The following is a 140,121-nucleotide window of genomic DNA, read 5'->3' as shown; positions in this document are numbered from 1 at the left end:
TGTCCCCCCAAAATATATGCCCACCTGGAACCTATAACTGTGACCTTATTTGGAAATAAGTTCTTCTCAGATGCAATCAAGTTAAGATGAGGTCATACTTAACTACAGTGCATTCCAATCCAATGACTGGTGTCTTATAAGAAGAGGGAAATTTGGACATAGACACACACAGAGGAAAGACAGCCACAGGAAGGAGAGATTGGAACTATCTGCCACAGGCCAAGGAGCACCAAGAAGCTACAGGATGCAAGGAATGATGCTTCCTTAGAGCCACAGAGAGCGTGTGGCCTTGCTCACACCTTGATTTTAGACTTCTAGCCCCTAGAACTGTGAGAAATTACTTTCTATTATTTTTCGGCCACTACATTTGTTGTGCATAGTTATGGCGGCACCAGGAAACTAATACAGGGGTCAACCCCATGCTGAATGATCTCTCCTCCTTGCCTCTCCATCCTCTCCTCACCCTCATCCCCCAGCTTCTACCCAACTACAAAAAAATATCCTCCCACTTTTTTTTTTTTTTTTTTTTTTTTTTTTTGCGGTACGCGGGCCTCTCACTGTTGTGGCCTCTCCCGTTGCGGAGCACAGGCTCCGGACGCGCAGGCTCAGTGGCCATGGCTCACGGGCCTAGCCGCTCCGCGGCATGTGGGATCTTCCCAGACCCGGGCATGAACCCGTGTCCCCTGCATCGGCAGGCGGATTCTCAACCACTGCGCCACCAGGGAAGCCCCCTTACACTTCTTAATACAAATCAGTTTGGGTTCTTTCTCCTGTTCCCCAAGCAAGGGGCCTCCCTTTGTAAATCCAAAGGCTTATCCTTTGCTTCACCAAATGGGCGGTGGCCAAGGAGGGATTCCATTTCTCCTACCCCAGTAGACTGTTCAAAGAAAACCAAGTGGAATAATGATTGATTTCTACACTGATAAAAATGATACCATTGCACTTGAAGATTAAAAACAGAAGAAAAAAAGAGGAAAACAAAAGCAGTTATGGTCAGTTTGGATTTAAAACAGCCAATTTTGCATTTAAATTACAAATGTGTTCCCATTTTTCTTTTTAAAAATGGAGCGGGGCCATTGTGTCACTTTGGTACTATTCCCCTGCTCTTCAATTAACAATATATTGTGAGCACTTTCCCATGTTAAAAAGTCCTCAAAAATTAAACCATAATTTATACAGATCCACAATCCCTTATCCACAAATTCAGAATGCTCTGAAAACTGAAAGCTGTTTTGAAAGTTTGGTGCCAACCCATTTGATGGCAAAACTGACCTGAAGTGGCCTACAGCTATTTACGGTCTGTTTATACCAATTAGTGTGGCTACTAATACGTTTCATGGCAGAAATCTGGATGTGTTGATGATGTTGCTCCAGACACTATTGAGAGTGCTAAATAATACATGCACAATTATGACTAGACCTAGGAGGACAGCTGCAAAGGATGCCAGCCCCAAGAAGTTTGCAACAACCAGCCATATGCTCTCCCCTTTAAGTATAAAAGAAGCCTGAATTCTAACTCAGCTGTGTGGTTGACAGGGTTTTGGTGCTCCGGCAGGGTGTCAGGCCTGTGCCTCTGAGATGGGAGAGCCGAATTCAGGACATTGGACCACCAGAGACCTCCTGGCCCCATGTAATATCAAATGGCAAAAGCTCTCCCAGAGATCTCCATCTCAACGCTAAGACCCAGCTCCACTCAATGACCAGCAAGCTAGAGTACTGGACACCCTATGCCCAACCACTAGCAAGACAGGAACACAGCCCCACCCATTAGCAGAGAGGCTGCCTAAAATCATAATAATGTCACAGACACCCCAAAATACACCACCAGATGCAGTCATGCCCACCAGAAAGACAAGATCCAGCCTCATCCACCAGAACACAGGCACCAGTCCCCTCCACCAGGAAGCCTACAAAACCCACTGAACCAACCTTAGCCACTGGGGGCAGACACCAAAAACAACGGGAACTACGAACCTGCAGCCTGCGAAAAGGAGACCCCAAACACAGTAAGTTAAGCAAAATGAGAAGACAGAGAAACACACAGCAGATGAAGGAGCAAGGTAAAAACCCACCAGACCAAACAAATAGGCTGTCTACCTGAAAAACAATTCAGGGTAATGATAGTAAAGATGACCCAAAATCTTGGAAATAAAATGGAGAAAATACAAGAAACATTTAACAAGGACCTAGAACAACTAAAGAGCAAAGAAACAATGATGAGCAACACAATAAATGAAATTTTAAAATCTCTAGAAGGAATCAATAGCAGAATAACTGAAGCAGAAGAATGGATACATGTGACCTGGAAGATAAAATAGTGGAAATAACTACTGCAGAGCAGAATAAAAAAAAAGAACGAAAAAAATTGAGGACAGTCTCAGAGACCTCTGGGATAACATTAAATGCACCAACATTCTAATTATAGGGGTCCCAGAAGAAGAAGAGAAAAAGAAAGGGACTGAGAAATTATTTGAAGAGATATAGTTGAAAACTTCCCTAATATGGGAAAGGAAACAGTCAATCAAGTCCAGGAAGTGCAAAGTTCCATACAGGATAAACCCAAGGAGAAACATGCCAAGGCACATATTAATCAAATTATCAAAAATTAAATACAAAGAAAAAATATTAAAACCCGCAAGGGAAAAACAACAAATAACACTCAAGGGAATCCCCATAAGGTTAACAGCTGATCTTTCAGCAGAAACTCTGCAAGCCAGAAGTGAGTGGCAGGACATATTTAATTCAGGTTGAAAAGGAACCTTCAGGTTGAAAATTCAAGTTGGGTAAATCTATTCTTCTCTCTGGGCCTCAGTTTCTTCATCTGTAGAATGGAGTCTTAGACTAAATGATCCTTTTTCCAGCTCTGACATTCTGTGATTCTATTTGAAAAAGTGAAGCCAAAACTATGTAAGCAGGGAGAAATTACATGATTTAAAGAATTGCTCCAGGAATTCCCTGGCAGTCCAGTGGTTAGGACTTGGTGATCTCACTGCCGAGAGCCTGGGTTCAATCCCTGGTCAGGGAACTAAGATCCTATAAGCTGTGAGGTGTGGCCAAAAAAAAAAAAAAAAAAATTGCTCCAATTAAGGAAGTAGCAAGAGTAGAGAAAGCCCCATTTGACCAAAACAAGGAAATCAGATGAGCCTCCCACAGGGCTCAGAAGACAAGTTGTGACATGCTAGTTGAGTCACATCTGCTCTTTACATTCCTTCCAAGGGCAGCTCCAGGCCTGTGCCCAAAACAGTAAATGTTAATTTGAGGGGCGGGGCTGGAAATCTGGAGGTGGAGACCAAACCCCTGCAGATAGCCGGTTCTGGATAATATAATCCTGTGATTTGCAGAGGCAAGCTGAGTTTCAGAACAGAGCATGAGGGGCTCTTCCTTGGAAGAAGTGAATAAGAAAGGTGTCTCAACCTGTTTGGTATCTGGGGTAGCAACCTGGGCTAGAAAGCTGAAACAAAGGTTCTAGACTCTGGCTTTGGCACATGGAGGATGTGTGATCATGAGTTACTCAGCCTATTTGGACCTCAGTTTTCTGACATGTGAAATGGATATAATCTATAGGAGAGGAAAAAATTTAAGATATACTGAACTCTAAGTGCCCAGATCATTCTAGGCACTCCTATCAATTACCTTCATTTAATTTTTTGTAATAGACAGAGATTTGTAGTTTTCAACAGATGAGGAAACTGGGGAGAGTTAAGTGACTTATTGCCCAGTACAGCAGGATTTGAACTCAGGTTTGTCAATACTTGGGTTATTACCAGTAAACCAAAGCCTCAGAGGTGATACATGTGAAAGTGCTTTTAGAACCATGAAGTGCAATAAAGTGCGAGGACTCACAGTCCAGAATTAAAGCAGAAATTTAGAAATTAACCAGAAGTGACATTCTGATGAAGGAATGGGCTTTCTCAGGACTTTTTTCCTTTGTTCAGCTGCCCACTCAATCCTTAATCTGTTTATTTCCTGGGCAGTCAAGTGATTGTTTTTTGTTTTGGCCACTGTCTTAGTTCCCTGACCAGGGATCGAACCCATGACCCCTGCACTGGAAGCATGGAGTCTTAACCGCTGGACTGCCAGAGAAGTCCCAAGTGATAGTTTTTTGAAGTGACTCTTGAAACAATGGCAGTGTGATGTAATGAAAAGAATACTGGTCGAGGCATCAAGAGACTGTCTAGTTTCAGCTGTGCCACAGAAAGAATCTTGAGAAGTCACTAACCCTTTCATTCGTAAGATGAGAGGCTAGGTTAGAGGTGATTGCCAAGGTCCCTTTAGCTAAGGAATTTCAGTGACCAGTGACCTGGGTGGTGGGGGGCGAGGAGGTTGCCTGAGAGTGGTTTCACTCTGTTAAGTTTCCCATTCTAACCTCAGGCACTTAAGCTGTCCTTTCCACTTTGGGGAAGCCAACCCACATCAGCCTTCTCCCCTTGTTAAGCCCCATTTTAGCCTGAGAGGATGTTTGGAGCCTGATGGGCATTTCTCCCTAGCAGGAAAGCTTATAGAGTTAGAGACTCTGGCGATCATAAGGTATCACTCCACCAGCACACACCAGCCACAGCCCCAAGCTGCCAAGGCAGCAGCTGAGAGCTCCCTCGCCCCAATTCATACTGGTGCTTCATTTTTGAGTGGTCGGCATAGACCACCCAGTGGAAGTGGGAGGAGGAACGTGGGATGGATTCTGGGGAAGAAACTGATATCCTGGATCTAGCTATTTGGGGCTGGATATACCAACCACCCTATCCTTTGTGCACGCCCATTGTTGCAGCAATTTCCCAGGAATTGCAGTAATTTGTTTACCTGTAGGCTACCCCAGTGACCTTCTAACACACCCTGCTTCACATAAATGAGTGAAAACAAGGAGATAAATGTGAAGGAGACAAGATTTTTTTGCAGCTAAAATGAAGTAAAAGTTTTTAAAGCACATTACTAGTAGAATCTTTGGAAAACAGACTGTGTCCATATGCACACACAGCCAGAGCATAAGCCCTTTACAGACTGGCTATGACTATGTGAGAAAGTCATTTAACTCAGAGCCGCAGTACTTTGGGATTAAGTCAATTGCCAAGGACTAAATGTGAATAGCACAGCTACTTCCAAGTATGGCAGGGATTCAAAGGAGATACAGGTCTTGAAACAAAGGTAGAGTTTTCCTTCTCCAGGGGAGAATTCTCATTTAGAGATAACCTAAGGTTGGTCTCCTTTCCCAACAACAACAGCTAGTTCTAGCTTCCTCCCTCAGACCCACCCTCCTGCAGGGGGTTTCCAAACAATCTTATTTAGAAAGACCTGTGTTTACACTTGCCAGTTCAGGGACCTCAGAAACACCAGAGTGGCTACAGGAAATGACCCATCCTGCTAAAAAGTGTTAGAATTTGAAATAAGAAATCTGAGTAGTGGGAAATTAGAGGAGACCAAAGTGATATAAATCTGGAGCAAGTTTTCACAAACTCCATCTTTTGGTTTGTGCCTTTTTCATATTTTATTAATTCTTTTTTTTATTTTAAAAATCACAACAGCATTATCAAAGACAACCTATATACAAACATTTTACAAAAGAAACATTACTAGTATCAGCTGTAATAAGGGCAAGTTGAAAAACAGAGCTGAGTTTCTGGGCCAAAGTCCGCCAGCAAACAATGTGTTCAGGCAGCTGAAACAGGCTTCTTTCCCGATGACAAGCATGTGTGGTCGGTAATATCAGTACAAACGATGGTAAATTAGGATACTACACGGGGCCAAGTAGCGATCTCCTCATCAGGAAAGCCACAATACAAGTGGAGCTAATCAAATAACTTAAACCCAAGACAGTTAAAGCGCTGTTTCCCATCGAAACGCATTTAGCCTTCAGCACTGATTTTGCGTCACTTGTAAACGATGCTGAGTTGTCATACAAACACTTGACCCTTATACATAACCCTATGCCAAACTTCCCTTAACTCTTCGAGTCAGGTTTCTGGTTGGACCGAAAGGGGAGGAATTTTAGAAATGCTTCCTTCAGGACAGAAGTCAGAAAGAGGTGACCCCGAGAACAGGATCCATTAAATTTGGTGGCGGCGGGGGGAGGCAGGAATTTGGGGGGAGAAAAGCCTCCTTGGGGCCAAGAATCAAGAAGCGTGACTCACTTGGGTCTGGCACCTTGCTGAAATCCGATACCCCACCCCACCCCAGCCCCGTCGGTACCTACAAGCTCGGTTCCTTTCTCATCTCCCCCAGTTCTTTGATCTCCACCTTCTTGTACTTCCCCAACTTCCTCCGGTTGGTGATCACTAGGACGGCCACGCCGGCGACCAGGGACACCAGGACCACGACGATGACGGCGATGAGGCCGCTGGTGAGGCGCTTCATGGAGAACTGGGGGGACTTCTCATCCAGGTAGTAGATGAGCGTCCGCTCCAGCAGCAGGGGCTCTCCGCGCACGCGCACGTCGAGGCCGCGGTGGCCGGGGAACAGCGACTCGCCCTTGACGTCTCTCTCGAAGTAGTAGGCGGCGTCGGCGATGTCCACGTCGCCGGCGACCTTCTGCGACGTGTTCTGCTGCAGCTCGATCTGGATTGTGGGGTGCTCGTAGTGCACGGCCGCCACGAACTTGGGGTGCAGCAGGTAACGCTCCCAGAAAAGCCGCCGCAGCTCGGCATCCAGGTCCGAGTGGTTGAAGGCGCGGACGGCCGGGCGGCGGCGCAGGTCGATGAGGATGTGGTGGGTGCGCACTAGCTCGTCGCAGCGCAGGCTCAGGTCGCCCTTGTCCGTGCGGCGCACGCCCACTGAGTTCACGCACCAGCACACAGACGTCTGGTTGCATTGGCGCGCCTTGAAGCGGCCCTGCTGGTCGCAGTCCGGGTCGTACAGGCCGTCGTTGTCCACGAGCGCGTGCTCGCTCGGCTGCACCAGCGCGCGGCCGCTCTTCGAGGCGCTCATGCGCGCCTTGAGCAGCAGGCACTTGGACGTGAGCGTGGAGCAGTCGACCTCCAGGCCCGAGCCGAACACGCGGCAGTGGCAGCGGCCGTCCGGGCCGCGCCGGTCGCACACGGTCATCTTGTTGGTGGGGCACGTACAGTTGTCTTGCGCGGCCGCGTGGCCGATCACCGCCGCCAGCAGCAGAAGCGGCGGCAGCAGCGACGGCCACGGCAGCGCGAGGCCCGGACTCCGGGCCATGGTGGGGCGGAGGAGCGCGGACGGGGCGCGGGCTGGCGAGGGCCGGGGACTGCGCTGGGCTCCGGCTCCGCCGTCTGAGAAGGTCTCCAGGCGTCTGCCGCCCGCCGCTCCCTCCCGCTCTTATACTCCACCGGACCTGCCTGGCTGGTTCGGCCGCCGACTCACCCGCTGGTATTTGGGTGACACATTCCGCCGCCCCCCATCCCCGTCTCCGTCCCACGGAAGGCCCAGCCCGCCCTGCGCAGCCCGCGGGAGGATCAGGGGAGCGGAGGCTGTCCCGTCTCCTCCGGACCGAAAGCCCGGGAAAGGAAAACCGATACTCAACTGAGGGCGGCGAGGACCCGCCCCCGGCCCACCCGGCCCCACCTGCGGAGCGACCCGCCCTAGGCGCGGCCTCCAGCCGAGGACCTCGGGCGTCCCGGCCGCTCTCCGGGGCTGGAAGTCTCAGAAGTTGTACTGAGAAGTATGGCGTGGGACTGTCACTCTTTTGTCCCCCTCCCCCGCTTTTCTCTCTCCCTTTCCCAGCCCTTGTCCCTGCTTTAAGTTCTTTCACGTCTCTGCTTTAAGTTCTTTCACTTCCTCGCTTCTTTCCCTACTTCCCGTAATAGCACACATTTATATAGTTTACAGTTTGCAAATATTATCTCATCCTCACATCAGGTCCCGACAGGTATGCACTCTCTATCAGACCCATTTTAAAGCCGGTGTGATTAAACTTTAACGTCGCCCAGCCATCAATTTCCTCAGATTCCTCGGAGGCGCCGTTGGGACCCTGCCTGGCTGTTCCGAGACCTTAAACAAATGCTTATGGAAACGGAGTGGTGCAAAATCCGAAGAAAGGTTAGGGAGCAGCTCTATTACTGTATCATGGGTAAAAGCCAGGTGTCCTGGGGGCCAATGTATTAGAAGTTCTGTTAAACACGTTTTTCCCCCTCTCCTTCACACACGCAAACCCGGAATATTTATGCATGTACTCAGTATAGGGAGATGAAAAGGAACAAATTCTTTCAAAGAATCAGCAAGACTATAAAGAGTTCTTTGTACAATTTGATTCTAAAAGAGCAAGTCATTGCTTTCTTTCACTATATTCCATATAAGTAGCTGAACCACTGCAAATAATGAAAGGCTAGAGCCCGTGGGAAATTGCTTGACTGGCTCTGTGTGGCTACTTCATGGGATGGAGGAGTTGCCATCTCTTTTTTTGACTCATCGAGAAAGTCCAGGGTTTCAAAGCTGTGGTAAAATTAACAATAAATAGCAAGCTATAATTAGTCTTGGCTCCTCTGGTCAAAGCACATTTTATATGTTCAGCATTTAAAGAACACCAGCAGTGGTTCAGGGGTGTTGTTTCACAGCTGAAAGCCAGCCAGGCCTCTACCCCATTAATTTTCTAGCAATTCCTGAGGCAGGTAGGTGGATATATATCATTCTGCCTTTACAGGCAGAGAAAGCAGAGACATGTGGGGGGCAGTTTCTTACCCACAAGCACCAGGCTTTGTGGGAACCCTCCTCTGTTATCTACCCACACTGTCTCTGTTCAGCTTCTTGAACCAGGAGCCCAGTCAGTTTTCCCCTCTCCAACACACAGTCCACGCTGAATGAGAGAAGGCCTTCTAAATCACAAATCTGTGCCCATCTCCTCTCTGCTGAGAACCTTTCAGGCACAGAGTCAGAGGGGCCCTTGGCTCTTAGGATAAAATTCATATTTGTTAAGTTAGCACACAAGATCGTATGTGATCTTGGGCATACTTCTTAAGTTATATTACTTCTCTGTGCCTTAGTTTCCTACCGTCATCTGTAAATAAAATGGGATAATAAAAGTACCTACCTAACAAGGTAGGTATTAGAATCCATGTAAATGAACCTAAATAAATCACTTAGAACAGTATCTGCACTTGGTAAGCGTAGATAGGTGTTAACTGTTTTGGTCACCACCATCATCACCATCTTTATCTGGCTTCATCTTGCCTCTCCAGTCTTTGTCATGTTTTCAAACCTTTGTAAAGTCGTCTACCTGGACTCTCCCCTTCTTCACCTATTTAGTGCATAATTTTGTGCTTTTTACTCAGCTCTTGGGTCACCTCCAGGAAGCCTTCCCTGATTGGTCCTCCTATTCCACTCAGGGCAATGCCCCTTCTCTGTGCTTTCCTGATTCCTATAACACCAGAATGACAACACCAACTTTTCTGGGCTTCTGGCCTCCCCTCTAACATGGAGATAATAGTAATTCTCTATTTCATAAGTCATTCTGAGAATCAAATGTAAATAGATGAGATGGTAGATGCCAAATCTTTGTAAACTGTAAGACACTGTAAAAATAATACATTGCCTTTTTAGTTTTTAAATATCTATCCTATCTTCTCACTCTTCCAGCTACTGACTAAGTAGCCACAATCCTCTATAACTGAGAGCCACCTGCTTGATATTCCAATGGGTCCTAGGCTGGCAAAAGGAATGCTGATGAGGAAGGGGTCTCAGGACTGAGGAACGTATACAGTAGTGTTTCCTTAGCTAGGACAGCCCCAGTGCCTGGGCCTTACTTGGGCTTGTGCTCTGTGGTCTCCAAACCTCTGGATTTTCTAGCCATGTTACGCATTTGGAAGAAGGGGATAAAAGGAACCCAACCTCAATATCTTCTGTGGAAGATGGAGAGAAGCAAAGATGACCTCCGCTCCCCACCCCCACACACTTTCTTAAATTTTGTGGTTCTGGCAGACTTTCTCCAAAAGGCACACAAATACCAAGATGAGTTTATTAAGAGCAGCCCCAGCTCTGATTCTCCCTTCTCCCTTTGTCAGTTTCCTGCCTAGGTCTGGAAAATATCACATGTTTTTGTGGGGTTTTTTAAAATATATAACAAAAGCATGCCATGAACTCAGGCTTCTCAACTGTATATCAAGGGCAGAAACCACATCCGAGCACTGACCAGCAGCACCAGCATATATTAGGTATTCAATAATATTTATTGGCTTAACATTGAGTTGTGCCCAAAGTGTTGTAGTATCAATATACGCTCCTAGGAATGTTCAAGTTGACCATTTCAATAGTTCCCTTCTAGTGCAATTCTCATCACCTACCCCAGCCATGAACCTCTCTCCCCACCATAACCCACCTTTCAAACACCCAGTTTCAAGGAAGACTGGGTAATGATACATGAGTGTTTTTTTTGCTCTTATGCATGATCCTAGATATTATTAGCTGTAGGGAGGAAGGATGTAGTCTGATGAAGGTTAGAGCAGACAGGGATTCTGGAGGCAAGCAGTGTAGTATGGCTGGAAGAAAATGAGCTTTGGATCTAGTAATACTTTGCCTCAAATTCTGGTTTTATATCACTTCACTGCCTGTGTGTTACTTCATCTTCCTGAGTCTCAATTTCCTTAATTATAAAATGGGGATAATAAGGCCTACATTTCCCCAACATCTATGAAAAGGATGATTTCTCACCTTGTTCTTAAGAACATGCTTTTCTCCCATTGAACTTCATACTTCATCTGTTCTTGTGCTCTGTTTTCTAAACTGGTGTTGGTTATCTGATTTTCCTTGGTATCAGACCAATACCATCACGTCAGTTTTATATTTAAGGAAGTGATTCACAGAAACAAAATGCAAAAATAAAAGTGCATTTGATTAACAAAAATAAAATACTTACCATCCATAATTATTTTAATGATTCAAGATAAAGAATATAAAATACCCAACAGAGTGTTTAGCATATACTAAATGGAATTAATCTTAGCTGTCATTATCAGCCGTCTCAGGAATGTGAGGTTGTTTTGAGATCATAAAAGCACAAAGCTGGTTATTGTGCAGATTGCTGACCATATGGTCCAAGGGGCTGGGTGTTAGGGAGGGGAGCTGCCCAAGAACACTTATCATTCCCTCGCCCCCACTGGATACAGGAATATGGAGAATATCTAGAGGCAGATAGTGGTTTAGCATTTCTACTCCCATTTTCTGTTGGAATACCTATAACACCCTTGGGTGTAGGCAGAGAAGATATTATTATCCCTATTTTACTGATGTGGAAACAGAGACCTGTGGAGGGGAAGAGAAGGACTCGTTCATGGTCACAGGTTTATAAGTAGAGAGGCCAGGCCTAGAATCCAGTTCTCCTGACTGCAGATATACATATAAGTTAATTGAGATGGAAGAGGATTGAAGGAATGGAGAAGTGAGACTCTCATCTCATGTTCCTTGGGCTGTCTTTTACTATTTTTCTTTCCCTTGATTGTACGAATGCTTTTTAGAAGGTTCTGGTTCTGTGAGGAGCACAAAATAATTGTGTAAGGTGCACCAGTGAGCTCACATCTGAAGATGCTAGCACTTAACGCCACTAACCACTAGGTCCTCTCACATTGGGGTGGAAGTGGTCCCTGATGTCTCCGCTTTGCTGAAAAAACAGACTACATTAGAATTCTGCCTGGCTATGGGCAGGTTCTTCACCTTGGTTTCCTTTTCTGTAGAAGAGGGGTAATGGTTACCCCTTAGGGATGTTGGGGGGATTCAGCAGTGTAATGTCTGTGAAGCTGCCTTGTGCGGTGTTGGGAAGAGCACTCACTCTTCTTTCTGGCCTGGCCAGGGTCAGCTTCAGGCTCTGTAAGGAGCAGCCATTGAGGCAGTGGACAGTGCTTGAAGGCTGGTGAGGATTTCCCTTCTTCCTCAGAGGGAGTTTGGAGCCCTGGAGGAATCAGGTGATCCTTCAGCCAGAATGTAGAAAATGCAGAGAGAGAAGGTGCCTGTGGTGATCATTGGCTAGGGATAGAGGACAGAGGCCCCAAGAAACAAACCACGGAAAGAATGGGAAGTCAACCCAGGGACTGGGGACAAGGGTGCAGAGAATCAAATAGACAAGAGATACGGACTCTGTCTTCAATGTTCCGTTTCTTTAAAAATGCGACTCAAGTATTACAAACTATTAGAATTCAAAAGAGCCAGGCGGGGCTTCCCTGGTGGCACAGTGGTTGAGAGTCCGCCTGCCGATGCTAGGCGACGTGGGTTCATGCCCCGGTCCGGGAAGATCCCACGTGCCGCGGAGTGGCTGGGCCCGTGAGCCATGGCCGCTGAGCCTGCGCGTCTGGAGCCTGTGCTCCGCAACCGGAGAGGCCACAACAGTGAGAGGTCCGCGTACCGCAAAAAAAAAAAAAAAAAAAAAAAAAAAAAAAAAAAGAGCCAGGCGACGGGAACACTCTCTGTATTTCCTTGTTTGCTATTACGAAAATGTTTATAACAAAAATTTTTAAATCAAGTTAATCCCTCAAATTAAGTTTTAGAGGAAGTATGTGGGGTGAAGTTTCTGGTTTTACTTCTACTTTTTTTTTCCATTACCATAGTTTCTCTTAATACGAACTAGCATTTATTGATCACCAACATTGTGCCGGGCACTTTATAAATAAATTCCATATAATCCCCCAACAACTCTGCAAAATAAATATTCTTGTTCCCATTCATCTGATCAGGAAGCTGAGGTTTAAGATCACTCAGTGAGGAATCAGTAGAGGAGTAATTTGAACCCAGGTCTGGTGACACACTCATCTGCACTTTTCCATGGCACAGTTTGGTCTCTTGCTGAAAAGTGTTGAATGAGTGAGAGTAGTTTAAAGACGTTGGGATGGCAGACTGGGTGTGTTTTGGGACCTGGCTGCCTAGGGAATGGCAAGTCTGATCTTTTCACTTTTCTGGCAAGGCAGCATGTGTCTCTCTTTGCGCTTGCTCATTTTGGTGGGACTTCTTTTTTTAGGAGAGGTTGGCTGTGATGTCTGTAGTTGTGCTTGGTTTTTGTAGTTCATCAGACTACAGTCTCACCTGAAAGTCTGTGTCATGGTCGTTTCAGTATCTTCTGCCCATGATCTCTTCATGATCTTGTCATGATCTCCTTGCCATGAATTGCAAACCATAAGTGGCTCCCCTCTCATTCTGGTCTCTTACTTTAGGGGTAATTGGCTTCTTTCCCCAGGGCTTTATGACTGGGGAGAAGCTAATAAAATACCCAGTAACTTTGTAGTTAATCTCACTGGCTCAGACTTCCCTGGTGGCACGGTGGTTAAGAATCCGCCTGCCAATGCAGGGGACACGGGTTCTATCCCTGGTCCGGGAAGACCCCACATGCTGCAGAGCAACTAAGACCACGAGCCACAGCTACTGAGCCTGTGAACCACAACTACTGAAGCCCACATGCTCTAGGGCCCGCGAGCCACAACTACTGAAGTCCGCGCACCTAGAGCCCGTGCTCTGCAACAAGAGAAGCCACCACAGTGAGAAGCCTGCGCACCTCAATGAAGAGTAGCCCCCACTCGTGGTGACTAGAGAAAGCCCGCATGCAGCAACGAAGACCCAACGCAGCCAAAATAAAAAGGTTAAAATAATAATAATCATCGTCATCTCACTGGCTCTTGGGCCTATCAGTTTCCAGAGAGATTTGGCAACAAATGAGGAGAGATTGAGAAATCTTATCATAATGTCTCCCAGGCAGCCACGTTTCTTGAACCCCACGTTTATGAGTCTTGGTGTTTCCTTTCCCTGAGCCGGCCAGGTGATGTGTGATACCCCATAGCGGGGAGTGAAGGTGTGTGCTGTTTCTTAGCACTTCTAGCTGTTTCAAAGATGAGGGCAGGTGGTGAGAGCACCCCTGCACTAACCTGCTTCTCTGGGCCGTCCTGGTCCAAGTGATGCTCCTTAGAATTATCGAAAAGAATCTCAGAGGTCATTTATCCCAGTCTCCCAGGCAAAGAGAGGAATCTTTACTCCAAATCCTAAACAGGTGCTTGAGCGTTACCTGGGCTGATGAATCATCCATTCTTCCCCACAAGACAACTCACTCTAGACCTGAACAGCTTTATGAGAAAGTTCATCATAATATTTAGGAAAATTCTGTGCCTCTGAATTTTTACACACTGATCCGAATTTCCATTCTCGGAGCACTAAATAGTAAGTGATTTTCACCCTCCTCTCAATGGTTCCTCAGGTATATATTTGAAGCCAGCTCTCCTGTCCCCCAGTTCTCTTCCTGTTTCCTTCTGCCTCTTCCCTTGCCTTCGTCTCAGCGAGACATCACTATTCCCTCATCCTTCCTCCTGTGTCGACCTCACACCCTGCGTTGTGGCGTTTCCACCAGTGCCCCTGTTCAGCAAATGATGTGTGTAACTGGGAGGCTGCCAGCAGAGGATCCCCAGGAAGCTGTGGAGGAGGGCTTGTTCCTGTTGTCTCACCTCTCTACTCCTTTGCCTAGGAAGGTAGATGTAATCCAAACTGTCCCTTACCCGGCTACCAATTTCCTCTTTTCTAGAAACACATGGTTTCTGGGTAATGCTTATAGTATCTGCAATTTATTGAGAGCCTATTATGGGTCAGCTTCTGAACATGTGTTATCTTTATCCTTGCAACATCTAGGTTCTGTTATTCTCCCTTACGAAAACTCAGGAAAAAGGGCACTTGCCCAAGAATACATAGACAGTAAACGGCAGAGCTGGAATTCACATTCATCTTGTCTGGTTCTGAGATTATGCTCTTTCTGTTACACCATGCGGTTACAGACCATGTGAATTTCCCAGACCCACAGGTTTTCAACTCCACCACACTTAGTGTACAAGTTCAGACTACATCCCAACCTCTTGTTCTTTTACAGTTGCCAGATCAGGGCAGCAAAGTCATCTCTCCTCTGTTGTTTGCACTTCTGCTCTTCCCTGCCTCTGTGGCTGTTTGTCTTTAAAAATTTTTTAAATTGACATATAGTTGACATACAATATTATGTTAGTTTCACCTGTATTACATAATGATTTTACATTGCATACATTGTGAAATGATCACCATGATTAGTCTAGTAATCATCTGCCCCCGTACAAAGTTATTATAGTATTATTTCTTATACATCCCCATAGCTTATTATATAACTAGTGGTTTGTACCCCTTAATTCCATTTACCTATTTCATCCACCTGCCCCCGACCCCCTTTCTGGCAACCATTTGTTTATTCTCTGATTCTATGTGTCTGTTTTCATTTTGTTTTGTGCTTTGTTTTATTTTTTTTAGATTCCACATATAAGTGAGATTATGCAGTATTTGTCTTTGTGTGACTTATTTCACTTAGTATAATACTCTTCAGGTCCATCTATGTTGTTGCACATGGCAAGATTTCATTCTTTTTTATGGCTGAGTAATATTCTATTATATATATACCCATATATATAAAAAACATATCTTTTTTAGCCATTTGTCTATTGATGGACGCTTAGGTTGCTTCTATATCTTGGTGATAGGGATAGAATAGGCTAGTTATATAGGTAGTTGTAGAAGTCCCAGTAGGGGACTATAGATAGAGAGGGAATCCTGGGAAACTTTAGGAGACCACTGTAAGTAAATGATCACTCAAGAAAGCTATTGGAACATTGTGAAACGAAGCAGGCTTGCTTAACTATAAAGCCATAAGTAAAAGCACAAGATATGTCCCAGGCCATTAGGTGGAAGAAAAATGTCACTACTCTTCTACTGATTTGAATAAGAGCTATGATAATCCTAGTTTGACCTCATAGGGTCAGACACTCTCCTGCCTGATAAGAAGGAGGAACTAGTGACGTAAGCCTCATGTCTACTTGAAGAAGACAGTTTTTTCCCCTCCCCCTTTCCTTTGACTATAAAATTGTAGCCCACTTAATCTTCAGGGCAGAGCTCTCTCGCCTGCCCGCTTACATCTCTTACAAGCGTCCTACATTAATAAATCTACTTCTTGCCTATCACTTTGCCTCTCACTGAATTCCTTCTGTGCTGAGACACAAAGAACCTGAGCCTCAGTAAGTCCAGACACCAAGTGAGTGATTCTAATTAAAACACCGTGGGTTCAAGTCCCAATCTGAGCTTTGGCCAGGTTCGAGTCCCAGCAGTTGGGTTCAAGTCCTGATCTGAGGGGCACTGTTTCATTGGCTATTGTAAATAATGCAATGAACATTGGAATACATATATCTTTTTATTTTATTTATTTATTTGCGGTACACCGGCCTCTCACTGCTGTGGCATCTCCCGTTGCAGAGCACAGGCTCCGGACGCGCAGGCTCAACGGCCATGGCTCTCGGGCCCAGCCGCTCCGCAGCATGTGGGACCCTCCCGGACCGGGGCACGAACCCGTGTTCCCTGCATCGGCAGGCGGACTCTCAACCACTGCGCCACCAGGGAAGCCCCAGGGGATACATCATTTGCAAATACCTTCTCCCAGGTGCCAGGTGTGCTGAGGGGTTTGTGCTCCACTACTGCTCTCAGCAGTTTTGAGTCATTAGACTCACACTGGGGACAGATGTAGTGGCGAGGAGTGGGACAGAGGAAAAGTTCAGAAGTCTAGGGAGAATGTGCAGGCCAGGCAGGAGAGAGGAGAACTCGTTGTTCTCTAATGTGGGAACAAAGGGCCAGAAAGCCCTCATTGTTCCTATGGCCTAAATAGGATGCAAGAAATTGGACTCATTTCTTTGGATTCATGTGGGAAGTCCTGGCTCCATCAGCTAGCCTTCAAACCATAACCTTTCAAACCATGACTGGACTGATGGGAAAATGAGGACTGCCCTCCCATTCTCCCATTGACTGCCCTCAGCAGCTTCTCCAAGAACATGGAGGCTGCTGATTAGAAGGCAACCAGGAGCCAACAGAACCAACCTGCTCAGCACCCTGAACCTCCTTTCCCTACCCACGTGACTAGTCTCCCATACATCCATTTAGCCAGTCAGCCAGACATCATTAAGTCACTCCAAACCCTTTCTGAGTGCCCACCATGTACCATCTCTGTACCAGGCTGAGGGGATGAAAGACAAATCACAACTAAGCCCTGTCTCTCAGGAGTGCACAGTCCACACAGCAATGGCTGCCTAGTGGGGTCTCAATACAAATATGTTGAATAAATACCATAGAAACATACGAATAATTACAATAAAGGGTTATAAAGTGCTGTTCCTGTCCTCCCCCACTAATATGGATTATGTACCTTGAGTTGCAGAATACAGCAGTAGAAAAACCTAACTTGCTCTTAAGTTTGTATGTTTTTCTCATTTTTGTCGATGATGAGTATCTAATGCTTTAGAGATGCGGAGAAAAATATAACCCAATAGATAACATTTGCATTAAAAAGGCAACTGAAATATTTGGGCAGAAAAGACAACTGAAGAGATAACATGTGAGGCACAAAAATGAAAATCCAACCTAGTAACATCAAAGAATGTTAAAGTTAGAGATGACTTTCCAAGAAAACTAGTCCAGTAGTTCCAATCTATTTTGAGTTATGGAATCCATGTCTGAGGAAAGTGATGGATTCTCTCCTCAAATAAATGCAACTGTGCACATCTTAGTTCCCCGACCGGGGATCAAACCCGTGCCTCCTGCAGTGGAAGCTCGGAGTCCTAGCCGCTGGACCACCAGGAAATTCCCAGGTGCCTGCTTTTTGTGATTAGAGTAATCTTTTGATGTTCAGCTACATGGCTCTGTGTTTTGTTTTGTTCTGTTTTCAGCGAAAACTGCTATATATCCCGGCTCCTCCCTTTCCTCCTTGAAGCAGTTCCTCAGAGCTATCTGAGAGGCTGCCTTCCAGGGTATAGTCCTCAGTAAGGTCCCTAAATAAAACATAACTCTCAACTTTTAGTTTGAGCATTTATCAGCTATTTGATATTCAAGAAAGCACTTAACTTCTCTATGCCTCTGTTTTCTCATCTGTAAAATGGGGATAATAGTACAGTAAGTTCCATATGTACAAACGAATTCTGTTCCAAGAGCACGTTCGTAAGTCCAATTTATTTGTAAGTCCAACAAAGTTAGCCTACGTACCCAACTAACACAATTGGCTATAGAGTACTGTACTGTAATAGGTTTATAATACTTTTCACACAAATAATACATAAAAAACAAAAAACCCCACAACAAACAAACAGTTTTAATCTTACAGTACAGTACCTTGAAAAGTACAGTAGTACAGTACAACAGCTGGCACACAGGGGCTGGCATCAAGTGAACAGGCAAGAAGAGTTACTGACTGGAGGAGAGAGAGGGGGTGGGAGATGGTAGAGCTGAAGGATCGTCAGCACTAGCACACGGAGGGCAAGCTGCAACTTTATTCACACCTGATGCTGATGAACACATGTTCGCATCTTTGAAAGTTTGCAACTTGAAAGTTCGTATGTAGGGGACTTACTGTAACATACTTCACAAGGTTATTGTGAGGATTGGAAGCTCATCCAGGTTAAAACTTTGATCAGGGGTTAGAAAACTGTCTTTGTAAAAGGCTAGATGGTGTGTATTTCAGGCTTTGTGGACTAAGGAGTAAAATTCAAGGCTATTTTGGAGATATTTATAGAATTATTTTAAAATGTAAAATAAGGGCTTCCCTGGTGGCGCAGTGGTTGAGAATCCGCCCGCTCATGCATGGGACACGGGTTCGTGCCCTGGTCCAGGAAGATCCCACATGCCGCAGAGCGGCTAGGCCCGTGAGCCATGGCCACTGAGCCTGCGCGTCCGGAGCCTGTGCTCCGCAACGGGAGAGGCCACAACAGTAAGAGGCCCATGTACAGCAAAAAAATAAATAAATAAATAAAATAAAATATAAAATAAAAAGTTCTTAGCTCATGGACCATACAAGAACAAGCAGTTGCACAAAAACAGGGTTTGGCCCATGGGTTTATAGTTTGCCAGCCCTTAGCTTAGAGCAGCACCTAGTACACAGTAAGTGCTCAATAAGTGCTAGCTTTTGCTCTCCCAGGGCTCTTTCAGCTGCCAGGAACCTCCATGTAGCATAACTAACAACAGGAAACAAGGTGCTGGCTGACTAACTCAGCCAAGCTGTTTGTCACAAATAAGACCAAGTTACTAGGGTGTGTAGAGGCTCCCTGCTCCTCCCTGGTGCAGAGACCTTCCCATCCATGTCCAATTTAAGTAGGCAAAGTGACCAAAGCTCTATATTCTCAGGGAAGCCTCAAGTCAGGTGCCACCATCCTGAGGCAGAGACAAGTGGGAGGAGCTGGAAAGGGGACCACAGGCCTTTGTTTCTAAGCAGTTCTGCCAGGTCAGCCACCTTCTTGCCACACCTACCCCCACTTTAGCACAACCTTTCCTGGGGTAGCTCCAGACACAAAGTCAATCATAGTTTGTGAGTTAGGAGGGACCCCATCAGCTATTCCCAGATGCTTCATTTTACCGATAGGAAAACTATGGCCCACGTTGGGGAATTGCCCAAGATCAGATAGCTGGACTGGGATTAGAAACCTTGGCCCCTGCTTTCCAGGCCAGTGCTTTTTCCCTGCCTGCATTAGTGCAGATTTCTGTCTTTGGCACATAATGGAAACTACCAGAGCAGTTGTCGAGTCTGGTTTTTTTGGTGTTCATCAGGATGCAGCTGGATTCAACCTGGATCCAGTCCTTTGCAGAGTGCATTCACTTGTTTGTCGACATTTCCTGATCTCCTTCTGTGGGCCTGGGTGCAAAAGATGAAAAAAGAGCCAATTTCTGCTTTTGAGGACCTCAGCTCACAATTCAGTGTGATTATTGTTACTCATTTGTTGGTTTGTGCATTTGTTCATTCATCCAATAAACATTATTGAATATGCATGTTGTATCAGACACTGCAGTAGATGCTGGGAATACGGAATTAATAAAGGCTCTACTTTTACGGAAATTCTAATCTAGTGGAGGAGATAAACAATAAACAAAAATATATACACAGTAGTGTGCTGGTAGGTGTTTAACAACAAGTTCTCCAGAAAAAAAGAGAAAAAGAGAGAGTATCATAATTTGCAGCATTTGGTGATCTTCTTGGTGAAAATACTCTCCCCATGGCTAATTTCAAGCTACCAACATGGCATCACTGAACACCAATTTGGGAGTGATGCACACAGTTGCCTCTTGCAAACTGGTATGAGCCAGCTCCAGCACATCACCGCATAGACACTGAAACAGATGATAAGTACCTTGAAAGGAAAGAAGCAGATTGAGGAGATGGAGAAGGATGGAGGGCCTGCTCCTTTAGACAGGCTGTTAGGGGCAGGCTTTTCTGAGGAAGTGAGATTTGAGTGGGGGCCAGAATGAAATGAGGAAGCCAGTTACTTAGTGAATTTTTAGGAAATGAGAATCCCAGGCAGAGGGAACAGCATGTGCAAAGGCCCTGAGTCAGGACCGTGCTTGGCCTGCTTGGGCAATGGCAAGAAGGCCAGTTTGCAGTGAGCGCTGGTTTTATGGGAGCTCACAGAAGGGATGCTTAAATCCAACAGGTACATGGGACAGTAGTAAAGGGAAAGAGTTGGGGCAGTCTTCTTGGAGAAGACGACTTTGCAAGGAATCCTAAAAATAGGAGTAATTGTTACCAGAAAGGTGGGAGTTTGGACAGAGGTGCAAAGAGGAGGGAGTCATGGGGAGAAAGAATGGTGTAGGCCAAGGCACTGAGATACTGCAGAGGGGAACAGAATTGTATGGCTGTGGTGTCCAGATTATAGCCAAGGCTGCAAAGGGGAGCGAGAGCCACATCACAGAGGGCCTTGGGTGCTAATGACAGTTTTCCCCTGGGGACAGACATAGATGTATTTTTGATTTGGAAAGATCACTGAGGCTGGCATTTATGAAGGATACGTTTGATGGGGAGACACAGGAGTCAGAGAAATGGCTCTGAAAGTTTGTAGTGCAGAATAGAAAGGATGAGGGCCTGATTTAGGGTAGACAGGAAGGGATGGATTTGAAACAGTAACCTCATGTTTCTTTAATCACTTACACTAAAGGCTGTCATGCATGCCATCTTTCCACATCTTCACAACAGTCCTGTGAGGATGGGATATGTGGGGTGGTGAGTTAAAGATGGCAGCCCGGGCTTCCCTGGTGGCGCAGTGGTTGAGAATCCGCCTGCCGATGCAGGGAACGCGGGTTCGTGCCCCGGTCCGGGAAGATCCCACATGCCGCGGAGCGGCTGGGCCCGTGAGCCATGGCCGCTGAGCCTGCGCATCCGGAGCCTGTGCCCCGCAATGGGAGAGGCCACAACAGTGAGAGGCCCGCATATCACAAAAAAAAAAAAAAAAAAAAAAAAAAAAGATGGCAGCCCATCTTTGACACCCCTCCCATTTCCTCCCTTTGTATCTGGGCTGGCCACGTGTCCCACTATAACCAATGGAATGCAGCAGAAGGGACACAGAGGGACTTTCAAGGCTAGGTGAGATGCAACGTTTCCCTTTCTGCCTTGATCTCTCGGCATGCTTGCTCTGGGGGAAGCCAGCTGCCATGGGAGGAGTCTGACTACCCTAAGACCAGCATGCTGTGAAGAAGTCCCAGCTAGCCATGTGGAGAGGCCAAATGGCAAGAGAGGTACCCACCCAGCCCCCAGCTATTCCAGCCCTCCCAGCCCAGGTGCCAGACATGTGAATGAAAAAGCCACCTTGGGTCTTCCCTGGTGGCACAGTGGTTGAGAGTCCGCCTGCCGAAGCAGGGGACACGGGTTCGTGTCCTGGTCCGGAAAGATCCCACATGCCGCGGAGCGGCTGGGCCCGTGAGCCATGGCCGCTGAGCCTGCGCATCCGGAGACGGTGCTCCACAACGGGAGAGGCCACAGCAGTGAGAGGCCCGCGTACCGCAAAAAAAAAAAAAAAAAAAGCCACCTTGGACATCCAGCCCTGTCCAGTCTTCACATGACTCTAACTCTAGCTGCCATCTGACTACAACTGCATGAGACCCCCAGCAGGAGCCACACAGCTGGACCAAGTCAGCCCCAAACACTGAGACATAATAATGGCCATTGTAAGCCATTGTGTTTTGGGATGCTTTGTCATGCAACAATAGATAACCAGAACATGTGATATTATCCCTATTTGGATGGGGAATTGAGGCTCAGAGAGATTAGGGCAACTTAACCAAAGTCACATGGCTGATAAGTGGCAGAGCCAGAGCTAAACCCAGGTGTCCTGACCTTTAGAACTGCTGTTTGAACTCTTTCCTGCTGTATCATTACCACTCCTACCAAGCCCTGGGGCCAGAAAGGTCAGGGAAAGAGATGGCCAGCCACCTGAGTCTTTTTTGTTTGTTTGTTTGTTTGTTTTTGCGGTATGCGGGCCTCTCACTGTTGTGGCCTCTCCCATTGCGGAGCACAGGCTGCGGACGTGCAGGCTCAGCGGCCATGGCTTACAGGCCCAGCCGCTCCGCGGCATGTGGGATCTTCCCGGACCAGGGCACGAACCCGTGTCTCCTGCATCGGCAGGCGGACTCTCAACCACTGCGCCACCAGGGAAGCCCCACCTGAGTCTTTTTGCTAGCCCAGCAGGGAGGTCCACTCATGGTGTTTATAGCAGGCTTGTTCTCTGGGGAGTAAGAGAAGTGTGTCCCCCCAGAATCCTGATGCCTTGGGGTGTCTTTTCCTAGCATACCCCATGTACTCCTCTCTCCATTCAAGCTCTGCTTTCAACCAGGGACCCCACGAGAATGAAAGAATGCACACTTACTGAGTACCATCTGGCTAAGCATCTTTTACATAGTGTTAGCTCATACAATCTGCACGGCAAGCCTGTCATATAGTAACAGCCAGTACTGGTGGGGACCCAAGGCTTACAGAGGGGAAGGGCCTTGCCCAGACTCATATCGCAGGTGAGTTTCAGAGCCTGGATTCCAACCTCACTTTGTCTACTCTACAATCTACATTCCTTTCACAGGAAAATGGGGCTAATATTACACACAACATGGGTTGTCATGTGGTTTGGTGGGCATGCCAGCACAGGGCCTGGTACATTTATAGGTGCTTAATACATGCTAATTCCCCTTCCCTCTCTCTCCCACCACTCCTTCTCCATACCAGAGAAATGTATGACCTACCAAAGGGCAAGAGTAGTCCTTGAATAGGAAAATAATATTTATTGAGGCACTGTGGTATAGGCTCATGGATTATGTAATTTAATCCTCCCCAATATGCTATGAATTAGGCTTTATTTTTAGGTCCAATTTATAGATGATAAGGTCAAGGCTCCAACAGAAAAATAAATTGCTCAGAACCACACAGCTAGTAAGTGATGATTCAGGATCCAAACCCTGGTCGATTTGACTTTTTTTTTTTTTTTTTTTGTATACATGTCAACCCCTATCGCCCAATTCATCACACCACCATCCCCACCCCCCGCAGCTTTCCCCCCTCGGTCTCCATACGTTTGTTCTCTACATCTGTGTCTCTATTTCTGCCCTGCAAACTGGTTCATCTATACCATTTTTCTAGGTTCCACATATATGCGTTATATACGATCTTTTTCTCTTTCTGACATACTTCACTCTGTATGACAGTCTCTAGAACCATCCACGTCTCAACAAATGACCCAATTTCGTTCCTTTTTATGGCTGAGTAATATTCCATTGTATATATGTACCACATCTTCTTTATCCATTCATCTGTAGATGGGCATATAGGTTGCTTCCATGACCTGGCTATTGTAAATAGTGCTGCAATGAACATTGGGGTGCATGTGTCTTTTTGAATTATGGTTTTCTCTGGGTATATGCCCAGTAGTGGGATTGCTGGGTCATATGGTAATTCTATTTTTAGTTTTTTAAGGAACCTCCATAATGTTCTCCATAGTGGCTGTATCAATTTACATTCCCACCAACAGTGCAAGAGGGTTCCCTTTTCTCCACACCCTCTCCAGTATTTGTTGTTTATAGATTTTCTGATGGTGCCCATTCTAACTGGTATGAGGTGATACCTCATTGTAGTTTTGATTTGCATTCTCTAATAATTAGTGATGTTGAGCATCTTTTCATGTGCTTTTTGGCTAACTATATGTCTTCTTTGGAGAAATGTCTACTTAGGCCTTCTGCCCATTTTTTGATTGGGTTGTTTTTCTAATATTGAGAGGCATGAGCTGTTTATATATTTTGGAGATAAATCCTTTGTCTGTTGATTCGCTAGCAAATATTTTCTCCCATTCTGAAGGTTGTCTTTTGGTTTTGTTTGTAGTTTCCTTTGCTGTGCAAAAGCTTTTAAGTTTCATTAGGTCCAATTTGTTTATTTTTGTTTTTATTTCCATTACTCTAGGAGGTGGGTCAAAAGAGATCTTGCTGTGACATGTCAAAGAGTGTTCTTCCTATGTTTTCCTCTAAGAGTTTTATAGTGTCCAGTCTTACATTTAGGTCTCTAATCCCTTTTGAGTTTATTTTTGTGTATGGTGTTAGGGAGTGTTCTAATTTCATTCTTTTACATGTAGCTGTCCAGTTTTTCCAGCACCACTTATCGAAGAGACTGTCTTTTCTCCATTGTATATCCTTGCCTCCTTTGTCATAGATTAGTTGACCATAAGTGCATCACTAAAGGAACTTAGAGAAGTTCTTTTAGTATTTGTTGTAGAGCTGGTTTGGTGGTGCTGAATTATCTTAGCTTTTGCTTGTCTGTAAAGCTTTTGATTTCTCCATCGAATCTGAATGAGATCCTTGCCAGGTAGAGTAATCTTGGTTGTAGATTCTTCCTTTTCATCACTTTAAGTATATCATGCCACTCCCTTCTGGCTTGTAGAGTTTCTGCTGAGAAATCAGCTGTTAACCTTATGCGTGTTCCCTTTTATATTGTTTGCTGCTTTTCTCTTCTTACTTTCAATAATTTTTCTTTGTCTTTCATTTTTGTCAGTTTGATTACTATGTGTCTCAGTGTGTTTCTCCTTGGGTTTATCCTGCCTGGGACTCTTTGTGCTTCCTGCACTTGGGTAGCCATTTTCTTTCCCATGTTAGGGAAGTTTTCGACTATAATCTCTTTAAACATTTTCTCAGATCGTTTCTCCCTCTCTTCTCCTTCTGGGACCCCTATAAAGTGAATGTTGATGCATGTAATGTTGTCCCAGAAGTCTCTTAGGCTGTCTTCATTTCTTTTCATTCTTTTTCTTTATTCTGTTCCATGGCAGTGATTTCCACCATCTGTCTTCCAGGTCACTTATCTGTTCTTCTGCCTCAAGTTATTCTCCTATTGATTCCTTCTAGTGTATTTTTCATTTCAGTTATTGTATTGTTCATCTCTGTTTGTTCTTTAATTCTTCTAGGTCTTTGTTAAACATTCCTTGCATCTTCTAGATCTTTACCTTCATTCTTTTTCTGAGCTTCTGGATCATCTTCACTATTATTATTCTGCATTCATTTTCTGGAAAGTTGCCTATATCCACTTCATTGAGTTGCTTTCTGGAGTTTTATCTTGTTCCTTCATCTGGTACAAAGTCCTCTGCCTTTTCATCTTGTCTATCTTTCTGTGAATGTGGTTTTTGTTCCACAGGCTGCAGGATTGTAGTTCTTCTTGCTTCTGCTGTCTGCCCTCCGGTGGATGAGGCTATCTAAGAGGCTTGTGCAAGCTTCCTGATGAGAGGGACTGGTGGTGGGTAGAGCTGGGTGTTGCTCTGGTGGGAAGAGCTCAGTCAAACTTTAATCTGCTTGTCTGCTGATGGGTGGGGCTGAGTTCCCTCCCTGTTGGTTTTTTGGCCTGAGGTGACCCAGCTTTGGAGCCTACCCCACTCTTTGGTGGGGTGAATGTCAGACTACAGGAGGGCTCACACCAAAGAGTACTTTCCAGAACTTCTGCTGCCAATGTCCTTGTCCCCACAGTGAGCCACAGCCACCCTCTGCCTATGCAGGAGACCCTCCAACACTAGCAGGTAGGTAGGTCTGCTTCAGTATCCTATGGGGTCACTGTACCTTCCCCTGGGTCCTGATGCACTCACTACTTTGTGTGTGCCCTCCAAGAGTGGAGTCTCTGTTTCCCCTAGTCCTGTCAAAGTCCTGCAATCAAATCCCACTAGCCTTCAAAGTCTGATTTTCTAGGAATTCCTCCTCCTGTTGCTGGACCCCCTGTTTGGGAAGCCTGACGTGGGGCTCAGAACCTTCACTCCAGTGGGTGGACTTCTGTGGTATAAGTGTTCTCTAATTTGTGGGTCACCCACCCGGCCATTATGGGATTTTATTTTATTGTGATTGCAGCCCTCCTACCGTCCTATTGCAGCTTCTCCTTTGTCTTTGGGTGTGGGGTATCTTTTTTGGTGAGTTTCAGTGTCTTCCTGTCAATGATTGTTCAGCAGTTAGTTGTGATTCTGGTGCTCTCGCAAGAGGGAGTGAGTGCACGTCCTTCTACTCTGCCATCTTGAACCAGTCTCCTACAACTGAATATTAATAACAATAATTATAAGAAGGATAATGAATATCATTGAGGAGTTACAACATGCCAAGCATTGTTTTAAATGTTATTTAATTCCCACAACAATTCCATGTAGTTAGAGATATTTTAAACTCCATTTTACAGAGTGGAAGCTGAGACAGGGAAAAATTAGCTTAATTTTTCTAGGTCACACAGCCACAAGTGGTGCAATTGGAATTCAAACTGAGAAAGTCTGATTTCAGAGTGCTGTCTCTCAATGACTATTCTAAGCCAAGAAGATAATAGCACTGGCTTTGTAGATTTGTTAGTAAGGAACAAGGATTCAGAGGTGGGCTGTACTGGGGGTGAAGGGATCAATCATGAGATCAAGGAAGAATGAGGCACAAGTGAACTCTCAGCATCTTACATGCCCATGGCCACACTTCATTGATGTTTTATAAGTAGCTATATTACATATTTACACACACATATATATTATGGATTTCTTATTAGTACTTCTTTCCGGTGTGACCTCAATCTAGTAAACTGTAATTCTTCTGACTATGGTAGCGTGTCTTGGAGGAAGTGTGACCTAAACAACAGGTGTCAAAACTAAGTTCCAGAGCACGTGGCTGGCTCCCCCTTGACTAGCTCATCCTCCCCTGGGCTTTCCTCCCCCGGTCTATCACTGAACTCACTGCACTAGCAATTTCAATGGTAAAGTCAGTTCATTGGAGCAAGAGACTGAGGGGCTGGAAATTCTGAAGTGGGCTCTGCATTCATCTGAGACAAGACTTTGGTCCATCCAACATCACTGATCCCTCTGTGTAGGAGAAAGGAGCTTCCAACAGACTGACGTTATGCCAGAACCTTAGTATTACCATCCCAAACACATAGCTGCCAGGCAGGCTCTTTCTTCAGAGAAGTAAAACTTTTCAGTATTATGGCTAGGCTTTCACACAGATCCAATCCTTACAGGCAAACAAGTTGTCTGGTCAAATCCTTGGAGAAGCAAGTCTGTATCCCAAATAGACCTGTCCAGGAGCTGCATGGGAAATGTTCCTTCTCTGAGTTTCAGTTTGTTCTGAGGACTGGGCAGTGGACAGCCTCTGAAAAAGACTATTCCTGCATCTTTTAAGCTCCTGAGCATCTCATTATCTCCAGCCTCCTCAAAGTCAAGGGCTCCAGGGACCATGTTCCTTATTGGAGACAGATGCCAGTGAATGGGAAGTGCTGTTCTCTTACGAGAATCTGGTTCCATTCAAGGCTGCTGAAGAAAATCATTTAGAGTGTGGTGGATTTTTCTAGATGCTATCCATGCCTGCCATGTTTAGGGTTTTTTTTTTTTTAAAGGAAAGAGGTCTTTCTTTCTTTCCTTCTGGCTGCGTTAGGTCTTCATTACTGCATGCGGGCTTTCTCTAGTTGCAGCAAGCGGGGGCTGCTCTTTGTTGTAGTGAGCGGGCTTCTCATTGTGGTGGCTTCTCTTGTTGCAGATCGTGGGCTCTAGGCGCGCAGGCTTCAGTAGTTGTGGCACGTGGGCTCAATAGTTGTGGCTCGAGGGCTCTAGAGCACAGGCTCAGTAGTTTTGGTGCACGGGCTTAGTTGCTCCGCAGCATGTGGGATCTTCCTGGACCAGGGATTGAATCTGTGTCCCCTGCATTGGCTGGTGGATTCTTAACCACTGCACCACCAGGGAAGTCCCCATATATATTTTTTTCTAATCATCTTTTTTTTTTAGTTGTCTTTTTTTTATGAGTTATTTTTGATGTGGACCATTTTTTTAAAGTCTTTTATTGAATTTGTTACAATATTGCTTCTGTTTTATGTTTTGGCTTTTTTGGCTGTGAGGCTTGTGGCATCTTAGCTCCCTGACCAAGGACTGAACCCACACCACCTGCATTGGAAGGCGAAGTCTTAACCACTGGACTGGCAGTGGAAGTCCCAGGCCTGCCATATTTTATACTTACCAGTGTAATGACTCCTGCAAAACAAATTATAAGAGACTGACACCCCCTCCCACATCAGAGGAACTCTCCTCCAACTGATGTCTGTACTTGCCTTATTACAAGCTGTTCCACAGTAATTATCCTCACCCTCTTCTTTGTGCATTCATTTATTTATTCATTCAGTAAATTCATTCATTTCATATAAAGAGACTAAAATGTGCCGTGCAGCGGGCAAGCTACTGAGGATACTAAGGTAAACCAGATAGATATGGTGTCAGCCATCATGGAGCTTAGCAGGGAAGATGGACAAGTTATTGGATTAGAAGTATGGTGAATGTATAATTTGTAATGGAAAATCACAAAGCAATATGTATATTTTCAGCAAGGGGTTGGGATGAGATGTGGCATCTAAAGAGACTGGGGGTCAGGGAATGCTTTCTTAAGCAAGTAAAGTCTAACTCACAATCTGAAAGATGAATAATACTGGGCCAGGGGGAGAAGAACAGAGTGTTTCAGTCTATGGCAGATGTGGTCTATCGCCAGTCAACATCTACTCCAACCTCCTTCTAGAGTGTATAGACTAGAAAGCAAAAAACCCATTTCCCAGGATACTTTGAAGTACAAGTTCTGGATGTGAATTCGTCCCATCAGTCAGATGCACTCATGCAAGATTTGGACGATGGAAGGTTGCCTTGCTTCCCTTCTTCTGGAGCTTCTGCTGGCAAGTAAACAGGAGGTCTGGTTTTCCTGAAGCACCTTTTTTTTTTTTTTTTTTCTGTACGCGGGCCTCTCGCTGTTGTGGCCTTTCCCATTGCGGAGCACAGGCTCCGGACACGCAGGCTCAGCGGCCGTGGCTCACGGGCCCAGCCGCTCCGCGGCATGTGGGATTCTCCTGGACCGGGGCACGAACCCGTGTCCCCTGCATCAGCAGGCGGACTCTCAACCACTGGGCCACCAGGGAAGCCCATGAGGCACCTTTTGATTGTGGTGGCTTCCTGGGTCATTCTTGCTTCTAGATTGTGACTCTTTGCTGATTCAGGTGGCTTCCTGATCCTGGCAGACAGCACTACAGGGCAGCTTCCCACGTTGGCTGCCACCTGCCTGATGGCAGTAGAGGCATACATTCCTCTTGGTGGCCAGAGCTGCCAGTAGCTCTTGAGGTCATTCTTTGAGTTTTATTTTCCAGGTTTGCCATTGCTTCTGAAGCCATTTAATACCTTATAATAAATCCTCTTCCAGCCCTCTAACCAGAGCAGCTTTTGATTCCTGCGACTGAGCCCTAAACAATTTATAGACCCTAAGAACCACATATGGGAATGTCTACTAGGAAGAAAATGGGTAGAATTCCAAGAATGTCCAGTGTGGCTGGGGTGGAGCCATTCAAAGGAAAAAGGACTGGAGGGCAAGAAACTGCTAGATCATGGAATGCCTTATGGTTTGTGTTGAAAACCTTTACGGAAAGGCAACTGAAGTGTTGTAAGCAGTTTAACCCCAAGACCATTTGTAGTGTTCAGTGACACTGCCTACCAAGTGGAGACAGTTGAGGGGTGGATGCACAGACCTGAAGTGGAATCTATTGTCTTGGTCCTGGATTTAAAATAGACCTCATACATCAATACTCCGTTCCAAGCTGAAATATTGGTAGTTAAAATAAGAGATTCTTTTTTTTTTTTTTTTTTTTTTTTTTTTTCCGGTACGTGGGCCTCTCACTGTTGTGGCCTCTCCGGTTGCGGAGCACAGGCTCCGGACGCGCAGGCTCAGCGGCCATGGCTCACGGGCCCAGCCGCTCCGCGGAATGTGGGATCTTCCCGGACCAGGGCACGAACCCGTGTCCCCTGCATCGGCAGGCGGACTCGCAACCACTGTGCCACCAGGGAAGCCCAAAATAAGAGATTCTTAAATTTATTTTTGTGCAAATTAAATCTTTTTTACTCCTTCTATTCTTTTGCAAACAGAGTGTGACCACTATTCTGACCATCAGGGTACAATATTTCTCAGCTATCTTGTTGTGGCCTTCAACAGAAAGTCATAGCCATTGTCATGAGACCTCTTCATGCAGTTTGTTCTCTCTCCTCTCTCCTCCCTCTCTCCCTTCCTGCTCTCTCTCCCTATGTACCCCTAGTACAGTAACTGCTCTCTCCCCTTGTCTCTTCATCCCTACAATGGTGATGTCTCTGGAGCTGTAATTAGCTCTGGGGTTCTGCTCTAGCCCTGTTCCCTCCTGGTTTTCCTACATCCTTCCCAAATCTTTGCAAATAGTCCTTTTATTAAGCCCTCCTCAAATTACCTAATTTGGTATGCCATCTGTTTCCTGCTGGTACCCTAACGAATACACTGGCTCATTTGTCTTCTAGGATTTCTCTACATTCCGGGTTTGCTGATTATCTCTTTGTGATGTCATCCTCCATATTTCCTGTCAACTTGTAGTTAGACCTAGAGGCTTGATGAGATTCAGATTCAAGTGTTTTGTTTTGGGGGTTTTGTGGGGGGAGGTGATGAGGCAATACTATTTCCTAGGTGGCTGCTTTACTCTTCCTATAGCATCGCATTAGGAGCCACATATTGCCTGGCTGTTCAACTTCTACTGATGTTAAGATTGATCCATGGGTTTAGGGGTTTGTCTTATTGATCCTTTATGAGTTTCCCCAACAATTTTTCACTTTATGATTTTTTTGCAGCCATGGATGATTGTTGACTAGATCCATTATTTCGTCAGGGAGTTGTTAAATGGCGACTTTCTAATACAATCCTTCCTTCTACAATTATTCGCTGAGCTTCTTCAATAAAGAAGAACTTTTCCTCATCAACCAAGGAACTACTTTTAAGATGTTGTCTTGGGCTCCCCTGGTGGCGCAGTGGTTGAGAGTCCGCCTGCCGATGCAGGGGACGCGGGTTCGTGACCTGGTCCGGGAAGATCCCACGTGCCGGGAAGCGGCTGGGCCCGTGAGCCATGGCCACTGAGCCTGTGCTCCGCAACGGGAGAGGCCACAACAGTGAGAGGCCCACGTACCACAAAAAAAAAAAAAAAAAAAGATGTTGTCTTTGTTTTTTTTCAGTTTCATTACCATGTGACTAGATGTCCTTCACTCCCCCTTCTATAACATCCAGAGAACACCTAAAACTTCCAGGCTGGCATTTCCAGGCCATTACAGGTGTTCAGTGAGTACTTTCTGTCAGTTTCCTTTGTTTGGACATTCTTCCTCATCACACTATCTCTGACACCTCAGTCTAAGATACAAGCCTCTATGCCTTTAACCATTGTGTCAGTTAAGACTTATATTGACTGAACAGAAAAATATCTCAACCAAATTTTTCACTTAGGAGTTTTATACACACACACACACACACACACACACACACACACACACATGTCTAGAGCTGCTAATTCAGTGCCTCAATGTCAGGACCAAGGACTTCACAATTTTCTTGCCACCTCTCTAATGGTTGTAAGATGGCTAATATTGCTCCAGCCACTACATCTACATTCCAGGGAAGAAAAAAAGAGGAAGTGGCAGCACTATTTCAGGAATGTGAATCTTTTGTTTACATCTCACTGGCCACAACTGTCAAATGGCCATCTTGATATGAGAGGCTAGGAAATGTATATATGTATCTTAGCTGTGCACTTTGCTACCCTAAACAAAATTGCAGTTGTGGTAGGGGAGCACTGACTTTGGGTTGACAATCAGCAAAGTTTGCCCCCCCACTTCCCTTTGCCTGGAATACGCTTCCCACATTTCCATCGAATTAGGATGCCAATGAAATGTCATTTCTTCCAGGAAGCCATCCCAGATAATTTCAGTAGGAATTTTCTTTTAATTCCTCAGTTTGATAAGCAATATCTTGGATGCCTAGTAGATGCTCTGTCTGACTGGGAGCTACAGATAGAGGTGAGTAAGATAGCATTGCTGTCCTGAGAGCTCGGTTTATTTTTGACGTCTAAAAAGCTGACTCAGATTATTGTTTAATGGGTACAGAGTTTCTGTTTGGGGTGATAAAAAGAAGTTTTGGAAAAAAGAGCATGGGGTTCTCAGCCTGGTGTGTGTGTGTGTGTGTGTGTGTGTGTGTGTGTATGAATTAGGTAAGACATAAAATTTACCATTTTATCCATTTTGAAGTGTGCAATTTGGTGGCATTAATTATATTCACATTATTGTGCAACCAACGAGAAGCCAAAAATGTCAACACAGTGCAGCAGATGCAAAGACAGAAGGACAAACAGGGTATTGGGGTACACAGGCTCATCTGTCTACAATGCCTATAGCCATCAGGTCCTGGCTCTGTCTCCGTGTCTGGAGGGTCTCCTGGGAAGCAGACGCTGAGATGCAGCTGGGACCAAGAGGTTTCTGGAGGAGTAACCTGGTGAAAGGAAAGGGAGTGAGCAGGACTGGGCAGAGGAAGCTGCTAGACTGTGAAGCAGATTGGCACCGTCTCTGTTAGCCCAAAGCGGAGCGCTGGAGGAGAGAGTCCATTAGCAGGATCCCACTTTGGGTGGACATGCTGAGGCCCTCGTGCCACCGTCTTGCTCAGTCACTGGCTGGGGCCACACTGAGAAGAGCTAAGAGCTCCATAAAGAATGAACAAACAGAGACTGTCAGCTTATCACCTCCTCGCAGCTGGGCAAGGAGTCCTTTCTTGAAGGAGGAAAAATGTAGCCCATCTCTATCTGCCACCAGCAGCTATGAACTATGAGATCTTGTGGTATTTATAACTTCTGTGCCTCAGTCTTTTCGTTTGCAAACTAAGTATTATAATAATAATAGCAACCCCACCAGGTTGCTGGGACAATTACATGAGCTAATTAATGAATAGTGCTTAGAACAGGGTCCAGTTCATAGTAGTTGCTCATTAGTCATTGACTATTATCAATATTTCCATACTAATATAGAATGTACATTATGAAATAAAAAAGAAAAATAGGGCTTCCCTGGTGGCGCAGTGGTTGAGAGTCCGCCTGCCGATGCAGGAGACACGGGTTCGTGCCCTGGTCCGGGAAGATCCCACATGCCGCGGAGCAACTAAGCCCGTGAGCCATGGCCGCTGAGCCTGTGCGTCCGGAGCCTGTGCTCCGCAACGGGAGAGGCCACAACAGTGAGAGGCCCGAAAAAAAAAAAAAAAAAAAAAAAAAAAAAAGAAAAATAAATTACAAAGGATATGCTGTAATAAATATAAGTAGAAGTTCTGGTATCTTCTGGACCTCAATTGACTGAGATGTGGGCTGGAGATACAAGTTTGGGAGTTATCATAAGGATGGTGGTGATGTTCATGGGAGCAGACAAGTTCACTTGGAGGGAGAAGAGAGAGCCAGAGTCTCCTCCTTCCTCACCTCCCAAATCCAATCAAGCTTTGGTTCCACTTCTCTCTCTTTGGACCCCACTCCTTCTCTTCATCCCCAGTCTTGCCACACCTGCTCTGTCATCAACTCTCACCTGCATGACTACACCAGCCACCTTGTTTGGTTTCCCGGGCCCTCATTCTGCTGCCTCGCTCCTATACTACTCTCCTGTTCTTCTAGTCCATCCTCCCAAATGCCCACAAATCATTTTTCCAAAACCCTCATCTGATCATGTCAATTCAATGCTTCCTCTGCACTCAAGATAGATCCCAACTCTCTTGGCCGAATAAAGCTCTATTTTGGCTAGGCCTTTTGTGTCTGGCCTCCAGCCTACCCATCTGGCTCAATCCTTTACCATCTCTACTTTGTACTTTACAGTCTAATCATACCAAATTATGTGTAAGTCCCCGAATGCTCGCTACTATCTCATGCCTTGAAACCCCGGTCAGAATAAATCCAGACGCCTAATCCTGGCCTGCAAGGCTCTGTGTGAACTGGCCCTGGATATCTTCCCAGCCTAATTTTCTACTGCTCTTACCCTCCCTCTCTGCTCCAGCCACTTTGAACTACTGGCTGTTCCTTAATTTGTCAAGGAGACTCCAGACTCAGGGCTTCTGCACTTGTTCCCTCTCCCTCAAATGTTATTCCTCTAGATGTCACATGTTTAAGGCTCTGATTTCATTTGGAGCTCCATTCAGATCTCACCTCATCAAGGGTCCTCCCCTCAGCCTATTCCTACTCTGATCTCTTTCTCACTTCCCACTAGAGCCTCCCTCTATCTCCTTATTCAACTTTATTTGTTCTTCATTGCATTTATCACTATCTGATATTATATTACATATTCATTCTGTTGGGGTTTTTTTTTTTCTCTCTTTCTCCTTTCACTAGAATATAAGTTCCACAAAAGGAGGGATCTCATTTGTTTTTTCCCCTGCTGTAGCCCCATTGCTTAGATCTGTTTTTTTTAATTTAGTAGGCACCCAATAAATATTAATTAAATGAATGAATGAATGAACACAGAAATGAATGTCACCATTCCTATCCGTCTTTTTCCACATGGTGAACTCCCACTCATCCTAAAGATTCAGGTCAGGCACCAACTCCTGCAGCAAGTCTTCCCTAATTGTCCACCCAGTCTGGGCTGAGCACCCTTTGCTTTTCTTCTGGGCTGGCCTCTATTACAGCACTTCTTACCCTGAACTGAGACCTTGGGCAGTGGTCCCCACCCCAACCTCTAAGCTTCTTGAGATCAGAAAAATCTTATTCACCTATCTCTCAGTGCCTGACAGAAAGTAAGTGCTCAGCAAATTTTTGTGGGATGGATAAAAGAATGAATGAATGAAAGAATGATAGCAGAAAATTTAAAATCTGTACACAACCCTGATGTGCAAGATAACATCCTTTTCTTTGACAATAACCGATCTTATTTTGCTCTTGCACCCACACTGCTAATGGTAGTGGAAAATAATCCTTAAACTTGCCAATTAAAGGCAAATCAGTTTGTTTTGGATTTACTCTTTCTGCCAAATCCAGTCATGTTGGAGTCGGTAATTTAAACTCAAGCCTTTTAACAATACGACTTCTCTCCTCATTTAAAAAGCCCACCCCACTTTTCCTTCTTTCCCAAGATGGTGTCTGGGTGCAGGCATGAGTTTAATACATCTCCATGGTCATGGAGGTGGCAGGGAAGAGAGTACACATGGGGAGGGACCCTGGTCCAAGAGCTCCTGTAATTCTCTGTGTAATCCAGAGGGCTGGTGGGTTTGGGCACTCTGAGTGGATGACTATTCAGGTGTTCAGAACACCTGTGATCTTCTGGGTGTCATCCAACCATTTATGGCCCCTGATGCTGAAGGCTTTGTCCCTGATTTACTCTGTAGTTGTTAGAGTCCTGTTCTCTGTGGCATCTAGCTCCTGACCCCAGCCCTGGGATCCAGGAATGCCCTGTTTCTCTATCTCCCCCAAGCTAGAGTGCAGCCTCTGTGACATTGCCCTTAGACACCTCCTTGTCTATTACTGCATGTATATCCATAGCTGTGTTGGACATGGCGCCATGCTGAACCTGAGACTTGGAATTTCCCAGAGTTAGACCCTGAGAAGCAAGGCACAAATGAGTCCACAGTGTTGTCCCTAAGCCTCTCTCACAAAACAGTTTTGACTTCAGAGAGTTCAGCCCTAGGGATGGGCTTTCTTCTTCTCCCTCTGTGTCTATTGCCCCAAACTCTGATGCCAGAAGAGGTTTCCATTACCCATCTGTTTCTGGACAGATATCCCTTTATTTCTAGTTTCCTTTTTTTTTTCTTTTTTGTACTCTATAGCATATTATGTTCCAGGTGGTTTCATCTCTCATCTTACTTGGGCAATAAGCAGCACTGCCCAACCATATGGTGTAGGAATGTGGGCGATTCAAGAGAAAAGAAATGACACTGGAGATAGTCTATTCAGATGATGGATAGATGGATGGATAGATGGATGGTTGGATAGTAGATGACTTGACCCATATCATCAGGTCTTTATATACAGAGTTAAGGGCTCCAAGCCAGATCTTCTGACCACTCTTTCCATTGTGTCTTTTGTATTGAAAATCCAGTTCCCCAACTTCCCAACTTTCCCAAATTCCATTCACCCTGGAAAGCTTTCTCAGAGGATAATTATGTGCCTTGGGAACGCTGAGCTGTTCAGATGTAAGGATACACTTTCCAAGGTGCACAGAGCAGTAATTTGTCGTCTGGGTTGCCCAGCGCCCAGTGGTCTGTAGAGCCAGTTAATTAAAAGCCATATTGCAATTACAGAAAATGACAAGGCAGCAGCTTGATCAGATTTTTTACTGTGGAATTCTATTCTCTACATTTTTCCCCAAAAGTTCTGTTTTTATACTTAATTCCCTCTCTTCTGAAATCTTGATACCTGAATCCAAATGCTCAGTCAACACTAGAATGTCTACTTGACATGTCAGAATTAACATGTCTAAAGTGAACTCCTGATTTCCAGCCTCATTCATACTCCTCTCCTAGCCTTCTCCATCTGGCAGTACCTTCTTCCAAATCTTGGGATCATCCATAATTCTACTGTTTCTCTCATAGCTCACATTTACCAGACCAGCAAATTGTATCTCCTTTATCTCTGTAATATCTCCAGAACCACCTGAGCTTCTCATCACTTCTGTGAAAATTAATAAAGGGAAACCTCACTAAAATGGAGTCAGGAGTCCAGAAGGAGGAGCTCTCACACACGTATCACTTGATATCAATACAGAACCCAACAGGAAGAGACATACCTTGCATCTCCAACAGGAAGTGACACTGCTTTACTCCTGCCAGCAGGAAGAAGAAAGATTTTCTCCTTGCCTGGCATAGCTCAGCCGATGAGACCGTCACTACTCAGCCAATGAAAAGCCACTATACTTCAAACTCCCAGTTTCCTCCAAAAGACTTTTTGTTTATAACAGCCCCTCCCATCTTCCCCTTCTCCTCTATAAAATAAAAGAATTTCCTCTCCTTTGTTTTACCGGACTTGCATGTCATTTGACCGTTGCATGCCCTCAACTGCAGTTCTTTTCTGCTCCCAAATAAACCAGTTTTGCTGGTAAAATAACTGGCTGTCTTATTGTTTTAGGTTAACACCCCCAAATCTACTACCCTTCTCCAAACTACCATTACCTTTGCCTGGACTATGTCAAAATCTTCTAATTGGTCTCTCTGTTCCCATTTTTGCCCACTTTATCAGGTAGTATCGAAGGGGAGCAGTTTGTCACCCCAAAATATGTCTCTTTGGCGTAGGGATTATTTTAGGCTGGTTATTCTTAAGAAATTGCAGACAGAGGAGAAGCTCTGAAAACCAAGTAAAAGTTAGCCATTTTGTAAAAGGCATCTACATTTACAGGGGAGGTCTCCATTTGTAAGGGTGTCTCCCTCTCTGTACCTGGAAGAGAAAGATGACTCTAAATCACTAGAAAGTCTTTATCAATGGAGAGGGTAAGAACTGAAGTCTGCACAACAACCATATTCTTGTTTATTGTGCTTTTCCTGGTAACCTCCTATAACTGGTCTTCCCCTTCCCCTCAACACCTTTTGTCTGTAGCTGAAGATGGTATTTAAGATGGTGGCTTGGGCCGTTTCAGTGAGTTTTTACTCCGTTTTCCTGGGTCTCTCCCATGTATACAGGAAGTATATGCATTATTAAACTTTCTTTTTTCTCTTTCTTCTGTTGATCTGTCTTTTATTACAAGTGGTGTTTCAGCCAAGAACCTAAAAGGGTAGAGAGAAAATTATTTTTTTCCTCCCCCATAGTTTATACATGTAAGTTTATACCAGTATCATATGGCATATGATTAGTATATACATAAACGCATATAGTACATAGCTGGTATATGTATATATATTTAGTTACTGTAACAGAGACCCAAATAAACAGTGCCTTAAACAAGCCAGGGCTTTGTTTCTCACTCACGTAGCCACCTGGGTGGAAGCGGTCCAGGGCTTGTGTGGCAGCCCCATGGTGCCAGGCTCCTTGTTTTTGTGGCCCATCCTCCATGGGGCATTTTCTTTGACCCCCACAAGGCTCACCGCCCTGTTCACATTCAGTTCCTCCAGTTGGGAAGAAGAAATGGAGAAGGGGAGGACACACCCCTTTTCTTTAACTGGGTGACCCACACATTGTGCCCACTTCCATTTAAACGCATCGGTCAGAATTTAGTCAAACAGCCACACCTAGCTACCTGGGAGTCTGAGAAACATAGGCTTTGTTCTGAGCAGCCAGGGGTCCAGCTAAAATCAGGGCGCTGTTGCTGCAGCAGGAAGGTTGAGAGGATATTGGGCTTTCTGTCATACGCATACCCCTATGGTCTGTTTTCCCTACAGCAGCCGAAGTGAACATGGTAGAGCAGCAATCAGGGCATGTCACTCAGTGAATGACGTCATGGCACTCAATAAGTATTTTAGTGGCTCACTCCAGTCGGGCCTGGAATCAGAATCAGAATCTGTACTAGTTGGAAGGCACCTCATTATATTCAGCACAATGGTTTCCAAAATTATTTTAGGCCAAAGAGTATATATATATTTAGAGGAAGTCTCACGAGGAAACTTGTAGGTAAAATGGATTAAAATTCGTGGCGCTCTGGTTAAAATCCGGGGCAGCACAGGGATCTGTTGCCGATGCAAACTGACATCCCTAAAGCTCTTTGGACCACAGTTTGAAAACAACTGATTCCAGGAGAACATCATTTTCCAGATGAGGAAACGGAGGCCCAGGGAACAACAGGAATTGCTGCTCAGTGTCTCGCACAGAGCTGAGTGCTTCACAATAAAGCTCACTTCACCCAAGTCTGCCAGTGAGTGACAGCTGAGGCCGGAGTTCAAGGCTGCTAGTTACTTCAGGGCTCCTCAGCTGGAGTGATGGGAGATCCATGCGTGCGGAGGAAAGGCTGCCTCGGGGCTGGCCGCTCTCCCGGGAGCACTGGGGTTTGTGCAGGCTAGCAGGGATTCCAGAAGATTGATACTAGCCGTAAACCTCATGCCTTCTCTTTTTTTGGCCGTACCACGTGACATGCGGGATCTTAGTTCGGGGAACCAGGGATGAAACCCACGCCCCGAGCAGTGAAAGCACGGAGTCTTAACCACTGGACCGCCAGGGAAGTCCCCCCTCATGCCCTCTTGTTAAAAAATATGTACTATATTCATGTCTCAGTACCTCCAAACTGGCGGTGCGGTTTTCTTTTGGTGGGAAGAGGTGAAGAGACAGGAGGCTTGGGAGGGCTTCTTATCTTGATCTAAACTAGTTCTGAAAACTTGGGCAAGTTTCTTGTTGACTTTGATAATAAATCCCACTTTAAAGAGTTGCTGTAAAGCTCAGAATGAGATGGGGTCTGCGGACAGCAGTAGAGCAACAGAAGGGGTTGTTTTTGCTGCATGGGCAGCAGCTGTGAAGGAATATTGGGATAGCCTGGAGGCAGTATAGGACAGGACTTCTCAAATGTAAAGGCATTCAGATCACCTGGGAATCTCACTGAAAGGCAGACTCTGGCCAGGAGGCCAGGGGCAGGGCCTGAGGTTCCTCCTTTTTAACAAACTTCCGGGTGAGGTTGAAGCTGCTAATGCTGGTGACACTTTAAGTAACAAGCATATGGAAAAAAGACCCCACAAGGGCAGGGGTCAGGCCAGCCTGAGTCCCAGCCCCTCATCCACAGCCCCCCAGCTGTGGGCCTCAGGCAGGGCCAAGGGCTCTTCATAAATGAGCAAATAGTCGCTCATTTATACCAGCTTTGCACCCAGACCTCCAACAACCAGAACTCACCTCCTTCCTCCTTGTGGGACAGAAGACAGGACACCCTCGGTACAGAGAGGGTGCCGTTAGAGTGGGTAAGTGATGATTCTCTCACCCTTTCTCCTTAATCCCCCTCCACCAGCCCCAGATCCTAGTCAGCTCCTCCTGCAGCCTGTTCTGTTTGGTTCTGTTTGAGTACCCTCCCTTCACTTCTCTGAAGAGCAGAGCTAACGCTTGCCTTTCAGGTTTGCTGGGAGGAGTAAAGGCCACATCCCCGGTGTTCTAGGAAGAAGTTCAACCCGCCTCAGCCACTCCATCGCGCGCCCCTCTCCCAGTCTAGGATCTGTCCTTTGCTCTCTATCACAGAACCCCAGTGTCACCCCTGCTAAGAGAACCCTCCTTCCCCCTTCGGCAACCCTTCCAGGCTCAGACATGGGCAAGGCACCTGGCTGGGCTAAACAAACTCAGAGAGAGGAACCAAGCTCCCAAGGAGGCGAGATAAACCGTCAGCCTGTTTCCTGCCTAAGTCACGGGCCATCACTCACCCAAATCCTTAACCTGGTGCCTTGTGTGCCAGCTGGGAAGCTCACCCCCTTCTCCTGTGTCTGTCCATCTCTGTGATGGGGGTGTTATTATTTCCCTTGGTAGGTGAGTAAACTGAGGCCTTGGCCCAGAAACCCACAGCCTGCAAGTGGCAAGATCTCAGACGCTGGAGATTTTACTTGCATCCTAGAAATGAGTTTTTGCCTTAGGGGATGCAGTCTGTCCTGTGGTTTGGGGTAATTTGTGGCTTTGCTTACGTGTTCTACCTGAGGCAGGAACGGTCTGAGAGTCTGGAAGCAAACCGAGGCTTTGGAGGACAGATCCTGGTTTGAATCTCAGCCCTGAGCTGGTGAGCTTGGCCAAAATTACCTCCTCTACAAAACTGAATTAAAAAAAAAAACAAAAACCTACCACGTAGGGTTGCTGTGAGGATTAGATGTGTTGATGTACTTATCCCAGAGTCTAGAACATAATAAGCACCTAAACAAGTCTCACCCATAATTATTAATAATACAGTTGAATCCAGGCTCTCTCTACCACTTCCTTGATTTGCAATTTCGGGTAAGTGACTTAGCCAATATGAGCCTTGGGTTGGTGTTTTGCAAAATGGGAATAATACCTACCTCTCTCTGCCTTTGTATGGATTGAACTATCTAACATAAGCAAAAGGGTCTAGCAAAATGATTGATCCTGTCAATGAAAAAAATTCATCAACAGTTGATCTAAGAAAGAAATGGAAAATTTTATTTTCCAACGTGAGGATTATAACCCAGGACAGTCTTTCAGAAAGCTCTGAGGACTGTTCCACCCATTAGAGGTCAAAGCACAGTTATATAAGTTTTTGAGACAAAGGGTTATATGTCAAATGACATATTGCCAGCTTACACAATCCAGATCAGCATGTAGGACGTGTGTAGTGGGTCTTCATGGCCCCTTACCGGGTTAAGAAGGAACGTTATCTCCTAAGGAGTTACCAAGTAGTAGGTCATTCCGACTCTTTACAAGATTAAGAAGGAATGTTAATCTTGCCTGCTGGCTCCTGATGGCCCCTCACCTGGGTGGGCAAATGCCTAATAGTATGGTTCCCTGACAGACCCACTTGGCTCTCAAACTAAGCTACATCCTCCAACAGAGCATCTAGCACTACTCAAGGGGATATTTGGCTTGTGTTTTTACTCTTGACTTATTTCTCCAGTTGTTCAGAGGGTTATTTACTGGGACCCTCCTTGGAAGGATCTGATGGAAATGGTTATTCAGTCAGCCTTTAACTTAGTGTTTTTTGGAATCTATTATGTACTGAAACTGAACTAGATATTAAGAAATAAATGAGGCAATGCCTGCCCCTAAGACACCCTCCATTTACTGTGGGGAAGATGGGCCCATCCACTGTGATGGGCAGTGTGTGAAGTGCTACAAGAGAGATATTTATAGGCTGCCAACTGGGCACATAGGAGAGTGCCTAGCCCAGCCAGGAGAATCTGGAGAGACTGCCCACAGGAGGTAATGTCTGAACTGAATTTAAAAGATGAACATCTATGTGTGTAAAATGTGTAATATAGCATCACACTTTAGTATCATTACGTACTTTTGTGTGTATGGTGTTAGGGGGTGTTCTAATTTCATTCCTTTTTTTTTTTTTTTTTTTTTTTTTTTTTTTGCGGTACGCGGGCCTCTCACTGTTGTGGCCTCTCCCGCTGCGGAGAACAGGCTCCGGACGCGCAGGCTCAGCGGCCATGGCTCACGGGCCCAGCCGCTCCGCGGCATGTGGGATCTTCCCGGACCGGGGCACGAACCCGCGTTCCCTGCATCGGCAGGCGGACTCTCAACCACTGCGCCACCAGGGAAGCCCCTAATTTCATTCTTTAACATGTAGCTGTCCAGTTTTCCCAGCACCACTTATTGAAGAGGCTCTCTTTTCTCCATTGTATATCCTTGCCTCCTTTATCAAAAATAAGGTGACCATAGGTGCGTGAGTTTCTCTCTGGGCTTTCTGTCCTGTTCCATTGATCTATGTTTCTGTGTTTGTGCCAGGACCATGCTGTCTGTTTTCCCTGCTGGACTCGGAGCTCCATCAAGGCAGAAGCATAACTACCTGTTCACCACTTTGCGCAAGTACCTGACCCATAAGAGTTACTTGATAAACACTGTTGAATAGATAGGTAAAGAAATAAGTCAACAAATAAACCAAGATATAATGAAGTTAGAAATCAGAGGGGTAGGGGGTAAAGGGAGCAGGAAGAGAGAACTAGAGGGTAACGGGGGGTGGTGCTGTCCCCGCTTTGATCCGAGTTCCTGAGACATATGGAAGATGGGCTCAGAGATAATATTGGCAGGGAGGGGGGAGGGGGGGTGTTTCCAGTGCCAGGGAAGAGTGGAGAATGGAGAGTCACAGGCGTCAAGAGGGATGCATGACGCCACCAACGCGGGGAGGGGCCAGAGATATGTTCAAATCTCCAAAGGGAGCACAAATGCCCTGTGGACGCAGCTCAGGAATGAGCTCCTTGATAGCAGGACACCATAGGTCCCCACCTTGTTCCCATCTAGCCTCCAGAGCATAAGAGCTTTGAAACTGATGTAAGATTGAGGTTTTAAATGAATAGAATTTCCCCATGTATTGTACATGTTTGAAAATGTCCACTAAAAATTTTATAGATGAAAGGTATGCCGTTGAAAAAAACTTGGTTTTTAAATAAACAGAACTGAATTTTTAAAAACAGAATTAGACTGTGCTATCAGTCAAAAGCTGTTGAAAATTAAGTAATCTAGCCAAGAAGCCATTAAGGGAGCCATTACCCAGTGAGAGAAAGGAATCATCATAGCAGAGTTTGGAAGCAACACGTGGGAAAAATAAAATCATTCATGTGTATACCCAACAATTCAAGACTCCCTCTAAACCAGTTACAAACTGAATTTCTATCAGCAGAGAAATAAAGAAGCAAAGAAAAAAGCATGGTAAATAGAAATACAAAATAAGATGTAAGAAAGGTGGCCAAATACCTCAGTATTCAAAGAAATGTAATTGATTCAAATTCTCCATGAAAAGAAGAGTCACTTGACACAGTGGCCGTTTTTATTTCTTAAAATGCTTTCTTTTCTTGTCTCCCACACCTCCCTCTCCTGGTGTCGTCACCACCCTCCCCAGCTCCTTCTCAGTCTCCTTCTCTGTATGCAGTTTCCCCATGGTGAAACATCACATATCTTCAATCTCATCTATACCCTCTCTAAATAACATCTGATAAGTCCAGATTCACATCTCCTGCTCACACCTTTTCCTTGAGCTTCAGACTTATTTATCCATCTTACTTGATATGTGCACTTAGTTATCTAACAAGCCTATCAAAACTGTTGGAAACAGAACTACTGAAAATTTGTACCTGTCTGCATTCTTCCCAAGTCTTCCCCACCTACTAGATGGCACCACCATTTTCTCAGTTGCTCAAGCCCAAAGTCAAAGGTCATTCTCAGCATCTCTCTCTTTCTCACGTGATTCGGGTCCTCATCTACCCCTTAAACCCAACTCCTTTGATTCTTCACCTTACTCATCCCATTCCAGCCACGTAGGTCTTCTTTTTGCTACCCCTAGAACACACCAAGCTTGTGTACACCTCAGGACCTTTGCACGTATTCCCCCTCCTGCTTAGAATGGTATTCTGCCTGATCTCAAGTGGCCCACTCCCTGACTTCCTCCTCAGAGGATTCTTGCCCAACTCCTCTTAAAAAAAAAATAGAGCTCTTCCCACATGCCACTCTCTATTCCTTCGGCCACCTTTCACATTCCCTTAATAACACTTTCCACAACCTCAAGTTGTATTTCATGCATATTTGTTTATTCGTCTTCCAGTCATTTCTCCCAATGACAATGTAAGCTTTGTGAAGGCTGGAACTTTGTCTTGTTCACCATCAGATCCCCAGTCACTGGAACAATGCATGCCCAGAGAAGATACTTCAATGTTTTTCAGATGAATGAATATGTGGGCAAATAAGGTAATGAATGAAAAGAGACAGAGCTGTTAGGAACTGGAGAAATAGTCCAGGTGAGAAATAATGAGGGGCTAAATCAGGTCAGTTTAGAAGGGCTGGAGAAGGGAGGGAAGGTGAGGGAAATTAAGACAACCTAGGAGGAATCATCAGAATCAAGTTGTCTGGCTTGGATGACTGGGTGTTGGTGCCATATTAAACAAAAAGCTGTCTTGCAGGCAGTTGGGCTCATTCATCCCTTCATTTATATGTTTATCTGGTCCAACCACCTGTTCCACATATAAGATATCTGAGAGCCAAGTTGATGAGAGGATTTTCCTAGATTCATACAACAAATTGCTTAAATTTGAGAGTTCAGTTTTAAAAAAATTACACCTCTGCTAGGGAATCCGGTTTTCTTGATTTTGCCATCACTCCAAAGAATAAGGTTTCAAAGGATTCAGCATGTGAATGTCAGTTGAGACACTGCTGCTGCCTGATCTCAGTTTCTTCCCCAGAAGCAAAAGGGCTATTTAGGCTGTGGGTGTGTTACGATGTGTATCTGGACAATGATGGCCCAGAACTTTGGAGAAGCAAAGGCTCTGTGAATTACTATTATTAGTCCTTCTTCAGAAGTGTGAAGAAAGGGATGCTATCTCACTGAAGAAGTGTGGGCTGAACCAGGTAGATTGTCAGAGATGATGATGTAAGCACTATGTAGAAGACGTCCTTAGCAAGTGGAAAGTCTATTTCTTTACAATGCAGTTTACAAAGTGTTTTAAAATATAGCGTGGGACTTCCCTGGTGGTGCAGTGGTTAAGAATCCACCTGCCAATGCAGGGGACACCGGTTCCAACCCTGGTCCGGGAAGATCTCACATGCTGAGGAGCAACTAAGCCCATTGACCCAACTACTGAACCTGTGCTCTAGAGCCCGTGAGCCACAACTACTGAGCCTGTGGTGCCTAGAACCCGTGCTCCACAACAAGAGAAGCCACCACAATGAGAAGCCCGCGCACTGCAACAGAGAGTAGCCCCCGCTCGCTGCAACTAGAGAAAGCCTGTGTGCAGCAACGAAGACCTGATGCAGCCCAAAATAAATAAATTTATAAAAAATTTTTTAAAATAATAAAATATAGCATGCATTGGAGCCTCACAATTATGCTTTGTAGCAGATATTATTATTCCAAATTTACAGTAAAAGAAACTGAAGATCAGAGATATTAAATAACTTTCCTAAGTGTCACACCTAAAAATTTACAGAGCAGGATTCAAACCTGTGTCTTCTGATTTCTTACCTTGGGCACTTTACTCTAGAGCAGCAGATTCCAAACATCAGAGCTGGCCTATCTAAATAGGAATCACTTGTGGAGTGTGTTAAAAATACAGATTTCTGGGCTCCTCTCCTAAAAGGTCCTGATTCAGTAGGTTTTTGAAGCCCCTGAATAAATGTATTTATTAAACACCTATCTTAGTTAGCTTGGGCTACTATAATAAAATACCATAGACTGGATGGCTTAAACAACATTTATTTCTCATAGTTCTGGAGGCTGAGAAGTCCAAGATCAAGGTGCTGGTAGATTTGGTTCCTGGTGAGGGCCAGCTTCCTTGTATATTTGGCCATTCCTCTGTGCATGTATGTGGTGAGAGAGATATCTTTGTCTTTCTCTTCTTATAAAGGCACTAATCCCATCATGAGGCTCCCACCCTCATGACCTCATCTAAACCTAATTACCTCCTAAGGGTCCCACCCTCAAATACCATCACACTGCAGGTTAGACTTCAACATTTGAATTTGGGAAGGAGGAACACAAATATTCAGCCCATAGTAACACCCTATAAAATCTCCTGTGCAGCCAGGATGATAACCAATTCCCTACTATGTATAGTAAACTATGCTGGGATAGTGAACTATAACAAGGGACAAAATAGTATAGGGAACAAATCTGACATAGTTTCTACCCTATGGAAATTTTAGTCACTTAGGTGAGATAAAAATACTCAATAATCATAAAACTAAATAGATATTTAAATTGATAAACATAGGGATAGAATAAAAGGAGGTGGTTAGAAAGTTAAAATACCTGATTTTGATAGGGGCAACCGGGAAATTTCCTGCAAGAAAATGACATTTAAGAAGAGATACAAAAGGATGAGATGGGTTAGCTAGGCCAAGGGGGAGGTAGGGATTGCTTCAGGCAGAGAGAAAAACGTATGCCCATAGCCTGAAGTAGAAAGAATAGAGTGTGTTGCAGAAATTGGAAAAAGACAAGTGTCAGGGAAGACTGGTGAACAAAGGGAGCGAGGCAAGGCGGTTGCGGTGGGGGGAGGCTAGGTAATTCATGGGTTTGTGGACCATGGCAAGAGATTTAGACTTTTAAGTATGATGGGAAGCCAACTGAGGGTTTCATGTAGGAAAATATCAATCTAATTTGCATTTTCAAACTACTTGCGTGAAGAATGAGGGTGGGAACTTGAGTAATTGGAGTAAATGAGCGGGTTGAAGACTGTTTGTTGAGCTTGACCAATGGGGAGAAGGAAGTTATTTAGGGACACAGAAAGATTGAGTTTAGTTTCTGACATACTAAGTGTGAGATGTGTATTAGAAGAAATGCAAGTGGATGTGTCAGATCTTGGCTGGAGGTGAACTTTGGAGTTGTCAACGTAGAGATGGCATTCATGGCCATAGAAGTGGATGAGATCCTGTGTGAAGAGAGTGCACAGTGAGAACAGGAGAGCTGTGATAGTGCCCTGAGGAACGGGACTAATGGAGGAGGCCAAGAGGGGCCCGTCGCTCATCCCCCAAGACGGGGGTGCCATTGCTTCTTGATCTACAAAAGGCCAAAGTAAAGAGAACTGTGATGACACTTGTCACTCTATACGTAGTGTCTATTTATTTGTCTCAATTGCTCAATAGACTATAAGTTCTTCAAGGTTGAAGGATGGGATCACAGCTCATTTATCCTGAAAACCTCAACACCTAGCATGCTGGACCCCTAAAATGAACCGTGCACGCTGCCAAGACCTTTACATTCGTCATATCACTTAATGCTCAAAAATGATATCTTACTCTGCAGAAGAGACAACCTGAACTCAGAAAAGTTAAATTATTTGACCAAGCTCACATAGCTAGTAAACAGCAAGGTCATGTTTAGAATCAAAGTCTGTCAGACTGACAAACATGACCTTCAAAGTCCAGGGGAAGAGATATTTTTGACAATACTCTGTGATAACTGTCTTTTGGTGTCCATTGGATCAATCTTGATGTTGTGATTTACACACTTTGTCCTATTAAATTAATCTTTCCCTACTCTGATGTCATAAAGATGTTCTTTTGTATTGTCTTCAAAAAGTTTAAAAAATTTTTACCTTTAGTCCATCTGGAATTTATCTTTGTAAATAAGGTAAAGCAAGGAACTAGTTTTATTGTTTTCTTTTGTGTGTTAATAGCAAGCTGTCCCAGGATAATTTATTAAAAGTTCTTTTTAAAGAACTTGCTTCCTCCACTGATTTACAATGCCACATCTGACATCCATTCATTCAATGACTGTATATTATGTGCCAGGCACTATTCAGGTCGCTGAGAAAAATGTTGAAACTCAGAAGATTAGGGAGATCTAAACACAGTCGTGGTAGCTAGAAGAATTTCAGTATACCAGAACAGTTACAAGCATTTTGCAAAATATCTTATCCATTTTTAAACTGTATACTTGATAAATAAATAAACATGCATCTCATTTTTTAGGCTCAATTTAGGTAGTTCCAATCCTAGGAAGTCTTCTAACAATTCCCTAAGTCCTTTTTTGTTGTTGCTGTTGGGGGAAGGGGGTGCTATTTTAGCTTTTTATGAAGTTTCTACTGTAGTATTGATCACATTAAGTCATTGCCCGTTTATGTATTTTCCTTAGTGAAAAAACATCTTGAGAGCAGGGTTCCTGTCTTATTGATTTCAGATCATCAGACAGGGCCAAGTCTGTATTTGTTAAATAAATGGAGTAGTATGTAATGCTTTGTTTATACTTGTTTAACTTCAGGGGTGTGAGGTACCTTACTAGGAAGCAAACCATCTTGCTTTTGGCCAAATGCAAAGACATATGGCATCCAGAGGATGATGGAAAGATGAAACTTACACCCCTTCCTGCCAAGTTCCTTTCTTAAGGATGTGCTCCAGCAAAACTGAGGAGAGAAAAAGACATGAAATCCAGGCAATGGAGGATTCTACCTAGGAGAACAACAAGAGGATCCCCCCTGAGATGGCAGCTGTGTGATTGACCTTGAGAATAACTCCTCTAGGGAAGAGTAGGAGGACAGAATCTCCTGGAGGGATGCCCCCATGTGGAAACAGAAAGAGGAAGTAATAAGGTAAACAGAGTATCCAGTATGAGAATGTTTGTAAACAGGAGTCAAAGAATAGGTAGATGGAAGATCTGATGAAGAGTTTTTTAAAAATTAAAGAACCATTTACACAGTCATTATAATATAAACCCTGATTTTCAATCTTACTTAAACTATGGGACAGATGGAGGATGGGAGGGTGGTATAAGAATGCTATATGCTTGGATCATAATAGAAAAACAATAGATAATGTCTAAATATGATAAAACAGGAAACAGTAAATAACCATATTGTTTAGAAATACAGAGGTAACTGTCTGGTAAGATAGCTTAATGAGTTAAATGAGGTTGCCTTTGGAATGTGGAACAAGGATGGACAAGGGCTTGCTGTGTTTCATTAGAAGCCTTGTGGCACTTTTTTTTCCACACATGATCTATACTATTCCACAGTATAGATGACCTTAATTCATTTCGTCTCTGTTATATTTCTATATGGTCATTTATCATCATTTTATCCTTCCGACCCTTACAGCAGCCCTTCTGGCAGAGATATTATTATCCTGGCTTGTAGAGATGAAGAACGAAGACTCAGTTCTTTCTCTGGCATCAGCCAATAATCCTACAAGAGAGGCTTGACAGGAGATACCCACTGTCCAGGAACAACAGTCAGGACTCCAAAAACTGCCCCACAGTAGGCATTGTCCTTCGTCACAGGGAGCTGCTTCACTTCCCCCCAGCAATAGCAGGGACCAACGCCTGGTGATGTGGGGACACCAAGGCCCAGCCTCCTTTGCCTCAATTTAGACAACCCCAAAGAGCCCTCACAATGGCAAGTTCTCTGTAGTGTCTACTGAGAGCTCAGATGCATTCACATTATGGCTCAACTTCTCCTCTGCCCAATCCAGCTGTCCTCATTTCCTTACAGGTACCTTTCCTGAGAGCTCCTGAGAGCACTTCCCAGTTAATCTTCTGCAGGCAATCCCAGGCTCAGAGTATGTCTCCAGGGAACCTACTAAGATACTACTGATTTGGAATGTAGATACATTCATTCTTTGTTTTTTTTGCGGTACGCGGGCCTCTCACTGTTGTGGCCTCTCCCATTGCGGAGCGCAGGCTCCGGACGCGCAGGCTCAGCGGCCATGGCTCACGGGCCCAACCGCTCCGCGGCATGTGGGATCTTCCCGGACCGGGGCACGAACCCGTGTCCCCTGCATCGGCAGGCTGACTCTCAACCACTGCGCCACCAGGGAAGCCCTGATACATTCATTCTTTAAACAGTTCTCCTTATACATTCTCTCTTTACCTTTCTACATAAGCATTTACCAATATATAATATACTATACATTTATTTATTCATTATTTGCCTTCTGTCCCCAGAGCATATGCTCCATGGAACCATAGACTTTGTTTTGCTCCCTATTGTACCTCCAGCACCTAAAACAGAGCCTGCCACTATTTAAAAATAAAGAATTTCTAAATTAATTGAATAAATGAATCCTTTGAGAACTGTGGAGGCAGCAGAGAAAAGTGGATAAAATCATGCTCTTTGGCAGCAGACAGACTATTCTAGTTCAACCCAGTTACCAGGGGTAACTTCAGACAAGATTCTTGACCCATCTTAGCCTCAAGTTCCTCATCTGTAAAATAAGGCAAATAGGACCTACCTTATGGGGTTTTTGAGATAATCAAATGAGATAATGCACATAAAACCCTTAGAGTAGTGCCTACACCAGAGTTAGCTCTCAAACCTGTTAGATGGTATTTACAATTCTGGACAGACTCTCGAAAAAGATAATTATAAAAATCACGATTCTAAATTATTTTTCTGGACCATTGGGCTAAAATACCACGGGAAAATACAATTAGGCAGTAATTATCTCTCCAACCTGCTGCAGGAATATTTTGCCTAATTACAATGTAGATTTCATTAGCTGGTTCTGCAACATTCAGTCCAGGACATAAGAAGCCCATTGGACAAATTACAACCTTGTACTCACTGGGCACAGAGTCCTTCGTCTAAGCAACTGGAGCTCTCAGGGCATATCATCGTCATTTGTAGCAGCCTGTAATGGCAGGTGTAATTTGGGAGACATGGGAGGTTGAAAAACTGGTTTTAAAGATAGGCAATTCAGAAGTAAGAATATGAAAGGAAGGTTTGGTTTTGACCATTGTCATTCTGTCTGCTGGCTATGCCATCTTGAACAGGGGAGCTATTCATCCATCCATCCATCCATACACCCATTTAACATTTACTAAGCACTTACTATGTGACAGCCACTCTGCTAGACCCTAGAGATAGGGATGAGCAATTCCAACTGCCAAGGAGCGCTCCCTCTAGTGGAAAAGAGAGAAAACAACAATTCATATCCAAGTATCCTACTAAGCATTGGAGCTTCATCAAATGTGCTAAGGGTCTTAGTTCTGTTGGGACCAGGGAAGTCAGGTGAAACTTGGAAGAGAAGTTGATGCTAAATCAGTCAGGAGGAAAGAGCAAAATTCCAGGCAGAAAGAATAAAATATGAATAGGGATGGAGTCTTGAAAGATGGGGCACATTAGTGAGCCATGAATAGCTGAGTAAGACTGAGATGCAGACTCGAGTTAGGAATAAGGAGCACTAAGTCCCGAATGGAGAGCTGAGTTGAAAACAGAAGGAGCCACGATAAGCTAAAGGAATTTGGAATTTGTCCTAATGATAATGGGATATTGAATTGTTTAAAGGAGAACAGGGACGCCATCAAATTGGCATTTATAAAAACCATGCTGTCAGCATTGGGATGTGTGGTCTAGAAGGCAGGGGAACTAGAGCTGGGGTGAGGTAGGAGTGAGATTGACAAGACAGGAGTTCGAAATAGCATCCAGGCTAATGCATTAGCCCAGGAGAGGTGATCAGGGCCTAAGCTAACACAGGAAGAGTGGTTTGGAGAAGAGGGACTGAGAGATATGGAACTGGGAGGAAACTTCACAGACAGATGGCATGTGGGAAGGGAAGGAGAGAAGGAGTGTGAACTGTCTTGCAAGTTTCTGCCTACCTGAGTAGGTAAGTGGTGGTGCCATGAACTGAGATGGGCAGTTCTGGAGGATGAGCATGTTCTGGTTTGGATCAACGGGGAATGGGAGCTCACTGAATTCCTTTTTGGATGCGTGATGCTTGGAATGCTCGTGGGTCATCCCAGATGTCTGAAACATGGCCTCGAGTGCAGAAAAGCAGTTTGGGCTGGAAATGTTTCCTTACCTACAAAGAGGAAAAACAATACTTTTCTTGCAAAGTCACTGTGAGGATTAAATAGCACAATGGATGTGAAGGTACATTGCAAAGTGAAAAGTACTTTGCCATTGTATGAAATTGGATACTTACTCATGGGCAACTCAGTTTTAAGATTCCCAGCTTTATATTTACTGAAAAGACATTTGCTGTGTGCCTGCCATGCTCTAGGCACTGGTGGTGGGAAACCACAAAATATATAATTCTCCTGTACCCAGGACCTCTCATAGTCTAGAGGAAGTTATGCATAATATTAACTATAATATGACATAGATGAAAAGCTGGTTATAATAGAGGTGTAAGAGAGTGTGCCTACCAGCTCCAGCGAGAGCTTCCAGCAGGTCCCCATCCTACACCAAAGTAGGAGTACAAGGGCTTTCCCTGCTATGCCTCCTCCTCCCTGACAGGTGTCTAAGATCCTACCCTAGCTCTCTGGAGCTTATATTTCTCCTCACATCTTGTGCATAAGATGTGCACATCTTGTGTGCCTACAAAAGATGTAGAGTCTATCCTTGTTATTCATGGATTTCATATTTCATATTTGGAAATATTTCATGTTTCATTTATTTCACATTCATGGATTTAGTGAGCACGAATTTGCCCGCTCACTAAAATGTATTTAGAACTCCAAAAGCAATAATTGAGGTGCTTTTGTGGTCATTTGTGGATATGCATAGAGCAGCCAAAAATTTGAGTCACCCAAACCTCACATTCTCAGCTGAGGTTCAACAAGGCGAGGCTCTGCCTTCCTGTTTCAGTTCGGATTATAAAAGTGTCCTTTTTGTAGTCTATTTAGTGCCGTGTTTTTCAAATTTTTATGCTTTTTACTGGTGATTTTGCCGTTTAATATAGCCCCCCAAGTGTAGTACTGAAGTGCTGTCAAGTGTTCCTATGTGTAAGAAGACTGTGATGTCCCTGACGGAGAAAATACACATGCTAGATAAGCTCAGATCAGGCATGAGTTATAGTGCTGGAGACTATGGTTCACTGTTAATGAAGCAATAGAATATGTTAATAAGGTGTTTTTCAACAGAAACACACCTGCAACAGTGTAGTGTATTGATTAGTTGGTGAAGATGTGGTGACCAGAGACTCATAGGAACCCAACCCTGTATCTCCCTTAGGAGCAATGATTCAGTATTCACTAATTCAGTGTACACGGCAACTTTCTTCATCATAACTACTATGAGTAATGAGATTGATGGTACAGCTTATCTTCCACAAGGTGGAAACCAAGTCCTTGTCCCCAGCTGCTCTCCCTGGGAGAGAAATTACTACATGTGAAACAGTGTATAACCAGGTGGTGATATTTTCTCAGGTTCCCTGAAGGTCTGAGTGAGCCAAGACATATGTGTATTATTTGCTTTCTTTATCTGGTGCTGCTCTTTACTTCCCCAGGCCTCCTACTGAGTTGTCCATTCTACTTCCTACCAGTCAAGGTTAATGGGGTTGCACATGACTATTGAGACTCTGCGACATTGAAGTATTTACTTCCCAAGACTGTCATCTCCCACATGTTCACTTTCACTCCTGATCTACTTTTCTCTGTGCTCCAAGTAAGTTAGAATGATGTGTTCTCAACTTATGCTTGGGAGATGTTCCTACCTCAGCTTTGTCAGGGCCCATCTGCATTTGATTATGTGGTGGTACGTTTACCTGTACATTCTCCTATGAGCAGTAGGCTCACTTTATGGATCACCTGAGCTCCTTTTGCCCCACTGCCCTCCAGAGGCATGAACAGCAGTGTGGTCTCTATCCTCTCTTATATGAAATGTGTGTTCAGCTATTCAGTTCTCAGCTGGTAGGTACCAGTTTTACATTGTGTGCTTTCCTTTCATGGAGATAAGACTTAGCTTCCTCCTCTTCCAATTTCTTAAGCTTTAACAATGGAAATAAGTTGGGCTTCTGTCTGATTAAGCTTAGATCAGAAGGTTCCACAAAGCATAGCCATTGGCCACGCCTGGTCCAAGAGGAGCTCATTCTCATTTCCTGGGTCTTGCATCCTTGGCCAGTGATCTCTGTACCAAGGATGCCAATAATCTCAATGTTTAATATTGGTTACTCTCAGTAATTGGAGGGCATTGCTTATGGTGACCTTAGAGAAGAGGCTTTCTTCCAGGCAGATCAGAAAAAGTTTCTGACTCTAAATATCAAATTCCCTACCACCCAATTTGCCAATCAGAGCCAGTCTAGATTTCTCTCTAGTTTCCTACATTAAAAGGTTGTGATGGGTTCATAGAAAACTTTCCTTGGTCCCATCTCCATCTAGTCATGGGGAGCTGCATTAGAAACAATATCCTAGCATACTTCACATATCTCTGTGTTGCTCTAAAGCAACTGGAGGCCAAGGAAAGTTTCAGTAGCTGCAGGAAACAAACACACACACACAATATTACTTCATAGCATAACATTAAGACCAACTGTTTTACAAAAACAAAGTCATCTTTATTCCCCCCTTTTTTCTCTCAGAATTTTATTGATGGTCCTAGACAGCATATAAGATCAGGAAAGAAATAAGAGGTATAAGGATTAGTAAGAAAGAAAAAAAAGTGTCACTATTTAAAGATGATATGATTTTCTAAAACCCATGAAAATCTATAACTTATGAAGGCTTATATGTATAAATCCATATGTGAAAGTCAACTGCATTTCTATATACCAGTATCAAACAATTGATTATAATTTTTAAAATGTATAATTTACAAAAATGTCAAAAATTAAGGTACTGAAAATAAATATATCATTTGTACACTTTAAGAATAAAACGTATGTAAGAACTTTATGGATAAAAGTATAAAGTTTAATTATAAGATATTAACAAAATTGTTGTTAAAGTTGCTGTGATAAAGATAGGGACATATACCATCTTCATAGATAAGAGTACTTAATTTTCTAAAGATGTCAATTCTCCTCAACATTTTCTGTTGAGGAGAGTCAAAGAGAGAGAGTCAAAGCAATTCCAATCAAACTCCCAAACCGTGGTTGTTTTTTGGTGAAACTCGTCATACTTATGAAAAAAAAAAAAGAATAAGGAGCAGAACTTGCTACACCAACTGTTAGGACTTATAAAGCTCTAGAAACCAAAGTGGTAAGGAATTGTCACAAGGATAGACAAACTAATGAAAGAGAATAGTGAGCCCAGAATAGAGCCAGGCAAATATGGGAGTTGGATACATGACAGAGGTGGCATTATAAATCAATGAGAGAGATAATAAATAAATGGGGTGAGACAGTTAGCTATTCATCTGGAAAAAAACTACACACAAAAATCACCTGTTATAGAAAATATAAGAACATATTTTTATGGTCTTCGGGTAGGAAACCAGCTTTTCCTACCTAAAACCACAAAAGTCATAAAGAATTATATATGTAAATTTATATATGAAAAGTTATATATGTGAAGAAGTCTAAGAAAATTAATGGAGAAACTAGAGAGGGAGGTGATTTTGTCCTGCATTTGACCAACAAATGGTCCCTATTTAGCCCAAATATAAAGAACTCTTAAAAATCAATAAGAAAAGCCAAACAACCTCATACAAGAATGGGCAAAAGGTATGAAAAAGTAATTCCTAGAGAGGAATATGCCACCACCTTCCACAAAAAGATGCTCAAGCTCACTAGCTAAGGAAATTACAATTCAAAAAACAATGAAATGCCCTTTCCCTCCCATCTGATTGGCAAACATGTAAAAGTCTGACAATACCTGGGTAGGTGTGGGGAAGTAGACACTCTGATGCAAGGCTGGTGGGAGTGTCGATGGGTAGTATAACTTTACAGAGAAACTTGGTGATATCTCTAAACTTGGAGCTGCATATATCTCTGACTCCACAGTTCCACTTCTCCAGGTATACATCCCAGAGACACTCGCAAGTTCTCATGGAGATATGTAAAAAGATATTAATAGAAACACTGTTTATAAGAGCAAAAAAACGGAAGTGACCTACGTATCCATAAAAAGGGGGAGAATAACTAAGTTGTAGTATGTTTGTACAATAAGGTGCTATTAAGAAGGACAAAATAAATTAACACATATCACTATGGAAAAAATCTGTAAACCATCAATAGGAGATTGTCATAGTTCAGCTTCCTAGGAAAACAGAACCCAGGACTCTGAGATTTGTCTGCAGGAGGTTTATTGGGAAGTGCTCTCTGGACCAATACTCGTGAGGGGTGAAGGAGCAAAAGTTGGTTGGACGCAGAAAATCCGAAGAGATCTTAGCTAGTCCCATGATCATCTCTGGAGCTGGCATGTCTCTACTTAGTTCTCCTAGTTGTCAAAGGGCTCTGGGCATTTGTACTCCTGTATCCACCATCTTGGTTGCAAGCTGCCCGCAGGAAAGTAATGCAACCTTGGATAGGGCAACTTCTTTCCCCAGAGGACAATTCTTGTACAAGACTCAGCTCTGGACTTGGGTGGCTATTTCCTTTCCCATGTTAGGGAAGTTTTCGACTATAATCTTTTAAAATATTTTCTCAGGTCCTTTCTCTCTCTCTTCTCCTTCTGGGACCCCTATAATGTCAATGCTGGTGCATTTAATGTTGTCCCAGAGGTCTCTTAGGCTGTCTTCATTTCTTTTCATTCTTTTTTTTAAAATTCTGTTCCATGGCAGTGATTTCCACTGTTCTGTCTTCAAGGTCATTTATCTGTTCTTCTGACTCAGTTATTCTGCTATTGATTCCTTCTAGTGTATTTTTCATTTCAGTTATTGTATTGTTCATCTCTGTTTGTTTATTCTTTTATTCTTCTAGGTGTTTGTTCTTTAATTCTTCTAGGTCTTTGTTAAACATTTCTTGCATCTTCTCGATCTTTGCCTCCATTCTTTTTCAAGGTCCTGGATCATCTTCACCATCATTATTCTGAATTTTGTTTCTGGAACGTTGCCTAGTTCCACTTCATTTAGTTGATTTTTCTGGATTTTATCTTGTTCCTTCATCTGGTACATACTCATCTGCTTTTTCATTTTGTCTATCTTTCTGTGAATGTGGTTTTTGTTCCACAGGCTGCAGGATTGTAGTTCTTCTTGCTTCTGCTGTCTGCCCTCTGGTGGATGAAGCTATCTAAGAGGCTTGTGCAAGTTTCCTGATGGGAGAGACTGGTGGTGGGTAGAGCTGGGTATTGCTCTCGTGGGCAGAGCTCATTCAAACTTTAATCTGCTTGTCTGCTGATGGGTCTGGCTGAGTTTCCTCCCTTTTGGTTGTTTGGCCTGAGGTGACCCAACACTGGAGCCTGCAGGCTCTTTGGAGGGGCTAATGGCAGACTCTGGGAGGACCCCTGCCAAGGAGTACTTCCCAGAACTTCTGCTGCCAGTGTCCTTGTCCCCACGGTGAGCCACAGCCACACCTGCCTCGGCAGGAGATCCTCCAACACTAGCAGGTAGATCTGGTTCAGTCTCCTATGGGGTCACTGCTCCTTCCCCTGGGTCCTCATGCACACACTATTTTGTATGTGCCCTCCAAGAGTGGAGTCTCTGTTTCCCCCAGTCCTGTCGAAGTCCTGCAGTCAAATCCCACTAGCCTTCAAAGTCTGATTCTCTAGGAATTCCTCCTCCCATTGCTGGACCCCCAGGTTGGAAAGCCTGACGTGGGGCTCAGAACCTTCACTCCAGTGGGTAGATTTTTGTGGAATAATTGTTCTCCAGTTTGTGAGTCACCCACCCAGCAGTTATGGGATTTCATTTTATTGTGATGGCACCCCTCCTACCATCTCACTGTGGCTTCTCCTCGGTCTTTGGACGTGGGGTATCTTTTTTGGTGAGTTCCAGTGTCTTCCTGTCGATGATTGTTCAGCAGTTAGTTGTGATTCTGGTGCTCTCGCAAGAGGGAGTGAGCGCACGTCCCTCTACTCTGACATCTTGAACCAGTCTCCTAAAGCTAAGTTTAAAATCGGGATAATAAAACTTCTTTCAGGGTTGTTGTGGGCATTAAATGTTATACTGTTATGTATAGCATTTAGAACTGTAACTATAAATGGATGATGCTATTATTATACCTTCAAAATGAAACCTTGAAAAATGAAAATGGCTACCCTGTAGATACCACGAAACAAGGATGCTCACCCCAACATCACACAATGTCAAGGCACTAGGCAACCAAATGATTTACAGTGTTTACACATTCAGCCGGATGTGCAATCTTCTCTGACTTTGTAAAGCCAATCAACACTGCAGGGCTGAGTTCATCGTGCTCATAGACTGTGATGGAGGGCCCTCTAGTGGCTTTAGATATTAACATTTTCATTAAAAAGACTGAAGAACAAATGTAGCTTTGTGGATTTATAAGCAAACGGCAAGGATTTGGGGTTCGTTAACCTTAGATAACCTAATAAAGCTAATCTTAGATTAAAGCTAATAAAGGGCCATTAATTATATCACTTCTAATTAATTCTTTAGTCAACTTTTCCATAGAAGTCATGTTCTGGGCATTTATTAGATCTTGCAGTTCTGAAAGACAAAATTACATTTTAAATTAAAACATAAATTATATTGAAGATTTGAATTGCACATAAAATCTTCAGAGTAGTTCTTTATGCCATGAAATTAAAAATAATTTGGAATCACTCAAAAGGATGGTGCAATAGCAAAACTGTGGTTTTTCTAGACGTAACCTTGCTCCAAACTTGACTGTATGACTGGGCAATGCCTTGCTTCATTTCTATGGACCTCGGTTTCTTCATATTAGAAGATAGGACTCTAAGCCTAAACGTTTCCAAGGTCCTTTCCAACTTTTAATATTCTTTGATTTTAGGCGGATACTTTATCCATTTTCTTTTCATGCTAGGGCTCTGGCACAGTAATTTAAAGTCCATTTGCAGATGAATTCATAACATTTTATAAAACCAACCCTAGCCATCTGTAACAGAGATGGCTAGTCACTAACAAAGATTCGTGTTCTCCTTCCACAGTGTAGAATCTTGTGAAGCAGCTGGGCAATCAGGACTCCAATGAGCAGCCCCTCTTGGCATCAAGGTAGGACCATATGACTAGTTCTTAAAGAAATGTGAGCAAAATCGATGTATGTACTCCAAGCCAAGGTCAATTATCATGTGTGATTCTGTTCTTTCTCAACCACCTGTCCTCAAATGGATGACACCTGCACTTAGAGTCACACGATGCCAGAGCCACATGTGAAAGGAATCTGGGTACCCGAATTACCTGTGGGAGTTGAGATGCTCAGGGGAGCCACCCAGTCAGAACAGCTGCAGTGTACTTTGTGTGAGAAATAAACCTACAGTGTTAAGACACTGAAAATTAGGGGTGGTTTGTTCTAGCAGCTAGCTTTAATTATCCTAACATACTCTCCAAATCTGTGATGTTGCAATCTAATTAGAGGTTTTGCCTAAAAGGAATCTCTCTCTCTCTCTCTCTCTCTCTCTCTCTCTGGCGGTGTGAGGGGTGGGGGTGTGGGGGGGTATGTGACAGGGAGGATTAGTCTACTCGTTTTGTGATTAGGAAGATGGTTCTGAAAAAGGTCTTATCAAGATTTCCTTTGTTTTGTTGCACAAAGGGAGTCTGATGTGGACAATCTTCTGGTTATTGATGGTTCAAGATGCCACAATGACCGCTGAGTCCTAATTATGAGGTGTTTTGGAACAAAAGAAAGTTCAATGATCACTAATCTAGGTAAAATGAACTAAGCAGTGAACTCGCTTTCAGAAACTGTCCAATTCTTCCGCATTTTGAGGTGTATTTGTTAATGGGGGTAGGTGGGAGAGGAATCATGGATTATACCCAGTAACAGGTATCAGAGTTATTAACTGATAAGGTTTGTTTTTGATAGCAGGAAAAATATGGAAGACAGAAGCAAGTTTTTTATTTAGCTATATCTCTCTGCAAATACTGACAATATTGTATTTAAGCTAGCGTTCTATGGGAAGATAATTGAGAATCAGTGATGTAGAAACACATCAGCAACAGTAAGAAAAACCATTATTACAGTACAAATTGGATTGTGGGACAATGCTAGTCTGGAGCTACAGGCTATGATGCTGGCCAATCAGAAAATTATAGCAAATGCTTAATTAGCAGGAATCCATAACAGCTGTACAGCCTCATGGAATTAGCACTCTTAGGATTTTATTATACTTTGCCACCTAAATTACTTTCATTTAGGAGCCTGAATTCAAATTGGTTCTGTAAACAAGATGATGAACATGGCTGTACTACTATGAGAAAAATTAGCTTGTGGAAATTGAAATTTTTTTCTGCAGATACTAACAAAATGTAAGGGGTACATAGATCTTCATCTAGCAATTAAGTACCTAGGAATCTATTCAGAGAAATATTAGAAGTGTGCAAACAAAAATTATTTTTCATAGAAAAATGGGAACATCTAAAGTTCATCAGTTGAAAATTGATCCAATTAATTATGGCAAATCTATATTACAGAATGCTATGCACCTCTTGCAAAGAATGAATAGATGTTTATGTGCTGAGATGGAAAGAAGTCCTCAATAAAAGGACAGACATTGAAGATACATATGTACTGAATATATACAAGTCTGATCCTGTTCTTCTGTTTTTTGAAATTGATAGGTTTTGCAGAAAATAAGGACTGGGAGGTTAAAGACCAGTTAATGAGTTAATTATAAGGTGAGAATTTTGTTAATTTATGCCTTTTGTATCCTTAGTTAGTTGACTGAATGTGAATTACCTTCATAATTAACATCTTCATGTACCTTACCCTCTGGCCAAAGACTCACCACTCTAAATCTTTTTTCATTCCTTACCTCCATGCCTATGCTCTAAGATCACTTCTCTCCGGAATATCTTCCCCAAATGTCATTTTGGTTTAAAGGCGATCTCTTCCAAGCAATCAATCTCACTGCTTACATTCTAGAGAATTCTCATTTATCTAAACACCTCTTACCCTTGAAGTCTTACAGGCATTTATAATCAGTTCCAGTTTGTATCCTAGTGTCTTAGCTACCTATGTCAGGTTTTATGTTTCCCACTTATTAGGGAGTAGGTAGTAGGATTCTTGTGGAAAGAAACCAAGACACTCATCTTTGTGCCCCTACAATGCTCAACAAATGTTTGCTGAATTAAGGGGGCACTGTTTGTAATTCAGTGTGTATGCTGCTAATGATTTAGAAAGCAACCAAATAATTCACTTTACTTTCAAAATTTTATTTATACAGAATCTTCAGAATGTTTCCCTTTAAATTTTACAAGCTGAAACCCCAAAGCTTAAAATCAGATATTTTATGTCACAGTACATAAAATAAAGTACGAGGAGGAGAGTTCAATCATTTTGAGGATAACCTTTCATAATTGTACAAACATTAATATTTACAATATTCTTTATTACAGATATAGACAACATGGCATATTTAAAAGCACAAAATAGTTGAAATCATTATATTTTATTACAGAACATTCCAAAATTCAAACTAATAAAGAAATCCATAAACACTGATAACATTTGGGGAAAACAACAGCAACAGGTTTACCAATAATCATAGTAAACTTATACATAATACACAATTTACACATCAAATCCACAAATTTAAAGATATATATGACTATCTATTTAAATCATGCTAAAATCTAAATACTATTTTATAATCCATAGGTTGAAACAAATGTCCTGTGGTAACCTATGAAACAGGAATACAAACTATAAAATCATAATTAACATACTTCTTAATTCCTAAGAGAGTACTCCCGGAAACCTCAACGACGGCAGATCAGGCATTTTTTGCTGAAATTAAAGTTCTTATGAATATATTCATAAATATAGTCAAAGGTAAAAAATAAAACAACCCAGATATGATGAGTTAATTTTACCATCTCAAATTTAGTTTGGTACAGAGCCCCTGGCATAATCACAGCTTCTCTGGGATATTCTGACCTTCTCCTGACTTAGGGGGGATGACATATTTATTTTTTGCCTTGTTCCAGAAAGGATTTAAGGTAGCTTAAAAGATAAGATTTAGAAAATACCAGAAAGCACAAATTATAGGTTAAATGAAAAAACAGAGTTTGGGGGAACAGCACACATAAAACCATTTAAGAAAAGGTCAGGAATTAAGCTAAAGTATATTACATTATTCTCCACAGTGATTTTCTAGAAATACTGCAAAATATGGTATTAATTTGTAAGAAAACTATAAACCACTGGTAAATTGGAGACGCAGATCAAATTTCTTTGTTAAATTTTATATTAACCCTGATGAAACAGATGATGTTGCAAATGTATGTGCTCTTTTCTTCGTGCTTGTGAGAAAAAAGTTTTCCTAAATGTCATAATCTGTGACTCTAGATTTAGTGCCTAGTTCTGGGTAGAGAAGAGCGTAGGTTTAAAAAAAAAAAAAAAAAAAAAAACATTTGGGTACCCTGACTTAATTTCTACTGAGAAACCCACCAACTGGACGCTTGTTGATGACCTGAGGATGGTAGCTACCTTCCAGGTGGCCAGGTGTCCTACAGCTCTTTTGTAGGGACAGGACAAAGCATCAGTTCTAGGGCCTCCTGACTGTATCAGTTCCTCCAGCTCACTTCATTAGGACCCAGCAAGACAAAGAAGAAGAAGGTAAACTGAAGAGCAGGAAGCCCACTCAGGTTGGCATGCTGGGACCACAGCCTCCTCTGCTGCCCAGATGGTCTGCATGTCACAGCCCTTGCCCCAGTCCTTTGGGGGAGGAAAGTTATGGGCTGGGGCAGCATTAGTCAGCTTCTGGGAAATATGAATGGGTTTGTTCAACTCTATTCTTCAGGCCCTGCTTTCAACACATGACAATGAAGGATCTTGTAACCTATACACTGTCAGGTAAGAAGTGAGGGAGTGAAGATTAAAAAAAAAGGGCTTGAGGGAAATGCAGGAAGAAAAGGTGGAAGGACATGTGACCTGAGTTTCAAAACTATCGATTAAGAATAGAATAAGGGGCTTCCCTGGTGGCGCAGTGGTTGAGAATCCGCCTGCCGATGCAGGGGATACGGGTTCGTGCCCCGGTCCGGGAAGATCCCACATGCCGCGGAGCGGCTGGGCCCGTGAGCCATGGCCGCTGAGCCTGCGCGTCCGGAGCCTGTGCCCCGCAACGGGAGAGGCCACAACAGTGAGAGGCCCGCGTACCACAAAAAAAAAAAAAAAAAAAAAAAGAATAGAATAAAATATCTACCTGAAATATCTACCTGAAAACTGAAGTTAGCCACAGTGGCCTATCGTTTTCTGGGGGATGAATGGTCCCAAGTAACACTCCTGAATTTTGGTCACATCAGTAAAGAACGAAGTTCAAGTCTATGGATCTAAAGCTGAGGGTACTGCAATGTTCTTGGCTGTGTGGCAAAGCTCCTCTAGGGTTTGTGAGGTGGGCTTACAGGGGAGAGGGTAGTGACTGCCATTTTCCCAATAGCACTCTTCATAGTATAGGCAGAGCCAACTTATCTATTAGGCACCAGGTCTCAGACCCATAATACATTTAGAGGCCCCCCAAAATGTTTTAATTTCTTTTAAATTCGTAAGAAAAAAACCCAAACTTTTAGATTTAAGGATGTGTTTATATATAATATAAAATTCATTTTATACAAATGCAATTGTAATAACATTTTTAATTTTTTATGGAAGAAGAGGCCTAAGAAGGCAAAAGTGTCTAAGGCCTATGGAAGTCATAAAGTTGCTTTGAGGGACAATGGTTCAAGGCTAAAATTACAGAGGGGTAAGGAGAGTCTGATCTTGTGGGTCTTATTCCACTGATTTTTCTCTTTTGAATGTTACTTTGGGATTAGATTTTTAAGAGTGCTAGGTCCAATACTAGTGAAGTTATTTGTGTCAATTTCCACCAGGCAAGCTGGAAAAGGAAAATAAATTAAGCTCATTATTTTATTGTCATTGCGCAAAAGAAAGAACCAAATCAGGATGAAGAGACTTGGACGTTTTCAAGTCCCATCTTCACTCTGTAAACATTACTAGAGGTAGGTTTCCCTCTGAGACCTGCCTCCTAAACTTCCTGCATTACACTGCCACCCTCAGCCCTAGACTTCCTCTGTGCTTCTCAAGGCCTGGCTCCTAATGCCCTCAGCAGGCCAAGGTTGGCAGTGACAAGAATGTGGGCACCTGTAGTTACAAAAATGTTTTAAGAATATGATGAGAAAAAAAAAAAAAAAAACAATGAATGAGGGAGGAGGGGAGGAAGATATCAGATTTTAATCTAAAATTACATGATGCAAAAAAAAAAATGGTTAACCAAAATGTTAACTGTGCTTTTTGCTTTTTAAAAAATATTTTCTCATAAATGTACTCTATCATCAGAAAAAAACAGTATTATTTAAAAAGTTGTTCTCTCAAAGCTCTAAACTCTGAATATTACCACCTTTGAGAGCTCCTCATAGTATGGCTTAGGTTACTAAATGTGGTGAACCACTAGCATGCGAGGACCCAGACTGAGAACAGAACTTTTAACAATTTCCACTATTTTCCAACCCCAATTCATCACCATTACTGGGAAATGTCAATCAAGAAAGCTAATTAATACCACTTTCTAGGATCTGTTCCTGATACAATGAAGAAAGTATGTCAAAAGGAAGGGTAGAAAGGAACGAATCACTACCCTTTTACAGAATCACAGACTTTCCGCCCTTGAATTCCAGGTAAAGATTCTGAGGTCCAGAGGGTTATGTGATCTTACCACTTCCGCACAACAAAGCTGGTAAGAGAATCAGGGCAAGAACTCAGGTTTCCTGATTCTTGGTCTATAGCTCTAATAAGCCCAGTCCCAAAAGTAACTGCTTTGTAAGTTATGTTTCACTGTTTATCCTAAATACATATAGAAAAATGGAAAATACTACCATTTTTCTTTAAAAACATTCGTTAATTTGGGAACTGTAACATCTCAGAATACAAGCTCCAGGTGGGTAAGTCGAATAATCAGAGTGAATCATAAGATTTTAGACCTGAAAGGATGCAGGGCAGATAATTTAGACCTCGGTTACATATGAATTTAGGCCCAGAGAAGGTAAAGTATATCCCCCAAATCACAAGGTTGAGTCAAGACCCAGGTCATCTAAACCTGGCTCACTGCTCCTTCCAATACTGACTTATTTTCCTTGGATATTCATTACACCAAAAAAGGTAAAAGTACAGAATCATATACAGATTAGAAGTAATAAAACTGATATTAATAAGAATGCTTGGAGAAAGGACATAAGTCAATTCTTTAGTTAACAGAAGTAAACTAAAATCTATCAGAATAAATCAGGCAGCATGACTACTAACTTTCATGTTAAAACAAATTTAAATGTAAATCACAATTTTTAGTTTTATTGTTGTTTGAAGATGATTCAAGACCTTTCAATGTCTCAGGCTCATGCATTTGAAAATAAATTCTAAATGTCTGCAATTCTCTGGAGCAGGGTTTGGAAGATAATGGCCAGCAACCTGTTTTCTGTGAGGCTCATGAGCTAAGAACGGTTTTAGGTTTTTAAAGGGTTGTTAAAAAGCATACAGAAGAATGTCTGATAGAGATGGTGTGTAGCCTGCAAAGCCTAAGTTACTGACTAACTGCCCCTTTACATAAAAAGTTCACTGACCCCTGTTTTGGATTCAGCAAGTATATGAAACGGGGCTGAATACATAATATGTCCTGGAAGGATTTTTTGTTTTTAAAATTAGATCTGATTTATTTAAGCTTTATTGTAATCTGCCTCTTTCTCCTCATAGCAGGTAGTAGGAAAAAAAAAATGAACATAAGTGGACCTATAGTTGAAGCTTATTATGTTATGTATCTGAAATCCATACAAAATGTTTCAGCTGAAAAAATGGTATATGCTATAGTAGTGTTGTTATACAATAAAATGGAAGCAAATATCTGTAATTAAAAAACTGGTATTTTGATTCTCTCCTTTAGATCTCTTGTCTGTTTTGAAGATTTTCTCCTGATGCCTCCCCTGGCCTCCCACAGCATGTCCTTAGATTCATTAAACCAGCACTTCTCAACCCTGTTAATTACCACTGTGACCACCCACCCGAATCTCATTTGCAACCATAAACAAGCCTCACCAAAACACATGAAAAGAATGGAAGTGCTCCTCATGAGACACAGGTAGCAAAACTGGAATGACTAGTTCAGGGGGAAATAAAAATCTGAGACACAGTGTACTTATCAACCTGAAGACAGCAGGGAGGCCGCCCTTCAGTCCACACCCTGCTGACCCGCAGAGGAGGACTGAGCACCACATATGAAAACAAGTCCAAGTCTGTGTCTCTTTCTTGTCACATGGTTTATGTGGCAAAATTTGGCTTTCGTGAACTAGCAAAAAAAAAGAAAATCAAAGATGTACCACTGTTAACTAAATTACAATAATTTCAAGGCTATAACTCTACTGAAAGTACGGTCTACTGTGTCGCAGTTAAGACGTCTTACTTTAAAATAGTCACGTTAATAGCGCCTTTGGCTCCACAGTGCACTTCTCTTCGGCCACTCCGTTCTCTGGCTGGCTTTTGTAATTGGAAAGGAATAAATTTTCTATTTGAGTCAAGAATTCTTCAGCAATGAAGCAATTGGCCACTTTGCTCAGAGTTTTCCTCAGACACTCCAAAAGCTAGTTGAAAAGAAAAGTTTTATATTTAAACACAAAAAGTGGTAAGAAGAGGGTTTGCATCACTATCCTATTTTATCCCTTTCCAAATCTCCCATTTTCTAATGCTTAAATGAGAAACATTCTCCTTAAAGGTGACTGAGGATAGACTTGTGTTTAATAACTGTACAGCTGAAGTGCAGGAAGCCATTGCTGAGGAATGCTTAGCAAAGCTTGTCCTGAGCCCAGCTCAACAGAAGCAGCACATTCTTCAGTCTGCTACAAATTGTTTGTGGAACTTTCTAGGGGTTCCCAGGACCCCGGTCACCTCCCAACTGCTGTCCATGTCCTCATCTGTGTGCACCCCACCCCCATCCTGGGGCAGCGCCTCTCCCCACAGTGGCCTTAAATCTAGGTGTGTTAGTCCAGCACTTCCTTGGTGAGTAATTCTTTGAGACTGGGGGGTGGTGTGGGCGTCAGGCCTGCCTCTTGCAGGGCCTGGAGCCGGGCCTCTGACTGGCGTTTATCCAGGCCTAGGTGCCAGGAGAGCCGCACTGGGGCCTCCAGAAAGGGTACCAAAAAAGGGTAAGGGCTCTTGTCCCCCAGCAGCTGTAGGGCCTTCTCACAGCGTGCCCCGGACTCCCCAGGGTCCTCCAGCTCCTGGTGGCACACAGCCAGCCCCACCAGGGTCAGCAGAGGGCAGTCTGGGCCCGAGGGGACACCCAGCCGGGCCTGTGGCTGCCAGGCGTTGGCCCAGAGCACCAGGGCCTCGCCGTAGAGGCCAGTGGAGGTGAGGTGCAGTTCCTTTCTGATTTACATAAGGAGATAAAACTGAGATTGCATGTATGATGCTTTCTACTTTGGACAAACTTGTGACTTTGCTTCTTTTTTTAGTAGTTTTATTTATAAAGCCAAGAATCCTATGGGATAAAAATCTATGTTCATAAAAATACAGGATTCTACCATTTCAAAAATAGGATGATAGAGTCTATTTCCTGGGAAATGTGCATATTAATCTTCCAACAGAGCAAAGAAAAAGTGGCTATAATACGAGGGGGTAAAAAATATTAAAAAGAGGGACTTGCCTGGTGGCGCAGTGGTTAAGAATCCACCTGCCAATGCAGGGGACATGGGTTCGATCCCTGGTCCCAGGAGATCCCACGAGCAACTAAGCCTGAGAGCCACAACTACTGAGCCCACGCGCCACACTACTGAAGGCTGCATGCTCTAGGGCCCGCATGCTGCAACCACTGAAGCCCGCCCACCTAGAGCCCGTGCTCCATGACAAAAGAAGCCACTGCAGTAAGAAGCCCACACACTGCAGTAAGAGTAGCCCCGGCTCGCTGCAACCAGAGAAAGCCCACGTGCAGCAATGAAGAACAATGCAGCCAAAAAAAAAAAAATTTAAAAAGAAACTTAATGTTAAAATTTTCTATTCCCAAACTGTTACCAAAGGAAAAAAAGAAAGACCAATGTTGCCAATCTTATTGAAATTCATTATACTCACAGAAACAAAACTAGAAGTGAAATAAAATAATTCAAGACTCTTTTTTCCTACCAGAAAGTTAAATGACCATTTAAATTTAATTGTTAGATTTATACTACCATTTTTAAAAATGATCAATTGTTAAAGCTAAATGGAAACATGGCACTTTTGAATTTAATAAAATAAGAAAAATGTTCTCCATTGTGTACAATAATAATCTGCTAAGAAATTTATCAGCCAACATGGACACATTTTTTCTAAAACAGCATTATTTCTATATGCAAGCATGGGCACCAAAATACATTACTAATTATCTCCTAGAAATTAATTTTAGAAAGGAAAAAGCAATAAAGGAAATACACAGAAAAGTGTATCCACAAACCATTAAGCATCATGGGAAAACACATCAAGATGAATAGCTTTGGAATCTGTGAGCAATGAAACCAATTAAAGTGAAGGCAGCTTACTTTCTGCAAACAAGTCAGGTCAGAATCCCGGCGAAAGATTTTATCCATGGGGACACTGCTGTTGGAAGAAATATGAAAACAAACCAATGAAACAAATACTATAAACGAATCAGTTTTGTAATAAACTATCACTGATGCCATACATCACAATTTTATATTTAACTTGGGTTTTCCCTAAAACGTGATTTAATGAGAAACACTGCAGATGTGCAACCACCTCAAACCACAGTACATACCTCCGGGATAGCCCGTATTTTTCTATTATCCATTTTGTCTTTTCAAGCACTAATCCCCACCGAGGTTCTTCTAACATCTGTTGTACTTCAAATTTATAAGGTAAACCTAGAAAAGCATAAAGCAAGCACATTTTTACATTTTACATTTTGTTAAATCTCCAATCTCCTTTAAATTACTTAAAATTCCCTTCCGTGTTTTCACAACCGCAGCTTGGCAGACCACGTTAAACATAGTGGGCATTCATTAAATATGCACTGCCTGGCTGAACTTGGTTCATCAAGTATATTAATGCCAAGCAATGAATAAAGAAAAGTAAAAGTGCCATTTGCATGACAATTCTATGCAAGGAACTGTGACAGATAAAATGATCACATAATTTATCATCCAAACCAAGACACTTTAGGAGTGAAAGCTGGCACTATTAATAATTGTGCCAGAACCACAGGCTTAAATTGGGATTGACCTAGGCAAACCAAGATATATTCCATCCCAGTGATTTTTTTTTTAAACACATATTATCAAGCTTACAGCACTGCTAATAAGGTAGGTAGCATTATTCCTATTTAACAGATAAAACTGAGGCTGAGACAGGTTGAACAAGCTCTTTCCACTAGTAAAGCAAAGAGCTTGGATTTCAAACCCCACCAGGCTTGCCTGACTTCTGAGCCCACATTCATTCCACCTCCCTCTACGTGCTGATCTAAGACTAGACAGGGGCTAGGTTTAATTCTGGAGAGGCAGTAACTGCACTTGAGTCACACTAAACTCTGGAGGAAACAAGTCCAAGGGGTAGATATCACGTACATAAGTTAGAAAGGAAAAAATACCAAAAGATGAGCCTACTTAGACATTTCTCACATATGTTTCAAAATCTCCATGTAATTATATTTGCAGTATATTAAAGGCTCAGCTGATTCATTACCAAAGGCCGATACCATAATAACACTTATATAATGTTTACTATGTGCCAGGCTTTATAAATAAAGGTGCTTTTTATATAGAGGTAAGGCCAGTTACATGAACTAGCTACCAGTGTTGTCCCCAACGTTTTTTTTTTTTTTTTTTGACGAGGACACTGAGCCACAGAAAGGTTATTAAATAACCTGTTCTTGGACATATCTAATTAGTAAGAGGTAGAGCTAGGATTTGAACCCAGGCAGTCTGGCTCAAGTTTATGTTCTTAATGTTTACATTATACTGCCTCTCAACTTGCATTTTTGCCATCGCAGGCTTTTCGAGTAAACAAAATGTCAGCAAATCAGAAGGTATTAGGGAAAGTATTAAGAAAAAAATCATAATTCTACTTCCACACAATACAAGCATAATTTGTCAATGTGCCCCAAAAAGGCTTTTTTCTCCCAATTTTTTTTCAGGTGTATGGAAGGAGAGAAAGGAACAGCAAGCCTGATGATAACTGATCTTTTTTCATTTCTCAATTCTCTTCCATTTCATTTTCCCCCTTCAGGAACTTAAGAAGAGTGACACATTATAGTACACAAGCTATTACACAAACTCCTTTTGTGATTAAATGATTGTTAAATGATTGTTAAATCATTTACTTGATATGTTTTGATTACCTACTAAGCACAGACAATAGCTATGATCGTAACTTACGATCATATCAATAATAGGTCTATTTTAGACCTATTATTTACTAAGCACTTCACATACATTACCGACAGTCTCTACAACCTCCTGTAAGCAAGTTAATAATTTTTTCTCATTTTACAGATTTGGCAAATGAGAATGAGAGGGATTAAGTAACCTGCCCAAGGTAAAGTAACTAATAAATATCAGAGCTGGGATCTGAATCCAGCTAAGCAACTCCTACTCTTAATGAAAGTAAAAAATGAGACTAAAAGAGAGGTAAATAAATAAATACATTTTCAGTCTGTGCTCATTAAAAAACCATGAAAATACACACACACACAACACATCACACACCTCTATTTGGTATTAAGAATATTTTCTAAGTTAAAAAAACGGCACTAAAACCAGTAAAAATTTCTTTTTGTACTGATTATTTTTTGATATGCTTATTATTTTTTAAAATTGAGGTATAATTTACAATGTTGTGTTATTTTCAAGTGTATAGCAAAGTGATTCAATTATACATGTATGTACTGATTATTTTTATCCACTAAAGTGTCAGAATAAAACAAATCACTAAGTATATTTCTGTCCTATTACAAACAGAGAAAATGATTAACCATTAGACATACTGTAAAGATAGGATTTGGGCACACACCTCATAGAGGGGGAAAAAAGAATGAATCAATGAATGAACAAATAAATAAGTAAAGGACCCAGTTCAAAGTACTGTAACACAAGGTATCCCAGGGCTTCTAGGAAATTTTAATTCTTGAACCAGAAGGTTTCCAAGAGGAGCAAAGAGAAGAACCGAGGATTAAGACCTAACAAGCAGTGTTAACAACGGTCAAGTCAAGTAAGAGGCAGCTCTGCCCAAGAGAACTTTCTGCAATGATGATAATGTGGAATACTTGTGTGTTGTGACACTAGCTTATTCAAGAATCCAGCACTGTGCCCGCTAATCTTTCGGGTGATTCTTTCCCGTTTGGGGTAGTCTGTTCACACACATGCACTGGTCTTTGTCTTGCTAAATAGTAAATTTGAACCTTCTACAAATCTTTGGAGTCTGCTCTCTAGGCAGCTTTGTGCTCTCTGGTACAATGTCTTGCAAATTTAGTTGCCCTGGTCTCCTTGCTCTTACCTCCATCACCTCAACTCAGAGTCTGCTAGGCTCTGGGCGGGTTTCTCTGCCTTGTGCCACACCTGGAAGTTCTTTTAAGTCAATAAGCTAGGTTAACTTGGGCTCACTTTATTTGTTTCCCATCTCTCAGGAATCATATTCTTTCACTGTTTGACGTTATATCCTAAATACCACTGTTCTCTATATTTTGTCCAGTTTTTTGGTTGTTTCAGACAGGTCCTTGTTACTTCATTTTGGCCAGCAGTAGGATTCTAGGAACTGTATTTTAAATTTCATTTAATTCTAATTAATTTAAACAGTCACACGTAGCCATGTGTGACTGTATTAGACAGCATCAGAGTAGAGGCTCACTCCCCAAATCTAGCAGAATGTGACATGAGACATGGTTTAAATTGAGAACAAGTTCATTGTGATTCTTCCTTTTGTTAACTTTTTGTAAAATTATACTGGCGTAAAGAATGATGTATATATGTGATATGTTCATAATGGGCATTTTGGACTAAAGTTAATGTCAATACTATTCATTCAACAAAAACCTATAGAGCACTGACCACTCCTTAGGTGTAAGGCAATTGATTAGGTACTACAGGAGATACAAAGAAGACATAGTTCCTGCTCTTTGGGGCTCACAATTTGGGCTAAATAAATAAATTATATTAAAACATGAAAGCAACCATGAAGGCAGGAAACAAATGTTGCAGGTGCACAAAGAATAGAGCAACTAATAGTAAATGACATGAGGGGTGGTAGTGCTGGGTTCTTTACCAAAGAGGGTATTTTTGTGACATTATTAAGAGAGGGTATCTGAGTGACATTATTAAGAATGAAGAAATTAATTTGTTAAACATTCATTTAGTACCTACTTTATGCCAGGCCCTGTGCTAGAAACTGAGAATAGAAAAATGAGTACAATATCATATCTACCTGCAAGGGGCTCATGAGCTAATGGGGAAGAGTATAATGTAGAGTGACAGTATCCAGAGAGGAGAGTCAACTAGAGCAGTGGTATTAAGGATGAAAAGAGAGTATCCTAGAGATATAATTGTTTCCTCTAACCTTTTCCTTCCATCCACACTCGCTTCTTACACTCCCCTACTTTTCCTAGTCTGCTACACTAATTCTCTATCCAGCCAGAGTTGATTGAACAGCACTGGACATAAATCCCACAGGAACCAAGTCATATGATGGGCTAAACCAACCAAATTCCTTCTTTAGAGAGACAGATATAAAAATAGTTAGGCACTGTTGAGCCTAAACTGGGAGATCATGGATAGCTAGTGGTAGGGTGGTCATTACTCTTTATTATTATTTCGTTTGAATGTCATTGCAGAGAAAGCCAATCTGCATTTATCAAGAATTTTCAAGAGAACAGAAAAGACTTTGTCTGTTTTGCTTACTGCAATGTCTCCAGGACCTAATAGACACACACTGCTTGGCCGTAAGTTTTCTCTACATTGTAATGTTTTTGCCCAGTGGCCATGGTAACACAGTGGGAACTTTAATGCAGAAGGAAATCATAAAAGGAAAGAGGGTGGCTGCACTACATGGTATGCAAACAGTGATTCCCTAGTAGAGGACACAAAACTTTTCCATCAAATTGCTTTCAACAGGTATAAATTCTGTGATTTGTAAGATTCAAAAAAAATCAAAGTAGAAGTAGGATTGTTTTTGTTGAAAACTTACGATAAGAGCCATCTTGGCTAATTTCATCACTTATAACCAGGCAGGTAATCTGAGAATAAGGTAAAGGATTATTTCTATTATAAGGACTAACAATCATTCCAATGAACTTTGCACCGCCTCTGGAGAAGTAACTCTACAATTTAAAAAAAAGTATAATTAGTTTCAACCACATAAATTTAAAAGTCAGTATTTACCCATACCAACATTTTAAACATCCAACAGAGGAAAAGGGAATGCAAAAGTGTGTTAAAAACTTCACTTCCAAACAGCAACTAAATTTATTCTATACCCTAAAAATTTCAGGCCAAAACATGTCCAACCCAACCTGAACAGATCCTTTTATTTTTTTAAAGATCACCCTTAAAAAGATCACCTGGCCTGCAAAATGTATATTTGCGATGAATACATTTACAAATTATTCACTAGCCCCTCAGCTGTAATCTTTATCTATATGGTAATAATTTACAAACAGCTGCCTACAGCAGAAACATTCATATATCAAACATAAAATTCCAGAATAAAACAAAACTGTTTTTTCCAGAGGTGCAAAATATATTATATTTCCAATTATTTCAATTGTACCCAGTCCCTGTCTTAGTTATCTCCATCATTTTTAAAGGCTCTGGGGGGAATTATCACTGTTACTTTGATGGCTTGTCTATATTAAACAGAATAGCTAATTTTCTAAATGTTTAAATAAACATGTATTACTCTTGTAATCACTTTGCTAGAAATGTTAAAAGTATATTTATTTAACAGAAAATGAGAGGGGAGAAAATGTGCAATTATTCACAGACTACATACAAAAAGACCTATAAACACACCTGGTATTTGGCTTGAGTGTCAATATCTCGTAAGGAAGGATTAGGATCAAAGGCAGGATGAGAATGATACCATCCAATAACACTATAGCCCCTGACAGCCAAGGTTTCCGAGGCTTGTGTTTGTGAGACAGGATCCATCTCACACTGTAGTCCTGTACTCAGACTGTTACATGGTTCTGCTGCACAGACCTACAAAGGATTAATCCTTAAATGATTATACTGAAATCCTGTTAATTCTATTGTTTCAGTCCTTTCATACACAGATACAGAAACTTTTTAAAGCCAAGCCTTTTATCTGCCTATATAATAGGCGGCCTTTAACTTTCAAACAAATTACTCTCCAAAAGTGTGATTGTATGCAAGGAACTCAAAATCCATTTTCCTACTCAAGACAAGTTACGGGTTAGTATTCCAGGTCGGCCTGTATAGTATCTGTATAAACACAGTCTTTTGATGACCACTATAACTTATGATAATAATTTCTAGCAAAATGATGTATGCCAAGTTTCAATAATAAGGTTAGCATATGTTTCCTGGTCTCTGGCCTCTTAGGAGTTGAAGCTTTTTTTTTTTTTTTTTTTTTTTTTTGTGGTACGCGGGCCTCTCACTGTTGTGGCCTCTCCCCTTGCGGAGCGCAGGCTCCGGATGCGCAGGCTCAGCGGCCATGACTCACGGGCCCAGCCGCTCCGCGGCATATGGGATCTTCCCAGACCGGGGCACGAACCCGTGTCCCCTGCATCAGCAGGCGGATTCTCAACCACTGCGCCACCAGGGAAGCCCGGAGTTGAAGCTTTTTATTGGCAAAGGCAATGAAGAACTAAGGCCTGGTAATGTTCCCTCTTTCTCAGTGGTAAAAAGAAACAGGTGCTCAATATATAGAATGTTCAGCCACCTCTGGGAATATATAACTGTCCACATTTGCATATTCTCATTTATATCATAGATAAGGTTTATATGTTAATTATACACACTGAAATCTATAAAAATATTTGGTATGGCAGCAGGACTAAATAATTTAAAAAATTTTAAGAGAAAACTTACCTCGACTATCTTATCAACTTCTGAGTATCTTCCTCCTAACAGACCAATCACTTCTGCCATAGAAACATGAGCATGCTAAAAGAAATACAAGATAGACTTAGCCCAAACATACAAACCAAACCCAGCTGACCAAAAAAATCAGAATAAATCTCACTTATCATAGGAGAGTCATTTACAAGTATGGTAATTATGCTTCTCTAAAATGAAGCAGCATAGTAGAGGAACCAGATGCTAGGCTCAGCACACAGAGACTTAAGATTTTAGACCTATCTGTACTGCCAGCTGAGAGGCTTTGAACCAAACATTGAAACACTCCAAGACGCCATTTTTTTCATTTACAAAATGAAGATACCATTTGCTCCCCTACGGAGGAAAGGTATCATAAGGATACAAAGTGAAAATCACTCTGGATCCTCCTACAGAAAACACCATAAACACACACAACCACTGGAGATCTCTGTAGTTTAGTGCAAAACAAGGAGTCTCCAAATTATAAGAGTTGTGCTTTGTTGCAGTTATCTAGAAGGCAGCAGACAAGAATACTAGGAAATTAAAATAGGGTTAATGATGATAAACAGTCTGCAAAAACTCACATTAATTTATTTTCTCTAAAATATGGAAACATGCAATTGTTTGGCTTTTCTCCAAAAGAAAAGACTTATTTTTTAGATTCCTTGTAAAGGAGGATAGTTAAGATCCAAAATACACGTCTTCCATACTCTCTCTTATGCCTGCAATAAAAATACACAAGAATAGAAATCAGAATAACTAAGTAAACACAATATAATATCCTTACCAAATCCATTATTAAAAGTGCTTCTGAAGCCACTTTCACCTGAAATGGCTCCTGAAATATAAAAAAAAAAAAAAAAAAATGGGGGAGCATAAAAATAGAGATTCTGTTCTTCCTATCAGAATGCCCACCCTTTTCTCCTTTATCTATCACACCAAGTTCTCACCACCAACCAAGGCTCAGCACAAATCAGACTTTTAAAGAAATATATGTATAATTCAAAGCCCTAGCATGGAGAAATTCTTTTCTTATTTTCCATCTGTATCACTCATCTGACCTTCAGTGTACCCTGCCTTATCCAACCTTCCTTATACACATGCCTTGAACACACAGAAAAAGAAATATTTCATGTCTGAGAGGAGGGTATTATTTACGGTCATTCAGTGATGAATAAGTAGTACCTGCTTTTCTTCACTGAAAAAATTACAAGGTATCAGTTGGAAGGGATCGAATGAGCTGGAAAAGGAAAAAGAAAAAAAAAATCATTCCTAATATAATTTCAATAACATAATCAGGAAAATAACATTCATTTACAAATTTGAAAATGTGTACCAATAATCTAAACCTAAATTCTGTCTGAGTGAAAAAATATTAAACTAGGAGAACTTCTTGTGATACAACCCTTTTGAAAGCACTGTTCTTTCGGATTTCATTAAAAATTTGGGAAACATGACCTTTGGGAAAAAGTAATCTTGTTGTCTTAATTTCTTTTAACACCCAAAGAGGAGAACATTATAAATGGCCAGACACGTGTCCTACATTGAAAGTTGGTTTCAAAAGTTCAATGAAAACCTAACCCTGACATAAGATAGAAAAGAAAGTTCAAGAAAGATGGAAGGTGGGTTTCCCTGGTGGCGCAGTGGTTAAGAATCCGCCTGCCAATGCAGGGGACACACAGGTTCAAGCCCTGGTCCAGAAAGATCCCACATGCCACGCAGCAACTAAGCCCGTGAGCCACAACTACTGAGCCTGTGCTCTAGAGCCCACGAGCCACAACTACTGAAGCCCGCGCGCCTAGAGCCCATGCTCTGCAACAAAAGAAGCCACTGCAGTGAGAAGCCCGCACACCACAATGAAGAGTAGCCCCTGCTCTCATCAACTAGAGAAAACCCGTGTGCAGCAGCGAAGACCCAATGCAGCCAAAAATAAATTTTTAAAGAAAGAAAGATGGAAGTTTCTCAGAAACACTTCTGTCAGTACAATGTGTTCAGCATAGTAGGGACTCAGTATTTGTTGAATGAATAAATGACAAACAGTTCTGTTAAAGAAATTACTGGATATTGAAAGTTCTATGATAAACTCATCTTTTAAAATGAAAAAGTATAAAAGATGGAAAGAGGGACACCTAAGCAAGGCTAGATACAAAAGCATGTGTAAATCTGAGAGAAATATTAGAAAGGCTTTGACCAATAAAGAATTGAGGTTTGAGAAAAATATTTAAAGTGTTTTTAGGCTACGGTCAGAGAAAACAAACAAACAGCGAACATGTTCATTTTAACAACTGGAAAAGAGCAGAACTATTTAGTTCCTATTCTACCAGACACTTAGTGCTAGGAGATCAGACACTTTGTTTTGCTGAATACTGTATTGCAAGTACCTAGAACAGTGCTTGACACACAGTAGGCATTCAAAAAGTGTTTGCTGGGCTTCCCAGGTGGCGCAGTGGTTGAGAGTCCACCTGCCGATGCAGGGGACACGGGTTCACGTGCCGGTCCGGGAGGATCTCACATGCCGCGGAGCGGTTGGGCCCGTGAGCCATGGCCGCTGAGCCTGCACATCCGGAGCCTGTGCTCCGCAACGGGAGAGGGCACAGTGGTGAGAGGCTCGCGTACCACAAAAGAAGAAAAAAAAATTTTTTTCCTGAATAAGGAAGATCTTCAAGTTAGCAAGTGCTTAGTCAATGCAAATAAGAAGAAATGAAAGGTCAAGATAGATGAGAAAACAGAAAGCAAGCATAAGCATCCCAGAGCACTTTGAAGAACCATCATGTGAAACCACCATCACCGCCCCCCCCCCCCTTTTTTTTTTTTTTTTTTTTTTTTTTGCATTACGCGGTCCTCTCACTGTTGTGGCCTCTCCCCTTGCAGAGCACAGGCTCCGGACGCGCAGGCTCAGCGGCCATGGCTCACGGGCCCAGCTACTCCGCGGCATGTGGGATCCTCCCAGACCGGGGCACGAACCCGTGTCCCCTGCATCGGCAGGCGGACTCGCAACCACTGCGCCACCAGGGAAGCCCCCATCAACCCTTTTTGAGGAACCATAGAGAATGAAAAAATTATTGGAGGACTAGGAATAGGCAATTATTGGGCCTGTTTTCAAAACACACAAAAAAAGCAGAGGAATTAAATGTTGAGTATCAGGAAAATTCTAGAAAAGGTTATTCAACAGCTGATTTGTGAGCCTTTAGCAAGTGAAGAGGTGACTACTAAGAACAATAATGGGTTCATGAAAATGTAAGTCATGACAGGTACACCTATATTTCATTTTTGATAGGAATGATCTGCTAGAAACTAGCAGACTTATAAAGACTCAAATATATTGTTACTAAATGTAAGCAAGACATCTGCTATGATTATTCTTCTGCATAAGATGAAGAAATAGAGTTAATTGTGGTAATATATAGCTCATTGAACAATGATGTCTGAGGTTTACATTTATCTCAGTTAAACATTTTAATCAGTGATCAATGGTAGAAAAGGCAAGCTTATTGAAATGTTGATTCAAAGCTTCGAAAAGTGGATCTGGATTCAAAAAGGTCCTCACAAACTGGAAGAGTGACTTGAAATTACAATAAGTATTTCTCACATTCAGATTCAGAAAATCAAATGTGTGGACACTAGATGAGTCCTAGCTTACGGACAACTGTATTTTCTTAACACAGTTAATCTCATTTATTCTCACAACTCTAAGTTTTCATTTTAATTTTAGAGAGGTGATATATAATGTAATGGTTAGGAGTATGGATTCTTAAGCCTTAATGCCTGGGTTAAATCTCAACACCACCATTAACAAGCATGGGCAAGTCACACAACCTCTTTGTGCCTCTAAGTTTCCTCATCTATAAAACGGGAATGATCTTAACTACTTCATAGGGTTGTTATGAGGATTAAATAAGTTAATATATATGAAGTGCTTAAAACATAGCCAACAGTGTTAGCTATTATAGATATTACTTTATAAATGAGGACCCAAGGCTTATAAAGGCTTTGTGTAACTTACCCAGGGACATACAACTGGTTGAGTGTTAGGGCTCTTTCCATTGAAAATAACCAAGTGGCATTCCTGGATGTCTTGTTTTAAAGGGACACTGACAAAACTATAGTCTATTTCATGGGTCATCTGCAGGAAGTGAGGGTCTACAAAATCAAGGCATTTAACTTATTTGGTGACCCTTATTTGGTGACCCTAGTTACAAGTTAAGTATTTCAAATTATTAAAGAAAAAACCTAACATTCAGCATCAATCAAAGAGAGAACTAGTCATGAGGTTACCTGTTCATAATGTCTATGGAGTTAAATGACCACCTGTCACAAACAAGGCCCTCTTACAACATGTGTTGGATCCTATATTCACTGAACATGAACAAATTAACACTTTTGCTCAAGGTCTCCCAAATTAATAATCAGTGAAATAAAAAATTTCAGCAGTATTTTTTAAAAATTTATTTATTTTATTCTATTTATTTATTGTTTCTGGCTGTGTTGGGTCTTCGTTGCTGTGTACGGGCTATTCTCTGGTTGCAGCGAGCAGGGGCTACTCTTCATTTCGTTGCACAGGCTTCTCATCGTGGTGGCTTCTCTTGTTGCAGAGCACGGGCTCTAGGTGCGTGGGCTTCAGTAGTTGTGGCATGCAGGCTCAGTAGTTGTGGCTCGTGGGTTCTAGAGTGCAGGCTCAGTAGTTGTGGCACACAGGTTTAGTTGCTCTGCGGCATGCGGGATCTTCCCGGACCAGGGATCGAACCCGTGTTCCCTGCACTGGCAGGTGAATTCTCAACCACTGCACCACCAGGGAAGCCCCTTCAACAGTATTTTTAAACTTAATGTGCACAATGTAATGTTGCAATATCAGATATCCCTTCCATACATTTTCTAATCATTTGTGATAAGTTTAAAAAAAAATCACACTTATATAATGTCACACTATACCTTTTTGTTGGCCTTGGCACTTTTGAAGATTTACCAGGTTTGCATTTTTCCTCTTCTCTTCTTCTTGCCAACTCCTCAGCAGAGAGATGCTAAAAAAAAAAAACAAATAATACCATTTGATCAAAGAGTCCATCAACCACTGAGAGGGAAAGTTAATAAAGAGACACCACAGCATAAAGCTAAAGAGCACAGATTCGGCAGAGAGAATGCCTGTCTCTGCTACTTACTAGCTGGGTGACCCTGGCCAAGTTACTGAAGCTTTCTGTGTTTCAGTTTTCCTCATCTTTAAAATGAGAACAATAATAGTAATAATAACAATGTCATGATGTTATTGTGAAGATTAAATGAGTTAATGTTTCCAAAATATTGACAATAATGTCTGACACAGTAAGTCCTTTATAAATATAAAATAAAATAATTCTCTTTCATTTCATTTCTATTACCAATCTTATATGCCAGCCCTTATGAACTGTGTACCTTTTCCGGAATATATCTGGTATTTTCCTATGTCTGTACCTTTGTTTATGCCTCTCCTTTAGCTTGGAGTTCCCTCATCCACATTTCCACATTTTGAGATTCTCCTGCTCATCCTTCAAGTCACAGATGAAAAATCACATCTTCTGTGAAACCTTCCCTGATCACATCCTTTGGGAGGACCTTATATTTCTTGGGACCAATCTCATGGAACTTACCATAGGTTTTATCTTTCCTACTAGAAATGTAAGTTCCTGGTAGGCAGGAACCATGTGTTACTAACTGTTGTGCCTACAACAATGCTCAGATGTGAGGCTGGGGGCAGGGAATGGGGAAGAGAAAGAAGAGAACTAACATTTACTGAGTACCTGGTGCATGCAAAGGCTCACTGAGTACCGAGTATTAGGACCTTCATACATTTTATTTCACTTAATTCTCACAACAATCTTTGAGGGAGATGTTATTATCCACACTTCATAAATAAAGCCCTGAGATTCGGTACAGTTACCCAAGGTAACAAAGCCAGTAAGTACACATTCACATATTATTTCCATTTGACTGCACTGGTTGTTCACAAATTATATATGCACAGAATACATTTGTGTGTGCGCTCGTGTGTGCACACATACACACATATACTCACTGCCTATGTTTCTTTTTAGGACCATAATTATTGTTAGTAGAAATAATACTTTAATATTTGTAATTCAATTTATGTCTAATGCATGGAACAATATTTTAATCTATATATCAGAACATCATTCAATGACTTTACTGAAATGAATAGGGCACAATTCCCTGGCACCTTGGCAGATATTCTGGAGCTAGAGACCAGAATATAGAGACAGATAATCAAAGTTCTGAAAATTAGTCAAACTCCTAGTTAAGTGTACTATCAGTGCCTTCTTTGTTGTCTACTGATGACTTCTAGACAAACTAATTAACATGGGAAAGATATATATATATATATATATATATATATACCAAAAAAAACCACAAGTGTAATATATGTGACATTAAGATATACAAATGTATACTGACAAAACAACTTTCACTTTTGAGTCATCTGAAGGGATCAAAGTTACCTCAAACGTTTGTCCTTCTAACTCTTTTGCATCACACCAATTTCCCCATGGGTCTCGGACCCTACGTCTCCTTGTGCGCTGTGATGACGTTAAAAATAAAGCAAAAGGTCACAAGATTAGCTTGGAGAAATCACAGCACATTAATACACAAAACCAAAATGATAATTTTCTAAAATTCAATTTCTCCATTAAAATACTGTAATCCCTGATCAGCAATGCCTGATTGTATTTTATTAATTTACACTGAATAGTTAGCACTCTGCTCAGAAATAAATCAGTGATGATTTTCTAAATTTTATTTCAATTTCTCTTTAATTTTCATTTCCTTTCACCATTTCGGAGTTACAACTCTAGGACAGGAATATTTTTTAGGACTAAAAAGAATCACCATGAAAATGACTTTGTGGTAGAAAACTTCCAAGAACACACAGCCAGAGGTATAATATTAAAAACTAGAAGCAAAATAATTATATCTCAGGTTTAGGAAAAGACTGGATTAGTAATATCCAGTTCTGCAAACATCAGTACTGAAGCCATTAAAATGGACCGGCTGCCAGAAGCCAGTGTATGACTAGCACCACCTCCAGCAGCTGTATATGAAAACACCCTTTCTTATACAAATAAACTAGGTAGAAATGGTTTACAGCCTAAACACTGAGAAAAATACCTACTCTATCATCTACACTTTTTCCATTTATCTTACCTATTACCAATTTAATCTACTTCATTAGTAAAGTCAACAAGACCACAATATGACTCTGCCTTTTAGGAGACTTGTTGGATCACTTATTTTCAAAATAAGATGGATGCATTTAAAAATACTGTAAAACTCACTAATCTCAAGAATTAAAAAATAAAGGCTAAAATATTTTGAATGGCACTTCTACAAAGCTAAATCTTACGGTAAGAATTTTCAGCAAACAAAAAACAAATGAAAGCGAAAAAAAGAGCTAAACTATATAGTTTTAAGATACATTAGATACAGAAATCAAAACAAAGCAGTCTAAGACCACTTTAGTGAAACATCATGCTTCTGTGTGAAGTTTGTGAGTGATTTTTAAATTTTGGGGGTTTGTTTTTTGCCTCATAAATCAACATGAAACTGAATGGAAACCAAAAAAGTGAATGCCTTGGGTGAAATAAAAGCAAAAACATGTTCTTCTACTAGATGGCCATTTGTTAAACAGGGGAAGAGAAGTAGGCATATCTTTCTTAACAGGGTAAGGAACAATCAGGAAAGATCGTTTAGTGAGAGAAGGGACTGCTTACCATAGACTGCAGCCGCTGGGCAAGTTGGTATGCTTCTACTGTGTCTTTTCTGTCTCTGATTCGTACTTTATCAACTGGCTGTGGCCTGTTGTATACAGCCTGTTCTATTGGAATCCAGGAAAAACAAAACAATCTATTATTTTATGGAACTCATTTGTTAAATAGAAAGGCACATCTATACTATTAATTATAAGCCAATATCTAAGTTTTTTAAAAAATATGAGCTTCTTATTTCCACAATACACATTTGATGTGCTACTTGGTAGTTCTCACATAAAAGTATGCTGTTATTATAAGGAAATCTCAATAAAATGAAACATTTAGGAAATGGGTCATACGTTTAATTTCTGATTAAATGAGTGCTAAGCCCACTTTGTTAACTTTGCAAGTCTAATACAGTAAACATGATTTCATTTTTCTTTTAGTGGCTAAGGAATGTATGACACCTTAGTTTTCCTGTAAAGCCAGTCCTAATACCGTGCTTTGGGCAAACAAGGATGCTGAAATGTAGGACAGACCCCAGGGCAGACTATAAATTCTCTCTCTACATGAAATGAAATAATCTCTGAAAGGAAGTTTTCTGGTTGTCTTTTCATAGACACAGAATACACAATATACTCCTCTCAAACTATGGGTTACAAGATTCTAATTAACTTATCACTTTGCAACTATAACTATTATCTTTCTTCAAAATTGTCATGTTAATTCAATAAAAGGGAGGAATACATTTTAAAATATGCTTAAATTTGAGAAAAACTAGGGTGAAAGAAACTTTCTACCATGAAAAATATTTTGGCACTTTTATTACATTTAAGTGTAGAGGTTCAAAATTATTTTCTTTATTTAAACACTGCTAGACAGTATTTCTAGCATTAACATAGTATTTCCAAATCAAATGGGCTTTGATTGGACTTTTCATAAAATTACTTTTACTTGACAAAGAACTGCATCCTTAAATCATTACTACCAGTTAGACTGAATATTCTTCCTTTAAAATCATACCACCAATTTTCAATGTAGGTTAAAAGGAAATATAGTTTATCAACAGAAATCTGTTTCAAAACAAAATCTCAATAATACATTTATTCTATAACGTTACAGCATCTTTCTGTATTCTATATCTATAATAAGTCTAACTTGAATTCTAACTATCAAAGAAATTAATGGGTGTTATAAGGATAAAAAAATGTCAAGTAAAAGATGTTGTTGGGTTTTTATTTTTACCACATCCAAAATTGATTGCTCCTATCAACTCGAGGTATGTATGAATCCGTCCAATACAATTAACATCCCCACAGTTCTTCAGGCCAGGACGTACTGAGGTCTTATTTAAGTATTTCGGTTTGCATATCTCCCTAAGAGATGGAAGTACAATTATTTTGGATAAATAAAAACATAAAAGAAGATTTCTGGGGGAAACTTTTAATATTTGAAATACTTTAAAAATGTACCCCCTCTCAATACATAATGTGTACAGACAACGTTAATACATAATACCCAAGTGTACTTTCTTTTCTGAAAGAAAGTATCTTTCAATGATACAGTAACTTACAAGTATAGTGTGAGTTTTACAAGTATCATTTCTTCCCCAATATTAAATTCAATAGATTTCAGTTATCCCAGGTCTCTGAAGTTAGAGCGTTATTTATCTATAGATCCAAATGCAAGCCTCAATCTTTGAATAAAAAGGGTATATTCATAATATACTGAAAATATTTAGTATTAGACACTCTAATTTTTAATAAATTGCTGAGGTTCTTTTACTTTGCTGGACAACATCTTTTAATTACAAACTACCTTATAAATGCTTAAAAGTTTTATATTAGTTTTTAATCATTATGCTAGTAAATATTAAGTGCTCTCAGTGGAAAACAGAAACGGATAATACAGGGCATTCTAAAGGAATCAAGAAACGCACAAAGACTATGAAAGAAATAAGAGGTTTCCATAACAAAACACGTATTTACTAAATATACTTAATGTACCATGTTAGATGGTACAACAAAAGTTTAAGTAACAAGAACTTAATAACAGTAACAAACAATTACTGAGTGCTTATAACAGATGCTGTACTAAGGGTTATATAAAACTCTACAAAGCAGATTTTATCATTCTTATTTTAGAGGAAAGGAAGCAAGTAGGTGAGAGGGATTAAAGCACTGACTTAAGGAAGTGACAAGATTCAAACACAGACTTTATAAACCAAGTATTCAGATATATCATATAACATAGGTATTTCTTAATCAATCTTTATTCTACAAATATTTATTTTGTGTCCTATACACCAGGCACTGTTCTAGGCACTAAGGATACAGAGATGAATCTGAAGTTCCTGAACTTACAGACCTTACATTCTAATAGTTAATAAATTAATGAATAATATATACTATGCTGTCAGGTAGCAGTATATGCTAGGAAGACACAGTAAGAAGGATAAGGGGATAGGAAAATTAGGTACAGACTATTTTAGATAGGGTGTTTAGGGAAGGCCTAAGCAGAAACCAAATTGAAAATCATAAATTCTACAGAAGTTCAGGGAGGGTAAAAAGTAATCTGTGATGTGGGAGGGTATCAGAAGTTCCATTACAAAGGTGAGATTTCAGTGTATCTTGAAAGAAAAGTAAACAAACTGTGCAAATGAAGGCAAGAAAGCTGGAGTGGGCATGGTATATCCAGCTATCAAAAAACTGTACGAATCTATAAACTGTACTGGTCTAATTAAAGATTATCCAAATTGAAAGGCTTTAAACAAAGAGCTTAGTACTAGTACAGCACTGAACAAATAGTAAGGCCTCTACAAATATCTGTTTATGATATAATGATGATTCACTCTTTCAATCTGCCTCTGTATTCCAAGCGTTGTTCTAAGCACTAGGGACGTAACAATGAACAATGAACATGGAGCCTACATTATCATGGGGGGTTGGGGAGAGAGGAGACAACACACAAATAAAAATATAGTATTTTCAGTGGTAATAAGTTCTATAAGATACATAAAATGCAGGGTTAGAGAATGAGACTGAGGAGATATGTGAGTTACTGTTGACACAGAGTGGTCAGAGAAGGCCTCTAATTTCCCTTGAGCAGAACTGAAAGAGAAGAGGAAGCAAGATTCACCAAGATCTGGTGGGGGGAAAACATGCAAAGCAGCATGAAAAGTCAGTCAAGGCCCAGAGTTGAAAGTGAAAATAATGGGTCAAGACTGCAGTCTCTGGAATCACCTTCACCTAATGTGACCTGGAACAACTTCCTTTTCCTCCCTAAACCTCATTTTGCTCATCTGTAAAATGAGGACAAGGCTGTCAAGAGGACTAGAGATGACTTAAATACAATGCATTGCATTTGGTTAAGTATTCAATAATGATACTGATTATTATTTTGATAAAATATTCCCCTAAACAGGGAGTTAACTGCATGTGCTTTTATGGAAAGGCAGGACTTTTTTTTATCTTTAAAACTTTAACTCTTCTATTTTTTTAATACTGCCTCCAGTCTCTAAACACTCTCTTCTATTTCTGAAGAGAATAGGTTTGAGTTCCTGTTCAAAACATCCCTTTTTGCTTTCACACTGTTTGGCTAAATCATCATACTGAAACAGCAATATTTAACTGGTTTCATGAACTAAGGCAAATGACACAGGAAACTACTGCCATATGATTTATGCTATCCATATAAATTATTCTGTCTCATAAATCCAAAATTCAAAGCAACAAATGAAATTTGATTACAGTAACATTAAATACTCACTGATAATTTACAGACACTTTTGAGTTAGTCATTATTTTGAAACACTTTTATTTTGGCCATCATGCTCTTATTTCCAAAAACAAAATCAGATACCAACAGAGATTTAATTTAAGTTGTGTTTTTTAATAGTGTGAATTAGGCAATGTGGAATAATGGAAAAGTGATTTACAGAGTTGAGACTTGCACTGAAGTAATTCTTTTGTCAGCAGCTGGTCTGTATGATTCAAGGCAGCTCCCTAAACCTCTCCTGATCTCAAGATTATTCTATCAAATAGAGAAAATACCACCTGCCTGTTTTATAAGATTGTTGTGAGGAATCAGATGACTGAGAAAAGCTTTCTGTAAACTATAAAACACTATGCAACTGTCAGTAGTGGTTCCTTATAGTTATTCTTCACTTTGATACCACCCTCACCTAGAATTTTCCTAACCTCAACCATCTGTGAGATAAACAAGAGTCAAGAACAAGAAAAAAATCTTTCTTTTAGAATAGGGCTATCTTTAGATTTCAAAATACTTAATATTGTGTGGGGTAAAATGACAGTTACTTATTTAGTAAGTCTGGCTGTTTTCCTTTGGTAATCTTCCTAGGTTACAGCAGAAGCCCTCTGTAAATATGGCTCTACACAATTCTGTAGCTCCTAAAGCAATAAAAATTATGCATGTTTGATGATGTCTTAATTAAACTATTATGAAAAATACAAATCACTTCCAGAGCACTTAAGCTAATAATAAGGTGGGAAATTTTTGGTTTGTTCCCCATCCCTGAGTAAATAGTTCAAATAAAAGGCACTGAAAATTTAGAGGGTAAACTTAATATATCAAAAAATTCCTTAGAGGAAAACATAGGCAGAACACTCTATGACATAAATCACAGCAAGATCCTTTTTGACCCACCTCCTAGAGAAATGGAAATAAAAACAAAAATAAACAAATGGGACCTAATGAAACTTAAAAGCTTTTGCACAGCAAAGGAAACCATAAACAAGACCAAAAGAGAACCTTCAGAATGGGAGAAAATATTTGCAAATGAAGCAACTTACAAAGGATTAATCTCCAAAATTTACAAGCAGCTCAATATCAAAAAAACAAACAACCCAATCCAAAAATGGGCAGAAAACCTAAATAGACATTTCTCCAAAGAAGATATACAGATTGCCAACAAACACATGAAAGAATGCTCAACATCATTAATCATTAAAGAAATGCAGATCAAGGCTACAATGAGATATCATCTCACACCAGTCAGAATGGCCATCATCAAAAAAATCTAGAAACAATAAACGCTGGAGACGGTGTGGAGAAAAGGGAACACTCTTGCACTGCTGGTGGGAATGTAAATTGATACAGCCACTATGGAGAACAGTATGGAGGTTCCTTAAAAAACTAAAAATAGAACTACCATATGACCCAGCAATCCCACTACTGGGCATTACCCTGAGAAAACCATAATTCAGAGTCATGTACCAAAATGTTGATTGCAGCTCTATTTACAATAGCCAGGAGATGGAAGTAACCTAAGTGTCCATCATCAGATGAATGGATAAAGAAGATGTGGCACATATATAAAATGGAATATTACTCAGCCATAAAAAGAAATGAAATTGATATATTTGTAGTGAGGTGGATGGACCTAGAGTCTGTCATACAGAGTGAAGTAAGTCAGAAAGAGAAAAACAAATACCATATGCTAACACATATATATGGAATCTAAGAAAAAAAAAAAAGGTCATGAAGAACCTAGGGGTAAGACAGGAATGGAGAAGCAGACCTACTAGAGAATGGACTTGAGTATGTGGGGAGGGGGAAGGGTAGGCTGTGACAAAGTGAGAGAGTGGCATGGACATATATACACTCCCAAACGTAGAATAGATAGCTAGTGGGAAGCAGCCACATAGCACAGGGAGATCAGCTTGGTGCTTTGTGACCACCTAGAGGGGTGGGATAGGGAGGGTGGGAGGGAGGGAGATGCAAGAGGGAAGAGATATGGGGATATATGTATATGTATAACTGATTCACTTTGTTATAAAGCAGAAACTAACACACCATTGTAAAGCAATTATACTCCAATAAAGATGTTAAAAAAAACTGCTGTATCCTGATGAAGGAATTATTAACACATTATGTCACAAGTTCAAAGTTGAAAGCATTTAAGGCAGCTATTTAGAATGGTTTCTGAAATCTAGCCACATTTAATGATACTATCCTGTCACCAAAGTTTTCTCTCTTTGTACTTCAAAGTACATCACAAACTTAGAAAGACATTCTCCCCCTTTTCCCATGCAGTTAGTGTTTTCTATATCTTCCAACATTGTCCTAAGAAACTGCTTCTTAAGGCAATCATCTATCCCTTTTCTTCTAGGACCACAGACTCTTAAAGAACAGACAGATGGGTTAAGATAGCTATAGATGACAATATTTACCAAAATTTTCAAAAGATTTCATTATGAGAAATTGTAAGTTTTGCCTATTGAAATATATAATATGTTAAAGCTCTCTGGAACATTAGGAATATAAAATACTACATTCTGCATAAGCCTAATACTCTAGAGTATCATAAGTTTTAAACCAGCACCCAAAATACAATTGTTCCTTACCACTGGTCCAAAATATAATTCCTAATTTTCAAATAGCGTTCTGGTGTTTTAGCTTGGCGTCCCTCAAAAAACTCAGGAATTGCTTGTTTTTCTTCCTCTTGAATGATATTTCTATCAATTTCTATTTCTTGTTCTGGTGGCTTAAGCTCTTCTTCCTCATGGCTCTCCTCCTCCATTTGGCAGGAAGAATGAAAAAGCAATTCATTATCACTCAAGTCTTTCTGAACTTCACAAGGCTCTGGAGAAGGTAACTGCCTGGCATCATCTATTATTCCATTTCCATCATCCTTATTACAGGTTTTCATCAGTTTATTCCATTTCTGATCATATAATTCAACTGACTTTTGGTCACTGGTGCTGTGATTTTCAGTCCAAAATGTATTTCCTGAGCTTGCAAGTGTTTCCATCTCATCTTGGTTTATATTCTGAAGATACTTCTTGGAAGATTTAGAAATGGGATCTTCCTGGCTGTCAGAAGCAATGAATTCTCCTCTACTGGTTTCATGACTTTTATTTTTAGAGACATCTAACAAGAGATCACTGCTAACATTCTTTTGGGGAGCTTGAGAAGTCAACTCATCTGCCTCATCTGTGATGTCTACTTCTTCATCATCAGATAACTTTTCAATTTTTACAGCATTCCAGTTGGGATCAGCACGACCCCTTAAACCTGATGGTGTCCATGCCTTTGTGCCTTCATCTTCATTTTTCATCTGAAAACCACTGCTGTTTTTCTGATTTGGTGTTTCCTTCTCTGGACCATCTGATTTTACCTTATTAAAAATCAAGATAAAGCCTCCATAATATTAGCATTTTAAAATATAATCACTGGCACAAAAAAATAGGATAGATACAAAATTATTAAACTGAGTACATGTCAATGGTGTATTATACCTTTATTGTGCTTTTCTTTGAAGGGTTTACAACTGTATTTTAAATGTAAAAGATCATCATTTCAAATTTCCATAAATATATTTGACTCATTCATGGTCTGGTGATTTTTATTAATCAAATAATCATGACCTACTATTCAATACTTAATTTTCAATATTAAGTTTAAAACAGGAATCTGGCTCAGATCAGCCATATAGAATGAACCAAACAACCGTCATACAAGGTATTCTCTAAGATATTTGTAACGGCTTATTTCTCAGAATGTCTGATACCTCAGCTGATCATTTTTTATAGTGCTAAAAAATCCTTTAGTTAAAGGAGTCTATCTCACATACCTTCACTTAGTAAATTAAAATCATCTTTTATTTAAATACAAAGACAATAGAAACAAACTGGTTTTTGCAGGTTCATTTAATGTAGCTCCAATATTACAGAATTTATAATTTAAGGCATGAAATTATCTATCATATCTGCTATTATAAACATAAATATCTTGTAATGCAATAAGGAAAAGAAAATAAATGTCAATGAGTATATATGATTTGAAATAAAACCTTTGTTACATACAGAGTTTTTGAAAAATCTTGTACGACTGATATACCCAACGGATGACAGCTTCCAAAGAGAGATTATTTATAGATCCTTTATCACAATAGACTCCCAGGATCTCATACTTGAGGTTAACTGGCTAACTATGTAGATGAGAAGGAAAAGGTAGCAGGAGGGAAAAGGAGATTTGGACATTTAGCCTGAAATAGTCTTTAATAACCTTGCTATTTATTTGAAGTCTCCAGTTTTTAGCTTAAGAATTTAGATAAAATTTTGCATTATATTTCATTATATATTGTTTCTTTTAATATTAAAATGTACCCTTTTGCCTCAAGCCTTTGAGTAAAACTGATACTACAAGATGCCCCACACATTCTAGTCTGAGAGGCATGGGAGTAAGAATAACTAAATTAGGCTTATTCTGTCCCACAATACCTTAACCTTAGCAGGTGGTCTTGAAAATGCTTTTGCGGATTAAAAGAGGTAGTAGATGATTGATTTACAATGAATCCATTCCATTACTTACTTCCTATGCCCAAATGACACTAAGTTAGATAAATCTTGTATACCGGGTAAACCCCATTACAGCTGACCCTTGAACAACAAGGAGGTTAGGGGTGCCAACCATCCACACAGTTGAAAATCTGCATATAACTTACAGTTGGCCCTCCGTATACACGGTTCCTCACCATCTGCAGTTCTTCCACATCTGCAATTCTGCAACCAGCAGATTGTGCAGTGCTATAGTATTTACTATTGAAAAATACCCACATAGAAGTGGACCTGCTCAGTTCAAACCCTATTTATATTAAAAGAAAATGTAAATAGGGTCAACCCTATTTACATTAAAAGAAAACACCAAATTTCACTTAAGGGCCAACCCTATTTACATTATAACACCAAATTTCACTTAAGATACTTCAAATTCTATATAATTAGGTTTCGAGAACTCAAGCAGAACATATAGAAAAATTCTAAATATCAAAACTACATGGTTGAATATAGCACAAATTACTTGAGACTGAGGAACTAGACCATAACTGTACATTTCTGAACACTGCAATTTATTAAAGTTGTCAGACAATTCTTCACAATAATTGTACAAATTTCATTGCTATTAAAAAGATTTTAGAATCATGTTAGCATTTTTGGCCCCTAAGCTCTAATCATTCTTAAAAGTTTAATGCAAGTATTTGAAAAGAAATTTAAATTTCTAGGAAACAATGACCTCTAAGGTTTTCTCTTTGGAATATTATTTGCTTTACAGGATGTTTTTGAGCAATTAATATTCTGTCCTATTTAACTGCATGAAATTAAACGGAGTGAAATAATAATACCTATTTAATAGCAATACTCAATACATTGAATATATGCTTTGAGATTTCTGAAGACAAATATTTATAGGGTACTTTATGGGTATAAAGTACTTTCACTATAAAAACTTTGAACATTAAGACTTTAATGGCTGTATTAAAGAAGTATTTCTGCTTTTTAATTTTATTTATTTTAAATATTATCACTAGGGTATTTATATTCTGCTTACCTTATTTTTAAAGTACTGTCTGGCGTAACTCTTCACTTGTAAAACAGTGCGACTTCCAATTAGCTTTGCAATTTTGGTCCACCTTCGGCCAAATTTAGCCTATGTTATCAAAATGAAAAAGAAATAGCTTTTGATTAGCTTACTTAATATTCCAAACTACTGCCATATTAAAAAAAACACTATCTTTATTTATTTTCTAAAGTACACAATGAAGCCTCACATCCAATATACAGTTAAGATTCCTAAAATCAAAGCCCACATTCTTCTTTTCAAATCTTGACCTCTGAAAACAGACCAAGATGATTTAGAAATTTGTTTTCTTTTTATAGCTACCTACATGAAGACCTATCACTTCTATGTATTCCTAACAATATGTATTAGTAGTGTACATCATGATGTTCCAACTTTAAGATAACTTAAAAAACAGTGCCTGAAAGGGAGGCAAGTTATATTTTCCAATTACAGAATCAACTGAATATGTTCTGACACTAATTTCAAAATATTTTCTTTTTACCCAGATTCCATCTGTTACAATACCTATTACATGTTCCATAGCAGATACTTTTACACTATACAGATATCACAGTAAACTGACTTACAAGAGTGAATCACAAATGAAGCGACCTGCAACCAACATCTCCCTATACCCCTCCATTGTCTAAGGCTGTATACCTACTTACAGCCTGTATACTTATGAGAACTTGAGGGAGCTCTGGTGTGTTCTGCAGTACAGACAGGAACGCATTATAATTTTAAAGTGAGACAGGATTTTTAGGTATCAAGCCTATCATTTGATACAAAATCTCCTTTACATTATCTCCAACCCAAGATATTCTCTACTTCCCAAAGTAGCTCAACAATCCTTTTTTAGAATTCTTAAAACTATTTAAAGAAAAAAAAAAAAAAAAAACCCCACAACAATTCAGAGAAGCTGATTCCAGGGCCAGATTTACAGGTCAGACAGTCATGACTTAATGGCAATAAATCATCTTGAAAGTTCTGACCTAAATGATAAACCTTAATTTATATACTTATTTCTGGTATTCATTAGGAAATCTGACATACGGCCAATTTCTTAAAACTGAAAGTACTTCTGAGAAAATGATTAAGTATAAATTAATTATTTCAGATTGTTCTTAACTAATACTAACTGAGATCAACTTACTGAAGATTTAGTTATCTGTATTGTGTGATGAAGGCAAATAGGTAACTTGGTAGCATGGATCACTTTTGGAAACAGGAAGGATTTGGATAAAGTCTGACTAGTTAGGATTGCAGGGGCTTGGACACTATGAAAATTGGAGAGGGGACACTAACAAGAGGAGCAAAGAAAACATTTACCAATTTAAAAACAGAGCAAAGGGACAAGACAGAGAAGGAAAAATCTTTCATCATTCAGTACCACATAATTTCCTTCTCTCAAGCCTGACAGAATTCAGTCTATAAACAAATGATACTAATAGGTTAAAAAGCTGGGACTACAACCAATGGTTCCATGTATTTTTGTGGGAAAATATTCTAGGTTTAAAATATCTGTGTATATAGATAGATAGGTAGATAAAGATATAGATATCTACATATGTACCTAAATAAACAGACACTTGCTTTTACAGGGACAAAGTATCTCTGGAAGGATATACAAGAACAGATGACAATGGTTACCTGAGGCAAAGAGAACTAAAGGTTGAGACAGGAGTCAGAAGGAGACTTAACACCCTACAACTTCACATACCATTTGAATTTTGAACCATGCTGATACAGCCTTTATAACTACCACCAAAGTCAACAATAACCTAAAAATTCACAACCCGTGTGTGTGTATGGGTGTGTTCTGATCTTTGGTAATGAACAAAACACCAAAGTTGTCAGCAATCTTAAATAAACGACTGGTTAATTAGATTATATAAATGATAATCATGCAACAGACTAAAATACCAATATAAAAAACATCAACAGTACACAAGAAAAATCTCAGGAGATAAAACCCTCAAAATAGTTTATGTATTTATATAAAACATCACAGAACATAGATGTCATGGTGATGTTAACTATAAAAATACAAACACATTTTATTTCCTCTCATCTGCAGAAATATTAACAATGATGTTTCAATTTGCATTCATGAATCCTATATAATATTACTTATATATTCTATATATGTAATATAGAAATATATATAATTTCAAAATTAATTAGTACAATACTGGGTAACATGTAAGAAAAAGATATAATCTACTATTGACAGTTAAAAAAAATTCCTGCATGTTTTGTTAAGCTTCATTATATTATGGAGTTTTCTCATAATTAGAAACTTGTGCACATATTTTTTTCCATTATGCAACTTGTGGACATTTGAATAGATCTCAGTGAAACATTCATGCAAAAGGAATGTTTCTGGTCTTTAATTACATCCACTAAAATGTTTAGACTGTGTGCACAATGCCAAATATCTGAATTAAAAAAAAACTCAGCCGATCACCCAGACAGTTCCAAATATATATATTTTTTCCCTAGAGAAAAGATCAGGTAACCAAATAATTTTGCCTTTTAATCCAGGCAGTTGGTATCATGTATGCAGATATAGTACAATTTCTTGGATTTTATTAATACAAAAAAGGGGTGAAAATCAATATTGATCCAAATCTATTTTAATATTTTAGTAACTTAGGTATGAGTTAAAAGGAATTCTCTTATGCTACACTACAAACATCACTCTAACTACAGAAAAACTATAGATATGATCACTGTAATTAAAAAGAAATTTCCAGTCTCTATAAATTAACCTTATAATTCTATCAATATTTGCTTCTAGAATTATTTTACTATAAATTAAAAATTGCTCTATTTACCAGCCCTTGTTCAAACAGCTCTTTTTCTTCTATTGTCCACTTTACTGAGTAACTTGCTGGTTTTGTAGGAGAGTGTACCCTGAGGGGAAAAAGAGGAATTGCAAACGAAATTTCTGAAATGGAACATTCCATATTTATGCAGCTAAAGGTTATACACAGCCATGGGCTAAATTTAATACTTTGAGTCTAAGAATTAAAAAGAGAAGAAGGCTGCAGTCTCCACCTGGGGGAACAGATTTGCCCTGTCTTGTATACTCCTCTAGCTCAGGGTGATAGAGGCCCCCAAAAACATAATCCTTGGGTCTGAGTGAAGATAATACTAAAAGACATCAAAGGAAGTCAATGTGATAACAAATAGGCTTCCTCAGACTGGACACAAAGCAGCAGATGTTAATATATTTCCAAATCCAGAGTTTAAATTGGCTTGTCAATTGGCATGTCAGCATTTAAATTGGCTCCAGAAATATCATCTCTCTTATTCTTCTATTTAAATCTATGTAAATAGCAAGCCAGAAAACAGGTAAAAATACTATGACATTACATTTATTGCTTTTGAAATGCAGGACATTAAGAAATTAAAAATAAAATAGTGATGAAACTCACTAATTTAATTCGAGCAAACCATTTTCATTGACTTCATTTGGTTTCTGTTGTTTGTTCAGCAAAATGCAAAAGCCAAAGTCTGCTCAGGGCTCAAACTGCTGGTAATTGGAAATCTACCCTCTAAGGGATTATAAACATGGAAGTTTAGAAACACTAAATAACATCAAACTTTCTTCAATTGTAGGGAAAGGATGCATATAAAACAGCTAATACTTAATTTCTCTAGATAATTTTTGAAAGCCACAAATTCAAATTATTGTTTGAAACGACTGAAAACTAACTGACAGGGCGACAGAAATCAAGTCAATTCCTAACAAATTAAGGGGCAGCTTTATAAAAATGTTCCCCACCAATCCCTAGAAAACCACCTTTTTGTAGAGCCCTAAAAAAATTCCGACAAATAAATAACATAATAAAATTATCTTGTGACATTCCAACATCTGTACAAGAAATTTTGACTTTATATTTTTGTATAACCCAAGGTCAAGAGGGCTTTTCCATAGGCCAGCTATAACTTTTTGTTTAATTTTTCCATAAATTTTAACTAATCAGAAAGATTTTAAGATATAAAACATAAGTACTACATGATTTTTGCTGGTTTCTGCAGACTGCACCACATAAAAAAAGAAAACAAGGAAGCTTGTGAAGAAGTTTTTAAAACTACAATTCAGACTTTTAAAAGTATTATAAATTGATTTTACCTCTTCATGTATTTTTTATCATCTTCCTTTTGATCAAGCCAGAATTTTCCTGGAAGTGACTTTTTGGACAAATAATACCTGTGTAATTATTAAGGAACTTTTAAAAAAATAATAAGGTCCTATAATTTTTATGCAACTTAAAGAAGGCACTCACATACTTGTGGAAGTCACACTGGATTTCTAGCTAAACCAGGTCTGCAAAAATTATGACAAAGATGTTTATACCTCACAGGGTTGTTATATGGATTAAATATTACATGTGAAGTCACACATAACACAGTACCTGCACAAAATGTGTGCTACATAAATGTTAGTTTCTCTTATCTTCCTTATTTAGTGGCTAAGAAAAGATATATCCTCAAAGTTTTATTTAAATCTTTTTTCCTAAAACACATGGAGAATGTAACAGATGAATCTGATTGGTTGTCCAGGGTAATTTGGGAGTATTTGCTTTCATATTTCTGAAAGTAACAGAGAAGAGTTTAGGGTTGCTCTCTATCCTAATAAAAATAACAAACGCTTGGGTCAAATTTACCAGAGTCTCCCTCTCAGACTTTTTAAACCTAGCCTATACTGCAATACTTTAGAGATATTGAGATATTATTTTGAGAATCTCAATATTATATATACCTCAATATTCTATTGAGATATTCTTCACTTAACAAATATTGTATTTTGTGTACATGAGGCACTATGCTAGGTACTAGGTGCCGAGGGCAAAGAGAGAAAACATTATCCCTGTCCTCCAAGAGCTCACATAGCTTTTACTCTCATTATTTTGTTTCCAAATCTGGAAATGAACCAGTGACTACTTAAATATTCATTAATCTAGAATGGCACTGTTCAACATATTAGCCAATAGCCACATGTGTAGCTACTGAGTACATGAAATGTGGTTAGTAAAAACTGAGATGTACCGTAAGTATAAAATACACACTGCATTTCAAAGAGTATAAAAGAATGCAAAACATCTCAATAATGTTTATATAGTGATTAAATGTTGAAACAATACTTTAAATATACTGGGTTAAATGTTACTACAATTATGTGGCTACTAGAAACTGTAAATGATGTGACTTGCACTACTTTTCTACTGAAAAGCAATGATCTAGGCTATAACTGTAATGTTTGGGGAGAGTTAGAGAGAAAGAAAGCCTAAAAAGGGTTAACCTATGATAATTAAAGGTACAAAGACACCCTGAAAACAACGTAGCAATAACTGGGAATAAAAAGAATAGATATTCTGGCTTAAAGAGGAGATAAAAATCCATGAAATACAGGTGAGTTGAAAATAAACCACTCACTACTTATTAGAGTAGTATCAATAACCTTTATAGGGCTTCCCTGGTGATGCAGTGGTTGAGAGTCCGCCTGCCAATGCAGGGGACACGGGTTCGTGCCCCGGTCTGGGAAGATCTCACACGCTGTGGAGCGGCTGGGCCCGTGAGCCATGGCCATGGAGCCTGTGCGTCCAGAGCCTGTGCTTCGCAATGGCAGAGGCCACAACAATGAGAGGCTTACGTACAGCAAAAAACAAAAACAAAAACAAAACTTTATAAATCAGAAATCTTTTTGTTCAATCCTTTCATTTTATATATAAAAAAATGGAGTCCCCAAAAAGTTAAGTTGCAAACAGCACAAATAGATGAAAGAAATAAGGACAAGAAGCCAGTGGCTGAACTGTGAATAAGGACCTACAACTTCTGGTGGAAAAAAATCTTCATTCTATAGTTTTATGCTTTTTACTTGGATTGCTCCCATTAACACCTATAAATTGGTAGAGTAAGAAGTGAGAACTTTTACATATTTTAATTCTATGTCCTTGGACAAATTAACATCTCATATATCTGAAAATGGAGGTTTAGACTGAATGATTTGGACTTCGACTAAAGATTCTAGCTGATTTAAAACACTCTACAGGGAATTCCCTGGCGGTCCAGTGGTTAGGACTCCATGCTTCCACTGCAGGGGGCACAGGTTCGATCCCTGGTCGGGGAACTAAGATCCCACATGCCGCACGGCATGGCCAAACAAAATTTAAAAATGAAACACTCTATAATTTCTACTTAATATTAAGATAGTATAAGGAGTTGGCTGACAACAGAAACTCAAAAATATTGAGTCAGATCTCAGACTTAGTGGTAAAACAGAATAGGTAGGTAACACATTATATACTAGCAGTTATATACTATCTAGTAACTAACAGTGGTCTCTTCTGTAAGTTTTGCATTTATGGATTTTTAACCCTGAAATCTTTACTTTCCTCATAATCATTAAAGGATACTCTTCTTCCAACAACATTTTCTCAATGACAGCTCTGTTCTCTTCACTGATGGTGCTATCCAGAGTCCAAGGCTATTAAAAAAAGGAAGAATAAATTTATTTATTTACTGCTTTTTGAAATTATCTTCTGTTTTGTTAAATAAAAATACACAATACAATGATTACAAATAACAAAGCTACCATTTACTGAGCACACAGACATATCTTTGATTCCCACAATAATGCTATGAGACAGGCATTACTTCTTCACAGATGCATCCATAGAGGCATTCACTGATAATTCAAGCAGGAGAGCAGAGACTTGAGCCTTGGATTCCAAGGCTCAGGCTCCTACCCATAATAAAGTAATAATGGCTATCCTATATGAGGAACTATTACGTATTAGGCATTTTGCTAGATACTTCACCTATTTCCAAAACTCATCACAATTCTTTTTTTCCCTTAAGCCACAATCTCTCCTTAAATAATCATACTCCTTTTTAACTCTCAAAACTTAACTCTCAAATCCGTGTCCCCTGCATCGGCAGGTGGATTCTTAACCACTGTGCCACCAGGGAAGCCCCTCTAATAGGCTTCTTAAACTTAACATATTCAAAATAAAACTCACCACAACATACATTCACCTGCTTCTCCCCCTGCCTTCCCAATTTTGAAAACAGTACTACTAATCACCAAGCTATTCCAGCTAGAAACCCAGGAATCATCCTGGATTCTTTCCTTTTTCCTCAATCCCCACACCCAATCTACCAAGCAGTTCTACCTCCAAAACATAATTCAAATCTGTCAACTTCCACCACAACCTTAGGCCAAGGCACCACCAAATCGTGCTTAGATTCCTACAAATGTTTCCTAACTAGTCTCTTTGATTCCCCTCATTTGCCTTACCAACCTTGTCACAGCTGTCATCCCCTCCCCTTTTCCACTATATTCTAGACACTGGGTTTCAACCAGAGCCTTTGTGCTGTCATTCTTTCTGCCTAGAATATTTTTCATCAACTATTCACATATCTACTCCTGTTTTCAACTTAAATGTCACCTCCTCAGTTTCCCTCACCAACTTTATCTAAAGTAGGTTCCCCACCTTGTAACTCTCAGTCAGCATCTTGCTTATGTCCTTCATGATCTATAATTAGTCTACTTGTTTACCACCAGACTCCCCTTTAGAATATAAGCTCCTGGAGAGCAGGACCACGTCTGTCTTGATTACAGGTGTATCCCCCAAACGTGGCCTAGTGTCTGGCACGTTATTTATCAAGTACTAGTAAGTACTTGATAAATAACTGTTAAATGAAGAAACAAAGCATGCAATGATCCTGATTTTTTAGATGAAGAAACTAAGGTTCACAAATCTGATAAGTGGTAGAGCACTGATTTATACCTAAATCTAACTGGCTCCTAAGTTGATTCCCAAAAGGCCATTTTTTTCAAAGTCAAAAGAAGAAAGAATAAATTCCTTCTATTTTTAAGTTAAGATTACCTCTGTGACTGCTGAGAACTAGCACCAAGTTTAAAAAAAAAAAAAAAGAGGGTACTGAGTAATAGCTTAATGCACCTGATATTCCCATAAAATACTTACAATAAGACCATTCTCAGTTCTCCACGATGAGTCAAGATAGTGGTCTTGTAAAACAGATGTTGTATTTTCATTACTTCTGCAATAATTAAGAAAATGGGTATGAAAGTGAGATTATACCAGTTAATGAACATAATTTACAGAGCACAGTGATTGGAAGGTTTCAGATGTTAAGCAAATATTTAGTTCCTTTCCCCCCTTAACAGATTTAACATTGCAGATGCCTGCTCTACCTTTGGTCTGTGAAATATACAGTGGCTTTAAGCTACCCTATTTCAATTGTTAAATATCAGACGTCTCCTTCTCCCAATAAACAACTTCATGAGGGAAAAAAATACCTCCAAACAGCAACTACAACATATTCTGTGGCTATGAACCAACACTTCAGATTTCTTTTGATGAATATGCATGTGTATACAGGAATTCAACTTTACAGTTAATTTTTTTAGTTATATCTGAAGCATAGAAGCCATCATCAACAGTACCACCCTCAAAATGAAGAAAAAGCAAGAACAGATAGAAGAACCAAAAGAAACTACTCAAAGGAGGACAGTACAGTGAAGAGATAAAAAATGTGATGCTTTAGTAACAACCCACATTAAAAAAAATTTACTTGGGGGCGTTTCTATGTTCATGGGGGATTAAACTTTAATTCTCACTCTTTTCACTAATTAGAAGTTTCTAAAGTCACACTGTTCACTTCATATGGAAAAAGCCTGAATAGTTAAGTTTGAGGAGGCCCAATCTGTGATATAATTAAGTTTAATATTTGCTTCTGTACATTCTGAAGTTATAAAGTTTCCTAGTTACTGACTTTTCTCAGTCTAGTGGAAAGAATTTGTACCTCTCAGACTGCAAAAAACTATCTACAGGTTTATCTCCATCTGGCATATATATAAGGTTTACTGTCTGTCTCATCCAATAAGAATGTTAGTTCTATGAGAGCAAGGACTTAGTTTGGATGACTGCTATATACCCAGGGCTTGGCATATAAAAGATAATCAATATTCGCTGAATGACTGAATGAACAAGATAGGTGGGGCATGGATCACACAGGTCTCTAGGAGTAAAGGAATAAAGATTTTATCATAAAGCTAATTGAGGACTGAAGGGAATAACATGATAAGACCTGGATGTAAGAAAAGACTGCTCTAACTTCAGAAAAGACTAGAAGGGGGTCAAAGAGACAAGAAGTGGTTAAGATGGAGTGATTATACAGATACTAGAGAGGTGACAGTAACTCAGACCTCAAGAACAAACAGTGTGAACAGGAAGAGGTGAACACGTTTGAGAGGATACTAAAAATCAACAGACTCTGATAGAAGGAGAGGTAAGGAAAAGGGATAAAATCTAGGTCTGTGCCTTGCATGACCTCGGGTGGATGGTGCCACTCATTGAACTGGGGAACTTGGAGAGGCAGGTTGGGTAAGGAAAGTTTCTATAAAGTGAAGTTGAGGCGCTTGTGGAAAGTCCAAGAGCAAATAGATTCAGAGAACTGGATAAATGGATGTGAAGCTCAGGAAAGAGATTTGGGAAACATCAGCACGTATGGGGTGGAACTTAAGAAACTGTTGTTTTTGTAAGTCAAAAATGGTGGAACGTTGCGAAAATTTCATATGGTCCAACTTAACAGAAATTAAGTCTTAAGAGCTGGACTGTGTGGTTAGTGAGAAGTCTTATAACAAAAATCCCTTGGAACGTTATGATTTAAAGAATAAGCAGAAGAAATGGAGGATGACAAAGAAGGGAAACCAAAACATTTCAATGCCATCTTCTAACTTTGGTAACCAGCACTTAGCAAGGACTTAAAAGTGTGTTTTCAATTAATCCTCAAGGGTTCCACAGATGTTATAATCAGCTGTAACTACACAATTCAGAGGGGCAACTAAGTGTTCACTCACACCAAATGCCATGAGATCAGAGCCCTCAACACCAAGGAGCAACTTTCACCAGAATATAATGTTAATGATGCTCTGTGGAATTGTGTAAGGCAATGGCTCTGACCATCAGGAACCAATAATGTGTTCTTGGTTACCTGAGACGAATATGATTACAGGTGCCACCAGTAGACTTAAGGCTCAGCAGAATAATGAGAAAGGAAAGGAAAAGGAAAAAGAGAAATAAAACACAATCAGAAAAATAAAGAAGAACCCATGGAAAGGGGCAAAGCCAATGCTCTCAGATGATCTTTAGTGTTTCCAAGGCCAGCTCATTTCTCTCTGGACTGCAGATAAGAATCCCTCCCATTTATTTCACAGACTTATTGTGAAAAGTAAATCAAATCATGCATGCAACAGCACTTGATCAAGATTAACTTGATCTACACAAATGTGAACAATGATTGTTATTTAAGGCTTCCTATTTGTACAGACTCGGACTGCTTTGCCTAAAGATTTGAGGGAGAATGACTAAATGAACTTAGTCACTCCTCACTTTTATAGTGGTTTAGAGCTCGGGAGAACTTTAAACCCACTATCTTGGTGCCTCATGAGCAGGGTTAGTACTCTTCTCCACAATTTACAGAGGCGCTATTATCAGGTTGGACCATGTGAAATTGCTATTTTATAGGTCAAAAATGGTCTAAGATTGGCAGTTTTACATGGTTCAACCTAGAGACTTCTAAAGAAGTTGTTCATAGTTACAAGCAACATAGATGGCTGAGTTTAGAATTGAGGTCTTCTGATTCCTGACCAGTCTAGGCCTCTTCCATTACTAAAAGAAGATTCTGAAAGCACATTTTAAAAATTGCATGTATCAACTTCTCTCTCTGCAAGCGAGGAGTCAACGAGCTAGATGTCTTAAGCTGGAGGATGCTGTTTAAAATCACACTGGCCTGCTCTGCAGGAATTGGTACTAAACAAATTATGACCCCCTCAATGGGTCCTCAAAATACTATCCTTGGTGGGATGGTAAAGAACACAACATGTACAGAGCACCTACCTTATGCTACAGCACATCCCATAATTATTTCATTTGATCTTCACAATAATCGTATGAGGTACATAACATGATTGTCAGCTAACACATGAGCTGAGGCCCAAGGTCACACTGCTAGTAACTGGCGGGGTCAACCCAGAGCTGTCCAACTCTAAAGTCCAGCCCCTTTCCTTCAAGTCACACTGCTTCTCGGGAAGTTTTTCATAACTATCCCTAGTTATGGAAAAGGAAACCGGTGGCCGGTAGGGATAAAACGACACGCCCAAGGTCACACGGCCTGCAAGCGATGGAACAAGACTCCTCAGCTCGGGTACTGTCCAGGGGCCGCCCTTGTTCTAGTTATTGTTGGGCGGTGGCAAGGGGGCGGATTCTGAGGTGGCAGTAATGGAAGAAGGAATCTAATTGCTGAAGAGCGGACAAAGTGCTAGGCGCGGCCGGCGCCCTCATAGTATCCCGGTAAAAGGTGAAAGGGCCGTCGGTCACTAGCCTCCGGTACCCGCCCCCTGGGCTCAGGAGGAGCCCGCAAGCGGGATGGGCGAGGCGTCTCCCTGGCCGCTAGGAGACCCTGGCCCAGCGGACGGTCTTCCGCTCCCCTGGCCCCTGCCGGAACCGCGGCCTTTCTAGGATACCCTCCTCACATCTGCGCCCCTCCTTGTCTCTGCAAGACCCAGTCTCTACACCTCACCCAGACTGTGCCGCCGCTGGCACCACGTCCCCTTCGATATCCACATCCGCCTCTTCAGCCGCCATGATAAGACCTGACCCCAGCCGTCTTCTCAAGAGATCCCGCGAGAGGTGGAGGGCCTGAAGGCGGGGTCCTATGCGTCACGGGGCGGAGTCGAAGCCCCGGCCAGCCCTTCCCATGCCCGGGAAGCTGGGTTTTCAGAGAAAAAGATGTTGCGGAGCCCTGGGGTTTGGTTCGTTAGACGTTTGTTGACTTGTAAAGACAAGTAACCCAGGCTTGGGTTTTGAAGAGACCGTGCTCTTGCATAAATTCTTTGCCTCCTCACTTCTCTAATTTGTAAAGCGGGGATAATAGTAAATAGTGTATCGAAAAGATCAAGTCAGACCTACTTTGAACTGTGAAAGTGGCAACAGTGCCCTTACCTGCTGGTTTTTTCTTTCTTTCCTTCCTTTTTGTTTTTTTTTTTTTTGCGATGCGCGGGCCTCTCACTGTCGTGGCCTCTCCCGTTGTGGAGCATAGGCTCCGGACGCGCAGGCTCAGCGGCCATGGCTTACGGGCCCAGCCGCTCCGCGGCATGTGGGATCTTCCCGGACCGGACACGAACCCGCGTCCCCTACATCGGCAGGCGGACTCTCAACCACTGCGCCGCCAGGGAAGCCCCCCCCCCTTTTTTTTAATGAGAAGGATTATTCAGCGCTTATTGAAGTGCTGAACAACATCTGTTTTAAAATTCAAAAAAACATTTAAGAATGTAACGTATGATTGCATATTTTATTTCATAGAGATCTTTACAATTAATTTAAAAATCACTCTCATGACCATTGATCTTCACATAACCCAGTGAGGTAAGCAGGACTAGTATTATCCTTCACACATTACAGATGAGGGAACTGAGGCTCAGAAAGCTGAAATGACTAACAAAGGATAGACAACTAGTCAAAGACAGAACTGGGACCAGAATCTAGGCCTTTTGACTCTCTATGAGTACTCTCCTTCTACAGATCATGTTGTTAGGAACTGTGAAAGACAAACACCATTTCTCTCAGAGAATTTATGGCTCCTCAAGAAATTAGATGTTGGCCTATGTATACCATCCATCACTCACATTATTGTAGCTGTTCATTCACTTGCCTCCATCGCTGGATGGTAAATTCATTAAGGACAAAGACTGTATCTGCTAGTCTTTGCACTAGTCCATATACTACCAACATTCAACATGGTGTCTGACACACATAAGGTGTGCAATAAATATTGAACTGATGAATGAACCAATCAGTTAATGGAATGAGTTCACTTCCCACACTGTTGTGAGTTTGTCCCATCTCACCTTTGTGCTCAAGCCACACGATGAGCTGTACTATGAATGTGATGGCAGAAGATGGAGAGAAAGTTTTGTAAAGAGGGAGATCCAGTGCTCAGAAACTGAATAATGCCCCATCCTTAGGTCACCCTGAGGGTGCTTTTCCTGTTGCCAAAGGGCTTTTCCAGTGACCAGTCCCAGTGGTAACTGGCATGCCTGTAACAGAGTAGGCATTCTAAGATATTTGTTGGATGTAATTTACAGCAAGTTTAGATAGATGGATATAACCAGATAGTCAAAAGAAAATAGATGCTTTTCATTGATCTTTACATAGCAGGCAGGATGAGAACCCTGGTAGTACTGTCTGGATCACCTTCTGCTTTTTGGCCCAGTGTCAGGCATCAGTAAGCATTAAAATATATTTGGAAGGAAGGAAAGGAAGTCCTGCACAGAATTCAGATATGCCCCAAGGCCTTTGATATAAAGGCCTCCCTAAACAGAAGGACTAGTCTGAAGCCCCTCCATATATACCCCACACTATGCTCTTGGTTTGCTGGCTTTACGTGAAACAGGCTCCATAAGGGTATAGCCCAACCCCACCTGCAAGGATACAGCTATAACCCCACAGTCGGGTGGACTCCTGCGGCCTGGTCTACTATTTATAATTCCTTGTTCTAGAGGTCTACAACTCTGTGACTCGTTTAAAGACCTATTTTCTCAACCATTTTCTGAAAAATTCAGAATTCACAAATATTTATATTCCTACTATACTCAGTACCAGGGAAATGACATTGAATGAGATGCACTCAGTCTCTGCTCTCATAAAATCTATCAAACATGCAATTTCAAGATGATGTAATAAGTTCTATGATGGAGGAGTTACAGGCTGCTATGGGATCCCAGGGGGGGTGGAGTGGGCACTTACCCCAGAATAAATACTCTCGTATACCACATTTTTGAAGATGATATTCATCAGTTAAAATTTGAGAGTAATGCTCTAGATTCTGCGGACTATGAAATAGAAGACCCTGTCCCTAACTTGGAGAAAAAAACCAATGGAAAAAGATTAGAAGAAATAGTGTCTGATACTCACACAGAGCTTAAAGACAAGATCTGAAGGGCTCAAACTGTTTCCAGGTAAACTTAACTACATTTCCCCTCCCTCACCAAAAAGCTCAAGAGTACTTATAAGAATACAAAAATAGGTAATCCAGACAGAGAAAGAAAAATATCATATGATATCGCTTATATTTAGAATCTAAAAAAAAGAAGAAAAAGATACAAACTTATTTACAAAACAGAAAAAGACCCACAGACATAGAAAACAAACTTATGGTTACCAAACGAGAAAGGGTGGTGGGAGGAATAAGTCAGGAGTTTGAGATTTACATATACACACTACTATATATCAAATAGATAACCAACAAAGATCTACTGTATAGCACAGGGAACTATACTCAATATTTTGTAATAACCTATAAGGGAAAAGAATCTGAAAAAGACTATATATACATATGTATAAGTATATGTGTATATCACTGTGTTGTACACCTGAAACTAACACGACATTGTAAATAAACTATACCTCAATAAATTTTTTTTAATACAGAAATACCCAGCACCCAAAAAATTTCAAAATGTCTGGCATCCAATTATGAGGCATGCAAAGAAGTAGGAAAATATGACCCATAATCAGAGAAAAAAATCAATCAATTGAAACCAACCCAATACTGTCACAGTTATTAGAATTAGCACACTAAGGTGTTAAAATAGTTGTTATAACTGTATTCTATATGACTGTATAGAAGTAGAGACGTGGAAAATATAAAAATATAAAATATAACGAAACTGAATTTCCAGAGACGAAAATTACAATGCTTGAGACAAACAATACACTGGGTGGGATTAATGGTAAGTTAGACATTGCAAAATAAAGGATTAGTGGACTTGAGCACATAATCAAAGAACTATCACTTTCCTTTTAAAGGTGAGGAAACCAAGATTCAGATAGAGTTACATAGCTGAGTACCAGAGCTGGGATTCCAACCCAAGTCTTTCTCACTCTACACTTACTCTGTTATATTTTCATTTACAACAGAAAGAATAGGGTATTTTGCAATACTATGTGTGATATTTTCTCATTTGATTTAAGAATAAATCACAATCAGGTATCTCTGATTTCTTTGAGGTGCTTAGGTCTAGAAATGAGTAGACAGTGTATTCTGAAGGCTGGAAAACTGTCTTGGGTTTCAGATTTTCTGTCCCCCATTAATACACTCTATTTGATCCTTTGTTGATCCTAAAGTAGAATTAGCAGGAGGTGCCATACCTGTAAATCCTCCAGAATGCTGTTAGAGGGACATTCAGTCAATTAAGTGTCTGTCTCATATCTCAGCTACATTGTGTTTGAATCCTTTGGAGAGCTTATTCATTTCCTTTTCCCCCATTTCTGGTGAAAAAAGATCACTGCATTTTTATGGAAAAAGCAAAGTATAATGACAATATTAATCCATAAAAGCTGGCATGTTAATATTCATTCTAATTAGCTCAGATTTGTAACGTGCTTTAAAAGTGGGAAGTGTCATACAACTGCTCATGAATGTTGTTATTACATTATGATCCAAACTGTCAGCTAAATGATTGCCAGAGATTCAAAAGAGTTCCCATTTTTAAAATAAAATGGCCAGTTAGTGGGGAGGAAAACCACTTTATCTAAATACAGGTGAGATAAGAGATGAATGCAGACATACAATTACAGGCTACACTTGGCAAACATTGGATATGGCTTGAATTGTTCCAGGAAAGCAAGCTGCATTTTATTTTATTTTCCCTCCCCAATTCCCTGAAATCACATAAGGTAGCTACTGAAAAAGTTGTTCTCAATATGTTGTAAGGAAAGTCTGTCAATGCACTTCTTACATTTTAATTATAGTAATGTTACATTCATCTGACGTTATTCGGAAGGGGAAGAAAAGCTCCTACTGTGTGCCATGCATTTTACATACATTATTTCCTTACAGCCCTTTGAGGCAAGGAATTGTTATTTCCGTGTACAAATGTGGTAACTAAGGTTCAGACTAGTTAAGCAATTTACCCAAGGAAATGTAGCTTATCATCTTTTCCTTACATCATGCTATCTCAGGTTGGGTACTAATAGCATCATTCAGAATTGCATCTTTTCTTCTCAGCAGCCCCCAGTGGAAGGGTTTATTCCTCTTTCTCAATAGCTCCAGGAGGATGAGTGGGGCTGGCCAGGCCTGGGTTTCATGCCATCCCAGAAGCCAGGTGGACTCAGTTCCACCAGCACCACACAGAATAAGAGGAATGGTGGCTCCCCAAACAAAATAAGGGTACCATTTCCAGAGAGAGGAGGAATGGATGCTCGGTAGGTAAGACAGCAGATGCCCTCTATACTGTTCCATGTTGCATGTCCCCTCTGTTCCCTCAAGCCTTGGATACAATCTGTGAACCACTACAGGCTCATGTTAACATTGTTATCAGGCAACTTATTCAGCCTCTCCAGTCTCCTGCTTCTTCATTTGTAAAATGACCTACGAAATAATCTCTTCTGGGGTAAAATTCTTTGATCCTGCTCTTGTTCATCTCACAGACACTTATTGAACATTGTTATGGGCAAAACAGGGGGATGGGAGTGTCGGAGTTTGCATGGGTTTATATATAGTTCTCTGGACCACAAACAAAATATGCCCTCTACTTTAAATCTGCATCTCTTCCCCCATTCCCAGCCCATCCACATTCTCAAGGGCACCCTGCCTCTCTCCATCCCTCCCCTCTCCCTCCCTCCCTGTCTCCCTCCTTCCCTCCCTCTGAAAGGGCTGGTTCTGACTGAACTCTGGTCTTCTTTTGCCCTTTTGGAACTCTGGCTCAGAGTTGCCGAATCCGATTTTTCTTTTAAGACCAGCCAGAAATCAAGATTAATTTGTGAAAACCAGTTCAAGTTTTTAAAAAACGCTGTTGAACCAAACAAACACTTATGTGCGCTATATCTGACCTGCAGTTTGTGACTGTTATCCTAAATCCTTCTCTCATACAAAATGTAATGCTTCAGTGTTTTTGTTTTTGTTCTCACATATGCTTGTCCTGCTATTAAAGACTTCTTAAGGGCAGGGAAAATGCTTCTGTTCTTCTTCTTACCCATGACATCTAGCACAATGCCTTGTACACAGTAGGCACTTAATAATTGTTGAATGGATGAGCGAATCAAGTGGAAAAAATAAGGCCGGAGTTTTATTTTAACTGAAAACAACAAAAAAAATTACTTTATAAACACATAATCAATGAATATTTTAAATGAGAAATATATATGGCAATTGAATTATGATCCTGACCAAAAATAAAGAACCCAATAGACAAGGGGAACATTATAAACCTAAATAGATTCCCAAAGTCCCTTTCCGTTACTGAGGGAGAGACACATGAAGTTCTACTGCCTGACTATTTATTTAGAGTCTATACTTTCGGGGGGAACTGAGGAGAGGCAGAAGATAAGTAATTAAATTGAGGAAAATAGTTCACTGTGTATTCATCCTAAAGGACTCTTTAAGATCAACACCTGTGCTGACTCTCATTTCTATAACTCACATGTGATAGAAACCTTGTGCACAAAATCTAGTCCAGTGTCCTTCACTTCATCATCTTGGTAGCTCCATTTCTATGTGAAAAGTCAGCTTTAGTGTTATCTCCTCACTTAACATCTTCCTGACCATCCACATACAAAGCCCCCCTCTTCCACGAGCCTAAAGCCATAGTGCATGCTGTGTCAGGGTGCCATCACTCCGGCATGTAATTGTGACACTGCCCATGTCCACACTAGCCTGGGGCCTTTTTTGAGGATGGGGACCATGTATAGGTTATCCATGCCTAGCACTTAGTGGGTGCTCAGTTAATGTTTGGAGAATTGCATCAATGATATGTCCTCTACATTAGGAAGCATATTATCTCCAGAGCTCCAAGGTATTCAGTTCAATCCAGTAAGTGTTTATTGAGCACTTATTATGTGCCTGACATTGTTCTGAATGCTTGGGAGATGCCAATGAATAATAAAGACAAAGTCCCCTACCTTGGTGGAATTCACATCCTAGCAGAGGGGAAACGAAAGTAAACAATGAACATATATTAATTAATTGTATATTTGTTAGAAGTAGTTGAGTGCTAAGGAAAAAGAAAAAAAGTAAAACAGGATTAGGGGCCCAAGAGTTCAGAGTGGTGGAGGCCTGCAGGATTAAAGAGGGGGCTCAGGGTAGGTGTTATTGGAAAGGTGGCATTTGAGCAGTCTTGCAAAGCTGAAGGAGTTGCCCACCTGATCTCAGGAGAAAGGGTTCAGGTGGGAGAAGCAGCCAGTGCAAAAGACTCCAGGTGGGAGTGTACCTAATGGAGGCCAATGTGAAGGAAAGTGAGCAAAGAAGAGAGTATTTGGAGAAGAAGCCAGACTTGTGATAGGACCGCATTTTGTAGAGCTTTAGGTGTCATTATAAGGACATTAGTTCTCATGCTTAGTGAATCTGGGAGTCATTGCAGGGATCTAGAGAGATTAAAGATAGATTTTAGCAGTATGAGTTCACTGAAATTTACTTAAGATTACATACTGAGTGGTTGATAATATATTTAATGTTTCTTAAGAAACATACAACATATGTCAGATTTCTTAAGAAAAAAATCCCATCAAATATAACGGATACTATTGTCAAAATAATTCCTTTTTTCCAGGATCATGTATGATCACCATTTTGTCTCTGCTGACTTGGTTTTCAATCCACCTGACTTATTTCTCCTTTTTTCACACTACATTATAATGTCTCTTTTGAACAGCCATATCAACTGCCTGAGAAATAGACAGACTGCCATAAAATTTCCCATTAATTTAAAATGTGTGTTATAAGTATGGAGGCTCCCTAAAAAAACTAAAAATAGAACTATCATATGACCCAGCAGTCCCATTACTGGGCATACACCCTGAGAAAACCATAATTCAAAAAGAGTCATGCACCACAATGTCTATTGCAGCACTATTCACAATAGCCAGGACATGGAAGGAACCTAAGTGTCCATGGACAGATGAATGGATAAAGAAGATGTGGCACATATATACAATATTACTCAGTCATAAAAAGAAATGAAATTGAGTTATTTGTAGTGAGGTGGATGGACCTAGAGTCTGTCATACAGAGTGAAGTAAGTCAGAAAGAGAAAAACAAATACCGTATGCTAACACATGTATATGGAACGTAAAAGAAAAAAATGGTTCTGATGAACCTAGGGGCAGGACAGGAATAAAGACGCAGTTGTAGAGAATAGACTTAAGGACACGGGGAGGGGGAAGGGTAAGCTGGGACGAAGTGAGAGAGTGGCATGGACATATATACACTACCAAATGTAAAATAGATAGCTAGTGGGAAGCAGCTGCATAGCACAGGGAGATCAGCTCGGTGCTTTGTGACCACCTAGAGGGGTGGGATAGGGAGGGTGGGAGGGAGGGAGATGCAAGAGGGAGGGGATATGGGGATATATGTATACATATAGCTGATTCACTTTGTTATACAGCAGAATCTAACACAACATTATAAAGCAATTATACTCCAATAAAGATGTTAAAAAATAATTTTACATTAAATACATTCATTAAAATATAGTAAAATAAAATGTGGATAATAAGACCTACACACTGCAAAGGGTTGGTATGAGGATTAAACTTTGAGTCATTATATATGAAATAGATTCATTTTTTCTGAAATGTTATACAGATACAAGAAGGAAGCTTTCATTAATACAGATATCTTTGTTTTGCATTAAAAAAATATACCTGACCTGTGGATTATACCAGGAATTAGCAAACTGTGTCCTCTGGGCCAAACCTGACCTACTGACTGTTTTTGTAAATAAAGCTTTATTGGAACACACATACACAAAATAAAATGTGTGTTTTAAACTCATAGAAGAAGAGATCAGATTTGTGGTTACCAGAGGCAGGGAGTGGGTGGAGAGGGGGGAGGGGGGAACTGGGTAAAGGTAGTGAAAAGGTATAAACTTGCAGTTATAAGATAAATAAGTACTAGGGTTGTAATGGGCAACATGATAAATATAATTAACACTGCCATATGTTATATATGAAAGTTTAGAGAGTAAATCCTGTGAGTTCTCATCACAAGGAAAAAATTTTATGTATTTTCTGTAATTTTGTATCTCTATGAGATGATGAATGTTCACTAAACTTACCGTGGTAATTTTATGATGTATATAAGTCAAATCATGATGCTATACACCTTAAAAGGTGCTGTATGTGAATTATATTTCAATAAAACTAGAAGAAAGAATACCCAAGAGAAAAAAATTTAAAAAATAAAATGTGTGTTTTGACTCCACTATCTTGCCTGCACTGCTAAGAAGTTCATACCTAATATAGAAACAGTTTATCAGAAAGCAAGAAGACAAATGCCATGAGGCAGAGGTTTGTGCCTGGCACCATGGAGGTCTGATAGGGCAAGGCTAATTCTGTGCAAGTTGGGAAAGAGACGTCTTCTGCATGGCCTCATTCTCTTAGCCCATCTTTTACTCCAGCTGTTGCCATGGCCACCAGCATCACACAGGTATAATCTGATAGCACTATTCATCTCTCATTTTCTGTACCAGGACTTCTCTGACTCATGCACAATCTGGGAAAGCAAGGATGTTAACATCCCATAAGGCAAATAATGACCCATGGGGAGCAGGACTTGATGAGTAAATGCCCTTCTCTTCTATCCCACAGGTAATAATTCTGAAGGCAACCTGTGCAGATCCTCAAATGATCCCTGTAGGATGGAGCCCCAATTGCTTACAGAAGGGAACAAAGCAATAACTTACTCTTCTATTGACTTGGTCTTCTTCACTGTTAAACTCTTTCCAGTCCTCCTTCATAATCTTTGGGACTCAGATAAATCACCCTCTTCAAGCCCTGGTCCCACACCCTTTTTTCCTGAGGAAGCCCAAGCGAATACACTGGTGTTAGACCTGGGTTTTGAAAGTTGAGCCTGAGTTTTCCAAGTATAGAGACAGGGAGAGCGCATCGCAGGCAAAAGGTAAAAGCAGGAGCAAAGACAAGGAGGCACGAACAGTACAGGCACATCTAGGGATTTGCAGTAACCAGCTGCGGCTGAAGCATGGGGTGTATGGAGGATGTGAGGAGGAGAAAATTCCTAGTGGGAAGGTTTGTTGATTGAGAAATACTTACCAGATATACTAAGCTGAGAATATTGAAAAAACGTTCCCTCAAAACTTTTGTCTGTTGTTTGTTTTTCATCATAAGCACCTGCATTGTTCTTCATTTCTGGGAAATCAATGGCCCATGGACTGGATAATAACTTTCAGCCATGCTGAAAGTTGAAGACAAAGTTGAATATTTGGGTGAAAGACCAAATTCGGGAAAACAAAACTGCTCTTAGTGTGCATATTATCTACAGGTATGTAAAACAATTTACAACTGTCTTATTGTGACCAAAAGAGGGGGCCCCAAAAAATTTCAAGGAAGTAAAGTAAGTGGAAATGAACTGTGTAATATGCATTGTTATTAATTAGTAAAATAGCAGTGAATTTCATTGTTTTATTATGGTGAACAAAAGAGTTTTACAAGTGCTTTTGTGTAATAATTCCCACCTTATTTACTTTTATTTACCCATTAGGTCTTAAATTCTTTAACTACAAATAGTCTTAGGGAGGGGTGGTACATTCACATTTGAAAAGGAATTTTGGACCTCTTTATTTTAGTATTATGTTCTGATTTATACAGTAATGACCATATTTCATCAAATCTTAACTTCATTATAATGGATAGTAAGTTATTCCCTTATTTTATATGCCGTTAAGAATGAAAAAGCAGGGCTTCCCTGGTGGCGCAGTGGTTGAGAATCCGCCTGCCGATGCAGGGGACACGCGTTCGTGCCCCGGTCCGGGAAGATCCCACATGCCGCGGAGCGACTGGGCCCGTAAGCCATGGCCGCTGAGCCTGCGCGTCCGGAGCCTGTGCTCCGCAACGGGAGAGGCCACAACAGTGAGAGGCCCGCATACCGGAAAAAAATAAAAAAAAAAAGAATGAAAAAGCACCCGCATGCCACAACTAGAGAGCAGCCTGCACCGCAGCGAAGAGCCCACGTGCCACAATGAAAATTCCGTGTGCATCAATGAAGATCCTGTGTGCCACAACTAAGACTTGATGCAGCCAAAAATAATAATAATAATAATAATAAATTAATTAATTTTAAAAAATGAAAAAACACTGCCAATTACATTTTGACATGCTGTCAATTGTAAGATGCATCCTGATTGCAGAGATTTGAGAAAACAGGCAACGTAAATGAGATGTCTGCAATTTCATTTCCCTTGCCTGATTGTGAGCTCTGGGGGAGATGGGAATTTGACTTGTTCAGCTTTGACTTTTTCTACACTGGTACAGTTCCTGGTACATGTATAGTTGATATGTGTTCACCAAATGTTTGCTGAATTAAACTAAGCAGATCTCTATCTATCTTTATGCATGGTTGGTATCCTACCACAGACTAGGACATTCCTTGGGATGAGAATTTCATCATCCATCTCAGAACCCTGCATAATGTAATGACATAGACCTACTACTAATCAGCATCAACAAAAATATCATATTACCATCTTTTTGTTTATACTCAGTTGAGAAGTCAAAGTGTGTGAAGATTTTCCACAATGTGTTTTATGTATGTTTGTCTCCATGCCACAGATCATATTCTATCACATTTATAAGAAAACCAAGGCCCTCTTTAAAAAAATCATTGTTTATAAGTGGTAGTAAAAATAATTTTAAAAGTACAGATATTGTGTTAATTGTTTACATGGGAGGGTGCGTTTGGGAGGCCACATGCTGTTTGTAACTCTTCTAAGCCTTTGAAAGGATTTACGTAGAAAGAAATCATTGGACATCAAGGAATTATTCATATACTTTTCTTGTGCTATTCATTTAAGGCAGGAAGGGATTTTTCAAGGTTTTCCATGCTTTTATTTGAGTTAATTTCATGCTCACTGAGGCCCATTTCCATCGCAGCCACTGACACCTTGAAAATCACACCTGTGATTTTCCTCTGCTAAGCAGCCCAGATGATATTTGGTAAGATTCTTGGCATCTAAGCTCCATGTCTTGGAAACAGACCTCCCTGCATTAGTGAAGATTCTGGGACACTCTTCTTACTGATCCGACTAAGCCTTTGAAAATATACTATGACCACAAGGATTTTTCAGCCTTAGTCTGGATCTGGCATAAAAGGAGCTGGGGACCTTGGAAGGCTATGATGCCTGGGGTGCAGTGGTTACACCTCATTCGTCCCAGAGCAGGAGCTCCTTTTCCCCCTTGCCCTTGTGGTCTACACCTTCCTATCCTGGCCCATGGCCTAGACTGCCCACGCCTCCAGAAGACCGCACTGTCATCTGACGTGCTTCCCGGGAGAGTACAGACAGACACACACTCACCCTCATACTACCGCTGCAGAGATTTCATCTTTATTTTTATTTTGTCTGCTCACGGCTTGTCCTAACTTAAGAGCTTAGGTGGATTCTCTGAATGGGAAAGGTGATGTTTGCCAGAATGAACAGTGAATGGAGGAGTGGAAAGTGAACAGGAGGGAATTCTGGCTTTGCATTTACTGTCATGATGCATTTGAAAAGTACTCATCCTTATTGGGTCTCTGTTTCATCATCTGTAATGGTGGGGAAGGATCCCTACCTCGGTGGGCTGTTGGGAGGATGAAATGACATGAAACAAAATGAAATAAAGATAATGTAAGTGGAAAGGCAAGGTAGGTACTTAACAAATGTCCTACTGCCTCAGGCGACCGTTGTTCTTGGCTATGGCTGTGCTCCAAACACAATGCGTCTGGTTTTGACCATAATGTCTGCTGTAGGTCTGTGTTCAAAACAGTCGCTCCTTCAAATGGGCACTAGCTTGCCTGTGAGGAGCAGCCGAGAATGTCACTGGGGACTAGGCCTTTGCTGCCTGCCCGGGAAGGAGAGCTCTGCATTTCTGGTTATCATGGCCCTTTGCCGTCAGTTGCCGCTGGAGATGACTGAGATAGTCTATATTAAATCTGAGATCATACGGCCTTGCCTACATCCTCCCCATTCAGTGAGTAGGACAGACAGACTCTAAAGCTGTAGAATGATTTAAACACGAAATCTGAGGTCTAATAATTCCCCTTCAGGTTGTGCAAGCCAGAAGGTTTAAAATCACAGGAGAACGATTTGAGGGAAAAAAACACTCATTTCTGTTCTTGGCAAACACAAGCAGCTAATGCTTTGCTAGTCTGGTTTTCTTAAATGATCTTTACTTAGAGAAGGATCCATTGCCCAAAGAGAGTATCAGGTCAGGAATCTGCCAGTGGGAAAGTGACCTGCAGATGCTCTGGAGTTCAGATGTTTGGGGGCTCAAAGTCCTGCCCTGGTGTGTGCTGGCCTCAGAGGGAAGCAGGGCTTTAATGTGCCTTTACAGGATCTCAATGCTCCACCCAAGGATCTGGAAATGAAGAAATCCCTTTGTGCATTTGTCTCCTTCCCTTCAGATGACATATCCCAGCAAAGGGGTAGGGTCTCTGCTTAATACCCCTTGTCTTCTCTCTTTCTTTATTTTCTCTCTGCTTTCTTTCCCCCTTTCTCCATCCTTCACCTGCCTCCCCTTTTTGTGTAAAATCTAGAGCAAAGTGTCAACTCAGAAGGCAAAGCTCTCTGTCTTCAACTCTTATGAACTGTGTGACCTGGAGCAAGTCACTTAACAGCTTTGACTCTTTTTTAAAAAATACCTTGAAAAATAGAGGAATCATATTTTTCATGTATCCAAGCATTTGTAAATTAACTTATTCATCACATATCTACTAAACACCTTTGGATGCCAGGCCCTGCACTGAAGATACGGGGGATGTGGATACAAAGGTGATTAAAATACAGTCCCTACACGATGGGTGATCACACTAGAGTGGAGAATGATACTCAACTCACGGTGCTGTTTCAAGAATTAAATAAAATAATGCAGTTTAAAGTATTTTGTGAACTGAATAGTTCATTATGAAAAGTAAAATATTAACACTTCTGACTTCCTTTTAGCAACTTCTAAAAGGCTTAATTTCTGCCATCAAAATATCTCCGTGGGGGCTTCCCTGGTGGCGCAGTGGTTAAGAGTCCGCCTGCCGATGCAGGGGACACGGGTTCGTGCCCCGGTCCGGGAAGATCCCACATGCCGCGAAGCGGCTGGGCGCGTGAGCCATGGCCGCTGCGCCTGCGCGTCCGGAGCCTGTGCTCCGCAACGGGAGAGGCCACAACAGTGAGAGGCCCGCGTACCGCAAAAAAAAAAAAAATAAAAAAAAATAAAACCTCTTTGGGTTGACCTAGACTTTCAGATTGCAAGTCCTTTTGGAACTCGTGGAATAAAGAACACATGGCCATTGTGTTAGGTATGATGGACATCTGACGTCTCCTGCAGAGCCCTAAAGTAAAAGGGCTTAAATACTGCAGAAGTGTGTTTCTTGCTCATGTAACAAGCCATGCACTGGCAGAGCAGGGCTGATGTAGCAGCTCCTCCTTGGGTCATTCAGTGGCTCCCTAAGGTATTGCCCTTCTTGGGATGAGCCAACCTGGCAGAATCCAAGGTGGCTACCAGCATTACAGCTGAATGTCAGCCAGCAAGGCAGAGGTAAGAGGCAAAATGGAGAGCACCCCTTCCCTTTGGGAAGTTGCCTACCTCTTTCTGCTTATGTCCCATGAGCCAAAATTTAGAATTAGGTGACCTCACCTACTTTCAGGGCAGGCTGGGAAACGAAGTCTTTATCCTGGCCATCTGCCCCACCCCACATCCAAACTGTCAAATGTGTCCAGAATCCAACCGCTTCTCACCATTACCCTGTTTTTACTATGGTCCAAGTCACCATCATTCTCCTTTGAATGACTGCAGTAGCTGCCTAACTGGCTTCCCTGTTTCTACTCTTGCTCTCACCTGAAATCTTCACTCAACACAGAATGAATCTTTTAGAAGTCCGATTTTTAACTTCTTTACTCAAAACTCTCCAATGGCAGGTGAGACTCTCAGGATGAGATTCCTGTTACCTGTGACCTTCTCCCCTTCTCCCTCACCCACTCCAGCCATACTTGCTTCCTTGCTGGTCCTCAGGATGGCAGACACAACTCTTGTAGGATGCTTTTTACTGACCATTCCTTCAGCCTGGAAGACCCACCAACTCAGATATTTACATGGCTTATTCCCTCACCTCCTTCAAAACTATGCTCAAAAGTCACTTTCTCTTAGAGGTTTACCATTACTACCCTGTTTAAAATTGCAAGCCCCGTTTCCTTCCTCTACCTATCTACCTTATGTATATTTTTCATATTAGGTACATTTTCTATTATTTGGTATACTTTACTTATTTATTATCTTTACTGTTCTTGGGTATCTTCCTTTGCTAGAAAGACTGCTCCATGAACACAAGGATTTTTATCTTTCTTTTATTTTTTATATTTTTTGTGTGGTATGCGGGCCTCTCACTGTTGTGGTTTCTCCCGTTGCGGAGCACAGGCTCCGGACGCACAGGCTCAGCAGCCATGGCTCACGGGCCCAGCCACTCCGCAGCACGTGGGATCTTCCCAGACTGGGGCATGAACCCGTGTCCCCTGCATCGGCAGGCGGACTCTCAACCACTGCGCCACCAGGGAAGCCCTTATCTTTCTTTTAAACTGATGCATTCCAGCACCTGGTACAGTGCCTGGTACCTAATAGATACTTAACAAATATTTGTTGAATATAAGATTGAATGAAGAGATGGAGTCAAACCCAGTTCTGAAATTTGAGTGCTGGATCCACGTTGCCTGAAATAAGACCAATTCTAGATTTTTAAGTTCTGCAGGTCAACAAATTCATTTAAACATTTTATTTAAGAAAAACTGTTTATTTAACTAAATCAATTCGAGTTGGGATTTTGTTACTTGCAGGAAAAGATCCCTGGCCTCCCGAGAGAGCTGATATAGACTGGGAAATAATGGAAGACCTCTCTGAGGAAGTAACAGTTAAGCTGACGCTTGAAGGATGCATAGGAACTGGTCAAACCAGGATCAGGGAAGAGGATGAGAAGTGCAGGGAGAGTATTCCAGGCTGGTAGGTGATGGAAGCCCCAGGGCAGGCAGGCATTGAAAGCTGTCTGTTGAGACTGAAATATGATGAATGAGCTGGAGAAGGGTGTGAGTTGGAGCCAAGAGGTGAGCTGAGACCAGATCATAGGAGGGCCATGAGGGAAGATTTTTAATGATATTCTGAGGGCAACAGAAAATACATTACGGGTTTTAAGCAGGAAAGTGACATGATCTAGCATATTTTTCTAAAAGATCACTTTGGGTATTGAGTGGTTAATGTATGTGTGTGTGTGTGTGTGTGTGTGTGTGTGTGTGTGTGTGTGTGTGTGTGGATTTTGGGGAGAGTATTGTGAAAGTGGGAGAGATCAGGGATCCAGATGAGGTATGATAGTTGTTTGGATGTGAGTAGTGGCAATAGAGAGAAGCAGATGAAACTGAAATACATTTTGGAGGTATAATCAACAGGATTTGGTGACAGATTGGCTATGGGTGTGAGGAAGAAGAAGGCAACAAGAATAACTCCTAGGTTTTTGGCTTGCGCAATGCTAGGGATGCAGGTGCTGTTTGCTGAGATGTGAAGACTGGAGCTGGAGCAGGTTGAGGGAGAAGCCCTCAGTCAGAGGCAATGTGGCCAGATGCAAAATGCTTCTTGGCTGAGTATTGATGATGTTTTCTACCATAGTTAGGCACTGATATATCTTGAATATAGTTGTTGGACAATCAGTTTATTGTGGCACATTAAAATTCCTTTTTCCAGGAGAGAAAAGTAAGGACAGCGCTACATTTGCTTTATTTTTCTCTGCAAATGATGTGGCTGAGGTAAATTTCCTCAGAGTAAGAACATGATCCCAGCCAAGAGGTGTGTCACGTGGGGATCACCGTGCTGAGGGCAATGATTGTTCTTAGAAGTGTATTCAAGGAATAGTTAGAGCACCCCCTGCTGGGGAGGTTAAAGAAGGCCTCCAGCATCGCATGGGGAATTGGAGTAGATGGTCTTTGTGGTCCTTCCAGCTTTGGGGTTCTGTGCTTCAGTGGGATAGCCAATGAGAAGGGTAACAGAAAGCAAAATCTGGAAGGGATGAAGGAGGCCCCTGGGATGAAACAAGTTACCAAGTGGTTTCTAAGAACTCATTCATGTCTTAAAAGTAAGGCATTTACTCCCTTAGGGCAGCCTGGGCTATTGAGCCATCTCTGTAGACTTATCATCTTCCCAGTATCAAAATAGGAATACACAAGTGGAGGTTACAATTTTGAAATAGTATAACATTTTTTGGAGTCTAAATTTAGGGTGAGGGCAAGGAAGAATGTAAAGTTTATTGCCAGACAGACTGAAGTTTGAACCTACTCTGTCATGTACCAGCTGTATGAGCTGTAACAAATTACTTAACCTCTCTAGGCCTCACTTTTTCCTTACGTAAAGTACAGTCATTCCTTAGTATCCAGGGGGGATCATTTCCGGGACCCCCTTGGATACCAAAATCTGCTGATGCTCAAGTTCCTTATATAAAATGGCACAGTATTGCATATAATTTACACACACCCTCCAGTGTACTTTAAATAATCTCTAGATAACTTATAATACCAAATACAATGTAATGCTACGTAAAGAGTTGTAAATACAATGTAAATGCTATGTATGTGGTTGCCAGTGCAGCAAATTCAAGTTTTACTTTTTGGAATTTCCTGGAATATTTTTCAATTATTTTTGATTTGAGGTTGACTGAATCCGCATATGTGTAACACGTGGATACAGAGGGTCAACTGTGGAGGAATTTATAGTTCTTGCCCCATAGGATTGTTGTAAAGACCAACTGAAATGGATTCTGGCATAGAGTAAATGCTCAAAAAAACATTAGCCTATGAGCACTTGGTACTCAAATGACCAGTTTTACAAACATCCTAGAAACTATAGAAAAGTTTGAAAAAAGTATCACTTAGGATAAACATTTTAAACCTTTTTCCCATGTGTTTTTTTGTTCTGTACATTTGTATTATATAGTTATGATTGTATTGAATTTTGTATTCTGCTCTATTAGTCTGCTTGGTATGCTATAACACAATACCATAAACCGGGTGGTTTAAAAAACAGACATTTATTTCTCACAGTTCTGGAGGCTGGGAAATCTACGATCAAGATGTAGATTTGGTGCCTGGCAAAAGTCACTTCCTGGCTTGCAGACAGCCACCTTCTCTCTGGGTCCTCACGTGGCCTTTCCTTAGTGCATGCTCCTGGAGAGGGAGACAGATCTTCTTCTTCTGATTCCAGCACTAATCCCATAATGAAGGCCCCACCCTCATGATCTAATATAAACCTAATCACCTGTCAAAGGCTCCACTCAAATACCCTCACACTGGGAGCTAGGGCTTCAACATAAGGATTTGCGGGGGCGGGGACACTAGTATTCAGTCCACAACACTTGCTCTTTCTCTTAATACTATTAGACCATTAACATTCTCCCTATTATTTTGTTGTTGTTGTTTCCCCAATAACAGTTTTATTATTTTTTAATGATAATCTTATTAAGACATAATTCATATACCATAAAATTCACACTTTAAGGTGCTTTATCAAAGTCACAGAGTGTGTAACCATCACCACTATCTAATTTTATTTATTTATATTTGGCTTTAAGATCTAATAGGAATTATTTTATTTTTTCCAGCTTTATTGAGCTATAATTGATATACAACATAGTACAAGTTTAAGGTATACAATATGATGATTTGATACATTATATATTGCAAAATAATTATCACCATAGTACTAGCTAACACCTCTATCCCATCATATAGTTACCATTTCTTTTTTGTGGTAAGAACATTTAGTAAGTTTAGCAACTCAACTTTCAAAATATAATACGGTATTATTAGCTTTAATCATCATGCTGTACATTGGATTCCTGGAACTTGTTAATCTTATAACTGAAAGTTTGACCAGTATCTCCCCATTTCTCCCACCCCACAACCCCTGGGAGCCACAACTCTACTCTCTGTTTCTCTGAGTTCAGCTTTTTCAGATTCCACATATAAGTGATATCATACAGTATTTGTCTTTCTCTGTCTGACTTATTTCACTTAGTATAATGCCCTCAAATTTCATCCAAGTTGTGGCAAATAGCAGGATTTCCTTTTTTCTCATGGCTGAATAATATTCCAGTGTGTATGTGTGTGTGTGTGTGTGTGTGTGTGTGTGTGTTGTGTGTATCTCATATTTCTTTATCCATTCATCTGTTTTGTTTTTTTTTTAATGCGGGTATAGTTGTTTTACAATGTTGTGTTAGTTTCTTCTGTACAATGAAGTGAATCAGCTTATATGTATACATATATTCCCTCCCTCTTGCATCTCCCTCCCACCCCCATCCCACCCATCTAGGTCACCACAGAGCACCGAACTGAGCTCCCTGTGCTATATAGCAGGTTCCCACTAGCTAGAAAACCGTAAACAAGATGAAAAGACAACCCTCAGAATGGGAGAAAATATTTGTGAATAAAACAACTGACTTTGGATTAACCTCCAAAATATACAAACAGCTCATGCAGCTCAATATCAAAAAAACCGAACAACCCAATCAAAAAATGGGTGGGAAGACCTAAATAGACATTTCTTCAAAGAAGACATACAGATGGCCAAGAGGCACATGAAAAGATGCTCAACATCACTAATTATTAGAGAAATGCTGATCAAAACTACAATGAGGTATCACCTCACACCTGTCAGAATGGCCATCATCAAAAATTCTACAAACAGTAAATGCTGGAGAGGATGTGGAGAAAAGGGAACCCTCTTGCACTGTTGGTGGGAATGTAAATTGTTCCATTCATCTGTTGATGGACACTTAGGTTGTTTCCATATCTTGGCTATTGTGAATAATGCTGCAATGAACATGGGGGTGCAGATATCTCTTCAAGATCTGCTTTCATTTCCTTTGCCTATATACCAAGAAGTAGAATTGCTGGATTATATGGTAGTTCTATTTTTAATTTTTTGAGGAACCTCCATACTGTTTTCTATAGCAGCTGCACCAGTTTACATTCCCACCAACAGCGCACAAGTGTTCCCTTTTCTCCTCAGCCTCACTGACCCTTGATATCTCTTGTCTTTTTGACAATAGACATTCTAACAGGTGTGAGGTGATATCTCATTGTGATTTTGATTTGCATTTCTCTGATGATTAGTGATGTGGAACACCTTTTCATGTACTTGTTGGTCATTTGTATGTCTTCTTTGGAAAAATGTCTATTCTCTGTTCTTTTTTTGGCCAGGCCACGTGGCACACAGGATCTTAGTTCCCTGACCAGGGATTGAACTGGTGTCCCCTGCAGTGGAAGTGCAGAGTCTTAACCACTGGACCACCAGGGAAGTCCCCTGGACATTTTTAAATTAGGTTGTTTGTGTTTTTGCTATTAAGTTGTATGAGTTCTTTTTGTATTTTGGGTATTAACCCCTTATCAGATATATGATTTGTAAATATTTTCTCCCATTCTGTAGGGTGCCTTTTCATTTTGTTGATTATTTCTTTTCATGGTCAGAGGCTTTTTAGTTTGATATAGTCTAACTTATCTATTTTTGCTTTTGTTGGTTGTGGTTTTGGTGTATGTCCAGGAAATTCCTGCCAAGAAGCTTTTTCTCTGAGTTTTCCTCTAGGAGTTCTATAGTTTCAGGTCTTATGCTTAACTCTTTAATCCATTTTGAGTTAATTTCTGTGAGTAGTGTGAAATAGGGGACCAATTTTATTCTGCATGTGATTATATCACTATCTAATTTTAGAACATTTTCTTTACCTCAAAAAGAAACTCCATAACCATCAGCAGCCATTCCCAATTTGCCCCCTCTTCCCAGCCTCAGGCCACTACTAATCTACTTTCCGTCTCTATAGATTTGCCTATTTTGGGTATTTCATATAATGGATTCATATATATGACATTGTACAATATGTGGTGCTTTGTGACTGATTTCTTTCACTTAGCATAATGTTTTCAAGGTTCATCTACGTTGTAGCATGAATCAGTACTTCATTCCTTTTTACTGCCAAATAATATTCCATTGTACTATAGTTTATTTATTCATTCTTCAGTTGATGGGCATTTGTGTTGTTTCCATTTTTTTGTTTTTTGAAAAATGCTGCTCTCAACATTTGGATTGTCTCTATTCTAAATTCTATGTAGACATATTTTTGCATAGCACCCATGGATAATTTAAACTAGAGTTTACCTAATGGCTTCCATATTGTTGGACATTTAGGTTGTGTTTTTTTCTGCCATTCTAAATATTTAAAGTCTAAAGTTTACTTTAATGGTTATGCCCTAGTGGTTATATTCGTATTTATGGTGCTCTCATGATTAATATAATTACATCCATTTTGCTTGCGTAGTCCTTGAGGCTGATCTTGCTAATAGCATTTTATTTTTCTTCCTTGCTACCATCTTGGTTCCTGATGACTGGTCCTAGAGCTCCTTGCAAAAGTGATTTGCACCCTATAAATGGACATTTTTCTTGATCCAGCTCATCAATAATTTCCCATCCATGTCGGTTATAAGCAGAACCAATCATTATACTCCATCCCTTTTGTCAGAACAACCCAAACTGAGTCAGTAGGAGTTTTTCTCTGGAGCTTTTCAAACTTGCTCTGGGGAAGGAGTCCCTCAGTCTCTGGCCATGAAGCTGCCAGAATGTGAGTCCACACAAAGAATTCTGGTCAGAAAGAATGACATCATTCCATAGAGGTGAGGGACAGAGAGAGACAGCACTGATGAGGTTTGAATCTGTGGCTCCAGGAGTCCCTGTGTTCAGATACATTCCTATTCTTCTGTGGTTTGACCAACGATCCCTATCCCTAGATTTTTGGTTTAATCCATGTCAAGTAGTATTTCTGGACAGAATCTTTATTTACAACTTAAGGTGGGAATACAGTCCTATTTCTCAGGAGCATTCAGATCAAATGCCAAATGAACACATCCACAATTAACAGCAAAATGTTAAGGGTGGATATGTTTTCTATAGATATTTTTCTATTGTGCAATATGGTTGAGAGAAGATGGAACTGGATTCATACAGACCTGTCTTTTATATCTTGTCTCTGCCATTTATCAGCTGTGTGACTTCAGGCAAGTTATTTAACCTTTGGAAATCTCAGCCTCCTCCCCTGTAAAACAGAGATGATAGACCCCTCACAGAGCTGTGGTGGGGCTTAACTAAGGTAATGTATATTTCAATCTATGTTAATACGTATACTAGAGATTCATTTTCCATCTTCAACAATTCTTTTGCCTAAGATTTTATTAATAAGGCAATGTAGGAATACCAAATGCAATGATGAAATTCACTCATAAGCTAAGTCATAAACATTTTTCAAACTTTGTGCTTACACTTGAATGCTCAAAGAAGATGGTTATCAGAAAATGATGTCCTCAGTGCCTCTGCTTTCTTCCCTACATAGCATTCTGGTTGCCTGCTCCATTTCCCCACCTCTAGATGCATTGCCTATGAGGCAAGTGCCTGAAAGTATTTCAGTTATAGTTATACGTCTAGGACACAGGTGCTGATTCAGAGAAGGCTCCCAATAAAGACATGCTGGATGAATGACTTGATGGATGAAGGGATGAATGAATTAAAAATAATCATGGAAGGGCTTCCCTGGTGGCGCAGTGGTTGAGAGTCCACCTGCCGATGCAGGGGACATGGGTTTGTGCTCTGGTCCGGGAAGATCCCACGTGCTGCGGAGTGGCTGGGCCCGCTGAGCCTGCGTGTCCGGAGCCTGTGCTCCGCTCTGGGAGAGGCCACAACAGTGAGAGGCCCGCGAACCGCACAAAAAAAAAAAAAAAAAAAATCATGGAGAGGAGGTGGGAAAATGCCATATTTGTCACCTTAACAGAATTTCCATTCTCTGTCTTGAGCAGCAAGAATGATTGGAAGCAACACAATAGTAACTAAAAATAAATAAATAAATAACAAAGGCCCAATAAATTTAATAAAGCAGATACACACTGTTGGCTTCCCAGGGGTCGAGGAAATTAGAAGTCATGTTTGAGTTGTGTACAGTATATGATGGCAGTCTCCAGTCTCCAGGGCTTTGTTTACCAGCTTGCTTTTGGCAGAAAGTTGTCTTGATCTTTGTGAGAAGTAATGTAAGCAAACCATCAAACATGTCAAAAGAAAACCAGCAACTTACCAACCATGATTATAATTGCCTTAGTTTGTTTGTAAGTTTGAGGATATTAAACACATTATTAGCAACATGAACAAGAATTCCACATCAGTAAGGGTACAGGGCAAGTTGAGAACCTGCTTAGTACCTAGCCATTTACTCTACTGATTGTCAGAGCTGTAAGGGAGCTTGGGGTCCCTCTGCAATGCCAGTCCCAACACTCCCCACTATTGACTCTGGACCAGTTGAGTCAAAGAGAAGACAATGAAAATATCAGATCTGGCCTGGAGAGAGTAGCCTCAACCTGAAGCCAGACTAGATTCCTCTTTACTTATCAACCCAATCACAGGTAAGATCAGAAAGGCAAGTAACCCTCACCACCAAGGAACAGCCACTCACCTCACAGAAGAGAAGGAGGAGAATGCTCACAGGTCACACAAAAAAAGAAGGAAACAAGGGCAGGCCGCGTGTGAACAGCAACCTTGACTACCTTAACCTTGGCCAGTACAGGATTGTAGACTGATTAATGGAGCTTAAACTACTGGCAAACCACCAATCACTAATAAGTTAGTAAGGGGCAGAAAGACTGGAAATCTTACTCTAGCAGAATGTTCTGGCTATCTATTTCTGTTTAACAAATTGCCCTGGAATGTAGTGGCTAAAACAACAATATAGTATTTTCTCTTAGAATTCTGTTGTTGGCAGGCTTAGCTGGCTGGCTTTTGCTCAGGGTCTTTCATGTGGTTATCATTAGAGATGGTGGCTGGCATGGGGGTCATCTGAAGACTTCTTCACTTATGCCTGGCCCCTGGGATGGGATGACTGGTCCAGTGGGGGACTAGTGGGGCATCTCTCCTCCACTGCCTTCTCTACTCTTCTGGTGTGGGCTTCCTCACAGCATGGAGGACATAGACTAATCAGTACATGGCAGATGACACTTAAAATTTTCTAAGAGGCCTGGGTGAAAACTGCAAGATTTCTTATGACCTAGTTTTATGAGTCCAACAACATGACTTCTGCTGCATTCTATGGTCAAGTAAGAGATTGAGCCCAGCTCAGATTGAGGGGATCCAAATTCAACTCCATCTCTCATTAAGAGGAATAGTACAAAATTTGTGGCCACCTTTAGTTTACTTCACAGAAGTTCCTTCATGGAAAAATGAGGGAAGGGAAATAGAAGCTAACAATTATTGAAATATTATATGTCAGGAGCACACTGCAAATATCACTGCTGATTCTCACAAAGACCCTGCCAAGTAAATGTTATTATTGCCATTTTACTAGTGAGGCAGCTGAGGCCCAGAGATTAGATGACTTGCCGAACACTAGGTGGCAGAGTTAAAATTCAAACCCAGTTATGCCTGATTCCAAAATGTTTTTCTGTCTGCTACACTGCGCTATCATTCATCTATTATGAATCTCTCATCATATGGAGAACATCGAAGGTAACTTAAGTGCCTGTGAACTGGTGGATTTCAAGAGAATCACTTTAGTGATGGTTTCACTGGCCCAAAATTTGCTCTTGTTCAATATTAAATGAATTGATATTAAGCAAAACTCTACCTTATGGAATGCACCATAAGGTTGGAAAGACTGCTGTCAACCAAGAGCTCATCAAGAGAGATTTTCCAATGGCACAACAATGGAGGAGAGTCTACCATGGAGAATGGGATTTCACAGAAGCCCCTCTCTCACCATACTCCCAGGATTCCCACTTAGAACACTAACTCTCTCTCATTCTATCCTAGAATCAAAACCAAAATCCTTATGTTTAATAAATTCTATAATCAGTGGTTCTTAAGTCTACAACACCCACTTTTAATAATAAACATTTAAAATACCTTTTTAAAAATCCTGAAATGGAATTCATACTCCCGACCCATAAAGCTCAAAAACAACCACAAAGAAAAAATAAAAGGACTCTATTTATAATAAAATGATATGTATTTTAAAAAGTAATTCCTAGAAAAGCACAACCTTCCGAGAATGAAACAGGAAGAAATAGAAAATATAAACAGAATAATCACAAGCCCTGAAATTGAAACTGTGATTACAAATCTTCCAACAAACAAAAGCCCAGGGCCAGACGACTTCACAGGCGAATTCTATGAAACTCTTAGAGAATAGCTAACAGCTATCCTTCTCGAACTCTTCCAAAATATAGCAGAGAGAGGAACACTCCTAAAGTCATTCTACGAGGCCACCATCACCCTGATATCAAAACCAGACAAAGATGTCACAAAAAAGGAAAACTAGAGGCCAGTATCACCGACGAACATAGATGCAAACATCCTCAACAAAATACTAGCAAACAGAATCCAACAGCACATTAAAATGCTCATACACAAAAGGATCATATACAAAAGGATCAAACCCCACGATCAAGTGGGGTTTATCCCAGGAATGCAAGGATTCTTCAATATATGCAAATCAAGCAATACAATACACCACATCAACAAACTGAAGGATAAAAACAATATGACCATCTCAATAGATGCAGAAAAAGCTTTTGACAAAATTCAACACCCATTTATGATAAAAACTCTCCAGAAAGTATGAACAGAGAGAAACTACCTCAACATAATAAAGGTCATATATGACAAACCCACAGCCAATATTGTTCTCAATGGTGAAAAACTGAAACCATTTCCTCTAAGATCAAGAATGAGACAAGGGAATCCACTCTTGCCACTCTTATTCAGCATAGTTTTGGAAGCCCTAGCCACAGCAATCAGAGGAGAAAAGGAAATAAAAGGAATACAAATAGGAAAAGAAGAAATGAAACTGTCACTGTTTGCAGATGACATGACACTATACACAGAGAATCCTAAAGATGCTACCAGAAAACTACTAGAGCTAATCAATGAATTTGGTAAGGTAGCAGGATACAAAATTAATGCACAGAAATCTCTTTCCTTCCTATACACTAATGATGAAAAATATGAAAGAGAAATTAAGGAAACACCCCATTTACCATTGCAACAAAAAAGAATAAAATACCTTGGAATAAACCTACCTAAGGAGACAAAAGACTTGTATGCAGAAGACTATAAGATACTGAAAGAAATTAAAGATGATACAAACAGATGGAGAGATATACCATGTTCTTGGATTGGAAGAATCAACATTGTGAAAATGACTATCCTACCCAAAGCAATCTACAGATTCAATGCAACCCCTATCAAACTACCAATGGCATTTTTCACAGAACTAGAACAAAAAATTTCACAATTTGTATGGAAACACAAAAGACCCCGAATAGCCAAAGCAATCTTGAGAAAGAAAAATGGAGCTGGAGGAATCAGGCTCTCTGACTTCAGACTATACTACAAAGCTACAGTAATCAAGCCAATATGGTACTGGCACAAAAACAGAAATATAGATCAATGGAACTGGATAGAAAGCCCAGAGATAAACCCACACACATATAGTCACCTTATCTTTGATAAAGGAGGCAAGAATATACAATGGAGAAAAGACAGCCTCTTCAATAAGTGGTGCTAGGAAAACTGGACACCTACATGTAAAAGAATGAAATTAGAACACTCCCTCCCTAACACCATATGCAAAAATAAATTCAAAATGGATTAAAGACCTGAGTGTAAGGCCAAACACTATAAAACTCTTAGAGGAAAACATAGGCAGAACACTCCATGACATAAATCACAACAAAGTCCTTTTTGACCCACCTCCTAGAGGAATTTCCATTTCTCCTAGAGAAATGGAAATAAAAACAAAAATAAACAAATGGGACCTAAGGAAACTTAAAATCCTTTGCACAGCAAAGGATACCATAAACAAGACCAAAAGACAACCTGGAGAATGGGAGAAAATATTTGCAAATGAAGCAATTGACAAAGGATTAATCTCCAAAATATACAAGCAGCTCATGCAGTTTAATATCCACAAAACAAACAACCAAATCCCAAAATGGGCAGAAGACCTAAATAGACATTTCTCCAAAGAAGAGATACAGATTGCCAACAAACACATGAAAGGATGCTCAACATCACTAATCAGTAGAGAAATGCAAATCAAAACCACAATGAGGTATCACCTCACACCAGTCAGAATGGTCATCATTAAAAAATCTAGAAACAATAAATGCTGGAGAGGGTGTGGAGAAAAGGGAACCCTCTTGCACTGTTGGTGGGAATGTAAATTAATACAGCCACTATGGAGAACAGTATGGAGGTTCCTTAAAAAACTAAAAATAGAACTACCATATGACCCAGCAATCCCACTACTGGGCATATACCCTGAGAAAACCATAATTCATAAAGAGTCATGTACCACGATGTTCATTGCAGCACTATTTACAATAGCCAGGACATGGAAGAAACCTAAGTGTCCATCGACAGATGAATGGTTAAAGAAGATGTTGCACATATATACAATGGAATATTACTCAGCCATATAAAGAAATGAAATTATTTGTAGTGAGGTGGATGGACCTAGAATCCCATAGAGAGTGAAGTAAGTCAGAAAGAGAAAAACAAATACTGTATGCTAACACATATATATACGGAATCTAAGAAAAAAAAAGTCATGAAGAGATTAGTGATAGGATGGGAATAAAACACAGACCTACTAGAGCATGGACTTGAGAATATGGGGAGGAGGAAGGGTAAGCTGTGACCAACTGAGAGAGTGGCATGGACATATATACACTACCAAATGTAAATTAGATAGCTAGTGGGAAGCTGCCACATAGCACAGGGAGATCACCTCTGTGATCTGTGACCACCTAGAGGGGTGGGATAGGGAGGGTGGGAGGGAGGGTGACGCAAGAGGGAAAAGATATGGGAACATATGTATATGTATAACTGATTCACTTTGTTGGAAAGGAGAAACTAACACACTATTGTAAAACAGTTATACTCCAATAAAGATGTTAAAAAAAAAAAAGAAATTACCATGCATATCTAAGAATTTCCCTGTAGGTACATTCCCATATGTATAAGAGGATATAGACTAAAATTTATTCACTTAATATTTTTTGTGATAACAAAACACTGGAAACAAAATTAATGCCTTCAGTAAGAGAATAAGTTACATTTTATACACACACACACACACAAATAAAATAAAAGTATAAAATGGTTCTGATGAACCTAGGGGCAGGACAGGAATAAAGATGCAGATGTAGAGAATGGACTTGAGGACACAGGGAGGGGGAAGGGTAAACTGGGACAAAGTGAGAGAGTAGTATTGACATACATACACTACCAAACGTAAAATAGATAGCTATTGGGAAGCAGCTGCATAGCACAGGGAGATCAGCTCAATGCTTTGTGACCACCTAGAGGGATGGTATAGGAAGGGTGGGATAGGGAGGGTGGGAGGGATATGGGGATACATGTATACATATAGCTGATTCACTTTGTTATACAGAAGAAACTAACACAGCATTGTAAAGCAATTATACTCCAATAAAGATGTTTAAAAAATAAAAAGTAGATGCTTGAACACATCTACATTATAAGATGTACACTGGTAATAGTTCTCAAATTGTGATGAAGGACTGTTTTTTTTTTAAACTTTTATCTACTATGTGCTGATACTTTCATTACATATAATAAAACTATTGCTGTATGTAATCCACAATTGCTAAAATGGTTCCCAGAGGTTACTTTCACTTTTTGTACGTACCTGACCAAGGACTGGTAACAGTTGATAGGTGAGCTCTGGTCCGTGGATCCCACTTTGAGTAGCACTGCATTAGGTCAAGTAATGTTCTTAACAACCCTATCAGGTAGATATTATTCAGAATCTTCATATTGTAGAGGAGAAAGGTTAAATAAGTTGTCTAGAACTCAGATTCAGACCCAGGTGTTTTGGCACACGGACATTGCAGGACTTAACAGTCCTGCATTTAAGATTTAGTATCCCTGGGTGTGCACAGTCTATTGGAAGAAACAGACAGATAAATAATAGGTTAATTATTTTTTATCTTAAAATTTTTATTATCAAGCAAAAATCTAGGTGTAAAACTATCACCCCACTGAAATTGCCTTCAGCTCCAAAATCCCTCTCCCTCTTACCTCAATATGAGTAACACAAATCTTGGAACCATCCAAATCTCTTATTCCTCATTCTGACTCTTTAACCAGCCCTCATTTTGAACAGATCTGTGGGATGGGGGGAAATGACCATTCTCATGTCCAAGTTCAACATCTTTTCGAGCAACATTTGTGCCCTTCCTGAAGGAGTGTGGAGGGGACATGACAAGAAAGTAATTGGTGCATCTGTTCTCACGTCTGCTCCTGAGCCGCCTGTGATCACAAACAACTCATCTGGGGGCACATTAGTCTCTCCCCCAGAGGTACCACCCCCGCACCAGTTGTGGACCGCACACTCTGGTGTGTGAATCACCTCCCAGGATGAGCGACTGTTGACTCACAGCTTTGGAGAGCTTCCTCTTGAAACAGCAGTTGCCCTAAAGCCTTGGAAAGAGAGCAAAACAACTTTAGAAGGAAATGAACGCCATCCCTTTGTCAACTGTGAGGCTGTTACAGCTGGAAATGGGCCCCACTTCCTATCAGCAAAAGCATCCAAGTGTCTGCAGGCTCCTGAGGACTGGACCTACCACAGCTCAATGGGCAGCTTCCTGAGCCTTTCCAGCAGTGCTACTCAAGGGGCTCTGAGACCTAATTATTTAGGAGAGACATTTATTGAGAAACTACTATATGCCTGACACTATACAAAATAATCTACATACACTATTTCATTTTATTCTCAAAAAAATAGTGTAAGGTAGATTCTATTATGATTTCCATTTTACAATTTATTTAAACTGAGGCACAGAGTGGTTAAGAACTTAGCAAAACTAGAGAGCTGGAAAGTGGAAGAGCCAAGGCAATTTGGCCCCAGAGAGTTTGCTCTCAAGTGCTGAGTCTTAGTGAACATTCAGCATCAGGGGAGGGGGCCTCATCATCCGTGGGAGCGTTCTTTGACATTTATTGAGCACCTGCTTTGGCCTCAGTTATGCTACAGAATGATGCAAAGAACATGGCATCACACCTGGTAAGTTCCTCAACTTTTCATAGCATCTGTATTCTCATCTCGTGACAGGGATTTGATGTCTCCTTACAGAGTCTGGGGTTAGATCCAAGAAGATAAAGTATCAAAAGCACATCATGCATGCCTGGCCTGTGCAGATACCCACACATGTTATTCACCCAAGACATGTGTGAAACACATGTTACAGTGATAACACATGTTATCCTCCCCCAAGACACACATGAAAAACTCAAAGAATGTGTAGTTGTGTGAACAAGAGAGACACATAACTGACGCTTATAAAGTGATTAGAACTCTAGTGGAAACATGTTCAATTTTAGGGTAATGTAAATGAGAATTGTGATTAGATTGTAAATCTTATGTGCCTTATCTACTTTAACCCTAACAGTCCTATGACTTTGGCATTATTTTGCCCATTTAATAGGTGAGGGCATTCTGTATTCACGGTACTGAGGAAGGAAACACACTCCGTGAAAGGGAGAGTTTTTGGAGGCATTATTACAGACACTGTTGACTGAGCATCTACTGTGTTCCGGGCTTGTTTATATACTGTCCTGAGGTCTCACAATGGGAATTACTACTCACAATTTACAGTGAGGAAACTGAAACTAAGAGAGTTTAGGAAACTTGCCTAAGGTCTGAAATCTAGTGAGTCTCAAAAATTACTTTGTAGTAAAGGATGATACTGATGCTGGGTTTGCAATGTGAATGTCAAATTGTATGTTAACACATTTGGTATCACTTCGCAATTTGTTTCAGGCTGTCCATGATTTCCTGCCTTTTAAGTACATTTTATTTTGTTTAGGCCTCCGGATGTGTAATGACAAAAGCACATTTTAAATCCTTCTAGGTTTCTTCTGGAAAACAGGCTTGAGAGTGAAGGTGGCAGCTGGACACATCTGTGAGCCCAAAAGCCCAGAGGTTGACAGTGGATGAAAAGCACCATGAGTCCTGTTTTGTGGGTCAAGCAGGTGGACTCAGGCACAAGGTGAAGGTGTATGTTTAGTGGAAAAAGAGGCTCTACGTTTTCCATTGGTTCCCCCACAGTCTTGCAATGAATTCCACATGGATCTCTGAATAACTGAATGTGAATAATGAGAGTTTTCAAGTTTTCTGGGAAGCACTGACCAGCCGCTGTCAACCCAAAGTATGGACCCTTCAAGCATAGTGATGCACTAGCGTAGGGAACATGTTTGACCCAAGAAAAATCCAGAAAATGGATGGAGTTAAAGATCTGGTTCATCTAGTATATGGCTGAGATTTCCTGTCATCAGGTATGTTTGCTATCAAGCCTATGGCTATGTTTCCACACAGGCAGTGGTTTGAGACATTCAGCAAAACCAAACATGAAGCTTGGTGCTGTTACCAGGTTGGAATGCCATGCTCACAGCCATGGGAAATGAAGGCTGGATCTGGTGAAATGATTTTTCTTTCTTGTTTTACTTATCATCTAAAAAACCAAAAGTTTGTGAGAAAAGACTGTTGGGATACCCTCTCACTGTATGTGTTAGAGCCTGGATCTGAACCCAGGTCTCTGTGACTCTAAATGCCTGTGTTCAACTTACATAGCTATTCTCTTCTCTGACAATGTGATATTTAAGCTGAGTTGTAACAAGTGAGCAGACATTTGTATTAAGAGGCAAAAGACATTGTAAACAGAAGGAACAGCACATATACGAACAAGACCTTGAACTGTGGGCTGAAGGGCCAAGATAATGTAAGGTTACACTGATAGCGTAAGGGAAGACTTGCTGTAAGATATATCTGAATACATTGAAATATGTCTTGTCATTTATTCATTCACTTGGTAATTCAACACATATTTATTGAGTGCCTCCTATAAGCCAGGTAGCATTGTCAAATTAGAATGGGAAATTACGAGACACCTCTGCCAAGATATCACTGCTTCTTAACTCTAGAACTTCTTCTTCTGCTTTAAAACAAACAAGTCTACAGACATTTTTGTTATTGTTGTTAACCTAAAAAGCTTAAATTATATATGTAACTTTTTTATTTCTTTTTTTTTCTTTTTTAACATCTTTATTGGAGCATAATTGCTTTACAATTGTGTGTTAGTTTCTGCTTTATAACAAAGTGAATCAGTTATACATATACATATATCCCCATATCTCTTCCCTCTTGCATCTCTCTCTCTCCCACCCACCCTATCCCATCCCTCTAGGTGGTCACAAAGCACTGAGCTGATTTCCTTGTGCTATGTGGCTGCTTCCCACTAGCTATCTATTTTACATTTGGTAATATATATATGTCTATGCCACTCTCTCAATTGGTCACAGCTTACCCTTCCCCCTCCCCATATCCTCAAGTCCATTCTCTAGTAGGTCTGGGTCTTTATTCCCATCTTGCCCCTAGGTTCTTCATGACCATTTTTTCCCCCCTTAGATTCCATATATATGTGTTAGCATATGGTATTTGTTTTTCTCTTTCTGACTTACTTCACTCTGTATGACAGACTCTAAGTCCATCCACCTCACTACAAATGACTCAATTTCGTTTCTTTTTATGGCTGAGTAATATTCCATTGTATATATGTGCCACATCTTCTTTATCTATTCATCTGTCGATGGACACTTAGGTTGCTTCCATGTCCTGGCTATTGTAAATAGAGCTGCAGTGAACATTTTGGTACATGACTCTTTTTGAATTATGGTTTTCTCAGGGCATATGCCCAGTAGTGGGATTGCTGGGTCGTATGGTAGTTCTATTTTTAGTTTTTTAAGGAACCTCCATACTGTTCTCCATAGTGGCTGTATTAATTTACATTCCCACCAACAGTGCAAGAGGGTTCCCTTTTCTCCACACCCTCTCCAACATTTATTGTTTCTAGATTTTTTAATGATGGCCATTCTGACTGGTGTGAAGTGATACCTCATTGTGGTTTTGATTTGCATTTCTCTACTGATTAGTGATGTTGAGCATCCTTTCATGTGTTTGTTGGCAATCTGTATATCTTCTTTGGAGAAATGTCTGTTTAGGCTTCTGCCCATTTTTGGATTGGGTTGTTTGTTTTTAGTCTACAGACTTTTGCTCATTGGCAGACTAGCAGCAAAAGTCCCCTTTGAGTGATGCTGGCTTTTGAGAGAAATAAACTATGAAAATTTTTAATAGATTAATGGGTGAGCACAAGGTAAAGAGAAGCAGAAAGAAATTCCAATATCTTTGGGCTGGAAAGAATCTTGGCTGTCATATGTTTTTACCTTTTTTTCTGCTGAAGTCAGAGGTGACAGTGACCTGCACAAGCTCTCTTATGTACCTGTCTTGACTCCTTTCTTTTCTTACTGCCAGGGTCTTATTTTGGTATCTCATCATTTTCACCTGGATTATTACAACAGCCTCTAACAGATCTCCCTGCCTCCAGGCTTGCCTCCTCCCACCCTCCACACAGCAGCACAAAGATCATTCAAAAAACAATTGCTTTATTTTACTTTGGTCCTCGAAACCATTCAGTGTTTCCATATTGCCTTGGGCTGTGCTTCTCAAACTGTGGTTAGAGACCAGGTCTGGACAGTATTCAAAACCATAGGATGAACATAGCATCACTGTAGAATGTTCATTTTACTTGATGGCTAGAAATTAAAAATATTATTTTATATTAAAACAAATGAATATATTATAGAATACATGAAAAATTTGGGGGAGTTTAAAAAGATTTCAAAGAATTTTCTTACTTGTAGCAGTTACTGTCAGAACCTGTAGAAGTATGAATTTATTGTTTTCTGCTTTTAGAGATGTTTCAGTGGGAAAAATCTATAATGTCCTAGGCCATAGGATAAAATTCGAATACCCTGTCTTCAGTTTCTCCAAGATCTGTTCATGCCTGGCTTGCCACCCTCTTCTCTTTAATGGTTTCCTTGAAACTCTACTCACCAACTACCCCACCCCATTTAAAATAATAGCTACTGTAGCCTTCAGGATTCAGTCAAAAAACACAAAACACTGTAGGTATCTCAAACAGAAATTAATTTTATTCTGGAAATCAGGTGCTTCCAAAGCTGTTAGAAGATGTAAGGGAATAAAGGTTAGGGGAACCACTGCCAGTGTTCAAGAAAGCAGTAGTACAGGAATTGCAGGAAACTGCTGTTAATGATCTAGGCTGTCTGCAGCAGAAAATGGGTGATTTTCAAGAGGATGCCTGGAAGTGGCAGACTCTGGAAAAACCATATGCCTACCACCTGCCGAAGACCAAGAAAATGAATTTTGCTTCTCTTCTGTCTTTCAAATACTACATGTATGTTTCTAACCCAGATCCTGGATTGATGGGATGGCTGGATCATATGGCAACGCTATTTTTAGTTTTTTAAGGAACCTCCATACTGTTCTCCATAGTGGCTGCACCAATTTACATCCCCGCCAACCGTGTAGGAGGGTTCCCTTTTCATCACACCCTGAGAGAGGCCTATCTTGATCTCAGACTTCCAGCCTCCACAGGACTGCGAGAAGATAAATTTCTGTTGTTAGATCTGTGATGTTTTGTTATGGCAGCCCTAGCAAACTAACACACTCTGGGATTAGGGACTTTATAAGACATAGTTGCTAGGCTTCCAGCTTCCACGTTATAAGGGAGAACTTAGAAGGTCAAGAATGGCTCTGAGTTACCAAGAGGCTCTCCAGCACAGCTGGCCTCTGTTGCGCACATGCTGAGAACCAGGCATGGCACTAAGCACTTTGCACATTATCTATTTAATTTAATCCTTGTATCTACCAGTTTAATGCAATTCTCACAGCCACACTGTGAGTCTTGGAGGAGTTGCTTTCCCAAGGTCCCCCAGCTGGTCACTAGTGTGGGACCCTGGGTCTGACCCCCAAGGAGGATCTCTCATCACTACATGCCTGGCTGCGTAGGCACTTCCCTCACTGGTCCACACAGGGAACATCTATTGATGTTTAAGTCTATGTCACTTCCTCTGTTCCTTTTTATCAGCTCTCCCACTCCACACCCAACGCCAACCTCCTTCCTCCCCACAGAGCACACCATTTCCTCCTTTATTCCTCCAAATCTGTGTCTTGCCTGGACTTCTACCATAGTACCAAAATAGTATCAAAAATTGGAAATGGCCAATGATAGGAGAATGAATAAGTAAATGATGGTGTATTTACTCAGTATAATATTATCTAATAATAATAATCAAATAATAATCACACAATTCAATATACGATTCTAATGAAGAACTTATAAAAATGCTAAAGAAAGATTTCTTTTGAATAATGGTAAGTGAAAAAGCAGGATTTGCTGTGATTATTTGTATTTACAAAATAAAATAAAATCCTAAACAGAAGGAAAAAATGGAAGAAATACTCTTAGCTGTAGTCATCTTTGGATGATTTTCTTCTCTCACTCCTATTGCTTATATTTTGCATCAGAATTGGCTACAATGAAACTGGATTTGTCATATAAAAGAGGCTTTTGAAAAACATCTGTGTCCTGCACTAAAGATATCTGCTGCCAATCCCCTTCCATTCTGCTGAGGGACACAATTCAGAAGAATTCTCTGTGACTGGGAGAGAAAGGGCCACGGTGTCACAGAAACATCAAGAAGATGGAGGCTCAAGAGAGAAGCCAAAGACCAAGGAACTTTTAGGTCCTTGTTTTTCTCCCCCACTATGGAGGCAGCTCCTGGGAGCCTTTCCCGACTGGTCAGTGTTGCTATATCCATAGTGCCTAGCTAGGCATGGAGGAAACTAAGGTGGCCAAACTCTGCCCCAAACCACCCAGTCTTGAAACCCCTCTAAAACCTCCCAGTAGCCTTCTGGACTCCTCTTGGATACGCTGAGCAGTAAGGAGTTCACACGTTTGAGCCAGTCACCTCCCACCTGCCCCTCCAGCCAGTTAAAGTGTTCTGCCCAAATCTATTCCTTGCTATCCCTGTCCTGCTGTATGGGTTCCCCAAGAACGAGGCTAGTTCTTTACTTGACGTCCTCCACTACTCTTTGACCATATGAATGCTCTCTAGATTGAGGTTCATGAGACCAGAGGTTATGTTTGTTTTGCTCCTGGCTGTATCCTTAGCACATGACACAGAACGAGCACCCAATAAATGTTGTAGAATCAATGAACAAGTGAAGGAGCAACTGAACAAATGTTCACTCTCTGACACGGGTCCTGGACCCCTCACCCTTTTCTTTTGGACATCATCCAACATGGTAATGTTCCTATTCAAATGTAGAGCTCAGGAGTCTACCACAATAGTTCTAGGATGGTGGGAACACAATTCACAGGAACCATAAAATTCCTCATTTAGAATATGCTATGTGGGGCTTCCCTGGTGGCGCAGTGGTTGAGAATCCGCCTGCCGATGCAGGGGACACGGGTTCGTGCCCAGGTCCGGGAAGATCCCACATACCGCGGAGCAGCTGGGCCCGTGAGCCATGGCCGCTGAGCCTGTGCATCCGGAGCCTGTGCTCCGCAACGGGAGAGGCCACAACAGTGAGAGGCTCGCGTATCACAAAAAATTAAAAAAAAAAAAAAAAAAAAAAAAAAAAAGAATATGCTATGTGTATGATGCAACTCAAGATCTTCATAGCTGTTGACAAAGCCACTTATGTTAAAAAAAATCTGGGCTATGTTTTTAGGGTTTAGGGCCAGTGTTATAAATCTCAGCAGAACTGTGGTCCCTATTTTGATCATTCAAGACATCCTGCAATGTAGTGGAAAAGGCATAGAACTAGGAGTTAAAAGACCTGGGCTCTAATCATTGCAGTGATATATCGTTTCTAGCACCAGGCACCAGGCTCACTCCAGGCTAAGCCCGGTGTTCAGTGCCTTGCCTTGTTTTGCATTTAATCCTTGTTGCAAACATTGATAGTATTTTTACCATGTTTCACAAATAGGGGAATTGAGGCTTAGAGGGGCTAAGCAACTGGCCTAAGCTTAACTCTATCATTTAATTGCCAAAAAATCTCAAGCTGGTCACTCAGACTCTCTGTGCTTCATTTTCCTTACCTG

General features: G+C 40.8%; 2 protein-coding genes across 6 annotated transcripts; both read right to left on the bottom strand.

Annotated features, from left to right (window-relative positions):
- Positions 1-5,477: 5,477 nt before the first annotated feature.
- On the bottom strand, positions 5,478-7,424 carry TACSTD2 (tumor associated calcium signal transducer 2). The gene has a single exon (XM_059075028.2). It carries the CDS (start codon positions 7,150-7,152, stop codon positions 6,181-6,183), a length of 972 nt encoding a protein of 323 aa, XP_058931011.1. The 5' UTR covers positions 7,153-7,424; the 3' UTR covers positions 5,478-6,180.
- Positions 7,425-63,419: 55,995 nt separating this feature from the next.
- On the bottom strand, positions 63,420-103,664 carry MYSM1 (Myb like, SWIRM and MPN domains 1). 5 transcript variants are annotated; one of them, XM_059053988.2, is made up of 20 exons: positions 103,569-103,664; positions 99,950-100,025; positions 98,375-98,445; positions 96,091-96,168; positions 94,787-94,865; positions 91,938-92,036; positions 88,952-89,724; positions 83,832-83,962; positions 82,608-82,711; positions 81,339-81,416; positions 79,780-79,868; positions 76,036-76,090; positions 75,638-75,688; positions 74,842-74,916; positions 73,801-73,989; positions 72,977-73,109; positions 68,562-68,667; positions 68,326-68,383; positions 66,219-66,396; positions 63,420-66,104 (listed from the first exon to the last, which is right to left on the bottom strand). In XM_059053988.2, the coding sequence occupies exons 1-19, from the start codon at positions 103,631-103,633 to the stop codon at positions 66,229-66,231; spliced, it is 2,478 nt and encodes an 825-aa protein (XP_058909971.1). In that variant the 5' UTR covers positions 103,634-103,664; the 3' UTR covers positions 63,420-66,104; positions 66,219-66,228. The 5 variants fall into 5 exon arrangements, with proteins under 5 accessions (XP_058909971.1, XP_066863013.1, XP_066863014.1 ...); XM_067006912.1 differs by having other exon boundaries at positions 63,420-66,396; XM_067006913.1 differs by having other exon boundaries at positions 63,420-66,396; positions 99,950-100,022; positions 103,569-103,639.
- Between the last annotated feature and the right edge of the window lie 36,457 nt (positions 103,665-140,121).

Source organism: Kogia breviceps, chromosome 1 (assembly GCF_026419965.1).
Source record: "Kogia breviceps isolate mKogBre1 chromosome 1, mKogBre1 haplotype 1, whole genome shotgun sequence".
NCBI lineage: Eukaryota > Metazoa > Chordata > Mammalia > Artiodactyla > Physeteridae > Kogia > Kogia breviceps.
This window is presented reverse-complemented; position numbering and strand designations above follow the sequence as displayed.

What these genes read in the sequence shown, in the direction of transcription:
- MYSM1 (XM_067006912.1), bottom strand. Translation starts at nt 103,633, where the DNA reads ATGGCGGCTGAAGAGGCGGATGTGGATATCGAAGGGGACGTGGTGCCA. An exon ending in TTTTCAGTGAAGAAAAGCAG is followed by an intron (nt 75,689 to 76,035) that starts GTACTACTTATT and finishes TTTATATTTCAG; the next exon opens with GAGCCATTTCAGGTGAAAGT. An exon ending in CACTTTTAATAATGGATTTG is followed by an intron (nt 74,917 to 75,637) that starts GTAAGGATATTA and finishes TATTTCTTTTAG; the next exon opens with CATGCTCATGTTTCTATGGC.
- TACSTD2 (XM_059075028.2), bottom strand. Translation starts at nt 7,152, where the DNA reads ATGGCCCGGAGTCCGGGCCTCGCGCTGCCGTGGCCGTCGCTGCTGCCG.